The sequence below is a fragment of the Python bivittatus genome, unplaced genomic scaffold (genome assembly GCF_059951505.1).
Source record: "Python bivittatus isolate LINGU-HERP-01145 unplaced genomic scaffold, Pbiv_v1 ctg000100_np1212, whole genome shotgun sequence".
In the NCBI taxonomy this organism is placed as follows: Eukaryota; Metazoa; Chordata; class Lepidosauria; order Squamata; family Pythonidae; genus Python; species Python bivittatus.
This window is the reverse complement of record NW_028277038.1, coordinates 6,143,894-6,287,713: the sequence shown is the minus strand read 5'-3', so window position 1 is coordinate 6,287,713 and position 143,820 is coordinate 6,143,894. Positions and strand designations below refer to the sequence as shown.

Sequence of the window (143,820 nt, the reverse complement as noted above, 5' to 3'; positions counted from 1 at the left end):
AGGAGGAGGAGGAGGAGGAGGAGGAGGAGGAGGAGGAGGAGGAGGAGAGGGGGAGAGGCTCCCCTGTGCCCCTCAATGCCATTCTAAACTGGATCATCATAAAGACATCATTACAAATCATAAATTGTAAGTTTTTGCTACCAGACTAATACCTCTTGGATTTCTGTTCATCTGGGTCAACCACCATTTCTTCTCTGTCGTTTGAGGGACAAAACAAAAGGCTGGGATTCAGTACCTACTAAGAGTCAGGAACTGACATTTCCATCCAGTGAGGACATTTCCAGAGGGAAGGGTAAGTGGTGTTTTTCTAAATCCACTTAACAAACTAATGCAAATGAAGGAAGAGGAACGTTTTGACTCACATCCACCAAGACCTCCCACCTTGCTCCCTTGTCCTTGACAAAGGATATGGCTGCCTTAAGGGACTTGTAATGGGATATGATGCCTTTCACCTCTGGGTCTCGAGTTCGAATTCCAAATCCATCTCAGTTCACCGGTGAGCAAAGGTCATTCACATCCTGCAACTGCTCAGGACCTTATTTGAAACAAGTAGGTGGTCTCTTTTTGGTTTTTAGAAGAAAAGAGAGGGGGAAAACTCTCCCAGAGAAGTAAGAATTGTTTTATGTATATATTTCCCACTTTGGCTTATACTGTGTGGTCTGGTTAGGTGGATCATCAAAGAGGATCGGGCATAGCTCCAGGTCAGAAATACAATTGATTAAGATTTGGAAACGTGGAGGTAGTTCACCACCGTATCTTCTGTTGTTGTTCGCTTCGGATGCCATGCAATACTTAACAAGGTACCCAAAGGATGTTCTTTGTGTGGCAGATTGCAGGAACTGTCAAGTTGTGCACTGTATGTCACCTTCATGTTCCTGTACAAATGTTGACCTACACGCAGTCTAGATTTAAGTTGCAAATCTAGACCAAACTGCAGATGGAGTTTCAGACTAACCTTGATTTGAATCTAGAGGATAGTTTTACAAGAGATGGGCAACTTTCCAGCTCCCATTGTTTTAACAATATGGCCTGGGTCATACGTTGTGCTGAACCAAAAGTTGGCTTGTTTATGTTGGTCTTAGCATGACAAGAGAACACCCCTGATATAAATTGTAACTGTGATTTCTAGTTTGTTCAACAAGCCATCGCTGTGCATAACATGTGGGAATCCTCTAATTGCTTTCACTTGAATTTAGCCACTGAAATGAAGACAGTACAGGATAATCAAGGATTGAGATTGTTGTATCAATCATATATATATTCTGGGCTGGTCTAATGAAAAACAGGGTACATCTGACAAGCCAGACACCTGCTCATGTCTAACCTTGAGAGCTTGAAGGAGGAGATAATCACTGAAGGCTTTCAAAAACACAATTTATGCTGTGACTTAAAACAAAAAACCATAATGGGGATAGTTATGGTGATTGTGGAGGAGAAGGAGAAGGAGAAGGAGAAGGAGAAGGAGAAGGAGAAGGAGAAGGAGAAGGAGAAGGAGAAGGAGAAGGAGAAGGAGAAGGAGAAGGAGAAGGAGAAGGAGAAGAAGGAGTGGTGGTGGTACAATGATTTACCAGGGACAAAAGCTAGGAATGGTATTCACTGTGGCTGGCCATCAAGGAACAGGAGAAATAATATATTCAATGAAGTCTCACCATTTCAGGAACATAGCAGCTGGCATCTGAGACCGATAGGTCATCCTGGGTCATAACTTACTAGTGTCCCAGTAACTAGGACATCTCTCTTCTCTTGTTCTTCCTGTGTCTCAGACCAGTACTTTAATAAAGGCTTTATGTCCTTAAATAGACACGATTCTGGGAAATCTGTCTCAATCACGTGGAGAAGCATATGAATGGCATTTGGCTATTTACTCTCAGAGCATTTCCATTCTTTCCTACGGAGGCTATGAATAGTACGTCTGCCCAAAAGAGAGAGAGTGAGAGAGAGAGAAGGTGATCTTTGAGATGATCTATTGCCACCCAGAGCTCTCAAGCACCTCCATGCAATTTTGCAAAGCTTGGCCAGGGCCATCCCTGTGACCAGTCCCTCAGGGTATTCAATTAGGGGAAGAGTAAAAAATATTGCAAACCAGGTGAAGAAGGGTTCAGGAGACTTGCGGAACTGCCCCATGGAGTAGGGAGGGAGGGAGAGAGAGAAACGTGGCACAGGGATGCTGAAAAAGTGTTGGGTGAATTTTGTGCGATGGAAATTTAAGATGGTGAGGGCACGTGTTGCATGGGAGGTACCTGAATAAGAGGAAGAACTAGATCATACACTTGCACTCAAATTACAGGTATGACGTTACAATATAATAGAAGAACGCACTGTTTCTGCATGGGCTGGGACCCTCAGCTAGAGGGGTTTTAGAATACTGTCCCACGAAAGTGTAGCAGGAAAGAGGGGCCTGATGCTTAAAAATGCTTTTCTCTAAGACAGATAACAGGCTTCAGATATTTACAGGTTCCCAAGTAACCTTTTGCAACTCTAGTTGCATTGCTCTGTGACAACCTCTTGGGTTCAATCTGATGCTCCATCTCATTTAGTCTTGGAGAGCGCTTGGCCTGTGCCTCTCTGGAAGAGATTAAAAATGCTGCTGGTAATTCGTAAATCTGCAGCTTCTATTCTTGGAGTATCTGCTATTATTTTATTTCTCCTTGGTCACTCAGCATTCTTTCTTCTCTCTCTTTCTTCCGCCACTAGCTGCAAAACTCCCAAAGGAAATGAACACCAACATTAAGGATAAATATTGTTTACATTATTCTTCAGTTCCAACAACTTAGTTCCAGCTTAGGCTGGAGTTCTAGTTCTCAATTTTGTGCCGTTTTGGGGTGGGGTGGGGTAGAGTTCACCGACTTCCTTTGTGGACCAGCAACAACTCTTCTTGTGAGATGGGTGGCCATATAAATGTGATATAACAACAGCAACATCAACAACTCTATTCTCTTGCTTCCAAACTTCTGAATCTGACATCTCCTGCAAGACTTTTCAGTTGTTGAAGATAGAGAAGCTGTCTACAGCATTACTCTTGCTTGGAAGAATGTTGCATGCAATGGGGTTTGTTGGAGGGGGGAGATCTGTACTCCTTCAGTCAGATGCTCTTGGTTCATGCCAGGTCAAAGGAAACAGGGTCAGTGGAAAATGGTTTAATCAGAACAACTTCTCAGTGGCCTGCTGTGGGTTGGTAAGAACATCTGCGTTGGGTTTCAGTTGTCAGGTTGAAGAAGAACTCCTGTATTATGTTTCAATGCAACCTTATGATTACGGCTGATGATTTGAGGGCACATAATCTTGTAAAAGTCTCTGAGATCCCAAAGAATGGATTGGGCTCATTTGATTGTCCATTTTTAAACCTAAGAATCATAGATCCAAGAGTTAGAAGGAGACCACAAAGCCACTAAGCCCAACCCTTCTTCAGTATAAGAATCCAGATTCAAGCACCTCTGAGATATGGTTGTCCAGCCTCTGGTTGAGCACCTCCAGTCAAAAGGGGACCCTCCTTCCCAGGTCATTGGTTCTACAATCAAAGTCCTCCTATCAGTAATAATTTTTCTCCATCATTTAATTGGAATCATTTAAATCAATCATTTTTGATCATTCAAGGCCATTATTCTGTGTTTTGTACTCTGGAGTAAAAGGGAATCGGTTCTGACCTTATTCAGAGTGATGTCCCTACAAGTTTCTTGAGGAATGTTCTCATATCCCTCCTCTTTTCTCAAGGCTAATTGGAATCGTCCAATCAATCTGAGCTGGTGATTTAAATCAAACCAGAAAAATGAATTGCTATAATTTTCTAAAGCAGTTGATGAAAATCTGTGAATCAGCTGGGAGGCCTCCAATTCAGTTCAAATGGGAATCATCAATGTTGAGTTGGGCCATTAGTTTGATTCACAACTTTGATTGTGTTGCCTTCAAACCAAACCTCCAAATCAGAGCTTTATATAATACTATTAAAATTATAAAATGTTCAAAAAGGGCATCGACCAGGATGGTATATATTTTTGTATATATTTGCCCAATTGCAAATATTGGCCTGGGACAGGGTGGAGGGAAAATGACATATACTTACATTTAATTTCAGCATATGGAGGTAGAACTCTATTGTATATATGATTCTTATTGGAATGAATGAGGTAGATCCCTAGTATTAATTGATCCCACATTTATTATTTATTTATGATCATCCTATAATGCCCAGTCTACCGAACATTTGCAGTAGTTCACAACTAGCCCCTAAGCATTTATAATAATCAAAAACATCAACCCCAAAGAAAGTCATGAAAACCATTAATAACATATAAACATACTTCCATTAAGCGATAAACCATTAAAAGTGATAACCTTAACAATAAAAATAACCATGATGACAATCATTAGCCACCAAATGCTCTTCAGAGGATGTCTGTCTTGGTCATCTTCCACACAGACATGGGAGAAGCAACCATTTTAATTTGTAGTTATTTTTATACTTGTTTGGTTCATTTTCTGTATTTTGCTGTTTTTATATTATTTGGATGTCGTGAGCTGGCCAGAGTTGGATGGAGTTTGGGCAGCAACCAAATGGAGTGGAGTGAAGTCAAGTGAGGTGAGGTGAGATGAAAAGTGAAGTGGAAGTGAAGTGAAGTGAATTAAGGTGAGGTGAGGTGAAAAGTGAAGTGGAAGTGAAGCGAAATATAAAATAAAATAAAATAAAATAAAATAAAATAAAATAAAATAAAATAAAATAAAATAAAATAAAATAAAATAAAATAAAGCTATTCCATAAAACCAGTGCCATGACAGAAAAACTTCATGGAAGTGAGGAAATTGCTATTCTTTCCCAGAAAAATTGTCTTACATTTCTTAACCCACCTCCTTAACCGATGTGTTTTTTCCAAATTCAGAAGTGCAGTTCTTCACATACAGAAATGTGTTTATTTGGAAAAGCTGAATACAACCATGTTTATTGGGGGGGGGGGGGGGAACTGCATAAAAAAAATGGGTATAGTTGACCGGGGTAACTACTTAGGAAAAGAAGCGTGATTTCTTTTCATACATTTTTATAGATTACAGACTGATGGGAGTATTAGATGGGAAAGGGGAGAAATTATGTAGATATAAAATTCCAATATATAAATAAGCATAAATAAGGTAAATGGGTTCTAATCTACATATGACTCCAGAATGTGTTGATTACTTTAAATTGCAGTTCAGAAAACACCTCCCCCTTTTCTTCAATTTTTAAGCTACTCATTATTAAAATATGGAACCCAACTTCTATTCATTGACCAACCCAACCTTTCATAGCTCCTTTGCTTGGGGGAAAAAAAGAGGATTTTTTTAAAATGAAAGAATCAATTGTGGGTTCTTCCCCCAAGAATAATGGTATTTTCAGATGGTCTTGTTTTGGGCTGCAAAATTAAAGAGCCCGGGCTTTGAAAGGAAAGGCCTTAATTAATTGGGGAGATTTCGAAACCCCATCACTGTGTCAACAGTCCTTTCAGCTTGGAATTCGAGTTATTTGCACAGGAGCCAAACCAAGGAGACCAGTGGCCAAGGTGATGAAATTTCTGAACGGCTGAGAAGAGAGACTTCTTTGAGGAAGCTAAGGAGAGAAAAGAAGGAATGGGAAGCTAGTAAGGGAAGGAGCTTTGCGATTAGTAGATTGTAAAAGCCCTTTGAAATCTCCTGGGTTCATTGAGACAGCTCTTGGGGTAGTAAGGGGGAGTGACAGGGGGTTAATGGACCTAATAGCATGCAGCAGATCCTGAATCTATAAACGAGATGACAACACAGACAGGACAGAAGTGGGACTTCCCATTGTTCTGGGAAGAAGGGTTGGAATGATGGCGCTATCTGAGTTTCTCTAGGTTTCCTATTTCCACCATAGCCAACCATAATAAACAGGGAGGAACAAACGAAAACTTAAGAATGAGCACCAGGCTTCTCTTCTCTTCTCTTCTCTTCTCTTCTCTTCTCTTCTCTTCTCTTCTCTTCTCTTCTCTTCTCTTCTCTTCTCTTCTCTTCTCTTCTCTTCTCTTCTCTTCTCCTCTCCTCTCCTCTCCTCTCCTCTCCTCTCCTCTCCTCTCCTCTCCTCTCCTCTCCTCTCCTCTCCTCTCCGCCCAAAGGCTATAATTGTCTTTTTTAATCATGAAAGAATCTCTAGGAAACTTTAGAGCTTAAATAATAAATGGAAAAATCAATACTGGAGAAAGTTCTTAGAACTGTAATCACGGCCTATCTGGAGAAGATTGAATAAGGCAGGCATCTTTTCCTCCCTTCTAGACAGATCCTGACTTTGCCTCCATCACTCCTATCTTATAAAATGACTTCTCGTACACTTTATTTTTAATTTACTTGCCCTGTTAAAGAAAATCTATTTCTTAAATCTCTCCCACATCTATTACATTCCTCAAATTACTCCCCCACTCCTCCTTGCAAGAAATTTCCCTCCCAGAAGCTCCTTGTTTCAAAATGGACCATAGGCTCTGGACCCAAACAGTGAGGGAGAACGTAGAAAAAGACTGCCAGTCTCTTCAAATAATTAGGGGCTTCTAGGATTCCCATCTTTCCTAAAAGAAACCTGGGGGGGGGGGGGAAGAGCCAGGGCTTCTGGAAGGGAAATGAGGGTCCAGTTGGCTGATATTCTGCATATGAGACACTTGTGCTGGTCATGCTGCCATGATTGATTTTCCATGACTCTATTCAACAGTAAAGTCATCTTCACATCAACCTCAACTGGAGGTGATTCTTGACTCCAAGATGCTTTTTCAGCTTCCCAATCTACCTTCACCCATTTTCACTTACCCCCTAGATCAATACATCTTGGTGATCTTCCATCCAAGTATTCACCAGATCCAACCCTGCTTACGTTTGTCAGGATCAACCAAGGTTGGCTTGGTGCTGCCACCTGTTATGAGCCCATCCCTCAATAATGCTACCTAATCAGAATTACCTTACTTACCAGCCTGATTGCCACTGAAGTCAGAACACATCTAATGAAGCTCTACCATTTTCTTTTCTCCCTTTCTGTCACTGTCACCTTGGAGTCATCAAAGGTCTTTATGATACCCTCTAGTGCTAATTATTCTGTACTTTGTTCTGTGTGATGATGCCAAGGGACTACAGTTCCCATACACTGTTATAATGTCCAAGAAGTCTTGACCAGTCCACCAAAATTTGGCTTGCTCCTACCTTGTGACTTTTCTCATATCTGCTGGTACTTTCCCACTTCAGTGACTTCATATCATCCAGTTTACATCTGTTCTTCTGGTACCCTCTTCTGTGGTGAGAACCAGGTCTTGCTGTGCCTTCTTGAAAGCGGTCATTCTCCCCATGCTGTGTAGATTGAAATTCCTGTTTCATCCTACTGTTTTGGCCTGGTTTGAATATTCCACCTTTTATGCCTCTTCTTTCCTAGCTTCAAGCAACGACATGTCACAGAAATGCATAGGGTAGAAGATACGATAGGTATATGAAGGCATGCTATATGTTATCATTGGATGCTCATAATAACATGCTGGTATGTGGGTAATTACATGATACCATGGGTGACATAACAAGCATGACCTTGCTTATCTAGAGCATCTGCAAAATGCTCTGAATGAAAACAGAAGATTACATCTCAGCTCAGTAGAAAAACTCAAAAGGAAATTTCTTCTGGTTTCAGGAAGTAAACAAAAGATCTTAAGCTACTTCTTAGCTCCACTGATTTGGCCTTCTCTGTTTATCTCATGCTATGTGAGATACCATGTTTTCCATGAAAGTCCTAATCTCGGTTAAACTCAGGGGAGGGCGGATTTCTACTGGAAGAGGAGATGATTCTCCCATAATGGCGTTGATTCCCCCGCTCTCTCAATCTGCTGGCCGTCTTCTCCTCCACCCACCCCCATCACTTCCTGTTGAACAAATAAACAGCAGAGTGTTGACAGCTGTCAGAAGGTTCCTGATGGAAAATGGATGTTGTGGTGGAGACGTTGTGTGTTTTTCTACATATGTGTGTTGTGCATATGAGAAAGAATGACGCTTTAATTTGCACGGCCAAGCAAAGACGAGGTAAACCTGGAAGCAGGGGCCAGAATGGGTGGTCTTCAGAAGTTCCACAAAGTTCATCCCAAAACGCAAGAGGAGGCGGTTCATCACCGTGGGGAACTGGAAGGGGGGAGACCTTGGTTATCTAAGTTTTGGGAACGAAGATATGAACTGAAAATTAGCTGTCATTTGAAGTTCCTAAAAACTGGAGAAATGAAAGTGAATTGGATTTATCCGTAACCCTAGGTTGTATGGGATGTTAGAGGTTAATGCTTCCACTTAACGTCAAGCTGGTCATCTGTTCAGTAGATGTAAATGCACTGTAGCAATGCTTCTGTAGCCCCCTCAACTTCTTCTGGATGTTTTCAACCAAGGGATCCCGTTACGATATTCTCAGGGGTACATAGATTAGCCTATATTTAACTCACAGCAGTTAAACATATATTTTATCATAAGGCTTTCCCATCAGACTTCTGCAGTTTGATTCCACAAAGAACCCACCCCATTCACCCAGCCCCCAAAGAGAGAATTATTGGGGGAGGTATTGTGTATCTTTCCTTAATAAATGCACTGGTACACACCATTTTTGAGTATATGGTTTTTCCTATGCAACTTTCCACCATACCTTCCCTTTTTACGGAACTGTTGAGCCAAGAGCCACATCACAAAATTCAGAGAACAGCATAAAACGAAGGGCAAGAGGACATGAAAAGTTAGATTCATGTGCTTTTTAAAAAATGCCGATTAAACCAAATTGTCCAGCGCCATAATTTTCAACAAAGCCTATGCAAGATTGAATCCTTGAGGGTCACATTAAAGTTCTACAAGATTCACTTTGACCCTTTCTGAATACATGTTTTGCCCTTAAAAAAAATATATCAGTGAATATTTTGGCTCTCCTATTACAAATTCTGTACCTTTCCAATTCGCAACTGCTTTGGATTCATTGACTTGACTTCTTTGAAACTCAGAGCAAAGAAAAGAAGTTTTAAAAAAAATCCTTTGTAAAGTGGCAATAATTTTCCTACAAGGCTTCTGGCCAAATCTTTCTTTTTCATTGATCGATCAGTCTGTATCACTTGAATGTAAAAAATGATTGGGGTGAGTCATGCCCATTTACATGTGAAAACACATATGGAAACATTATGGATGGTCCAAAATATGAACTTTTCTGTGATTAAAAGATCAAGATTGTTTTCTTAGATCAATGGGAAATTTGCTTTAGATCTGCAGATACCTTGCAGAATATTCCTTCTTTTCTCAAGCATCCAGAATTGCCTCTCTGCATTTATCTGCAAAGAAGGCTGCTGGAGCAAACCTTTGTGATATTAGCAATTAATTATTGCCAATATTATGACTAATATCCTCCAAAATCAGTTTCATTTTTTAAAAAACCCTCGATAAATCAATAAAATGCACTGACATTTTTAAAATAGGACGTTTTGCATCTAAAGTTCATTTAAAAATAGCAAAAATATTGAAAAGGTTTCTCTTTTAAAAAAAAAAGATAATTCCAGGACATTCTCTTTAAGTTAAATTCTAAATGGAATCAATCTTACTAAATGAATTGAAAGGAGCATTTTTTTAAACATACTTTGTTTTTTAGAAAACAAAACCCCGTTGAATCATTTGCCAAACATAAGCATGTCATTGTATTCATATGAAAATAAGCAGCCCCAGTGACTTACTTCATGATATTAACTGTGGATAATTCCTTTTTTATTTTTATTTCACCAATTTTTCTGTTTGGGAAAGTGTGGTTGGAGAAAGTAAAGAACAACAAAAGGAGAGAAGGGGGAAAAAAACATAAAATAACCAGTTCTTGTAACCTTACACTACAAACTTTACAGCACTCGATCATATAAAATAGGCATGTTTCATGGGAATATTTTTGAGGTTATAAAAAAAAAAGAAAAAGAAAGACCGCAAAATACAGAATACTGTAGGTGAAAGAGAGACATCTTGATAGAAAAAATAAAATATTTGCCACTAAGTACTCTATTCAAGGTGTATTCCTGTTTCATAGTACATTTAGTTAAAAACAACGAGAGGATTCCTCAATGGGCACGACTAGCAATGCTGTGTTATAAATGAACAAAGTTTGGGGAATGTTTATATAACAGTGGGAAACTTGATTTATGATTTAGGTCTTCCTCCTTTCTTTCTGTTTTTAAATGTAGATTTAAGCTGTCAACCCACTGTGATTGAAGATTCTTATGTTTAATTCTCTTCTCATTTAGTAGTCGAATTCTCATTTATTTAAACACACACACACACACACAACTTCCTCCCTGAGTCCCCATGAATCAGAAGATAATTTTATGCGTACCTCTTTACCCATCATCCTCTACCCGTTCAGGGTAAACGATATCATGCAATGGAATCACCTCTTGCTTTCAGACTACCCTGTTTAGCAAGATGGGGATGGTTGAGACTCAGCTAACAGTCCCTGTTGCATCTTTGTCACATGCAATGTTCCCTGCTCACAGCAGGAACGGTTCTGGTCAGTTTCAACACATTTGGGGCCACTAAATCACAAGCAGAACCAAAGTCCAAGCAAAGCCCAGCTGAGATCTCTAATCTAGAGAGCCCATTGCAAACCATCTTAGGGTTACCTGCATCTAACCAGCCGAGAAGTACGTGCAGTGTACTGACGTACACCGAGAGCACAATGTATTTTTATTCTTAAACTAATAGTAGCCTACATTCAAGCCTTAAGGGAACAATCTGTCATCCTGATGGGTTCTCATCTCATGCAAGGACAAAATCTGTGTTGTGAAAATAAATCATGATGCTGCATGATTCCTACGAAATAAATAACAAAGATAAGCTCATTCATAGAGCAAGTTCATTAAAGTTGAGTCTATCAATCTAAAGATGTTCGATATTAAATGTAAGAGCTACCCCTTATGAAATATATATTGTTTTTGGTTATTCAGTGCTCTCTTTAAGTAGCCTCTGTTGCTCTATATACTTCTCTCTTTTTAAAAACCATTTGTACCACAGTTTCTATGTGTAATCTATAAATAGATTATGATCAAAGAAAGTTGTCACATAGAAGGGGAGTTTTAAGATTCTGCTTTCTATATGCACGTGCTGGGGGCAAAAATGGTTTCAATGCACATTTTAAAATAAAGTTATGTCCCCATCACAACGGGAGACATATAAAATGGGCCATGTAATAACATTGTTGTACAGAAAAGGCAGACTTTTTTATGCTAAACCAAGTCAATTCCTCTCCTTGTCCAATATACACCCAATATACACATACAATATACACATATATACAATATACACCTATACACAATACACAATACACACGCCAATATTTTTCAGCTCAACCAGAATTCTGTAGACTTGGGAGAAAACCATTTTGCTGCGTGGACGGCCCGGTCAGTTTCCCTGCCGAAGGAAGAAATCAACCGGCGTTGATACAAACTGCAAGATTGTCTGTTTCGGCAGCGAATTGCAAAAGGAATAGATTTGCAGGTTGGGCTAATTGATCTCTCTGATCCTTTTCCATCCTTACAATCTACGATTGTAAGAGAGCAAAGCAAGAGCTCTTTGTGGGATGTATAAAGCGGGTAGAAGTGTCTGGATTTGCTGAGAAGGAAAAAATGCATAGGACAAAAGAACCGTTCTGAAATCTCAGGAGAAAACCACCGAGAAAAACACCATTCACATAGATTTGTCGTCCCCCCCAAGACAAACGAACAGAAAGGATCAAAATGTGATTGTGTAAATCTGTCTCCCTGCCTTGCCACAAATGGATTCAAGAACCCCAAACAAGCGGATTTAAAAGCGTTTCCCTCTCTGCTTGCTATTTTGCAAATGCAATTCAGGAACAAGGATGAAAGTGTTTCCAGAGGCACGTATAAAATCTGTCCAAGTTATCAATGGTGGTAAAATGCAATCAGCGAAACAGAAAAAGAATCTCGTCTGTTCTCACCACGGTATTTATTTCTCATCCTTCAGATATAAGATCTCTCTTTTTCCATTGCCCTCTGTTTTCCTTTCCATTAACTAAACTTCCTTGTAGGGGCTGTTACCCTAGATTTATTCCTGGTAGTAATGCCTTAATATTTCCCAGGTTGTATTGGATTTATAAGGAGACAGAAACTATTCCTGAGAGTAAACGACACTGTAGCCGACTACAGCTCTCAAGTCAAAATAAAGCCTGGATCTGTTTTATCCAACACTTCCAGTTGGGTCAAATCATGTCTCCAATTATGTCTCTTGCTTTGGTGGAAATGAAGAGGTTTTCTTGAAGCTGGTTGGAGAAGCCCAGCCAGGTTAGGGTTTCAGGCACTGGAAAAACAAAACCCTTTTCTGCTTTGGAAAAAGGCCTGCGTGTTTGCATTTCACATCAAAGGATGTGGGAGTTATTATATGAAAGGCCCGCAGAATTTGGGAACTCTTAACATACCAAGTCCCGCCACAAGGAAAATTAAAGTCGGGCCAGCTACGATTGTCTGGGTCTAACCGGGGGAATGAGGGGGTCCCTGTTTTAATTTGCAGCTCCAGGGAAGGAAGAAGCGAGCGATCAGACAGATTTTCAAACCAGGCCTTAGAAGAATTCCTTTCCGAAAAACATGCCTTCTTGATTTGAATTCCGACTGCGATGTTGGGATTTACGTGCCCAGCAAAAGGACTTTTAGGAGACCTATGACCATAGCTTGTCTGGCACATTTGCCCAAGAGTAAGCTATCTTTTAATTCCCAAAGGTCACCTTGGTCTGCCAATCCTTCAACTGTGATCTGGAGAAGGTTGCCCGGATTGAGCAGAAGATCCTGTTTAATATTTTTTTGCCGAATTTCATCATCCCCCCCCCCCCCGTCCTTTTTGATGCTGCAGACAGAGACTTGGAATGCAGGCTGTTTCCACCTCTGTCTGGCAGTTTCTCAAGGGCTGCTGATTTTCTGTTTTATTCTCAGGATCATGGAGAATTCTTCATTCAAATTTCTCCTCGTGTTTTTCAGCTGACTTTCTCAGCTGGAGGTGGCGAAGGGGTCAGATCAGCCTAAAATTCCTTCACTGCAAGTTAGTTCCCCCTCTGGAAAAAAAAAAACCCACCAATCCTTGGGTTTGGCTTCCAGTTTTGGGGGGATTTATTAGAAAGATAAATGCAGGAAAGCAGGAAAGAGATAATAGAAGAAAAAAATGGGGCATTCACACACAACCTTCAGCCCTCATGTAATTCAATCCATGTAAAAAACACCATCTTTGACCCACGAGTGGTTCACCAAGATCCTTTTTCCCTTGTCGAGAAATTCAGAAAGCAAATTCTCTTTCAGCAAACAGAATAAAAACTAGTAGGGGGAGCTAGGTTTCTGTACACCGCACCCTGGATCAGCGGGAAGAGCCAAAGCATGGCCCAGTGGTGGAGAATATGGAGAATTTCCTCAATGAGAAATTCCAGAAATTCGCTCTTCTTCACATCTCCTCTGCAGGCCAAAACCGGGAAGACCGGGGGAGGCGGTGTTTCCATATCCCTTTAAATGTCAGTAAAAAGCCCGAAACGCATCAGAAAGTTCCCTTCCCAGGATATGAACAAGCTCTCCGAAGGATCCCTCTTTCATCCAACAATGTTTAGGCTGAGATTGTGCGGAAGAGGAATTCTTCAAACGTTTCCCCTCGTTGCCTAATAATATCCATCAAAGCGTTTCCAGTTTTAAAAGCAAGGACACACTTCAGAAAAACCTGATCAGGAGGGAATTCTCCCTGGAAATGCAGAGAGAGATTTTTTTTTTTCCCAGCCTGCACAAAACCATCAGATCCCGGATGGATTTGGGTTGAACGTTCCAAGTTCATTTTTCTTCTCTCCAAAGGGAAGTGTATTTTTCACGACGGGCTGGTTTGCGGAGAAATGAAACCTGGCTAGGCTCAAAGGAGCATTTGAATTGTATTTGAAACGTTGCAATTTAGTTCTCATTGCATTTTTTTTTCATTTGGTATATTAGAAATGGTTAGAAATCCATTTATAGTTTTTTTTCCAAATAACGGTAGTTTTAAAATAATGATTTTGTCATTAGTAATTGCCTGCAAAGATCGTGCACGTTCCTACAAAAAGCCATCATGAGATTGTTGAATCAGTTTTTAAACTGAACATCCCTTTAGGCTTGCAAATTCTAACCCTACACCTCATAAAATGCAAGGTAAAAAATGCAGTATTATTGTTGTTCATGATGATTTTTAATTTATACACCGCACTGCCCTTTCTATAGAAGGAACTGAGAGTGGCCCATGACACAATAAAAAACTGGACAATTAAAAAAAAGGTAACTGGATTAAAAACAGCACAGATTGAAATATCAACTCAAAAATAGAATTCAAATGTTAGATTTAAAAGCACAGGAGGTAACTGAGATAAAGTTTGGATCACAGACTCTGAATCTTAAGACAACCACTTCAGCAGAAGCATATCTCAAAGCTGACATGTTAATAATATACCATTTTAATATACATGTTATCCTGGAGCTCTTAAATGAATTTTCCTTCTGCTCATTTGTTGCTTATACTTGAAGTATTTTAGCTGCTATTTTTAGCTTAATGGTTGAGGCTGACGTTCACACTTTCTACCGTGGTTTTACAACATTGTAAGCTGCCTTGCAAAAGTTTTGCTTGGGTAGATGGTTGGTATATCCTTTAAAATCTATATATGTGTGTAATAAAAAATTTCACCTTAAAAGTCAAAGAGATAGAGGACAAAATGGAGCATTGATCTGCATCCACCTTGCACAAGATCTTTTTTAAGTGAAAATGCACATTTAAAAAAAAAATTACACTTTTGCATTGTTATTTTATTAGTCAGTCAACATTTACTGTTCAGCTAGGATCCAGAAAGACATCTCACCTAAGGGGAAAAGCTGATGTCGTACTCTTTCTCTGCTATGCTGGGGCTACTTCAGGTGGCAACTGACACTGAGCTATGGCACCAGCAGTGTCCATTGGGTGTGGTCAAGATGGTGACCACAATGGTGGGATTGAAGGTCCACCTGTTTTTTATGTGCATCATATCTGAGGAACCGTCTCGCCCTGGTTATTTCAGCCCACCCCACTCGGTCCAGCAGAAGGGCCAGGTTGCAGACCCCACCGGTCAAGGAATTCCGATTGGTGGGGTCTAGGCAGAGGGCCTTTTCTGCTGTGGCTCCCACCCCATGGAACGTCTTGCCTCCCGAGGTCCGGCGTGCCCCCTCCCTCGTGGCCTTCAGAAAAGGGGTTAAATCCTGGCTCTGCCAGAAGGCCTGGGGGCCGGATGGGGACTTGCATCTGTGGAGATGGCTGGTGGGGTAATGGGTTTGGTTCCCCCCTCCCCCCAGCATCTTGAAGGTTTTAAGGCTAAAAATTACAGGGTTTTTTTAGGCTTTTTAATGTATGTTTCTATTTTTAATTATTTATGGATTTTAGCCATTGTTGGAGGGATTGGCATTTTTTTCCTTTTTTGTTATTGTGAGCCACCCAGAGTCACCCGTTGGGGGAGATGGGTGGCATACAAGTTTATCAATCAATCAATCAATCAGTCAATCATGGAGCTTCCTTCAACTTTTCTGACCTATCCTATGGATATCCCATGGGATGGTATCAGAGGGGAACTTCCATAGAACATTTTTTTTTCCAGATTGTGAAGTACAGGCAGCCAGGGAAGCTGCAGAGTGATGGGAAATGGGTAACAGGAAGTCATCTCTCCTGTGATCAGCAGCCTCCCTGGCTTCCCATACTTTGGTTTAGCCCCAAGGGAAGACGTGAAAAGAGAACTTCCAGGAGGCCCTTTCAGATGGGCAACTAGGAAGACTTCTGTCTGATGGAAAGCTGCGTCATCAAATAGAACACACCACTGCCACCTCCACCCCCAAGAAATTAAAAAGAAATTCTTAAGTAACCATAGAATAAGGTAGAAAGACAGAACCCAGCTTCTCCAGGGAAGAAACCTTTGAGAATATGCCTGGGGCAATTTGGCATAGTCAGGGAGGGGTCCTCCTAGATGCTCAGCAACTCTGGGTTCCCACTGCTTGTGTCCAAAAGCCTGGATTGAAAGTAATGTAGGGAGTCCAGTGTCAACGCCTGGCATCTCGGCACTAACCAAGAGAATTTTAAAAACCTTTCCTTACCCCCAAAGAAGGCAGGGGTGTAAGAAGAGAGTGGTAGGCATGGGGTGAAATACCAGGTCTTCCAGCCACTGGCCACACCATCTTCCCATTTTCCCTGATGTCCTGACAGACATTAGTTCATGAGCTATGATGTTGTGCAGAATTGCTACTTATGGTTCTGGCCTATTAAGAACATGGTGACCTGTCTCACGTGTCAGTCTCAGTACTGTCTGCTCTCAGCCATAGAAGCCATCCAGAACCCTGGTCCAAGATCTTTCCTATCAACTGCTCCCTGATCCTTCCAAGTGGCAACGTTTAGATATTAATCTTGGGGTCTTCTGCACGTGAAGCACATGTCCTTGCACGGACAGGTAATTTTTGGCCTCTTGGCAATGGTGCCTATTAGGAAAGAAGGTTACCTCTCTAACCTTCTCAGTGAGGTAAACCAGCCCTGGTACATTTGAGTCTCCATCTTGAGAGGCCCCAAAGCCCTACTCTGAAGGCACCATTGACCCTGATCTTCTTCATACAAGTCAACAGAACCTCTTCTGAAATCTAGCCTGCGGCTGACCTTGGGTCCCAGCTCTCTACCTCCTTTTCCAGACCATGTGTTTGGCTAAGACTCAGGCAAGCAGGACAACATGAGTCTTTTAGAAAGAGCTAATGACTTATCACCAGTCTCTTTCTGAGGCTACCGCTCTGCTCAGTGTCAGCACCAGGGAGATGATCCAGGCCAGCGGATTTTGTTGCAGCGCAACTCAAATGTAATCATCACCGTGGCACACCCAGCAGGGTGGTGATATTTCAGTGCCCCTGCTTGCATTTGGCTGACCAGGAAGATCTACTACTAGAGTCAACGAGATCTGAGGGAAGAGGAGTCAGACAAATGTTAAACTTTCCTGTCATTCATTCTGCACCATCTGTTCCCTAATTTCTTTCCCGTGTCACAAAGTGCTAAACCCCAATGATGCCACTTACAGTCCCTCTCCCAGCACAAGAGGAGGGATGAGAATCTTGTAACAGCTGATTTATACATTTAGCAAAAGCAGAATGCAATCTCAGGGGTGCACCGTAGAGTTTTTCCCTCTTGCAAGATATATTTCAACCTGCAGGAAGGACAGACGGTGGTCTGAGTTCCCCATTTTCAATGATTGCTTAGAGGTGAATGCATTGCAGATTTACACACCAGTCAGACAGACAGACAAACCAGAAGACCGTTTGTCTCTGCCTTACTTTTTTTTTTTTAATTTGCCATACCTGCAGGAAATTTAGGAAGAACTGCACAGTATTTGCCTATGTATTTATTAACACTGGGGAGAAAGCCTACAATAAGGTCATTGTATGTGGTTCAGATTGGAGCATAGGTTAGATACTCTGGCACTTGGGAAAAAGTGTACAGATTTCCCATTTTAAAACTAATCTTTCTGGGTAAATACTGTATTAGAGAAGAAAAAAGGTCCAACTGCCTGGTTTTGGGTGGGATTGAAGTTCTCACTGTTGCAGCAGCCTTCCAAAATCAAATCAGAAAGTCTTTTTGATGCTCTCTTTAAGACACAGTCTTAAAGAAAAATCTGAGCTCGTCTTCATAGCATGGCATAGCATTATAGTATACCATAATGAATGTGACAAAATAAATGAGTTGAAAAAGAATCAGCTACGGTTTGCCCCATCTAGTCATTTAACTTGGTACAGTATTATAAGTCACAGTCTTCTAGAAGTCACGGTCTTATAGACTATGGTTTTCTCCAGATCCTTGGACTATGCCTCCCATCAGCTCCACCAGCACAGCTAAGATCAAGGCCTATTAAAGTTACAGCTGAAAACATCTGGAAGGGCCTGAGTGGCAGAAGCTGGTCATAATGCCAGTTTCGATTGACAGTAAGTCAATAAGATCTCACATCTAGGGTCCATTTCTGTCTGGCTTCAGAAACCTGACCCCACCAGGACTATTACATTGATGCAAACAATCAATCCAGGCAGATGACAATCAAGAATTCCAGGTCACGGTTCTAGAACTCGCAACCTTTGAAACTCATCATCCACTCTCCAAGCATTCCCAACCATGACATTCTGTGGATGTTCTACCTTGTTGTGAGGAGGGGTTGTAGCAGAGACCATGCTTGCTTTCCCCAGCACGGGAAACCATCTTGTTGTTCTGAATACTATCTGGTAATTAATTCACAAAGACTTTGGAAGTCCACCATTTCTCTAGAGTCAGACCAGGCCAAGAAAAACATGGCTTATAGCAATGTCAACAAATTGGAGAGCTAATCCATTCTGCTCATTCTTAGCCCAGCGCTGGAGCCTCTGACATTTTCTTCACAGCTGCGTCCCCCACACCTCTGCTTAGGTTCATTCTGTCTCCCCTTTACTTCCTCTCTGTCCCCTTGGGTCATTGCTCAATGTGTGTTCTGCCACAGAGGAAGTAGCCAACAAATGTTACAAGCCTTCCTTTCTCTTGCCAATTGGCTGTAGATAATAAACAAAGTGAGTTTGTCGACTTTTCTTTCTCTCTCCTTACTAGGAGTTGAAAGGTTTCCTCATTTTTACCTCAGCCCCATTAAATTTCCTCTTGATGTTTTGCAAAAGGAAGAGATGAGATTTACCCAGCCCAGTTCATGGGCAGCTTCCCACCCATGTCTTTTGAATAAATTTTGCCCATTGTTCTTACAAATCAACTTACCAGTGAAGATCTGCAGACAATCATTCTTCCAAACCAGCTTACTTGTTAAGATCTTCTGGAGCAGCTGATGGGTCTTCTCCATATCTCACCAACATTGGAATTGTGCTTGGTTGGAATATGGGACAGAACCTTTCCTCTATTCCACCTAGAGTCTAGAACTCATCTCCAGTTCATAGAGCCTCCCAAAATCCAAAGTTGGAAAGTCCAAACCCTCTTTAACAAGATATTTACCCGCTTTATACCAGGTCAAACCACTGGCCCATTTTCCTTGCTATTATTGATACCAAGGTCCTTCTCTCAGCAATACTGAAGTGGCTGAGAATTGAATATAGGTCCTTCCACATGCAGTGGGCAATCGCTTGACATCAGGTTACAAACTCTTTCTAGTCTGGACTTTGCGAGCTGGATCCAGGCAAAAGTCAAATAGATCAATAAAGTGTGTAGCTATCTATTCACCTCTTTCATGGATTTTTGGAATCTATGTCACTGCAGAACCAACAGAGCAACGCTTAAGAATCACATGCAAAAAATATCTTGATGTTCCCCGTTTCTCCATCCCTCTGATCTAAAAATGCCTCCTGGGTGGAGTTCCCTGTGATGAATGTCTCCCCTTGGTAGGAAGCAAAGAAGCTGCAGGCCACCAGAGACAGGACTATCCAATGACTGATGTGCCCCTCACAGATATCCTTTGGCCTCCTTGCATTGAAAGCAACTGAAAGAAAGATCTTCTGCAGAGGCTAAAACGCTTCCAAATAATCCATAGCATAGATTACTGGGGTTACTTAATTGTCACTGAATCCCAAGGAAAGGGGGGGGGGGAAACCTTGGGGTTTTGCATGGTAATTCTTGGATGGCAATCTCAGTTAAGACTTTTGATTCTTGGATGTCCTTCTAATAGCTTGTTTGTGGGAGAGATGTAGGGAAGCCTTCTGCTACCTCAGAATAATAAAGTAAGCTCAAAAATATCCATTTCCGCCAAGAAAAAATAAATTGCCCTGAGAATGGGATCAAAACCACATTTTTTTTCTTTTTTTCAGGGGAAGAATTGAGGAGTTGAAGGATCAGTCTTTGAGGCATTATTATTAGCATTACATAGCAGACCATGAAGGCTTCTATTTGCCAAACTCCAAAAACTGAACGTTGAAAGTTCTAGCATTCTGCTGGAATGCATAACGTTGCTCAGCGTTGTCTGTTCGGCTGCAAAACCTCAGCATTAAGATCAAGCTAAGATCTTTCAGTATAACTATTTAAGCCTCTCTCATCTAAGGCTGCCAATTTTTCCGAGACTCCCAAGCTGTAGGGCTTAGGGAAAGGGAGAGGGGGGGAAACCACTCTCCTAAGACCTCTGGGAGATGGATAAGTCAGGCCAAGAGCTTCAGAACTGGTTAATAATAATGAACACTTTTGAAACACCCCTCCACATATTTCTGTGTCAGTCTTCAAGGTGGGGAATGCCGATGTTCCCAGATTAGTCCGATGACAGAGCCGTGCAGTAATGAAACCAGGATTCACCTGCCGTGGCGTCTCGTACTTCCCCTGTCGTTAGGAGAACCACATCAAGGAAGCCTTGTCAATCAAGCCAGTCAAGATTCCAGCTCTGACTTTCATGTGCTAATTAGCACTAATTAGGAAACCGGCGGAAAGCCCCTTAGTGAAAGTCAGAGCCAGCTTTCCAGACTCCAGGCAGCAACTGTTGTAAAGCTGGCCTCTCTTTCAGCCAACCCAAGGGGCATTTCCTTCCATTTATTTTACTGTGTTGTGGGCAAGAGGGGGAGATGTTGTGATGCTAGAGTTGGGGTTGAGCTCAGCAGGGGCTACAAGTGACCAGCTTTAACTTTGGGGCACCTGGTGTCTTTGCTTACCCAACATCTTCCGGTGGCTCTTATTTTAACAAGCATTTTACCCTCAAGGTCTGTGCATGTAAAAGTCCTCTTGGCTCAGGTGGCTACATAGACAAGTCTGTGTAATTTTCTTTGCTACTGTCTTCTTCCAGGACTTTTTATCCTTTTTTACTTCCTAGCCTCCCAGTCTAATTTACAAATATCCTGCTTGTTCCCCACAGAGATGTTAGCCAGGTCCTATTCTGCTTAGCTTGTCTGGAATCACCCAAAGTCAGGTAGGTGCTGGGAAGGAAGGAAGGAAGGAAGGAAGGAAGGAAGGAAGGAAGGAAGGAAGGAAGGAAGGAAGGAAGGAAGGAAGGAAGGAAGGAAAAGAGAGAGGGAGGGAGGGAGGGAGGGCAGACAGACATGGGTAGTTAAGGTAGATAAGGAAGGAGGATGGATGGATGGACAGACAGATGGATGGGTAGATAAAGTAGATAAGGATGGATGGACAGGTAGAAATGAATAGGTAGATAAACTGGAGAAGGATGCATGAATGAATAGATAGAGGAGATTAGGATGGGTGGATGAGCAAATGGAAATATTAGATGAGAATAAGTAGGCAAGGTAATGATAAAATGGCCATTTATCACTACCTTCATTCAAGGGAGATTCACACACACACACAGTTACGTTTGTCTGCCAACAATGTACACGATGCTTTAATACTACCCACAAACACCTCTTCAGGACCTCAGCTGACTTGCGGTTGTTACCGAAATTAGACACTGAAAATTAGACACCACCACCCTTCACATAAATGCTCTGATTTTTCACCAGCCTCTAATCTAACTGGTGTTCCTGACTCCTCCAGTTTGGCTCCCACATCCAAATATTTAGTCTCAAATTTAACCCTGCTCATGTCCACACCTTGCTGCCCTCTGTCCACGAGGAGAGTCACACCGAAGCAACTTGGCTATTCTGTGTGAAGTGCCTGCCTGGCATCAGCTGTGATTTACGATGTGCAAAATGATCTTCCAAGGTCAGTTCATAAGACGATCTCCTGGTGGCTCTGACTTCAGCTGAAAAGATCCTATTGTTTACATATTCAGGTGGTGAACTAGTTCTCACCTTTCTTGCCTCCAACGCTGACTCTCATTTTCTGCCACAAAAGTCCCAGGTTGGGATTATTTATGGATAGGCATTGAAAGGCTCAAATTATCATATTTTGGATATGTTATGCAAATATCTTGTCTATAAGGCTGGGAAAGGTGGGAGGAAAGAGAAGAAGGACAACCATACACAAGGTGGACGGAATCAATCTAGCAGCAATGGGTACACCACTGGAAAACTTGAAGGGCCAGGTTTGGGATAGACCATCCTGGAGAAGGTCTATCTATGTGGCTGCTAAGAGTCAGCCCTAAGTTGATGATACATAATCAGTCAATTGAAAGGGAGAAAGTTATAAATGTTGGTTAGAACTTGAGACATGAAAAGAAGTCAATCTACCACTGAGCAATGTTTTCTTCTCCTCCACCTTTGCCCCTAAGAACCACTTTTCACTTCTCAATGCATTGGTTCAATCATTGATTTCTCCCTATCTGAGATGCATGAAACAACAGGTCCTGTTGCAAAAGGGTAGACTTCTCAGCTAGATTGCTGCCATAGGCATGCCATTTTACTGCTTTCTTCTAGGAAGTTCTTCCAGGAATTGTATGGGCTGTGATGTCCCTGCTCACTGCCCACAAGGTTCTTCCCCAGACTTCTTTAGTTTAAAACATGACAATGAGCTCCATAAACTCAGGTGGCTTTTAATCTCTGTCTGAAGGGTTCAAATCTGGTTTAAAGAGAGAGAATCCTAAGGCTGACAAACAGGAGGCCTCCAAGATGACCATTCATGGCTGACAGGGCTTTGGTGTCAGGCTGGATCCTCACCACAATGAGATTGTGGCCTTTTTATTTATATGGCAGTGAACATGTTTAAATCAGCTTGAATTTAGCTAACTTAAATGAGGTGGCAAATTTCAATTAGGACTGGCGAATTCAGGCTCAACCTTGTCCTTTTTGAGGTGACCCATTGCTCATGTTTGGCTGACAAGGAAGTTCCCACTGCTATCTTCATGGCAACGGGATTCTGGACTCTTGTACCTATGGATGTTATGGACCTGTTCATCCTCTCTGAGCAACACATCTCCACTTTGGAAGCCATGCCTAGAGAGAACACCTTCCCAGGCCCAGCAATCTAACCAGACATTTAATTGAAAACAGACAAGAGGTGACAATATTAAAACCTCCAACTGGAATGACTTAAAACACCAGGCTGCTGATTCCAAGTGGGCAGATGTGAAAACAAGGAGGACAGGCCCTCTGTCCTCTGCTGACTTGTTCACTCACATTACTACCAAATATAATCCTATCTATCTATCTATCTATCTATCTATCCATCCATCCATCCATCCATCCATCCATATCTAACTAGCTCCTGATAGATAGCAGCTGTTTATTATTAATAATCAACTGTTTATTATTAATAATCAACTCCTGTTTACTGTTAATAATAAACAGCTGGACAGCAGCGCTAAAGTTCTATCTAGTTTTGTTCTTGCAAATACAGTAAAGTCATATGCGGAACCAGATCGTAACCCCCCATACTACATCCGTTCATTTTTTCCCTCAAAAAATCCTCACACTAGGCCAGTGGTTCTAAAATTTTGTGTGCCATGGACCCCTTTGAGAATCTGCTGAAAACCTGTGGACCCTTTCTCAGAAAAATTGTATTTCAATGCATAAAATCAAATACTGAGATATAGACTGTATTACAAAGGAAACAATTACGCTTAAATACAGTTCTCAAAATATTTAAAAATACACACACACACACACACACACACACACAGAGTATATATATACTTCTTTATTAATCCAGTGAATCAATAACAAGATAAATGCCCTTTTTTAGGAGATAGTCATTTTAGTTCCTGAGATTTATCCAAGTTAACCAACATTTTTGGACTCCAGAGGCCATTACGTTGCCTGCGTACGTGACTGAATGAAAAGCTAAACTTCAATTACAAGTTAGCGAAAGCAAAGTTGTCTTTTTTTTTTCCTATCCAACTTCACGGCCCCCCTGAAATCGATCCATGGGGCCCCAAAGTTCAGAATTGCTGTTCTAGACATCTCTGCAGTGTTTCTGGCGAAGACGCAGCTCATCTTTTGCATGCACACCCAACTCCATAGCTCTCAAATGCCAAGCCAGAAGTTTCATTGACCGACTTAAAGAATATTCTTGGCGTAAATGGAGGGGGGGGGCGAGTCGTAACGTAACGCTCGGATTCTCAAAGAGGAAAACAGCCCTAGATCTTTCTAAAGCCATGTCAGCATTCTTCTGCTTTCATTCTCTTCCTTTTGAAGCCAGGAGCTCTATATTTAAACTTACCATGCCAGAAATAGAGTAACCGGAGGTGGTCATAAATGTACTTTTTAATGTTGTACGCACCCTGGAACATCCATCTTCTGGAGAGGTCTAATCCAGGCGTAAATCAACTCTCTCCGGGGTGTATTTATCCGTGGACTCCCTTCAAAATGTACTCAGACCTACAGTAAGTCCCACTGGGTTCCGGAGGGCTTGCTCTGTTAGTAGCTCGCGTCTATAGAAAAGATTTTTGCCTCCGGTTCTCTCCTTCCATTGGTCTAATGGAAGAGTTTCCCCACTGGAAAATGATTAGGAGAAATTTGATCTTCCTATGCACAGAAAGAAGATATTGTGCGGCGAGCGGCCCTGCATGATCTTGTCGAGGAGAGGAAAGGCACCTTTGTAGTAGCATGTGTACTCACAAACACACACCCCAGAAAAAGACAAGAAAGAGGTTGTCTGTGAGTACGTGAGACAATTCACTGGCATCTCTTTCTTTGCTCACCTGCACCAATGCCTGTAACTCAGCCGGAGTCTATCAAACCCACTTCCAAACCTCAAGAATGTAATAATGTAGAACCTAACTTCAAAATATGAATCTGGGAGGCACTGAATAAAACCTAAATAAATACACGAACAGCAGCATAATGGGTTTAAATCCACCGAGCTTAGAGCAAACCAACATACAGCCACTCACAATATTTTTATCGGGTAAGAAAGCGCCATAAAGTTGTAGCTTTTCATTTAAAAATAAATAACACGTGTTTATTTATTTAAGGCCATGGATCGAACCCGTTGGGTCTTTTGTTTTAATTTTCCCGAACATTAAAAAAAGATGTTATAGGCCCCTCGTTGCTTGTCAATGGAATAAAAATTAAACTCCCCTACTTGGATTGCCTATGAGAGGGAATGAATAAAAGAACAAGCTCGAACAATCCTGAAAGGCAAAAGGTTCAGGCCGTGAGATTTTTTTACTCCCAAGCCTTGCACCCAGAAAACAAGTCTGTCCTTGAGGAGCTGGATTTCTCCCTGCAAGTTTTCATTTCTTAACTGATTTCCTTAGATGGACAATCTAACATCCGGCCACCGAATGGAACTTAGAAGTTATAATAACAAGATCCTAGCGATAGATGCTTTGAACGTGTGGAGGAAAGGCGGATCTTAAATCCAACAATTCGTAACGACACAACAATAATACAAAATCTTGACATCCAGCATTATCTTAGTGGATGTTACAAGGAGGAATTAGCAGTAATCATACACTGCCATGAAAATCAGGAACCATCCACAGGATCATGCTGTTTCCAGAGCAGGGCGGGGGGGGGGGTGAAAGGGCTATTTGATTGATTAAGTAATTGATGGATGGATTGATTAACCAACCGATGGCATGAAAAGGTCCTGCTGGAGCTTGACGCAGAAGACAGAAAACAAGTGTAGTTCAACACCGACTCAGAAGTGAAAGTATTTGCACACAAACAGCGCTGGGTTGTTGGGGGTTTATGAGATGGCGATCTAGCGTGTCGCCTCCTGGTCACGCCCCACCTCCAAGCTAAGATTTATAACTGGGGTGGGTGGGAAACGCATGTGTCGAAGGGGTGGCTCCGTCCTTCAACAAAAATAACATTTTTCTCCATTCTGCAGGCACGCACAGTTATCTGCAGGGTGAAAACCTGCAGAGATGATAGACAGAGTGAAAATGCGTTCACCCTATCTTAGCAGCAAGACCATTTCTTTGCAAGTAGCATTGCTTTTCCTTTTCTTTTCGGGAAGTTCTGGAATTCTTCAGAATGCTGCTGCTGCTTGTCCTCCCGCGGTTGCTGTTTCTCCCAAAGCCATTTTCGCGGTCCAAAAATTACGCCAGATCCCTGGGAAAAGTAATGGGTGGGTATTCCACAGATATGTCTCCCCTTGCTTTGGAGAAAACGTTTTAGCCATGTATCGGTGGAGGGGGAAGAAAGCAGGCAGAATATTGATAATAGTCTGTGAACCTAAGGCCCCAAGACCATGAGAGCCAGCCTTGCTGAGAAAACGATACAAACCATTGAACTGCCGATGAATAAGCGTTGGTGGATTTCAGCTTGAACCCCTCTGAGACTTAATGAGACCTACAGTTTTCTTGGCAGCCAGGTGAAAGTGGCTTGCCGAGCCTTCTTCCCAGACAGGTTTTCCAACATTCGAATCTAGTCTGCAACCCTGGCATTTCCTAGTGGTCTCCTGTCCAAAGAGAAATGCTTTTAACTTTTTCTAGCTTTGCAAGTGAAAACTTCCTCAGACTCAGCATGGGCGCCCTTTGGAAGAAAGAGAACCCAGCAGTTCAGGGTCTAGGGAAACTAGCAGCTGGCAAGGAGGAGGTGTAGAAGATTGTCCTTCTGTATATGGTTCTCCATTCTCTTTATGATGCATCTGAATGAACATGACTGAAGGAGAGGATCTGGGATTCTCATTAGTAGCCCCTTTCACTGATCTTGTGGCAAGGTTTTATTTTTCCTTGTGGGTGCTGCAATTTTTCATTGCCTCCTTCATAATCGGCCACAAATAATTGGGTGGGTTGGTGCACGTGTTCATGTTTCATTGACAAGAAACCCAACATTGCTATTCATTCCTTTGGACTTGATACTTTTCGATGGTGGCTCTTTTCTCCCTGATCCGCTCCTTCCCTTGCACTGTCGTTTGGGGATCTGCTGGATCTCTTAATCTCTGCCGAGCTAACTCACCCAGAGCTTTGCAAAAATTTAGGCAAGACCAATTGGACGGTCTAAATCGACATTTCTTAGTGGTCCAAGGACCTCCTGGGGTTCCCCAAGACCCTCTGAGGGGTCCCTTAAATCAAAATGACTTGCCAGATTAGTTAAAGATATCTGCAAACCTTTTAAACAAGGTCCCTCTTCTCGTTCATTTGTTTTTATTTGTTAAAATTATAGGGTATTTTTCATGAAAAACATGTTCGTTAGGTTCCTATCTAATGGGTGGGTTATTTTTTACATGATTCAATACGTAAATATTCTACCATTTTAGTTTTTAACACAGTAAATATGGATACATATAACCTGTACCAAGGAAAGCTCTCTTGGGGTGCTCCATCGTTTTTAAAAGCAGGAAGGGGTCCTGAGAGCGAAAGCCCTAAATCGAAGCCACTGGTTGGAGCGGCTTTGTACGAAAGGCAGAGAAAGGGATCTCCCTGAAGGGAGGAACCCGGTTTTTCTCCAACAGGATCTTCTGGTCCTTAGCTCCTGGCCCTCGATTCATCCCAGGACACACAAGGCGAAATGTGGTTGGCTGCTCTGGCGGTTTGTGGAGGGCAGTTCAGTGAAAGCGCCCTTCCATTGCCGAAAACTTAATTTCAGAAAGCGTGGTTAAATCAGCCATGGGTAAACATACAGTGGAAACAGCCATGTTGTGTTTTCTGTCTCTCCTTCATACACAAGCACGCACACGCACTCATACACACTCCAAAGCCATACTGTACTATGCTATAGTCCGCCGTTAAAAAGCAGCCAGCTGTTTGATTCATATATTCCTAGATCACATTTCAATCCCGCCCCGATCGTCGGCAGACTCTACCTGGAAAAAGTAATAAGCGACAATAACCCTTGAAAACGCAAACGCCGGGAGGCAAAAATTGGAGGCTTCCAGGGGCTGTGGGGATACAGCCGAACGAGGCTCCCTTTTGGGGATGAGGAGAAGATGAGGAGAAGGGGGGGCGCCCTTTATGTCTCTCTCTTTCCCCCACAAAAAGAATCTGTCTCTTTGCCCCTTTTTCAGGACAGTCCCTGGTAAATCAAAGAAATTTAATTTTACAAGGAAATTAAAGGAAGATTGGGATTGCACAGGAGATTCCTTTCTTTCTTCATCCCTTCCCTTCCTCTTCCCTTCCTTTTCCCTTCCTCTTTCTTTCTTTCTTTCTTTCTTTCTTTCTTTCTTTCTTTCTTTCTTTCTTTCTTTCTTTCTTTCTCCTTCCTTCCCCTTCCCCTTCCCCCTCCTCCCTCCCTCCCTCCCTTCCTTCCTCTCTTTTTCTCCCTCCTTCCCTTCTCTACCTCTTCCTTTCTCCTTCCTTCCTCCTTATCTCCATCTCTCTCCCTTCCCTTCCCTTCCCTGCCCTGCCCTGCCCTGCCCTGCCCTGCCCTGCCTGCCCTGCCCTGCCCTGCCCTGCCCTTCCTCTTCCTTCCTTCCTTCCTTCCTTCCTTCCTTCCTTCCTTCCTTCCTTCCTTCCTTCCTTCCTTCCTTTCTTTCTTTCTTTCTTTCTTTCTCCTTCCTTCCCCTTCCCTCCCTCCCTCCCTCCCTCCCTCCCTCCCTTCCTTCCTTCCTTCCTCCCTCCCTCCCTCCCTCCCTCCCTCCCTCCCTCCCTTCCTCCCTCCCCCCCCCCAATGAGACTTGCTTTTCTTTCCAAAACAAGCCAGATTCCCAGAAGTGGGAAGTCAGCTGTGCCTTCACCAAAACAGCCTCGTTAATTTGGGCCCTGCTTGTGATGGGAGCGCAGCAACCGCGTTTTGTCAATCCGAGTTGAGGGTCTAGCCCATCGTCTGAACCCGGCCTAGGAGAGTTTTTGCTTTAATACGGGGAAGGTGGGGAATCGGAGCCATTTGGAGCAACCTGAGGATTTGCGGGGAAGGTATTTCAGTCGCCCCACCACTTTGGCGAACGGGCGAAATCCCGGCGGTTGAGCGGAGTCGCTTCCATCTCGTGTGGAATTGCAAACGCGGGCAGGCTTTCCTGCGTGTGCGTGGCGCCTGCCTCTGTGTGCGCCTGTCGTCCTTCGTTTGCTTTTAAGGCTGTGATGGATCGATCGGAAGAAACCAAGAACTTCCCGGCTCCGTCTCGTCTGAACACGCCGAGGACCATCCCGGTCAAGGGGATTTTTTGACCTCAACCGCCTCGCGAAGGGGTGACTCGCATGAATGGGCCTCTAGGCTTGCAGGTGGAAAAGCGGCTAATAATGATGTTCCTTTGCGCCTCTTCTTAATTGCGGGTATTCGGTTACGTGCTGGGATTATTCCCCGTGTTTTTCCATCCCGTTTCTTAGCCGACGTTTGTCATTCGAAGCCCTGCTTTGGCCTCTCGTGTGAACGGGGCCATCACAGGGAGCCATAGTATGGGTGACTTCTGTGGGTACGTGGCATAGGAGGCGAACACAGCAGTTGGGTTAGGTCAGCCCGGGTTTAGCGTGTTGTATGCACTCAAACAACACTTAGGCCCGTTTGAAATGTTTCCTTGACTTTGTGTAAAATCTTTCAGGAAAGTAGCAAATTTCTTTTCCTTCTCCTTCTCCTTCTCCTTCTCCTTCTCCTTCTCCTTCTCCTTCTCCTTCTCCTTCTCCTTCTCCTTCTCCTTCTCCTTCTCCTTTTCCTTTTCCTTTTCCTTTTCCTTTTCCTTTTTCTCTCCCTCCCTCCCTCCCTCCTTCCTTCCTTCCTTCCTTCCTTTCTTCCTCTCTTCCTCTTTCTTTCTTTCCCTCCCTTCCGGAGGATTAGTTTTTTAAAAGTAGTTGTTTTCTCTTTTCCTCCCCACTTCTAAATAGGAAGGAGGGAAGGAAGGAAGGAAGGAAGGAAGGAAGGAAGGAAGGAAGGAAGGAAGGAAGGAAGGAAGGAAGGAAGGAAGGAAGGAAGGAAGGATTAGCTGGGCCGGTCGGCCGGCTTCTCCAGAGAGCCGAAGGCCGTGCAGTGACAGGCCAGACTCCTGCAAGCTGGACGTTGCCAAAGGCATCAATCAAGGCGCAGCAGAAAAATTCTCTTTTGGATCAAGGGCCGGGCACGGAGCTAAGCTGGGCTGAGCCCAACGCTGAGAGATGGCGCCGGCCCGGACGAGGCACCTCCTGCCGTTGGCAAGGCGGGGAAGCGGGGGGGGGGGGGGAGCGGTCGGCAAGTTGGCTTGAAATTCAAGCTTCTGCCTTCTGGATGGAATTTCTCTCCGTTCAGCAAAAGCGATCCTTTGTTTTCCTCTCTAGACGTTGCTCCCCAGTTTCGGGTTTTTTATTATTATTATTATTATTATTATTATTATTATTATTATTATTATTTACATAGGTTTCAACTCTAGAACCAAGTCGAGGTACAGGGAGGGAGGAAGGAAGGAAGGAAGGAAGGAAGGAAGGAAGGAAGGAAGGAAGGAAGGAAGGAAGGAAGGAAGGAAGGAAGGAAGGAAGGAAAGGTGTTAATGCATGTGCAACATATGTGCTTTCTGGGCTTCAGACTAACTGTTCTTACCCCTGTTTGCACCTTGTGTAGGATGAGGAGACCCAAATTCAGGTCCACCCAGAGGGTCTTTGGTCCCCGCCTCTCTTTCTCAGGTCGGCCCACCCGATGGGGCTGTTGTTTAGAAAAAATAGAAGGAAAGGTTACTCCCAAGTATTTGGTGCAGTCGAGGGCAAGGCCAAGGCTTGGGTTGGAGGGCCAGACCCCCAGTTCCCAGTAGCGCGCTCTCCCAAGGGAGAATGTGGGGAGGATCCCGCATCTGCCTTTACCTGAAATGGGGGCCTCCGCAAGGGCAGGGTAACCACTCCCATCATCTAGGTTGAATGGGCAGGGTAGCCCAACACATCACAGGAGTGGGTGCCTCGTGGGATGAAATAACCCCCCCCCCCGCCTGTTTCGCCTTCTCTGGAGAGCTTCCCATCCCGTCCCATCCTTTCCCCCCCCCCCAACGTTAACACGTCTGATCATTTTTGCCCCTCTTTCCTTCCAAACAACCCCATTTCCTTCCTTTCCTTGCTCCTACTCCCTCCTGTCTCCTTTTGTTATTTTTTTTAACACAACAACCCTGAGAGGGAGGGAGGTTTCCTTGAAAGGGACTGGCCCAATATTTTATATCCTTCCTTCCTTCCTTCCTTCCTTCCTTCCTTCCTTCCTTCCTTCCTTCCTTCCTTCCTTCCTTCCTCTCTTTTTCTCCCTCCCTCCCTCCCTCCCTCCCTCCCTTCCTTCTCTACCTCTTCCTTTCTCCTTCCTTTCTCCTTATCTCCATCTCTCTCCCTCCCCTCCCCTCCCCTCCCCTCCCCTCCCCTTCCCTTCCCTTCCCTTCCCTTCCCTTCCCTTCCCTTCCCTTCCCTTCCCTTCCCTTCCCTTCCCATGCTTGTGTGATTACAATTCCCCTTGGTTTATAAATCACAGGTTTCTAGTTCTGGTTTACTCCATAAGCCATGGTTTCTTTATTTAAGCAAGTAGGATCTTGGTGCCAGCACCATGCCTGCTTCCTTTTCATAGCTCAGCGAGCTCCATGTTCTGTGCCCAGGTGGCAAACAGGTTGAATCTGTCACTCCTCCCAGCGCCACCCACAAGGCCTTTGGGGAGAGAGTTGCTGTTAGTAAGATGGGGAGGGGGTGTCACAAGGCACTCCCCAACTCCAGATTGTGCTCAGACCTAGACTTTGCCAATTTGGGGCCCTCTAGTTGGAAACCCAAGTAGACTTATGGGCCTTGTTGACTGGGGAGGATGGGGTTTGTAGCCCAGCACGTCTGATTGGGGAAGGCTCTCTAACCACTAGGATCCACTGCCAGGTCAGAATGACTGATGGAGAAAAGGAACCGAATTCCAAAAGGTGGACAGGCAAAGCCAACCTTTGCAAAGCATTCAGACATAAACTAAAGTTAACTCAGTTGATCGAGAATGGGGTGGGGGGAGGACTGGGGTGAAAATCTCCTATCATTCCCCACCTCCAGCCAATGCCTCATCTCCTAAGGCGGGATCCCTCCCACCTGTTTGCCCCCTGTCTCAGAGGTGAGCCCCCCTCAACCCCCCCCCCACTTATTTCTCCCCCAAACCTGCACAGGAAGACCACCGCACGGGGTGGGGAATGACCCACGAATCCTCACTGAAAGTCAATGAGAGAGGGGGGGTCTTCTAGCAGAGGGGGGCGGCAGGAGGACTCCCATAGTGAAAAAAAAATGGGGGAAGAGCAGAGATAAGCCGAGGGATGCGAATTGCGGGAGACCCCCGTCTCCACCTTGAACGGAGGTTTCGATTCAGTCCCAGGAGAAAAACAAAGGTTTTTTTGATTTACCAGGAGTTGGGGCAGAGATGTGCATGGACTTACTCAGCAAGCCAAGTGAGAAGTTGCGCGGGGGGGGGGGGCAAGGCAGCCCCTTTAGAGTATTCGAAGGACACATTCGAAGTGGTTAGAAAAAGTGGTTTGACAACTAAAGCGAATACGCGGAACTGGATTCTTCACTTTCAAAAAGGCAGCTGGACACCTCTCCTTACCCCCCCCCCTTTCTTGGCGTACTCTTCCACCCATCCCCAATAGGTCTTTTCCCAGCCCTCCCCCCGCCCCCTTTCCCGCGGATGGATTTTTCTTTGCTTCCCAAAACACAATAACTAGTTCAGTAAGAAGACATTATTTCTAAAGTCGACAACAAAATAACCAGAGCAGATATGAACCGCAGGAATAAGAATATACATCCCTGAAGCGCTTTTTGTCTAGTTACAAAACACTTTTCGATCTTTTAAAACTGAAGCAGCGTTAATGACGCTACAGAGTCGGGAGGGCTGTTAATCTAGACAGACCGACACGGAGCGCGCGGGATTCACCGATTTCAAAGCCGCCTTTCAGGTCTCAAAGTCCTTGGAAAGGAGAAGGACAAAGTCAGGCTTAAATCAATTCTCCCCGAGCTTCTGACTGAGACATGGACTTTACTGCCTCATCCAACCAAGGCAGAAAACATTTTCATAGGAAGGAAGGAAGGAAGGAAGGAAGGAAGGAAGGAAGGAAGGAAGGAAGGAAGGAAGGAAGGAAGGAAGGAAGGAAGGAAGGAAGGAAGGAATAATGGGAGGAAGGAATAATGGGAGGAAGGAAGGAAGGACGGACAGTGGGGGGGGAAGGAAGGAAGGACAGTGAGGGGGGAAGAAAGTGGAGGGGGAGGGGAAGGGATAAACAAGGAAGGAAGGGGGGTGAAAAAGGAAGGAAAGAAGAAAAGAAGGAAATAATCTTGCTGGTATAAAATTTGCTTTAAGCCCCCGACCGGCTTCTGATCCTAATCCGCTTCAGTCTGGATCAGGCCCCGAACCAGAGACGCAATAATTGCCCATCTTTATTCCCTCCTTAGTTTCACAGAGGGATTTTTCCAGGGATGCTGTTAAACAAGCGAAAGGAAAGGAAAGGAAAGGAAAGGAAAGGAAAGGAAAGGAAAGGAAAGGAAAGGAAAGGAAAGGAAAGGAAAGGAAAGGAAAGGAAAGGAAAGGAAAGGAAAGGGGGACAAGGGCTGGCAGGAAAACCAGCCACGAATCTCGCCGCGCCTTAAGACCAGTGGATCTCCAAGGCTTTCGCACGCCGCAGGCCACGGGAGCAGAAGCAAGGGATCCCGGCCTACGAAGGGCGTAAAGCCGCAGGGGATCCGGAGGGCAGGCGGAGCGGTGCGTGTCAAAGGCCGCCCCGGTTCTTGAAACGCGGCTCCGTCTTCTGGGCGGAGGCGGGGGCGATCCAGGGGGATCGGGCGAATTATTCCCGGCCAGAGCGCGCCTAGGGTTGCCCTGGAAGCGCGGCGACTCGCTAGCCGAGCCCGGCGCCCTAAAACGCTTGCAACGGGACCCCGGCTCCGGGCATAGCACAGTCTTCCCACCTCATCTATGCACCTGCCCGCGTCTGGAACAGATGCGGTGCTGTCCCGGGCGTGAGAAACCAAAAGGCGGGAGTCCCTGAATGCGGAGAACAGCGGTTCTTCCCCTCCGGAACAGCAAAGGAATATTTTTTTTTCCCGACCGGGGACAGCAGCGAAGGAGCATTCCCCAAGCCTGCGTTTAAAAGCTGGTGGGGGGTTCTCAGCCCCCCGGGGGGTGGATAGATACAGATTGCCCGGGATGCGGGCGATTAAATCCCCCGTTCCCCGGACTGGGCACTTTGGATTTCTTGAACGGATTTAATACGATTTCCCTTTTCGCATGAATGGAAGAGAATCTCTGTAGCTCAGGGCTGAACTGTGGAGTCCTCGGGGTTCTCTGAGCTTGGCGGTTTTCTTGCAAACGTTTGCAAGAAAACACGGAAGACGTTACCTAGCTGGGTAACGAAACGTTTGCAAGAAAACCGCCAACCTCAGAGAACCCAAGGACTGACTCCCTTTTCGCATTTTTAAAAATGCAAAGGTCACACCTCCCCACTTCTCTGATCCGAAAGACCCTCGTTCCAACAGGCCCCAACAGAGTGGCCATTCCTGCTGCCCGCGGGCCCCCGCGGGTCTTTCTAATGCTGTAACTCCCGCGCACAGCTAACCCGGGAATCAACTCCGTGCGGGGCAGTGGATTTCGCTCCGGAGTAAGAGATGCAGAGGATCGGACAGTGAAGCGCTCCCATCGCCCACCCCACCCCCTTCCCCGGTGTCACCATCCAGCCCTGACGCTTATGGACAGACAAACCCGGTGGGACCTAGTTATGCGAGGAAATTGCGCGGGAGGGGGCGATTCCTTCTTTATTCCAGCTTAATTACAACCCCCTTTCCCCCCTCCGGGTTTGCATCAGGACGAAAGGCTGGATGGGGTCTGGTGGAGGAGCCCCGCTGAACGGGGATCTGAGCAAAGGGTGTAGGATGGCGCTGCGAAACTGCGCAGGTCCCTCCAGTCGGGCACTGGACGAAAATCAGCGTCTGTTTCTCCCACCTGAACATTTCATGTTGTTCATTCTCAGAGTCTTTATTTGCAGAGGAATGCAGCTGGTTCCAGACCAGGTTAAGTGACTTCCTCTTACATTGATTTATGACTGGAGCATACAGTCATGGAACATGTTATATGAACAAGGTGTGGCTTTTTCACAAACGAAACTTTTGGGTGGACCGGAGAGAGCTCTGGGACGGCTAACCAACGAGTCCCTATTTTAGGACTATAGAGGTGGCCCTGAATTCAGGGTGATTTCTTGATTTTTGAGGGTTTGCGCCCCAAATAATCTGCACAGAATTAAGCTCTAACACTTAAGTAAAGGTTGCGGGGACATAAATCACCTTTAGAAATCACTGGAAGATCTGCAGATTTTTTTTTTTAAGCGAAGTAAATCCTAGCTGTGGATTTCAAGCTGATCCTTCCATGAAACTCTCCTGATCACCCCAAGGGTTCCTTCGAAGCCCGAGTCCGCCTCTGCAGCTCCGTCTGCCTCTCGGGGTTAACCAATCGGTTCCAGGCAGCGGGGATTATTTGGGGCACGAAATATCTCTTTCCCGCATGCGTGGGAGATGTTCCCCGGACAAAACTATCTATATTTTACAGCGTCGAACACGTTCAAATAATGATCCGTGGTGTGGCCTGCCTGCCTGTTTGCTGCCTTTCATCCATCCATCCATCCATCCATCCATCCATCCATCCATCCTTCTTTTCTTTCCCTTTCTCCTTCCTTCCTTCCTTCCTTCCTTCCTTCCTTCCTTCCTTCCTTTTTCTTTTCTTTTCTTTTCTTTCCTTTCCTTTTTCCTTTCTTTCCTTTCTTCCGTCCTTTTTCTTTTCTTTTTCCTTCCTCAACTTTATTTCTTTCTTTCTTTCTTTCTTTCTTTCTTTCTTTCTTTCTTTCTTTCTTTCTTTCTTTCCTTCCTTCCTTCCTTCTTTCCTTCCTTCTTTCCTTCCTTCCTTCCTTCCTTCCTTCCTTCCTTCCTTCCTTCCTTCCTTCCTTCCTTCCTTCCTTCCTTTCTCCTCCCTCCCTCCTCCCAGCTTCACAGCTTTTACAACCCAAAGTTCACCTTCCCGCTACCGCCAAGCTGGGCAAAACAAACCAGCTACGAGCGGTCAAAGTGCAAAACGGTCGGACGCTCCGGCCTCTTTCGCCCGGGGAAGATGGGCTCCCGGAAGAGAAGCCTCTGCATGCTGTTCAGGAGGCCAGGACGATCCCCGGGGCTCTGTCCCGAGAGCTCGTAAAGTATTCCGGAGAGATTTGGCCGCGCAGGGAGCCAGGAGCTGCGGAGAGGCAGAAGCGGCCGGAGTGACCCCGGAGAGCCGCCGGGAGCGAAGCAGCGTCCGCTGGCTTAGCCGGGAGACAGAGAAATCACACTGTTATCGGGGGCGCGTTGGCAGCCTGGCCCACGAAAAACCAAAAGCCAGTAGATGGGGTGACGAAGCCGGCCTGGGGGGCCGGGAGCGGAAGAAGGGAGCCAGGCACAGGTTGCAAGACACTCAGCCAGTGAACAAAACCAAACGGGGAGAGGTGAACTCTAACCCGGCTTCGCATAGGGTGCGGAGCAGCTGCTGAGTTTTTCCTTGCCCTCCCGGGTCCAGGAGTCGTGCGAATGCAGCCCCCAAGTGTAAAGTGGATCCCCGTGAAAGGATTCGAGACCTTCCTTTGTTCGCAAATAAAATGCGTGGAAGGTTTATTTACAATTGTGGACACCGCTTAGGACCCTCCGGGAGGGGTGGGTGAAGTCATACTGAAACGCAGGATATAAACTGTTGCAATGCATACATATAAATGGGGAGAGGGCTTTTTTAGATGGGGGTGTGTATTTGCTTTCTTCAAATAGAAATGCCAGTCTTGTGGGGACTGGGGTCCTGGATGTTTGCCCCAAAGTCCTAAACTGGTAGCAGCACTAGAAGAAAATTGTAGTTTAAATTGATATGACACCCGATTCCCAGCGACTCTGGAAGTAAGGAAATCCCTTTAATTAATGAACTGCGGCTAAAACCAGATTTTCAGTCTTTAAAATGTATGTTTTACAACAAACTCCAGTCTTAATAAGGAAGTGACAAATTCATGCCAACAGAGTCCCAAATCCTGTTTGGGAACGGCAGTGGGAAAGCCAGCAGAACGTGGCTTCGTAAGTAACCACGCGCTCCAAACTCCGGGGTCAAAGCCGCTGTCCTTGATCGCTGCCGGCCCGAACGGGCTTCTCCTGCCACGGTTCCAGCGCTCTTTTTCCCGCGACCCGGCCAAGCGTCCAAGGTCTTCTCCGCAGGAGGATCAAGGGGGAGAAGAGAAGAGAAAAATGGGCCCGGGGACTAAGAGCCCGCGGAGGAGTTCTCCCAGCCCTTGGGACAGGGAGCCTAACGGGTGAGGCTCGCCTCTAATCCAACCAGGTTTTACTCCTGACTCACGTCAGGATGGATATGCGCGTGTGGGGTCGATAGCCCAGACAAGTGTCTTTATATATCCCACCAGCCTATTCCCAACCACCGTGACCCATAAAATGTCCCAGCCTAAATGGATCTGGAATCCAGATTTCTTCCCCCCGCCCCAACTTGCTGCCTCTCCCGTCCCCTCTCCCCACCAAGGCTTCTCCTCAATGATCAGCTGTTCCTGTAAGCCAGCGTCTTCCAGAAGTGCTGGACGACAATTCCCATCCTCCTCAGCCATTCAGGTGTATGGAAAAGAAGGATGCCATTATCCAATATTTTGGGGAGAGGAGGGGAGATGCCCGCTGGAGGAGACCCGGTCCAATATTTTAGGGACTCCCTATCTTCCCCTTATTAGGGGAAGAGGGAGAGGGCTGTTTAATAAGCTCCCTGACACACCGGCTCTCCCTCCCCCGAGACAAAAATAATAATAATTAAAAAAAACAGGATCGAAATCCAGCCAGCGTTGACGTTGCAACGCCGAAAAATCGCCCAGATCTCTGCAGGAAAATTGAGTTTGTAACGCGGGAGGAGGGCAAGCAAAGCAGGCGAGGCGGTGGCCCTTGCCGCTCCCCCCCCCCTCCGCCCCATCTTCCATCCCGCATTGCGCAACGACTCCCGCTTTCTTGGCTGGGGAGTGTAGCCACCCGCGAAGCGACGCAAGCAAGACGAGGAGGTGTTGTTCATACGAGGGTGTGCGTGTGTTTTTAGCGGCGCCTCCCCCCCCCCCCCCCGGTGAGGAAGAACGAGAGAAAGACCAACCGAGGGAAGAAGGTGGATTCGTCTTCGCAAGCTGGGCGAAACTTTCAACGCGAAAGTTGGGGGGGGGGGTCAGAGGTGAGAGCGCGCGGAGCCGCCGACAGTTTCTACCGTAAGTCCCCTCGTGCTTAATTTTATTCTTTGTTTGCACATCTCAGTCCTTAAAGAAAGGGAGGGATTGGCCTCACTCTCTCTCTCTCTCTCTCTCGCTCTCTTTTTTAAAACTAGCCATCTGGAATAGCAATTTGCATTTCCAAGGTTCCTCCGCTTTAAGAACTGCACCTGGCTTGGAAATAATTATTTCAGCTCTCCTGCAAACTCGCACTTCAGTGGGGTGAATTTCCTGGTGGAATAAAATTGAAAGCTCACTCCGAACGTAGGTGGAAGAAAATCGATCGGGTTTGGCTTTAAATAAAGGCATCATAGGGGTTTTGTTTGGGTTTTTTTTAAGGGCTTGTTTTTTTTTCAATGTGGACATATATATTATTTCGGTGCGTCTCTCGGTAGAACTTCCCCGCCGGCTAAAATGAGTTAAACCGCCGTTCTTGTCTTCAAATTTATTTTTAGAATTTTTTCTTTTTAAGCAGCGGTTTTTTGAACTCAAATGCAGCAGGTTGGAAATCTCGCTAGACTGGGGGTGTGACGGCGTGCGTTGCACTCCGCAGGTGCCGGCGAGAGAGCTCCGGTTGAAGGATAATCCAGATTTTGCAGCCGGGATGCGTCCAGAATTTGCGGCGGCTTCGGTAACGTCACCAAGTTTTAAGTTGTTTGAAGGAATCAAGCTGGAAATTGGGGGACGAAGATGGGAACGTTTTCCTCTCTCCCCCTGCCCTCAACTGGGGGTCCCAGACCTGTGCCTTGAAGCCTGATCCCCAAAGCAACTTTCCATCACCAAGGGAGCAATTATATTTAGTACACACGTGTATTTGGTACCCGTGTGATCTTCCTTAGCAAGCTGGCAGGCTGTTGGAAAGAGAGGCGGATGGAACGGAGTGTTTAAAGCTTGGCAGGGAAGTGAAATGATATTAAGGGGACTCTCTCGTTGAGTGTAGGACTAAGTCAGTGTCCCCCTAAGTAAACATGGATCTAGGAGGATCCAGCCTTTAGCTCTAACTCCGCTGTTCAGCCAGCATCCTTTCGTTTTCGATGGATGAATTCCAGCGCTGATCCCGTTTGGATCCAAACTCCTTGAATTCAACGGGACTGACCAGGGTGAGTAGGTCTGGGACGCTGCTAGATAGGGTTGAAAATGGTATAGTTTCTCTCTCTCTCTCTATGTGCAGGTGTCTTCTAAGAGAAAGAGGGGGGCAAATGAGGATTTATCACAATAAGGATAGCAACACAGCATTCATTGCAATAGCAAAATAATAAGAGGGGCGCCTGCGTGCCTAGAAACCAGACAAGAATGCTACAAAAATGCTAATATTCGGAATAGTAATTGCCACGGATTTCATTTAGTGCTCCCGGGCCCACTTTTCTCTTTAAAAAGCGCTTAGGAGGTTCGTGATAATAGAAGCCTTGAAAATGAGAAAGGGAAACAGCGCAGGTTTGGTACAAAAAAATGGATCTAGAGCCATATTTTTCAAACTTGGCATCTTTAAGAGGGTGGATTCAATTCCCAGAATTCCCCAGCCAGCCATGCTGAGGGTTGAAGTCCACGAATGCTGGCTGGGGAATTTGGGGAGTTGAAGTCCACCCCTCTTAAATTTTCCAAGTTTGAAAAATAGCGTTCTGGCCATTTGGGACTGCTCAGGTAAAGGGACGGGCGAGCGGTTGTAAAGGGTCAGAAACGGTGATAGAGACTCCGAGCTAAAATCAGTCTGCAAAACGGGGGTGTCTCTCCCCCCCCCCGCCTTTTTCCAAAATGGGGGAGGGGGCTGCAACACTCTGCCTGGGGAGTTGAGCTGGGGCTTGGCTCCAACCCAGCCCAGTTTCTTTTGCAGCCTTTCTGGTGGTGGAAGCCCCCATTGAGTGCAACCGGTGGCCTTAGCGCTCTGGCGGGCTTTACAGGTGGAAGGGTTCGCTCTGGTTCATCTGAGCCGAGGCGGAGATGAAACTCTAACAGTGCATAATTACCAAAAAGAGCGTCTTCTTGTTGGAAAAACGCGAAATCAAACCCGCACCTCTGTCCACCTTTGATGTTTCTTTCCTTCCTATTATTATTATTATTTGATGATGATGATGCAGCTGTTGTGTTGACCAGCTGAAAATGTCCCTGATGCCACATATTTTCACTCTCTCTTGGTAAATCTTACACACACACACACACACCACTATTTTTAAATCTGCAGAATGTGATTCCCTCTTGGATGAGGTGCTCCCTTTCCTAAAAAGTATGTTCTGTTCTTTAAAAGTATTCCAGTTATTCCGTCTCCAATATTCAAACTGAAATTATCATTCATTGAAACCCTTAAGAGATGAAGATGCATATCGTTAAAGAAAATTCTGTATATACGTTTATTTTGTCACCAGACTGCCTCGTTTGTGATCTCTTCCTCAGAAGAAACAGCAGTATTAAAGTTTCACTTGTAAAGAAAAAAAAATTAGCCACAACATCTTCCTGTCTTAGCGGACAAAGATTTGGTTCTGTTTTAAGGAAGAGCAAAACATTTGCTGATTTAACAAGGAGAGGGGTTTTTTTCACGTTGGATCCTGGCTAGTGTGAAAAAAGGCAGGAGAAATGGAGAAATATCAGGCATTCCTTAATAAGTCACATGGAATTAATGCCCATTGAGTTAAACAGCAGCAACAGCCCAGTCCTATATATTGCAGACTAATATAAATCCTGCTGGAGTAGTTTAAATTATACCTCGCTCCCACGTTTGCCAGAAATTGTGACAATGCAGGTCCGCCAACCACATATTCTCAAATCAATGTCTTCATATTGTTTCTGTAACACGTTGGCTGCACACACACACAACACACTTATCCTTGTTTGCATTTCCACACTCGAGTCAATCTTAAACTAATTCAATGGGATGAAATCAGATCCCCTGTTGAGCCACCCAAAGCCCCAACTAACCAAGATTAGGAGTAACCAGGTTTGCCACATTTCTGTGAATGTAACCCCTTTGGTGTATCACCCATCTGTTTAACCATGTTTGGTGAATGCAGTCATTACATTAGTTACCTATTTTGAGCTTGGGGAGTTATCTAGCTAGCATTAAACTCTGAGGGCAACTTCCACCCAAAATCTCACATAGATATGGGACACGTCTGAAGTTATTTGATGACGATCTTCTGCAGGAATTGACTCCGTTTTTAAAAAGGTAATGAATCTTCTCGATCTCCTTCATCTGTTCTGTCAGACTAAATGGATGTTCTTTGGAAGTAAGTTGGGGGAAATCCTTTTTTCAAGTAGAATGGACATTAGAGCTCTCTTTAAAAGAGCGTTCAGACACAAGGCATTCAACAGAGAAAGGAAATTTTGGAAGTCTGTTGGTAGCACAAGCCTGCTGGGAAGATCATATTTGGAGGTTGGTAGACCAGAAAGACAAATGATTGGTTACTCAGATCTAGGACACCTTTCTCCAACCTGGCGCCCTCCAGATGTGCTGGATGCACTGTTTCTAGGAATGTTGGGGTAGACTATACCTGTAAGGCAGAGGTATAACTTTGGAATGAAGACACTTGTTTTCCAGGGAAACTACCCTAGGCTGAACTGTACAAGTAAAATAACAGCCCTGCACTCTGAGAGTTACTGTTTCGTGCATCGTCCTAAGCTATTTGTTTCATTTTAAGTTAGTGCAATGTGTGAACCGAGCCATTACAGCTTGGCACGATGCACAAGCATGCCCCTATGATGTTCCAAGAAACCATGATTTAAATGTCTTGGTTTGTCATGATGTATGCACTCGGCTTCTTCTGTCTTTCAAATGGATTTTGCATATGTTTACAGAGGCATTGCCTTCCATCTCAACATCCCCATGATCTTCAAACGCTTTATCCTTGACTTGGAAAATGGGGGGTTTTTTGAAGCTGAGCCCAACCTTGGTTTCCTAACAAAACGTTCCTATTTATCTTCTTTCCTGGGAAAACAGGTCCTGTAAATAGGATGCTATGAATTTCCTTGTGATGTTTTTAACTGAAGGCCGTAAGCGATTATTGACAGCCAAGGTGGTACACACAAAATAGAGAGTTCATGTATAACTAAAAGTGGGTTCTCAGAGCGTGCAAAGCACAATAAGTCTATTCAGCACCTTATTGGGTGTTCACATTACTTAAATAAGCTAAGGTTTACAAACCACCAGGGCTGGGCTCACAAGCCAGAAACAAACCACATTGTGGCTTGATACAAGGTCAGATCTTGTCAATGGCTGCATGCTTATGTGAGTCTCAGATGAGATCTCATGCACCAGGGCAAGGTGTCCCATAATGGAAATGCATCAAGCACAATCAAGGAATATAAATAGAGAGAGAGAGAGAGAGATAGATAGATAGATAGATAGATAGATAGATAGATAGATAGATGGATGGATGGATGGATGGATGGATGGATGGATGGACGGACGGACGGACGGACGGACGGACGATAGAGATAGATGATGGATAGATGATAGAGATAGATAGATGACAAACAGACAGGCAGACAGATCTGTCCTTACTTAGGAATATAACCCATTCACCATAGTTGGGTTTACTTTTTGATAAACAAGCATGGCATTGCATTGCAAGTCCGTGAGAGTTCCCAGCAGAGACAGAAATTAGTCTGGCTCTTTAAAATACTGTTTGGGAATAGAACAGCTCTGAAAAGTAAAAAATAGTTCAGGCTTTCCCCTTTTGGTGGAGGGTGTGTGTATCTGAGGGTGTTCTGTCTCCTAAAATAGACTGCAAAACACACAAACAGGAATCTCTCCATCAACCCAATGCAGAAACTAAGTCTCACCCGGTACTCTTCAAGAATAGCTGTCCTTCCTTCTGCCTGTGGATATACACCTGGACTATTTATAATTTACTGGGCTCTGATCAACAGCTCTGGCTAATTTTTTTTTTTTTAAAAGTTGAGGTGGGGAGCCCAACAGTTCTACCCGCTCCATATAAATGCTGGATTTGAAATGTTGCTTTTCTCCTTGATGGTAGCCATCATCTGGTAGGCAAATATGAAGGCATTATGGTTATGTACATTGAACAAGGTGACCAAAAATGCAACACTGTAGTTGATGGGAAAGAGGAACAAGCCAAGCCTGGTTTGCCATCTCTGCTGTAGAGATCTGGAGTAGCCATGGATACAATGCAGTTTAATGAGACCCTCGCCCTACAGAGAGAACATGAATGTAAATGATTGAAAACACTACCTAGATTGTAATTTGCTTAGCTTCTGCATTGCATTCCGGTTAGACTCTTGTTTCCTTCCCAAGGTGGTCATGGGCCACCTGCTCCTCTTTTGCTCATTGTGCCCCCAAATCCTTTCTTTTGGGGGGGGAAGCTGAACCCCATGAATTGGGTTCTTCTGGATGTCCTTGTGGAGATGTTTGGTCCATTGTCCTGGAAAGCAGGATCTTTCAAGCCATTTTTACACCTTCTCCTCCCTTTTTTAAGAGTCCAGGCTGGAGTCATGCTATTTGCAAGACTAGGCTCCAGGGAGGGTGAGGAGTTCTGGCTGGGTATATTGGGGGACCCTGCTGTTGCCCTAACGTGATGTGTGAACCTGGTCATCACCTCCAGCTACGAATCGCTTATGGGCTGGGTAAACTGGGGTAGACAGTGTAGGTGAAATCTGAGCAGAAATGATCCATGTGCTTACTCAGAATTTCTCCCCCCAACCCCATCGCTGATTTTCATCCATTGTAGTCAGTGGCCTGGGGAGCGAAAGACAGAACTTAGATGCTGGTGGAGCACTTCAAATCCTGAAATAGCTCCTGGGCGTAGGTGAAAACGATAATCTCTTCCCCCACCCATCCCCTCCATCCCCCAGTATTTCAAGGGAGATGCATTTCGTAGATCAGATTGCCGGAGTGTGCAGTCGGCTGGTCTCAGGAGACCTGCTTAAGGTGACAACCCCCACCCCCCAATTCAGTGGATCAATTGAATTGACTTCTCCAATCCACCAGGCCAGGCCTCCCTGTTCTGGCAGATGCTGGGGGGGAAAGATCCCCAAAAGTTGGATTGAAAAATAGAAAAAGATGGCTCCAGTGAAAACACCTGTCCGGAATGGGGTGGGTGGGGTGGAGGGGCAACCGGGGCCAGGCTAGAACTCCAAAGCCCTATTTCTCATTCATATTGAGAATTTCTATATTTTCCCTACCGTTAGCAATACAAACCCATCCTGTCTCGTTTCCTCACATTCCCGCTGAATGTTTATACAACATCTGTAAACTCTACTGGTTGAAGAAAGGTCGTTATTCTCATTTCAGACTTCTCATAAAGTATTAGTTTTTCAACTGACATGTTTGACTCTAAAGCATCCCTTATCTTCATTTCAAACAACCCTTCTTTATCTTTGGCTAATATTAACATTAATCTTATTGATATTACTCGTGGATTAGAAGAGCTTTTATTGTGATTTCCAATTCTGCTGGTTTATGACCATAATAATCCATTTTCTCTCTCTCTCTCTCTCTTTCTTCTTTTTCCAACATACTGTATTAATGCTAGAAGATGCTCTAGGCACAAAACTGTTAAGTCCCTCCCTGCCTATTTGTATTGGATCCTATGCCTGTGCTTGAACAGGCAGGGGGAAAAAATGGCATTAATCCAAATTACACCAATCAAAATCCATAGCTCTCATCCCTGATCTTCAATTCATACTAGCAGTTGTAAAAGAGTTTCAGCAGATTTAGAGCCTGATCTGGACTTAATTAAGCAGATAAGCAGTTTTTCTTGTCTTAGCGATGACAATATCAAAGTTTTCCTTTCTGTTACTTTGGTAGAAGGATGACTGTATAATGCAGTAAGTACACTTCTGTGCTGTCACCCTTCCCCCCCCCCCAAAAAATCTAATTTTGTCTTAAGGATTTAAGGTTACCCACCGAGGTGATGTTTGGGGGTTGGGACTATGGAAAAGCTAAATTAATAATCTTAAGGGATCACCGTATGCGTCTCCCTCCTTGTTTCGTGCTGGGAGTAATGGTTGGGTGATGACTTATCTGGGAAGGGGAGATGAAAGCTGGTGAGCAAATGAGTCAAAATGATTATTCATTAAACGTGTGAAATGAAAATGGTAAAATGTTGTAAAATGATAGGAAAAGTAAAATGACTGTTTTATAGATTCAGTGACCCTACAATTCCACAGGGAGCTACTTGACAGAGGGAGTGTCTTCCTGAAGTTGGGCTCTAGGCAAAAGAGGAGAGGAGAAATGGAGTCCTAAATCTGGCAAAGGCTTACTAGCTGGTACTAGCTTAGCCAACAAAGGCCATTCTCTCTTCTTGTATCTAAGTTATGGGCATCCAATGCCTTCAGGTGTTTGGCATTCTGGCTCTCATAAGCCCCAGCCAGCAGGACCAATGCTCAGGGATTCTGAGTGGGAATCCATGATATCTGGAGGGTACCAGCAGTCTTACCCCTGGATAAAGAGGCCGAATAATCCCCACACACACACTTGGGGCGGGGATATGCAGAGGAAGACATATATTCTTGGAATCTGGAGCTCTCACCTCTACTTTTGGTCTGGTTCTCCCACGGAGGAGAGGCATTTCAAGGCCACCTGGTCTAGGCCAGGCCCTCAGAGGCGGAGTGAGGAGGAGAGTTTTGCTTTCCCTCTCCGCAGCTTTTTCTGTCTTGTCTTTCTCCCCGTCCCCAAATCCTGCCACTTTCTGCTAAAATCTTTTCCCCGCTGCTGGTGCTGCTGCGTAAAGAGAGTAAAAGAGCAGAATCAGCAGGCAGAAGAGGATTCTTTGCACACAGCAGGCACATACATTATCCTGGGTTTCTGTGACCTCAACCTCCACAGGAAGGTGCGGGGGGGGGGGGCGCGGAAAGGTGGCCCTTTCTGTATCTTGCAAGGAAGAGGACGAAATCAGTCAAGGAGGGTGGCCGGGGAAAAAGTGTGTGAGTGTGTGTGTGTGTGGGGGGGGGGGGGTTAAGAGAAAAGCGGGGTGCCCATGGCTGGAAATAGGGACCTGGAGAAATAAAAATCTGCAAGTTTTGGAAAGAGAGTGGCGAGGTGGATCTTCACCTTTACTTCTGCACACCCTCGTCTCCCGGGATGGGAAGAGAGAGGACCGAGCCTCCCTGCGCACTAATGGGGCTTAATTCAGAGCAAACGTGCCCGGATCGCTGCCTTCGCCTGCCGCCAGCGCGGGAGGTGCCGGGCGAGGAGGCGGCGGGGCTGGGCGAAGGCGCGCTCGGCGGCGCTTTCCACCAGCTGGTTGGAGGGAGCAGCGAGGGGCTGGGGAGGGGCGGGGAGGGACGGGCCCCGGGGGGGGGGGAGACCCGCGTTGGAAGCTTCCGCTGCTGTTTCCCTTTCCTCGCCACTCGTTTCGGCCGCGTCCAAGCCAGCCGCCCATGGAGCGCTGAGCTGGGCTTGGAGAGCGCCGACGGGCGGGTTTCCCCGCTCCCCACCCCCCATGGACGAGGCGAGCCCCCTGTCCCCCAAGGCCAACGCGTTCAGCATCGCCTCTCTGATTGCAGCCGCCGAGCCCGCCAGCGAGGAGGAGGAAGAGGACGAGGGGGAGGAGGAGGAGGAGGAGGAAGAACCTGAGCTGGACTGTCAGTCCGGCGCCGCCTTCGCCGGCGGGGGCCTCCGCAAAGCTTACGACTCCACCGCCGCCGCCGCCGCCCGGAGAAGGATGCATTTCAGCGCGGTCACCCGAGACATGGAAGGTAAGGCGCCGGGTGGAAAGAATCGCGGCCGGTGTGCGTGTGCGTGTGCAAACGCCGGGACTCCTCGGCTCTCCGCTGTTGCGTTTAGAGCCCCCACCGCATGCGGGCAAAGGGGATTGATTTGGGAGCAGGTTCCCCCTCCATAACCCCCACCTATCCCCCTTAAATCGACTGCTTGCTCTTTCGCCTAAAATAAGGAGCCTAAAGTGCCTCCGACGAAAGAGACCCCCCCCCACGCCCCAGGCTGTCCTTGCTTCTGGAAGCGCGACCCCCTTGCACTTGAACCCGGGGAGCCTCCTCCGAGTAGCCCGGCTTTTCAAGGGCTCCTGACCTCCAAGCGAATGCGTTTCAGGATGGAGCTGTAGGAACCTGGAGAAACTGGGCCAGCAAGCCAGCTGTCGGTCTTCTCCAGCCTGGTGCCCTCCGCATGTCTTGGATTGCCGTTCCCTCGGCTGGGAGCTGAAACCCAATACCCTTCCCGGGCACCGCGTTGGGAAGCCTACCACCGAGGCTGTCTTGGGAGAGGGAAGGGCTGGCCCAGCCTTCCTCGTGGGTCCTGCAGGCCTGAATCTGGCCTCTTCCCATCTACATGTCCCACTGCTCAACTGTGTTGCCCCAAGGACACCCTTCCCAAAGGCGACCTGAAATATCCCTTCGTTGTAGCATCTGAAATCACAGGCAGTGGTGACCTAGGCGAGGTGGCTAGCTACATGGCAAAGGTCGGCTTCCGTTTTGGATGAAGGGAGCCTGGGTCCCTTGGACCTCACCCTTCACTCAACCAGAAAGGTTGGGCTTGGAATGGTTTGGGAGGTGACCTTCCCACCATCAGCTGCCCCACTCATCCACCACCTTTTTGTTAGCAGGTCTGTGACCTTGGCTCTTGTGACTATTTTAGGGCTTTTCCAATGAGTTCACCCAGGTGCCAGATCCAGTAGTGGCTACATTCACACAACCAGCTAAGCTTGAACCTGGGTTGAGTTCTGTAATGACTGTGATGGCTTAGTTTGTAGGTCAGGGGGTAGGGTCAAGCCAGCAGAAGGGCCCAGAGGGGTCAGTGCCCAGGTGAAGCACTTCTGAGCAAGTCCAGCCAACCTGTTGTGCTGCTTCAGAAAATAGGGTTCACTGAGTAAACCTTGACTTAGTCAACCCTGAGAACTTACCTGGGTACTACATGACCTCTGGGTAATCATGTCATCAGAATACAAACACAGAGACCTTTATATCAACAGCTTTCCTCCGTTTCCTGCAGCCTCCACTTCCCTAGGAGTAAATCCACAACTGGACAGCTTCTGAACGCAAGCAGGTGTACAGCGGGGGTGCCAACCTAAATATTCCTCCCTGGGAAGCCCCTTCTGATGGGAGAAAAACACACAGGCTATGACCCCTCAGACTGGTGATAAACCTAGAAGAGGCTCGCCCTGTTTTAATGTCAGCTTCCTGTCAATTAATGAGCTTGCTACCAGCAATGCAGTTCCAGGGCAAACCCACGTGTCCAAAGGTCTGCGTGGAGAGGGGAGGGGTGGCTGGGAGCGTGTCAGAGGCAGGAATAGATGACTCTGCGCCCAGGATTCACACCACACGCTTGTGTGCCTTAGCTCCTGGGGAGAATCCACAAACTGTAGCGGGCTTAACGTGGGATCAAACCCAGTCCAGACTACGTGATAAGCTAGGAGTTACTCAACCCCGGCTAATCCAACGACAGCTGAATGAAATCTGTGATTAAGACTCCCAATGGCTGTTTAGCTGCCAACAACCAGGGTGTGATCCGTGTGTTTTTTTTTTAAAGGCCCCATTTATTTAAAAGGAAGAGAGGAAAAAAAATTTCCTGCACATTTTTCCATGTGCAGGAAAATAAAATAAAATAAAACAGACTTCCATGTGTTTATTTAGGCTGGATTTGACTCAGATAAACTGCTCCATGCATTCTAACTCCCTGCCTTAATTGGCCCCAAAGTCCCGTTTCAGACCTTACTACCGAGCAAAACTGGTTAGCCGGGCTGGTGTTTTACCAGCCCTCTCCTCATGGCACCCTGAACCGCAAACTAGACAACCACATTTTAGCTCAGCATGCAAAGCTTGTGATTATTTTATCATCCCTGGGTCTGCAGTCTAAAACGCTGGTTTGAATAAGCCATGATTTAATTACTCTAGCCAGCCTGTTGGGCTGACACTGCCACAGCTGAAGCTGTCTCAAAAAACCTCACTTGAAGTTTGTCTCCTCTCCTCACCAAAATAAAATGTAATAGAGATAGTCTTCCTCGAAAGTGTGTTGTGCCTTATGAAGCCTATGTTTAATGCTTTCACCTGAATAAGAGAGGAAGGAGAAATGAATTCGTGGTTTACCCAGTGCAGAAGAGATGAAAAGAAATAAAATAGGAAGGAACAACACGATCGTTCAGACAAAAAATACAAGAAGCAGCAGGTGTAAAATAATATTGTGAATATATCTGAGAGCTGCAAGGAGCCTGCAGGTCCTTGCGAACACCCAAAGAAAGCGATCTCCCCATTACGGCTGACACCGGCGCTTGAAAAATCAAAATATTTCTCTGAACTGGAGAATGGCAGAAAAACCCGTGGGGTTTTGACCTAAATATTTGTCCCAAATATTTGGGAAGGAGATTGAGAGACTGTAGCTATCAAATGAAGAAAAATATCCCGCAAATTGTGCGCCGGAAAATACTCCTAACCGAATGTAGAGTAGTGGAGCGTTTGAAAGAATTAAAGGTGGAAAGAAAGGAAAAATAAACCTCAGAGCTCCGTCCGGATTTTATTCACTTCTCTCTAGATCTCTCTAGACCAGGCAGAAGTCGAGACGGCTTAAAATGTCCCAAACTGGTTCAGAATAACATCCTTTACCTCCCACTATTTTCATATATACGATTAAAAACTAATCATGGAGAAAATCTTAGCCTGGCGGCTAAGAGTTGACCCCGACTGGATGGCACGTCATCAATCAATCAATTTTTTTTTAAAATAAAAAAATAAAACATTGCCAATATTCTCTCGCATAATACATAGTGGCGGTATCAGAGCGTTTCATCTCGGGAAGGAAAAAAAATTATGGCGTCTGGGCAGATGTCAAATTCCGGAGCCTTTGCGCGAATTGTCTGAAAAGAAAGCTCCCTTGCGAACGAGTTTCAAAGGGCTTTCGAGGCGAAATCGCAGTAGGAAATTATCGGGGGTGGGGGGGAGAGAGGAGTTGGAGGGATGAATGGAAAAACGCTTGACTTATTTTCCCTCCCCGCCTTGTGTTTCAACGACATTTGACGTTAAAAAAAAGGAGAGAAAATCGATTTCGCGTTCTGCTCTGCGCCCGCCTCAAATCTTCAAAGGCAGGCTATTTTTTTTTTCTTTCCAAAACGAGAATAAACCCCATTCAAACGCCTCTGGAGTTTATGGGGAATTCGGCCTTCCACGGAATGCATTTCGCTCCGGATTCCTAGGCTCGGGTCGCCCCCAGATTCTCCGGAACAAGGGAAGTCTTCCGAAAGAGGGTCCCCTGAATCGGTTCAGTCCCCTTTCCGAGAGGGTCCCCCTTTCTCGCCCAGTCCCTAGCCTCGGCACAAATGCAGTAGGTGGGCTTAGGGCCCTTGAAGACGGTGGGGACAAGGCCAGGCTGAAGCGGTTTGGGGATCGGCGCGGCCCCCTCTTGCTGCTGGCGGCAAAGTTACTCCGGCAGGAAGGGAGACCGGGGAACCAGGGGCCTAAATCTGTGGCCAATAACTCCTTTATTATATGTACGGCACGGAGGGGTAAGAAGCCACCCCCTTCCTTTTTGCCAGAGGCCGAACTGCGCTCCTCGCCACACCTTCGCGGGGATGTTTTACCTGCAAAGGTGGCGGCCCCCCTCCCGCTCCGCCTTATCTCAGGGGAAGGCGAGGAGCAGAACGAAAAGCCAATGGGAACCGGTTTGGTGGCGGCCTCGGGGAGCCCCGGCGAGGCCGCCTCGCAGCCCAGCCGGGAGACAGAGAGGCGAACAAGGTTGGCGGGGGGGGCAGCCTCGCCCGGACGCGGCTGCGAGCACATTGTTGGCTGCCTTCGCCCAGTCCCCTCTAGGCTCGGGCGGCCGAGAGCGAGCGGAGGGGGGCGATGGGATCCTGCTGGCGCCCGGAGGGAAGGAGAGCAGCCAAGAGCCGGGGGCGCGCGCTCCCTGCAAGAGGCAAGCGGCGCGGCGCCGCCGCGCCCTCCCCTTCCCAGTCGGGAGCGCGCACGGCGCAGGAGGAGCGCGCCCCGGTGGCCAAACCCGGGCCGGGCGGAGCAGGGGCGAAGCAGCGCGGAAGCCCAGCCTGCCTTGGCTCTGGCTGGGCGCACGGGCTAGCTTGGCTTCGCTCCGGGGGGGAGGGGAGGGGAAGGGAAGGGAAGGGAAGGGAGCCCCCACCCCACCCCACCCCACCCCCGCCGCCGCTGCAAGAAGCCCGGAGCCTGCGTCTCTAAGGGGGCGGGGGAGGGGGCGGAGCGTGCGCGCTCCGGCTCGAACTTGGCCGAGTGCAAAGGGAGGGAAGCGCGGAGGCAGCCGCGAGGGACGCGCCCCAGCCGCTCGCGCGTTCCAGGCGCCCTCCGAGGCGCGCACGCCGGCTGCCCGGCCAGCGGGCTGGCAGGCTGTTCGGGGCGCTATAAGTGGAGGCGGGCCGCGACGGGGCGGCCCAGAGAGCAGCCGGAGGGAGGGAGGGAGGGAAGGCAGGCGAGGGAGCCAGGCCGGCCGGCGGTGCGCGGGTCCCCTCCGCCCTCCTCCTCCTCACTCTCTCTCTCTCTCTCTCTCTCTCTCTCTCTCCCGCTCGCTCGCCCGCCCGCCCGCCCGCCCGCCCGCTCTTCCTCGCCGGCTGCTGGAATGATCTCAGCCATCTCCAGCCCGTGGCTGACGCAGCTCTCCCATTTTTGCGATGTTGCAGCTTTCACCGCCAACAGCCTGAGCAGCCTCAATTCGGCCGCGGCCGCCGCGGCGGGCTACCCCCACCTCCCGCCCTCCCCGGCGGGCGAGCCCTACGGCCAGCATGAGCCGCCGCACTACGAGCCCTGCTCGGCCCAGCAGCCGCCGCACCACCCGCCGCCGCCGCCCGCCCAGCAGCAGCAGCACCACCAGCCGCCGCACCACCACCCCGGCCCGGCGCAGCACGGCGGCTACTCGTTCGCGCCCGGCGCGGCGGGCACCAACCCTCCGCCCCCGGTGGGCTCCGAGGCTCCCGAAGGCGGCGGCGGCGGCGGCGGAGGAGGAGGTGGAGGTGGAGGTGGAGGAGGAAGCGGATCGGGCCCCGGCGCCGGAGGATCGGGCCCGGCCTCGGCCAAGGCGCCGGTCAAGAAGAACCCCAAGGTGGCCAATGTCAGCGTCCAGCTGGAGATGAAAGCGCTCTGGGACGAGTTCAACCAGCTGGGCACCGAGATGATCGTCACCAAGGCCGGCAGGTTAGAAGCGCCCGGAGGGTCTCTAAAGCCAGACGGGTGCGGGCGGGGGCCTCCTCTTCCCCGGCGCTTGGGGGGAGGGCGACTCCGGCTCCAGGTCCCCCTTCCCTGGCCGGGCGTCTTCCAGGCCCCTCTGTGCCGCCTTGTGCGCCCAAGGGGTCTTTCGGCGCAGGCTGGGTGCCCGCTTTGCGCGCTCTTCGAAAACCCGCTTTTGCCGAGCTGCGCCTCTTTCCGAGGGATGGGGGGGTGCAAGGGGAGGCGGGTGGAGTTTATCCTGACGGAGTTGGCATTGCGTTTGAATCCTCCGCGGCTTTTACTCTCGGGCAAATCGGGGGCGAACGGCAGCCGATCTTCCTTTGTAGAATGATTGACCCCCCCCCTCAAAAAAAAAAAAAAAAGAAATCCCGGCTATGACTTTATTAATGCAAGGAATGCTGAAAAATTAATTCCTAGCCGACCCCGGTTGCATTTTCCCATCTCCTTAGGCCTGGCCTATTTTAACGCCGTTGATTTCTCCTCTTGCTCAGTATATCCCCCCCCCTTTCTGTTCCCAACTCCACGAAAGGGGTCCCAGGCCGCCTCTCCTTAAAGCGCAAAGCGGGGTCCGCCTCTCAGGGTACAAACTGGGGCAAAATCGGTACGGTTCGCCTTTTAGATAAACCCCCGCCCCGCCCCCCCAATTATTTGCTGGGTTTTGCAGCAAGAGGTGAACCCAGCAAAGTTGCCCCACTGGAAAGCAGCGGGCCCGAACTCTACGGAGTTTGCAGGAAATGAAAAATGTAATCGAAGCCGGGGTGGGTAATCAGAAGAGGAATAATTAGATGCATTCGCTCATGGTGATAACTGATTAATTCATTAAGTGTAGGGGAAATGTCTCCGGAACCTCATGTTTCAAAAACCTGTTTTTAGTCCTGCCGCTCGCCTGCGTCCAAGGCCTACCGCCTCCTGCGTGCGTGTAGGTCACCCTTCTCCGTCCCTCTGGCTGGGGATGATGGGCGTTGCCGTCTGACACATCCAGAGGCACCGGCTTGGGGAAAGCTGAAGGGCGGTGTGTTTTCAGACCCACGCGCGCCCGTTTTCGTCTGTGGAAACGTATATTGGGGGGGGGGGGAATCCTGCTGCGTTTGAATGAGTTGCTCTGAAGTTCAAGCGTGCTCAGGATTTTAGACTTCCTTTCCTTTCCTTTCCTTTCCTTTCCTTTCCTTTCCTTTCCTTTCCTTTCCTTTCCTTTCCTTTCCTTTCCTTTCCTTTCCCTTCCCTTCCCTTCCCTTCCCTTCCCTTCCCTTCCCTTCCCTTCCTTCCTTCCTTCCTTCCTTCCTTCCTTCCTTCCTTCCTTCCTTCCTTCCTTCCTTCCTTCCTTCCTTCCTTCCTTCCTTCCTTCCTTCCTTCCCCTCTCATTCTCCTTTCCTTTCCTTTCCTTTCCTTTCCTTTCCTTTCCTTTCCTTTCCTTTCCTTTCCTTTCCTTTCCTTTCCTTTCCTTTCCTTTCCTTTCCTTTCCTTTCCTTTCCTTCTCTCCGGATTGAGCTTCACGGAAAGGGCCCGGAGCGCAGATGATTTTACCGAACGGAATTGCTCCCAACTGGTTGGGCCGCTCCGGTTCTTAGCCGTGGAAAGCTCCCGGACCGAATCTCTCCCTATTTAGGAAGGAGGTAAAAGCCAACATTAACCATTCAAACCAGGGCGGGGAGGGGGCGAAAGAAAACAACAACCGAAAGACTCCGTGACTCACCCACCATTTCTGCTCCTGCCACTCTCAAGCGCCGCAAAAAGCCGCGCGTGCATTCCGGACAGAGGCTTCGCGATGCGTTTTAGCACGGGCTGCAACGCCGGCCTCGAAGCATTAAAGCTCTGATCCGGGCGGAATCACAAGCCAGCCCCCCCAGGCCAATCACAATATGTTTAATTAACGAACATTCCCCCTCCCCCGAAAAAGTTACTGTAGTTAGGAATGGTCGCGCGTCCAACGTGTAAGGAAGGGTTTAGGAGAAAATGGAACCAACTGGAGCATTTAATGTAATTGATATAACACATTGTCTTTGGGACCTGACTTTTGGTACATCGTGTGTGTGTATTTTAAAGCATATGTGTGTGAATATGTGTGTGTGTGTGTATGAAAGCATATATGTGTGTGTGCAGGTGTGTGTGTGTGTGGATATAAATTTTAAAGTATGTGTGTGCATATGTGTGTGTGTATAAATTTTAAAGTACATGTGTGTGCATATGTGTGTGTGTGTATAAATTTTAAAGCATATGTGTTGTGCATATATGTGTATGTATATATATGGAAACATACATATATATGTATATACAATGCTATGTATATACATAACATACAAACACACACACACACGCACATATAGATAGATAGATATAGATATAGATATAGATATAGATATAGATATATATAAAAGCATATTCTTTCCTCTCCCAAAAAATTATTGGCTATTGGGACTTTATAAGGTCTCAGTTTGTGCTTTCCTTTAAACGTTCTGCTTCTTTTAATTTCTTCGTGCAACACAGTGCAATCAATGACGTTTCCTGTAGGAAAAGCCACTCTGGATTCTGCCAAATTTGTGCCGGTGACATGGGTTCAAATGTTCGTTTTGGAGAGGAGCTAGGAAACGTTTTGCTGGCCCTCGGCAAGTTAAAACCCAGGCGCCCTGTCCTAGTTCCGGAGTTCAGGACAACCTGCTTGCAGCCATCCTGTTTGGGGCGCTTGTCCCGGACAGGAAAAGATCTACAGGGCCCTTAAAGCTGGGGAGGAATGCAAACTTTTTTTGTTAGAAAATGCACATTCACATTTAGTTAAAAAAGAAATGAACAGGAGTGGGTTGAACCCAAACCAAATCTTGTTGCTATCGAAATTTTGCTCTGGGAGGCAATAGAAATACCGTAGACCCATCCCCTCTGTGGGTTCATCCCTTTGTTTAGCCGAGGGAAAAATAATATAAATTCGGAATGAAAATGGAGATCCGGTCGATCCTTGGGCATGACAGTTTGTGGCGTGTGGATTGTCTGTGCTGTTGGAAATCAACGATAACTGTTCAGGGCACGTCGTGACCGTTTCTTTGTGAGGCGTTCATTCGTTGGACGTTGGGCTTGGTGGATAAAAATGAGCGGAAAATAAAATGTTTTCGTGGGCTAATGAGTGGACCTTAACTTCTTCCAGCGTTAACCTTTTTACGCAGAGTTTTCTAACTGATTTAACAACAGGATCCACAATTCAACAAAGCCCCAAATCAGGAGAGTTTTCCACATGCTTTGGAATCTGTTGTTTTATTGCATGTAGGAAGGGATGCGTCCAAATTGTTTCTGCATTTTTGCTTCCACGTGGGGCTTCCTTGGATTAAAAAACGGGGGTGGTTCCAGCATTGTTCTTCACAGAAGTCCTAAAGTAAGCTTTCTTCAATGTTCTGGATGTGTTTCACCCGCATCCTAAGATATGGTTTGTGGAATAAACCAGAACTGCATTGGGGAGATGTACCCAGCCATAAAGTAAGCTTTACCAACAACAGGGGTGCAGGTTACCCAATAAGCAAACCCACAATCCCTTTGCTTTACGGCTCAGTGAGCCCGCACCCCCACCCTAGGGTTGTAAATTCCATTTCTAACTTTAGCAAAACCACGGACAACCACTAGAGGGCAGCCAAACTGGAGCAGTTGGTTTCATCCTGCTGCCCTCTATAGGACATTCTGAGTTTTGCAGCCAAGAGGTGACAGCTCTCCATTTTTTTTTCGCTGGCTGGAAGAGCCTAGCCCTTGGAGCCCACAAGCCGTGGATAATAGCTTGGCGCCCTAAGTGAACTCCGCCAAACTCAGCTTAGTGAAGAGACCATAGTTAAAGGAAACTGTGGCTTCATGCGATGCCTATCCTCAGCTTTCTCCCAACTTGGCCCTCTCCATAGGGTGTGACTATAAATCCCAGCATCCCCCAGTGCCCGAAATTGTAGTCCCGCCATATATTGGTGAGACACAAAAGAAGAATTATTCAGCTTTGCTGTAGATTCAGAAGAGAAACATGCGTGTGTGTCTGTGTGTGTCTGTGTGAATTTTCTGTGTGTCTTAAGGCAGAATCACAGCCTGGGGTGGCCAGGGGTCCCCCTTTACTCCAGCTTTAGAGGCCACAGAAAGCTGGAGAACAGTTACTCCAGCTTGTGAGAACAGTTAAGAGTTGGGGGTTGTTTGCTCTGCACTGTCCCCCCTCCCCATTTTTTCAAAGCTCTCCCAGGCTGGGTTAACCCAGGGAGAGACACTGGTTTGGAGACAAATGGGCCTGATCCAACAGCCCCAAATAATCATTTTCCTTGGTGGAGTTTTCTCCTTCTCTCTCGCCTTTCTACCCACGGAATAGCTAATGCTCTTCCCAAGAAATCTGCCTTTGGTGATTCCTACTCCGTGACTTTAGAAAGGGGAAACAGGGTGCTCTTTTTCCCGAGGGGAGGAGAGGCTTTTGAAAATTCTGGCCTAAAATTTTCTGTATGCATAAAAAAGAAAAGTTCGCCTCTCTTTCCTGAAAGGACAAGGAGTTGTTTGGATGTAAATCATAGCCAGCATCCGTAACTCACGATATTGACATTGGCGTTGCTATTCATCTCATGATCAGTAATGTATTATTAAGGCACGGTGGTGTTATCATTAATTGTTTGATAATTATTTGAGTTAAAATAATAGTAATAATAATAAAGTTGAAAGAAAATTGAACGATTATGGCACAAACTGGCAGCGGTTATCGGCACACTGGGTGCCCTACCAAAAAACCTTGGACGACACTTAAAAAAATCTGCGCATGGACAAAATTTCCATCGGTCAATTACAAAAGGCCACAGGGCTTGGATCTACGCATAGACCACACCGATGCATCAGGACATCTTAGGTTCTTGGGAAGAGCTCGATCCAAACGAAGCCCAACACCAGCCTAAGAACTGTCAGCTGCGAGTTCACCTTGTTGTGTAAATAACAATAATAATAATAATAATAATAATAATAATAATAATACCACCTTTAACGCCATCAAACAACATTTGCCTACCCTAAGTCCTTGGGAAGGACTCGAGAGGTGGATAAAAATGCCAAATCCAGTCTAAACATCTGGCGGACTATGTGACCAACCCTAATAATAATAGTAATAATGTAATAATAATAATAAGTCCCCACCGAAGTTATCTTCCATTGTTTGCACCGTGCACCCGTGGTCTGAGAAATCGGGCTTGCTGGCTTCCAGCCCTCCCCCGGCTAAACATATGCAGCGTTTTGCAGTTTGCAAAGCCCCCCCCCCGCCCCCCAAGCAGAGGGAAAGACTCGCCGAAAGAGCGCCGTTTTCTCGGAAGAGCGCCGGCCAGCTCCCGGGTTCGCGGAAAACGAGCTTCAAATATCCAAAAACGTGGCGCCCCTTTGCTCTTTGGAGGTGGAGGGAGGCTTTCCGAGGCCCCTGAGCGGTTCTTTTAGTGGGGGGGGGGTGGAGTGGGGTGGAACTGGGCCTAAATTCTACGGTTGATTTCAACTGGGTGGCATCGCTCGGCGGGTCCCGTAGGGCGTTTGGTAACTCACGACGCGTGAAAGTGATTTTTTTGCGAAACTCCCGGTTCAACAGGGATAGGCTTCTTTTTATAAAAAAAGAAAACCAACCAGCCGAAACGGTCGATTTCTTTAACGGTAGGTTCTCCAAAAGGGGGCAATATTGCCCCCCACGGGTCGATGGGACTACCCAAGGGATCGATGTGGTTGTTGATGTTGTCGCTGCTGCTACTATTATAATACACAATAGCGTGAAATCCCAGCTGCCAGCTCTTTAGCTGGTGTTCGCCTTCATTCCCATCGAGTTCTTCCCAAAAACCTAGAAATTCTATTATTATATAGTATATTATTATTATTATTATTATTATTATTATTATTATTGTTGTTGTTGTTGTTGTTATTGTTATTATTATTCGTAGTACTATTCGTTAAAGAAGTATTTATTAAATTATTTTCATACCATAAATGTTTGCGGGACGAGGAACCCTCCGAAACTTCATGAAGGGGTCGATGAGCTGAAGAGTTTGGGGACTCCTGCTTGAAAGGGAACTTGTGTTAGGAAAGGTGTGTGTGGGGGGGGGGGGGGAGCTGTTTATAGGAAAAACGAAGCAAGCCGAATTCAGCCACCCGCAGCACGACAGGGGTAAGAAAACTGCGAACCAGCGACGGGAGCGGGGCGTAGGAATGGAAACTGAGTCCCGATTGTTTTCCTGTCGGGGAGGAAGAACGGGTTATGAATTTTTAAACGGCATCAGGCAGCGATCTGGGATTCTGTGGTTCGTTTGTCGATAAGCCCCAGCCGGGAGGTTTTGCTTCGGGCCTCCGATTCGGGAAGCGCCTCTCCGAAGCCAGCCAGAACCGAGCCCTGGTCTCTCCCCATCGCTAAAATCTAAGAGCAAAATGTAAAAGAAGTATAACATGGATTATAGGGTTTTTTTAAAAACACCTTTTTTCTCTCTCCCTATAGCAGCCTTGGGGCGGCCACCTCTATTACTTGGTCGCCCAGTCAGCCAGATGTTTAGGCTGGATTTGGCCTTTTTTGCCCACCTCTCGACTCCTTCCCAAGGACGTGGGATAGGCAGATGTGGTTGTTTGGTGGTGTTTAAGGTATCTCGTGAGCTGTTCCAAGTAAAGCTGCCTTTTGCAATTTTATATTATTATGATTATGGTTGGTGGCACAGTCAGCCAGAAGTTTAGGCTGGGTTTGGCATTTTTGTCCACCTCTGGAGTCCTTCCCAAGGACGTGAGATAGGCAGATGTGGGTTTCGCATGGATGATGATGATGATGATGATGATGATGATGATGATGATGATGATTAAATTCTGACTAACTGTCAGCTAGGGGAAGGCACAGCTTTCAGAAAGGAGGCAGGGGTAATCAGTTTCTAGACCCCTGTGATGGTAGCAAAATTCCCCACATTTACTCGTTGGAAAACCTCTCCATTCCTTTTGCCTTAAGACCATTTCTCTCTCTGAAGTTGATTCTGCCCCAAGGAGAGGAGCAGCAAGGAGGAAAAGACCATGCCGGTGGCCTGCACCGCACTTGAATACAACGCCCATCCTCCCCACCTGGCTGGGGATGCTGAGTGTTGGAGTCCGGGCAATCGGGGAGAGCGCCAAGTGGGAGAAATTGCTCCAGACAGTTCAAGTGACCCCGGATGATCCTGATTTTCGTGTTGGCATTTACGCCGATGTGGTTGCGACTCTTAGAACCAGTTCAAGTTCTGTGCATCAGTGTAACGTGCTTCCACGTCTCTTCCAGCTGAGTTTCAGGAAAAATATTGCCTAACTGGATGGAAGCTTGCCCACAAATTGTCTTGTTTTGTGTTTAAAGGAAGGTTCTTTTTAAAAACCTCACTTCCCCCAAGGCTGAGCTTTCCATATCAACTTGTCAGGAGCCTCAGTATATTGCAAAGTATCTTGTATTTTGAAGGAAATCTTAGCGGGGTGCATGTTGATATTTAACACGTATGTTTAATGTAAGTAGTGGACAGGAGAGAGTTGGAGGCATCTGTAAATGAAGAGGGAGGTTCCTGTGGAAGCGAATCCCATGAGTTTCACAGAGGAATTTATTCCCTCCTGGACATACATGCTATTCAGGAAGTTGCCCCGGGCTGGTAAAGCTGAGCTCAAATGGCCTTTTGAAAAAAGAAACCCAGAACGTGCAATCTTGGGACCCACCAAAGAAATCCCAAAAGCGAAGTAGACCAAGTTTAGGCCTTGCTTTAAGCCATGATAAGAAGCTTTACTCATACAGTTGTGTGGATCAACCATTGTTCTTCAGTGGTGCTAATTTTCAAATGTTGCTTTCCTCTTCGTCAGGGCGGGGGGGGGGGGGGCTAGCCACGGGAACCAGTGATTCCCAAGCTAGAGAGAATCCTTTTGTGAATTTATTTCAGCTCCTTCCAAGGATGTCAAAAGAGGATCCATTAACTCAGAAGGGCAGGGAGATGGAGCCAAGGGTTTAAACTCGGGAGCTTAGATAGAAACGTTTTGCAACTTCTTTGCCCTGTGGTGGGCAACCAACTCCTGTGTTGGAGGCTTTATTCTTGTCTGCAATAAAGATTCAAATCTAGCTAGTGGTGCTGGCTGGAATTCTTCCACCAAATACGCAAAGTGCAGAATTGAGTTTAGCTGTTAGAGAATTGAGATTTATTGTCAAGCCATGGTGTGAAATCTGAACTCTGTCAAGCATATTGCGCCCATCTCCGAGTCATGTTTTTTTAGACTATATTGCCGAAGAGACCAATGGAGGAAGTGATGAAGAGACTTGTGATGCCCTAAAGACGGCTCAATTTACAATAAACTCCTAACGGGGCCCGCTCATGCTCCCATAAATTGGTTTAGAAGAAGAGGTTCATTTTTTAGGGTCCTTGAACCATGGCTATGATGTCACCCTATCCAGACAGGGTTTGGGTCACCGCAGCAATGGCTGGGTGGTGTTAGAAATGGTCTGAGTGGAAGCAGACAGTCAAACATCTCATTAAGCAGGAGCAAGGAACTCATGGTGGGGAGGGGGAATTCCCCCTTGCCTCAAACTATGGTCATTGACACACCGAGGATTTCTACCCACATCTAGCCACCATCCTACAGCATTCGGATTTTCTGGTGAGAAGTTGCTCAACGCCCCCTTGATTTCCTTTCCTTTGGAAAACTTCGCACCAGAGACCAGATCTTATCGACCTGCTTTGGAAAGTGAGGTCTGCCAGTCACTCCTCCATCCTTCTCAGCTCTCCTTTTCCTCCGCAGGAGAATGTTCCCCACTTTCCAGGTGAAAATTTTTGGAATGGACCCTCTGGCGGACTACATGCTCCTAATGGACTTCGTCCCGGTGGACGACAAACGCTATCGGCAAGTATTGACCCTCCCTTGGACATCTTCCAGGGCAGGGGAGAGCTTCCCCAGGGCGACCACATGCACTGAATGGAGCCTACTTCCGAGTAGGTGGCTGAGTGCCTTGCAATGAGATCGAGGGGGGATGAAAATCACGCTCCAGCTGTATCCCAGGACTGTCCCCTTCTTGCTAATGCTGGAGGTGCAAGTTCCCCACCATGGCAGAATATTCCTTGCAGCATTCAGCCTTGTTCTCACAGCCTTGTCTCCCCCCCCCCCATTGTTTTCATCTATTCTAGCAATTGGGGAGGGGAGTGAAAATCAACCTGTCTGAAATAAGGGGGAGATTCGGTTCTAGCGGACAGCCTTGGAGGGGCGTGGGAAGGGTTGATGAAGCCTATGCTTTGAAGGGTGGGGGCTTCACTGGGTGGTTTTCCTCCCCCAGTGGCCTCTCTCCCCCTTCTCCCCCCCCCCCCCACTGGCCCTAGGTTTGTTCTTCCCCGTTCTACTCCATCCACATAGCTGCTTCTCTCTCAAAAGCAAGTCCAAACTCACTCTCCCGGTTGCCCTCTCTCTCACGCCAAGAAGCTGCAATTTAGGAGCAGGGAATTAAATCTCTGACTTTGTTGCTTTTTTTTTTTTTAAATCATTATTTTGCTCTGAGGCTTCACTCATTTGTCAGCGATTATCTCCAATTTTGTTCTCGGTTTAAAACCAAGAATGCCTTCAAGCCATCTTTTAAACAGGTTTAGTAGAAAGACCTGTCTTTCTTTCTTTCTTTCTTTCTTTCTTTCTTTCTTTCTTTCTTTCTTTCTTTCTTTCTTTCTTTCTTTCTTTCTTTCTTTCCTTCCTTCCTTCCTTCCTTCCTTCCTTCCTTCCTTCCTTCCTTCCTTCCTTCCTTCCTTCCTTCCTTCCTTCCTTCCTTCCTCTCTCTCTCTCTCTCTCTCTCTTTCTTTCTTTCTTTCTTTCTTTCTTTCTTTCTTTCTTTCTTTCTTTTTCTCTCTCTCTCATCCCTCCCTCCCTCCGTTTACCTACACTACAGCCTTTCCCACTGTGCGCTCTCCAGATGTGTTGGACTCCAGTTCCCATAATTCCCAGCACGACGTGACACATAATTCATATTCACATTCACACATCATGCTTGATCTAGCTATGAAATCCACCTACTTTTTTGACCATACCTGATTCCTTAACCTTAACCTTAAACTCACCAAACACTCAGGGTTCTCATGACACGCATACACACACACAGTTGAACATCAGTTGAGTTTCATGTGTCCTGTGAACACAGCCACCACAACTTTTACTGACCAGGTTAAGGGTAGCTGGTAACTTTTGGCAAAATTGAGTGTGTGTGAGAGAGGAGAATATTCATAGGATTGTGCTACATGTATTTTTTGGAAAATCAGTCAGTATCACTTCTCGCACCAACCTTCCTTACACATATACACACATGCACACAGCACAATTCTCTCTGGAACAAAGCTAGTATGGCCTGCTTTCCTCCTCCTTGATTTCCAAATATTTTGGGGTTAAAGAGAAGCCACGATGACCTCATGGGTGCTGTGACCTCATTGCACAGATGACACTAACTGTGTGATTGCACATGACGATGTCGCTTCCCCCCTCCTATGCCCCCTTCCCACTGCAATCCCCTTCAAGCTCCTTGCTCCACACTAATAATGAGGTAAATATTTAGGCAGTGCACCAGCTTCCCGGAGGGGTTCAAAAATGTTTGCTTGTCAAAGGAAATGGGATCTATTGCATGCAATGAGGATTTCGCCTGAGGCGCCCCACCTTCCTTCTCAGCTTGCTCGGTTCCTCGTTTGTTTCTGTTCAGCCTCGGCTCAGGAGCCTCCACCCTCCATCTAAACCTACTTTTTAAATAAACCCTTGTCTGGGACGTCTGGGCTCTAGAATCTCCTTGGGATCTGGGGAGGAGGATGCTGGCGTGGGGGTTGGATGGAAAGGAAGAGTCCTCCAGATTTCAAGGTAGCCCTCCTGTGGTTGCGTCTTCGGGCAGCCACGTTGTGGCCTCAACCCAGTGTTCAGGTTTACACAACACCTGGGCCGCAAGTGAAGCACTCCGGCTGGATTCATGGAATCCACAAAAGCATGAGGGAGAAATCGAGCAAACTTAGCAGGCCACCTGGATTTCACCAACCCAGTCAAAGGGTTGTGTGAATGCAGTTGCAGACTCAGAAATGAAGCACAGGGACTAAGTTTGCATAAGATGGTAAGCTCTATCGGTGTGCAGGAACAGCCAAAGAGATCATAGTTGCTTCCTTCACACGTGGCCATGCTACTGTTAGAATCGCCTTCGGATCTCTGCTGGAGTTCCTTCCTTTAAAAGGGTGGTTCTTGGTGACATCTCAGGGTAGTTTTTTGGGTGATGGTGGTTTTGGCCTTGTGTTCCTCTGCAAAATGTTTTTTCAATGTCCCAGTCTAATGGTATGTAGGAAAGACCTTGGGAGACAGGCAAAGAGATGCTTCCAAGGGAACAGTCAGATAAGAGACAGCATAGCCTGTAGCTAGATAGTGGGTGAGGCAAGAGGCTCAGAAGGGACCCTCCCTAGTTTCTCAGGCTGTAAAGGAGACGGAGGGAGATTTGTACTTTCAGACTTGCAAGATTCTGTCCATGTAGCTTTACAATAAAGTAGAAATGGCTCATCTGGTTGTGATTCCTATCTGGTTTACCCCGTGAGGTCAACACCCCATCAAGCTTACGCCCCTGGGATTTTCTGGTGGTCTCCTATCCAAGCATCCCCAGTGAACCCAGTTCCTGGCGTTTCTGCTCCCCACAGATACGCGTTTCACAGCTCCTCTTGGCTGGTGGCTGGCAAAGCCGATCCTGCTACACCCGGGAGGGTGCACTACCACCCGGATTCTCCAGCAAGGGGGGCTCAGTGGATGAAGCAGATTGTCTCCTTCGATAAATTGAAGCTGACGAACAATTTATTGGATGACAATGGGCATGTAAGTGTACGCTGGGAAAGGGAGAAGGTGGGACGGCGGGGGGGAGAAAGTACATATCACCACTACCAACCCCATTTATTTAATTGATTTAGATGGCTGCCGCTTTCGCCAGTGTGACTCTGGGCACCTCACAACCCATTAAAACAACGACATCACATTAAAAGAAGCGTTTTAAAAAGCAATGTTAGCCAAAACTTTTGTTAAAAAAACCAACAGTTGGTCACAGAAAATAAATCATCATCATTATCATCTTAGACCAAGTTTCCCTAACATTCATTCATTCATTTATTTATATATCAAATTTGTCACTGCCCATCTCATTGAAAAACAACTCTTTATGCTCTGTTTTGTACTGGCTGGGGAATTCTGGGAGTTGAAGTCCACGCATCTTAAAGTTCCCAAGGTTGAGAGACACTGACTTAAACCATCTACCTTGCTTTTTAAAACTCAAACCATAGCTTTCCCAGCGAGCTCTTCTTCAGCCCTGGGGATCAAAATGATGCTCTTCACACACTTGCTCTACAACCTTGCAGCTGCGTGACACAACAAGCCCCATTATTCCCAGCCAATATGGTGGACAACTCTCCCATCATCTTCTTGCCAAGTTGAGTTGACCAAGGACTAAACTCCTTTTTATAGGGCAAACCTCAGGTGGCCTGTTCTGCCCGAACATTTTGGGGGGTGAGGGATAGTTTTTTTCTTGTCGCTCCCACGTTGGTGTGGCCGAATGGACCAGTTATATGATTTTCCTTGCTCGTTTTGTCATTCAGATCATTTTGAACTCCATGCACAGATACCAACCACGTTTCCACGTGGTCTACGTGGACCCGCGAAAAGACAGTGAGAAGTATGCCGAGGAGAACTTTAAGACCTTTGTCTTCGAGGAGACTCGATTTACCGCCGTCACGGCCTATCAAAACCATCGGGTGAGTATCTGGAGTTCATTAATGAGACGCAAACCTTCCAGGACTTCATTTATCAACAACCCACCCGCCTACCCCCGCCTTAAAAAGGCACCTTCCCCATCCAGCACAACTACATCTAGTGACATGATGGATGAAGAGCCGGAAAAGAGAAGGTAGGAGATTGTTCAGTGCAGTCAATCAACTGATCTTTGCTTGTTTTGAAAAAAAAAATGGTGCAAAGCTCTTAAAGGTGACGTGTTCCTGTTTAAATCAGTTCAGATGTGAGGAGGCTGAACGGAGGAACTAAGGCAGTTTACAATGCAAATCTTGCAAATTAAAAATGTTCACCACCCTCGTTTTACCAACCCTGTGGGGCTGGCAACCCAACAGTGCCTAGATGGGGGTCCTTTACCCATCTCGGCAGGAGAAAGGAAGAACAAATTCCAAAGATGTCAACTTGAACAGGTGTCGGGGGAAAAATAGATGACTTATTTGCAAATGCCCTCTTACACAGTCTGTGGGGTTGGGTCTGATGTGCTCTTCACTAAAGAGAATCAAGACAATTTGGGAGGAGCAAGGTCTCTGTTTTACAAAAAACGCAACCCATTAAAATGGTATGGTGGCTGGGGTGGGAAATCTGAGGTTCTCCACATCTTGCTGACAGTACAACTCTTATAGCCCCAGACGGTGTGGTCAATCATGAGAGATGCCACGAGTTTCAGTTTGGTAAGATCTGGAATGTTAGAGGTTCTTCATAACCAGGATTGCTATGCAACTGGTAACCCAGGAACTGTAGTGCACAGAGATGTTGTTTTCAGCTTTTCTTATTAGCCTCCCATGTATGCAATTACTATGCCCTTTTGGAGCAAAATTGTGTGTTTGCAGCTGGGGATAAAAACAAGACTTCACTGGATCTGTTTATATATCTGTGAGATCTTAGTGCCCAGAATTTCCCCACTCAGCCTGAAAGTACTTTTATCACCAGGCTCCAGGAATTATGGATTGCTTGGGTCTAATGTGACCTCCATATTACCAATACCAGAAGACTTTGTCTTCCACAAATGCTAGATGAGAAACGTGCCTACGAGAAGAACCCATGAAATTGGCAAAGCCTAGTTCCAAGTAAATGTTTAATGCTTAAAATGGCCAGGTGGTTCATTCAGAAATAGGAAAAGGCTTCTTTTGTGTAAAAGCTCACGAGGCTCTGGAGATGTTCCCGTTCTCTGCCACCAAGAGTTGAGCCCAAGCAGGGTTGTTTAGAAGGAGGAACAGAGTTAGAGGTGGCCCGAACTGGATCTGGGTTGGCTGACATCGCTGGGATTCAACTCACCATTAGCTCCATCCGAGGTCTGTGAAGAGGATGATCGGCGGTTCAAGACTGGCTGTTTTTTGTAGCAAAGCTAAGACTTGACTGCTTTAAGAGAGCAACTTAATTCATTTCTTGGAAATACAATGAAGGCTTCATGATATGATGTGTCATCTTGGGACTTCCTGACTTGGTGGACTGAATCATTTCAGTAGACGATAGTTCACTTCCATCGAACGGTGATCAATCATCCCTGACGTATTAACGGCCCTCCTGTTTCTTCTTCTGAGAAGGACTTGAATTCCACCCTGAAACACGGCATTCAAATTCTTATCTTTAAACGGCTTATGCTGGTCCAGAGAGGGATGGGGCAAAGGACCAGAGTTGCCCAGAGTGGATCCTGGCAGAAAAATTCTCAGCAGAACAGCCAAATTTTGATGTCCATGTTGCGTCCAGCAAGACTTGAACTGGATTGACCCTGGAGTGAGCCTGCCGTGAAGAAGGCCAGGTCCTGAACACTGAAAGTCCCTTCTGGGAGGCCTAGGGAAGAGCCTTGGTCTTTTCTGCACAGCAGTTTCTGAAGCCGAATAATCTGCATTTTGCGTCTCCACCCGAGTCCCGCAGACTGTCTGGGGATTTTTCTGTCTTCTCTGCTTTTTCTTAAGCATTTCATCTGCTAAATCCGTTGCTGGGTTTCGAGAGGAATTTGATCACCCTGGGAGGCCTGATTCGAAGAGAAGCAGCAAGCTTTCTTTCTCTCTGCCGCCGGCCCCCACAGCCCCTCAAAATTAGTGAAAGAGCACGATTTGGGTAAAACTGACCTTCGAGTATTATTGGTGGAACCCGAGGCAGCTTTTATCCCCATCTCCTCGCCCAATAATGCAATTCACCCACCAAAAAGGAACAAAAATGCTCTTTATTAGCGCTGGATAATGTTGGGCCCGTGTTTTTGCATTATTTTGGAGAAGATGGGTTTACTGGGACAGACTGCATGAGAACTATATTGAAAAATCCACTTCATTTCTGATCCATGCGCCAAGATACCCGTTGCTTTGGTGGCGCATGCACGGAATAGAGAGGTTTTGCAAAAGTTTTCTTACGCAATCAGTTTTGACCTGTTATATCTATTCAGATATTACGAGGCTGAAAGGATATCGATTCGAATTGGTCATCTGAAATCTTAAACCTCCTAAAGGTCTATGGCATCAAAGATTCCTTCAAAATCTTCACGGTCATTTCTCCTCCAGAGAAGATGATCACCAGCTGTAATTTTTAACTTGCCCGAAGGGAAACAGTGTTCAATAAGGGGGGAGTAGTCAGATGAGTGATATTTAATGACACTTAATTGCAATTAAATGTATATTTCAATTTTACATCGAGTTTAGTTTTTGCCCCGCCTCCTTTTTTTTAAAATCCAGGTTTGTTGGAGGGCACTATCTGTAGTTCACTTCAAAATCAAAGATGTTACTTGGCTGAAAAAGGCTGGATACTGAGTTTGAAATCCCAGTCTCAAAATGACTGAACTTGGTATCCGAGGACTTATCGGCTATAATAATCTGTCCTCTCTTGCTCTAAAACTCATAAGGAACATACTATGGCCCCCAAATTAATCCTGCACGTGAAAGTCCTCCCAGGAGGGGGCAGCACTGAGCTGTCTTTCAGCGAGTTTTTCAAAGGCAGGGTTGAACTTGGATGGGAGACCACTAGAAAATCCCAGAGCTGTCAGCTAAGCTGGAAATGGAAAAATCCACCAAGAGCATTACACAAAAGAAGTATGAAAGAAATCTTTGGGAGTTATGCTTGATTTGAAGGACACGCTGCTGAGCACGGGGGGAGGCTAGTGAGTAAACTTGCTCAGAATTGCTCCATTGGGGTGGGGTGGGGATTGCCACTGATCTCATGCATATTGCTGATGGAGCACAATGCTTTTGCTTTGGTGGGATCACACCCTTCTTGAACCTGATCTGCGGAAGTCCCTGCTTTCCTACGTGTCGAATGTGCCATTTCCAAGTGAAAGAAAGCTGTGCTTTCCCCTGCTGAATATAAGAAAGAATTATAACTATGAAGCAGTGAACCAATCCTACTTCCACTAAGGAGGAGAAGGAGAAGGAGAAGGAGAAGGAGAAGGAGAAGGAGAAGGAGAAGGAGAAGGAGAAGGAGAAGGAGAAGGAGAAGGAGAAGAAGGAGTAGTGATGGAGCACAATGGGAATGGGGAGTTTGGGCAGCGGTAACTGAACTAAAACTTGAGGGAGGCTGTGCCTTTAAGAAGTTCTTCCAAGCTGGCATCTCTCTGATCGCTTAGAACAGCTGCTTATTTTCTCTTCTGCTTTCTATCACTTTGACCTCGAAGGGTGGAACTGTCACCGAGGGGCTTAAAGTTTGTTTTTCAACCCATTCCGGAAACTCACAATCATATACTTTATCCGTGGATTTGTTTAAATATAAAAGGGTTATAAAGGAGAGGAAAATGTCCGTCCCCCTTCGCTCTCCCCCCCCCCCCCCCGTGAATGAAATAAATACTCTGCAGTGATGGTCTGGGGGTAGGACAGGATATCTTGCAGATGATACGTGCCTTTCAAAATGGATCTGAAGCTTAAAAGACGGCTCTGTCCTGGTGCTGAGAATTAGAGTTACACAGAATACAATTTAAAATTGGGAGATTTGAGATGAAAACCACATGGTAGACTTTCAAAGCAGCCAAGTTGGCAGTAGCAGTTTTGAAAAGAGCTGAATGCAAATAAGGATGGAGGGAGAAAACTCATTTGGACCAAATCAAAACAATTCTGTGTGTGTGTGTGGGGGGGGGAGCTGATTCTGCTCCAAAGCAGAAGGTTCACTTCTGCTATGCAGAGGAAAGACAATGGGTGTCTGTGTGTGTGTGTGTGGGGGGGGGGAATCCTGCATTTTTGACCGTTGGTTTACATTGAGAATTTACATTTGTTTTCCCCCCAAGAAAGAATTTTAGGGAAATTCTCATGGGTGGTGATGATGATTTATGGATTCAATTTCAAAGGCCCCCAATCACAAAATGATTCATGATGGCGTACAAAGAGGGTTAAGAGCACATCACCCGAACACACAACTCAAAAGAGAAGCCAGGTGCACGTGGGAAGATAGAAACTTCAGTTGCATTGCACTCCAGCGGGTCCGCAAATGCCCCAGCCTGGTGTCTGTTCGAAGGACCAAGTTTTTAAGGTGTTCTGGAACAATAGCAGGGTTGGGGCTATATGAACCTCGAGGGGAATGCTATTCTTAAGGACCAAAGTAGTGAGGAAGAAGGCATGTCTCCTGCACCCATAAGACATTGTTGATGGGACCGAAAGTCTGCAGGCATTGTCTGATCCTGCAGATGGGTGGAAATAATGGGAGAAAAGTGGTCCTGCAAATATCCAAGCTCTGAGATGTCAAGAGCTTTAGAGATGACCACCAGCCCTTTGAATTGTGCCTAGACACCAACTGGCAAACTGTGAAGCCCATGAAGTGGAGGTCTCCTATGGGTGTATTGAGGTACATCCATGAGCATTAAAGGCCTGGAGTTGTTTAATTACACAACAGCCCAGGACTTACGGAAATGTCCTGCTTCTCATTGCGCCCTTGTTCTTCTTGCAACTGGTAGCCTCCCTGGCCTCTCACGCTTTGGTTCAATCATGAGAGAAGACATCCAAGGAGTATTCTTCTCAGATTGGAAATGTATGAGGAGCCAGGGAGTTTTCAGAGTGATGGAGAGATGGATCTCAAAAAATAACATTAATGGCCTCCTCCAACAACCAAGGAAGCTCTCAACTACTGCTGAAAGAAATTTGAACGACAGTCTCACGTTTGTTTCATAGAAGGTGCCACCCCTTGATTCAAGGCAGATTTCATTTTAGGATTGGTTTTAATTCACGCCAATGATTCCCCAACGGGTGTCTATGGTCCTATGGCTTTGAAGGTTTGAACATCCAAGTTTTCAGGTGGTCAGGATAGGAAAGAAATGCACATCTATGTTTCTTTAACAGTATCAGGCTAGGAAGTAAGGTATATAAGGGAAAAGGTGTCAGGGGGGTCACTGAAAGTTTAAGTTTCCACCCGCAATCTCAGTGGGATGCCCTTTCTCCTAATTAACTCTAAAGCCTATTCCCTCCCAAATCTCTCCCTTCAGATAACCCAGCTTAAGATTGCCAGCAACCCGTTTGCAAAAGGATTCCGAGACTGTGATCCTGAAGATTGGTAAGCCTCTGCTTTGTTTAATTTATTTTTCTCTTCTAAGACATTGGTCCATCCCAGGCCTGACTCAAATATGAAAGTCAATTGGCTCCGATGCTTCCTTTATACAAAAATAGAGAATCCCTCCACAAAATGCTTCAAATGAGATATGATTAGGTGTCTTCCCCCTGTTTTATCACAGAGTAGAACAGTGTTCTGATTTTTTCTCCCCCACCCCCTCCCCCTGATAATAGGCCTAGGAATCACCGACCAGGAGCCCTGCCTCTCATGAGTGCCTTTGCTAGGTCAAGAAATCCAGTGTCTTCTCCAGTGCATCAAAACGGGACTGAGAAAGGTGAGTTTCTAACCCAGAGATGGGAAGGAGCTTGCAAATTTCATCCTAAATCTCACGGTGATGAGACCGTCAGGAGATGAGCAAATACCTGAGTTTGATTCCTTTGCTGGTCCTTCCTAGAGGCTTAGAGGTTCTGCCACACAACTGCATCCTGGAAGAATTAGGACAGACCAAAGGAATTTTTTTTAAATACAATGCATAATTCAACTATGGAATTTGTTATGAGGTGTACCACCTTGGGCGGCTTCAAAAAAGGGTTGGGCCAATTCACAGAAGTCCTAAGGACCAATGGCCTTTAGCCTTGATGGCAGGGTGACTGCCTCCGAAGGCCATCTGCTGGGAGACTCATGGGCTTCCTTCTGCCCTTGGTTGGCCCCTGGGAGAACAGATTGCTGGGTTAGATGGTCAGGAATCCCATCCAGCAGAGCCCTAGAAAAGTCATGCTTTGATGTTTTCTGGATCAATGCAATCATAAAGTGGAACCATGGAGCTTGGAGGGAGCCCACAATATTTTCCCACCTGTTCTTTAGCCTACAGTTGCCACAACGGTAAAGGAACAAGGTGGCCAAAAAGGTAACCCTTGCCATTTCCTTATGGAAAACCCCTTGCTCATCACCCCCAGCCACGTAATGCTACCTGAAATGCAAAGCAGAGTTACAATGCCATCAACTCCATGAAACCAGCCATATTCGTTGTATCTACGGGTCCATAAGGTTCTCCCCTGCTTGGTGTGATGCAGGTCAGTCTTTAGAAGAGTATTTCTCAACCGTGGCTACTTTCAGATGGGTGGACTTTAACTCCCAGAATTCCCCAGCCAGCTGGGGAATTCTGGGAGTTGAAGTCCACCCATCTGAAAGTGGCTAAGGTTGAGAAACCCTGCTTTAGAATTAAAGCCCTGCAGTTCAGGATTCCACTCTCGATTTGGCATTCCAAAGCGTGCATTTGGCTTTTAACGGAGTGACGCATAGGAACCAGAAATTAAATACAATTAACAGCCAGATCCACTAACTAGTTAAGACACAGTGCTTGGCCATGTGCCAGTCTGGTTTAGAGGATTACAAGAAAAACATCTTGCTCACAAAGAGCAGAATGTCTAACCAGACTTTAGAGATGGAAGCTGGGCCTTCTTTATGGCTGATCTGGTTATTCTTTGGGGACAATTTGCCCTTAATGCCTCGAGTTGCAAACTCATCAAAAGGACTTACTTGCCAAGACAGCGAGCTTTGTAAATAGGGGGGTTGTCTTGGGGGAGTAAGAAGGAACTAGCTAGCTGTACTCCATCCAGCCCTCTCAGTCTGCCTGGAAAAACAGGTCACTACAAGCCAACATTGTCCCGGGTGCAAAGAATCCTGCTTTGGAGAAATCAGAGACTGCAATTTAGCCATGGCGATTCATTCATCCCAGGGAACATTCAGGATCCTGTTTATTCTGGGAAAAGGCAGAATTCTCAGGGGTGTCATTCACGGAACATTTGAATGTTACTCAATTAGCCCATTTTTCTGGGCTTGTACAAGTGACAAACGGTCTCCAGGTTAGCATATCGGGTTAAGCCACAGAACGACGAAGCCAGGTGAAAACTAAGCAGACCTAGCAGGAGTGGCAGTGCAACCCCTAAGGCTATGATTGTTCTGCTTAAATGGGTTGTGTGAATACAGCCATTCATAACTCTGGATTGGCAGGCAAGGGTTGCTGAAGGAGCATTGACCAGGGAGAAATACAGTCTGTGCCGTAAGAGGGAGAAATTGCAAAAATCCTGGAGGGGAGGCAGGGGTGGGAGGGAAAGGTGTATAACCTAAACTAGAAGTTGGTCGTTCTCCACCTGGTTGTATTAGCATTTTTGTGAATGGAATGCTTGGGCTTTTCATATTGTGCAAAGATTTTTCTGGCTCGTAACTTCCTTAGGCGCTCAGAGTCAGTGGAAGAGCTTTGGGGCCATGAGAAATCGAGTAAATGGTTCAGGCTGGGCCTAAACATTTGTGAACTAGAGTCCATTGTACTCTGCAGCTTCTCTCTCTTTCTCCTTCCCTGTCTAGTCAACAGTTATATAGGTCTCTATTGACCAATGTCACCTATAGATTGATTTGTTGGAACGTTCAGTGCAATCCCACAGGAGTTGATTCCAAAATTAGTTCTCCCTTTGCTCAGATTTCCATTATGCTTAATAAGGCTTGACCCAAATAAGCCTACTTATTTCAGAGAGCTATCATTGTTTCCACTTTTCTGATTCCCCTCAACTGTTTGAAAAGCATGAGTAATGTGTAGTTTTCCCAAGGCCACTCATTTCTCAGGCTCCTTCCCACCGATGCTTTAATGGTGGTGGGATCTTGTGTTTATAACATTTACTAGCCCTCAATCTAGAAGTAACATTAACTGTATATTCCAATGCACATACAGATAAGGTTGGACCTTCAAACAGAACTTTAATTGAATCAAGCCTTCCAAACGAGGGGGTTGATCTGTCTGCATTGGTCTGATACAACCTGCTCAAGAGTTTGCTTTTAATATTTTATTTGCCTCCCAGGTAAACTTACAATGAATTTATACTTGAATATGACTCATTTTTCCCTTGGTATCTCTTTGTTTTTAATTCACCATGTAAGGTTTTCCCTGATCACAACTCCCCAACGTTTACATAGGAGCTATTTTACATAAGCTGTTTTCTTGAACAAACAAATAAAGGAACAGCTATTATGTTAGGTTGTAAAAAAGAAAAAAAAAAAGGAGGAGGAAGGAAGGAAGGAATGAAAAAAAAAGCATAGTATACAGTAATTGCCTTTAGCCTCCTCAAAAACCTGCCCAAGATATCTATTTAGGCTTTCTCATTGATTCCATTTCCATTACACAGAGTAAACAGTTGCTCAGAAGAAGAAAAAGAAAGGGGCCCTTTCTCCGAGGGCACTCCGAGCCTATTAAAATAAAGAAAAGCCTGTATTTGTTTAGCGTTATACAATTGCAAAAATTTCAGGCGTGTGCAAACTTGTCACTCAACTCGACTCGATTTATCACAGTCAAAATGCCTTGTCTCAGGAGCGGGGATCTTTGCCGAACACTATGTTAAACACTTCATCTTTCAAAAGAAAGAGGGAGCGAAGGAAGCCCAAACTTTTGATATTCCTGCATTCTTCCTCTTGTCTCTGTTAACATCAGGCTCTTGGCCTGAAAAGCAACCCCTGTGCGCACACCTACAGGCACACACACGTCTCCTTTTGTTTCCTTCTCATGGAAAAAACACAGGGGTGGCTTTAAATCGAACAGTCTTGAGATGAGGGTGGAAAAGGTATTTCTGAATCTCCAGGTGACCTTAGAGCAGGAGAGAACAATCAAGTCCAATGCTTCTCTTGATTTGTTTGGGCACCATAACTCCAGGGTGTCTTGGGGCAGCTTCAAATCTAAGCAGTTTAATATCTTAAGCTTACACTTTGGTGGATCACAACCCACTTCATCAGAAGGTCTTGTGTTTGAGTCAAAGTATGAGATGATTACATCTTTGCATCTCACTCCTGTGGATGAAGGTAGCTCTGTGTCTACAGAAAAGCTGCGTTACTTGGTTCAGCAGCCCCCACCTTGGTGGAATTAGGGTCAGATGATCCTTTGAACCTTCTTCTCACTGTTGTAGGAAGCTTATTCTTCCTCCTTCTGAATTTCTAGTGCTATGGACAACCTAGATGGCTTTTTAAGACTGGGGTTTCTCTCCCAGCACCCAACCTCAAAACAAATAAAATGACAGAAAGGGGCAAAGGTTTGATTAGGGTATTGTTTTCTGCTAAGGAACTACCAAGGAGAAAACCACACCCCCACCAACACTGACAGGGCAAGCTACTGTATATAAACAGGGAGCAAACTCCGCACTCATTCGGATTGATGATGTTACCTAGTTGGGTGATGAAACGTCTGCAAGCAAACAACCAAACTCAGAGCACCAAGGACTCCATAACACTAGACGTAGCTGAAGAACAAGTTCCAACCACCCTTGTCAACATGGAGGGAGTCCTCTGTAGCAACAGCTGGAAGACCAACTAGTTCTTTATCCTGTCCTAAAGGAGCAGAGGAGCCAAAACATTGGGGCAATCTGCCATTTTTAAAAGGGGGTTTCAGATTAGTGGGTGGAACCAGATGTCTCTGTAGCTCTACTTGAGAGTTCGAGCCATCCGGCTGTGCAGTGGTTCACGTTTACACCCTAGAGGCCACTGCCTAGAGTCCTGGAGATGTCACGCTGTCTGTGAGCTGACCAATTCTTGTCTTTTCTCCCCCGCTCCCATTTCCTGTTCTGTCGTTTGTTGCAGATACAGTGGAGAGTCGGCGGGAGTATGAGCGGGAATCAGCTAGTGGGACACCACTCCACGCAGATCCAACTCATCAGCAGCTCATGTCTCGGGTGTTAAGTCCGGCGCTCCCGGTTCCTGGTGGAGGGGGCTTGGTTCCACTCACTAGTCCAGCTGGAAGCCGGCCTAGTCCCCCGCACCACGAGCTGCGGCTGGAGCCATCTGCTTCCGAGCCTCTCCATCACCATCCTTACAAACATCCGGTCTCGGCCTACGACCATTATCTGGGAGCCAAGAGCCGACCAGCCCCCTATCCCTTGCCCAGTATCCGGGGACACAGTTACCACCACCATCATCACCACCACATGAATCCAGCAGCGGCGGCCGCAGCGGCGGCGGCCGCAGCTGCGGCCAACATGTATTCTTCAGCCGGAGCTCCCACCAGCTATGACTATGGACCGAGATAACCTCTTGGATGCAAGGTCCTTGAGCTCTGACTGACTCTTTGCATGGTGTGAATTGCTCGGTAGCATACCTTTGGGAAGAGTTCCCCGTTTCTGTGATGGGGGTGGGGGGATCGCCGTCATCCCTGGTGCACACATTTTCTCCTCTGCACCGTCTTCTCCCTTCCATCACCTTCTGCTGTTGGATGCATCGTTCAAGACTCCTGTTGTCTTTCCCATCCAGGGGACGAAATGCTTGGCCCGTGTTAGGGGCATATATGGCGAAGTGGCAGGAGTCTGGGGCTCTCCCGGACCTGCTTGGCATCTCCTGCCGCTGCGCTAGAAGGGCACCTTTCTCCTCTCCTCAGCCTTTCCCTGGACCCAGGGACGAGCAGCTGCACTTCCCCTTCTCCCTTGCTCGATCAACGAAGCATCATGGTGTTATTCCCTGCCTGGTTTAGCACCGACGCACTGCTATACCTGCTCGGTCTGCTGGACTGACGCCACTGGCAGTGCTGCTGCAAATTAGGCCAAACGTTGCAATGGGGAAGGCTGCAGACTCAGAAAGAAGGCAGAAACTCTGATTTCTTTGTGTTTCAAACCAGACCAAGAAAGTCTGCAGTGGTGGAAGTCCACCATTTGCAAGAACTAGGCAGCAGGATCTTGAAAGCCCTACCTGTAAAGCTCTCGAGTTTAATCCTTACCCTCCCAAAGCAGGATTGCTCTCTTTCTTTCTCCTCAAAAGGAGCAATCTCTGCTGTTGACGCTAGTTCTCACGATTCCTAGGCTGCAAAACCAGGAAGAGGCTTCACTGGGACATCTAGCATAGAAATCGGGGAGCCTTCACTCGGCTGTCCTCTGTTTCTCTGCTTTGTTTGTCCAGCGAGAAGCCCAATGGGCTGGTGATGCCTATAGGAATCGCTTTCTCCCTGCATCAGATTCCCCTTGTTGCTAGACAAGGAAAAAGCAGTGCTTCTAGCAGGAGTAGAGTTTGGTTTCCAGAGTCTTCCACAGAGCAAAAGATTAGTATGTTCCCCATCGCCTAGTTACCGTTCTTCCTAGTGGGGACCAATTCACCTACCAGGACGTGTTTTACAGGGAGGAGGTTGATGATCCGATCTCAGCTATCTCTGTTGGAAAGAACGTGGGAGCAGGTGATTGGGAAAGCAGCCTACTTCTGACCCTGGAGAGCTTTGCCAGTCAGAGTAGACCAATCTGGCCTACAAATATTCTGGCCTGGAAGAAGGCAGCTTCCTGCAAATCTCCCCAACATTACCAAGACCATTGGCAGCCGGGGCAATTTCTTAGTGCTTCAACACTGGCACTGGCTGCTGAGTGATGGGCACAGCTGACGATTGTCAGAGTCTGCATTCTCTCCTGACCTGCACACAGTTGTCATCCACAAGCATGTGCTTAGCATATGCAAGCACATGACTGGTATGGGCAGGGTGGGCCTGGACATGCCGACAGTGGCATCTCTTTGTCACCTGCCACACAGTCCCAAGGCTCTGTTTTGGGCTGGTCCCACGCCAACAGTGTCCCTTAGCTCTGGAACTCCCATTCTAACTAACCAGGCACAGAGGCAGCCCAGCCAACCCCACCAGGTTGGCTGACTTCCATGAACACTCACCATCCCAGCTGCGTATGAGGTCCGGTGAATGCAAGTGAAAACATTTCCCAAAAGGGGACCTCTGAAAGAACGTCCCCCAGAAGCAGCAGAGAAGGTGCTACTTCGGGAGATCCTTTCAGAACGGCAAGAGTCGTATTTATTTATTTATTTTTTGCGTAGGCTAGGGCGTGCTTTAGCATCCTTAAGCATCCCCCAAGGTGGAATAAAACTGAATCCGATGTCTCTCTGGATTGGCTGTTCCCTGGAACTGAGATCTTCCGTTCAAAGTATGCATTGAATTGAATTGCCCTCTTGGGGTGGGGGGAGGGAGAGGTATTATACTCCAAACTGCTCATCCCCCCTCTGTTTAGTTTCATGCAGCCTTTTATCTTGGTGCAAAACTGCATTTCAAGAAATCAGCTTGGACTTCCAGTAAGAGCTATGTCTTCTCTGCTGCCTACAGCTTAGGGGGGAGGTGGTAGGAGGAAAAAAGTGAAAGAGAGGAAAACAGAGTATCAGAGACGCCGGGAATCCCCCTCTATTTGTGGCTGTGACCCCTCCTCATTTTGCATCAATCCTGGTTGCCCTGTAACCCCCCGTAGGTGACTACTACAGAAAGAGAGCCCTAGATTTCTGTCTAGTAAGGTCCCGAGACTGCTCCTGGCCACTTGTAGCCTTCAAAAATGGTTCAACTACTGTATATCAATCAGAGGATTAAATTTCCATACTACGTTTTTCAAGAACGCCCATAATGCTGATTGGGACAGAGATGGTGTAAATAAATTACAGACTCGTAACATTAAAAGCAACCTCAAGGGCACATCTGGTTCACCTGCAACAGGGTCCCTGATAGGTTGGCCCTCTAATCTTTTTTTTTTAATTTGTTCATTTGGGTTCATGTTTTATCCTCCAAATTAAGATTGTTCCATTACATACGCAACCACTTTAAAATCAATGTTAGAAAGCAGCTTGTGCGAGACATCCCTTGTCCCAATTCTTGAAATCTTTAATTTGGGAGTTAAAATAGACTTTCCACTTTAAAAGACAGAATCATTTAACGCTGACTCCTGTGTTGTTTAAAAGTGTTTGGAATAGCAGTTTCATCCATCATTCAGATCATGCATGTCCCAAGCATTTTTCTGAATGGTAGAATTTGTCACATTCACACATTACGGGTTTGGGTTATACTTTAAATATACCTGCATGTGATGGCTGTTGGCCTTGATAATTTAAAACCAAATCACAGCATACAGAAGATCGGTTGCTATCTCTTTGCTATAACAGCAAGATGACATTTCTATTCTTGGAGATCATATATCCCATAATTGCAATACTTTTGCTGTTCAAGATCAGCTTAAACATCTGGCTCGCCAATGCTGGAAACTGGAAACTAAGATTAGATAGACCGAGACTTGGGTCTGATTCAGCAAATCTCTTTTTACGTTTTTTCCTTGTTTCTTGGCTAAGCCATAAATGAATTCCAAAGCTGCTTGGTCTGAATATGAGGTTTGTTGCATTCATTCTGACTCATTTTGACCTAGAGATTGAAGTTCTCTCCCTGCTGCACGATTGATTGATTGATTGATTGATTGATTGATGATGTGCCATCAAATTGTTTTTGACTCCTCGCGACCACATAGACTTCCTCCATGACAATCTGTCCCTAACTTGGTCCTTCAGGTCTCCCAACAGTGCCCCAATCACCATTGTAATTGAGTCCATCCACCTTGCTGCTGGTCATCCTCTTCTTCTCTTTCCTTCCACCTTTCCCAGCATTAGAGCCTTCTCCAGAGAGCTGGTCTTCACATAATGTGTCTGAAGTAGGATAATTTGAGCCTGGTCATTTATGCCTTGAGTGAGAACCCTGAGTTGATTTGTTCGATGATCCATCCGTTTGTCGTCTTAAGCTGTCCACAATATTCTCAGGAGTCTTCTCCAACACCAACGTTCAAAAGCATCAATACTCTTCCTATCCTGCTTGTTCAACTTTCACTTCCATGGAGGGTCACAGGGAATACCATGGCTTGCAAGATTCTGATCTCTGTAGGTATAGACCCATCACATTTCAGTATCTTTTCCAAGGCCTTCATGGCTGCTCTACCAAGTGCTAGTCTGCAGCATATTTCTTGACTGCTTGTTCCTTAACTGTTGATGGTTGATCCTACAAGGCAGAAGCTCTCCACTGCTTTGATATCTTCACTGTCCACTCCTCACTGATATCTCATTGTCAATTCACTGCTGCACAGCGGGATTCCCTAAACCAAAATACTTCTTTATATAGGTAGATCTTTCTGCTTTTTTTTTTTAAGGATGCATTCGTTTTGCAGAATAGAAGCCTTTATTTGTGATTCTGACATAGCCTAAACTTGCCCAGCTCTGGAAAAGAACTTCCTCTTGCTGTGCTCTTAATTCCACCCACTGCAGCTTCTTGTTCAAAGGGGTCTGTATTTCTCGCTTCTCCTCCCCACCCCCAAAATGCAGAGGCTTAAAGTCCCCGGATAATATCAGCAGCGAGGCGTGATATTTCTGAGGCTGCCTTCAGGACAGGTGCAGACAAAACCCAGCTGTAGCCTTTATAATTTTTGCATTGTTATCTTTGGTTTAGCAGTTGCAAAGCTGAAGAATACAATGACGGACAAACCTCACGCCGTAGAAACATATGGTGCAAAACGAGTTTTTTTTCCCTTGCAGTGACATTTGCCGTAGAATTCTTTCAAAATCTGCATATATTCTATGGGTCAAGAACTGTTTGGAAGAATTCTGGTGGAATATTGTCCTGTGTGCATCATAAACCCGAGAATGCACTTTCCATCTTGCTTTGCCTTGTTATCTCAAACTTTGTGGAAGGATTTTTCTCTCCCGAAATGGATCAGTGCCAAAGGTTTGAGTCAACCCTATTGTGACATTGCTATATTTATTATTATTATTATTATTATTATTATTATTATTATTATTATTATTATTCTTTTTGTTTTCCCCAAGTGATTATGCCGTTCCTGATGGTTCTTTTTTCTTTTATAGTTGCTGTGTAAAGAGAAAGGATGGAAAAATCAGTGCAACCAAAGAGTCGTATCTGCAAAATATGTAGATAATTTGTAGATATTTGTAGATATGTGTAGATAAAGTTACACGGGGGGGGGGGGGGAGGGAAGATGCCAGGCAATAACGTTTATAAACAGTATTCCTCTGACTTTTTTTTTTTATCTCTCGTTTTTTTCTTTACATGGGGGTTACTCGGTGCTTTTTCTGTGTTACAAAAATCAGCTCGGAGTTCTTCGCGTTAGCTGACAACTCATCTATCTTTCCTCGGTTGCAAGGAGATTGATTTAGATCAGGACAGCTTCAACCAAATGTTGGTCCTTCAAAGTTTCCCTCCCTCCTCCAAAGTATCCATAACGCTCCAAAACCCAGCATTCTCTAAAGATTCTCATTCTGCCGCTTTTGTTCATTGTAACAAGTCGTTTCGGGCTGCCTTGCTGTGGGCAACCTCTATTTTTTACATAGCCAAGGTGGCAGGCCCCATCCCTCTTGTGCATATCAAGGGCCTTAGTGGGAAGAAGAGGGCAGCCTTAAGAGGGAGGGACATTCCCACCCAAGGGAGAGCACCAAGTCTGGAAACGTCAGGGATCTTACCCAGCATTTTCATATCTGTGCTAAGCAATAGCGTTGAACCAAACTTTGTAAAGTCTCTCTCCAAACCCGCTGCTCAGAGCACTGAGGTGGCCATGGAAATGTCCCAGAAGTGACTTTTCTCTGTAGACCTATATGTTCAGAAGACCAGGAAAGGCCTTCACAGAGATTGCACTCAGCTTTTGAGAATCAACAAGCACCACTTCAGAGGACATTGTGTTTGTCTTGCTCTCCTGGCTTTCCACAGCCTAGGAAAGGTCAAGAGACCAAAGACTGTGATGTCAAAAGGACATTCCCATCACACTTTCTGAAAGCAACCTGCCAAGAAGAATGGAAGCCACCAGAAAATGGCAAACAGAGTCCATTCCTCTTGTTTCCTTCTTTGGTCAATATTCATGTTGTATAGATCAGCCCATTTGGTTAGTTTATGACTCAAAGCATTGCGTGGATTCCCAAAATGGGTTAGTTTAGTAATTGCATTGTATAATTTGTGCATAGGTAGTCAATGGTAGCTAGATTCTTTAAAATGCTGAGCCATAAACTGCCCAAATATATATGTGTTAATTCTAAAGTGTCGTGTGAACCTAGCCAGTTCTGATAAGGGTCAGGCTTTGGAGCAACCCTAACATCTCTCCTGTGCTTGCGATTGTGTTTTCTTCTCAAAGAATAACTTGAGCAAACGTGGCGTTGTAGGCAAAGGGAAACTAATGCTTTACCATGATACATCACAGGAGAACCTCAACTAAGTTTTATCATGCTTCACTTGAATTTGTTAATCTGAAGGCAAACCAAGATGGATTCCCAGTATTCTTTTCTAGTTCAAAGCAATGCATACTGGCTAAGGAGCAGCTTTGCTATGTAGGATGCACAGGAACAGAGATGGGAAGCCCGTTAATTGCACCTATTAGCAACTGTGTGAGTTGATAATAGGCGCAATTAACTTTTTGCCACTTCAAAAAAGAACATTTTGTCTGGCATCTCTTTTCTGTGTTGCTCTTGCTGAAAGATGTTCACAGGAGGATAACAATGATGCAGTGACTTGAGGACGTGCCATATGAGAACAAACTGAAGGAACTTGAGATGTTCAGTCTCAGGAAGACTAGAGACATGATATCAGTTTCTGGGTACATAAAGGAATACTACAGAGAATATGGTCAGGAACTCTTTTTCATTGCCATTGAAACTAGAACCAGAAATAAAGGGTAGAAGTTGGGTCTACCTAGATTCCATTTAAATATAAGGAAAAGGTTCTTGATGGTAAACTCCAGCCAAACATGGAACAATCTACTTATGAAGGTTGTGGCTGCTCCATCTTGGGAGGATTTTAAGAAGAATCTGGACAGCCACATCTCAAGAGAGGTTTCCTTAGTTTTCCTGCATATTGCAAAGAGTCAGATTATACGGTCCGGGTGGTTCCTTCTAACTCTACAGTTCCATGAGTTCATGATGATAAAGATGCACCAGACATGAACATTGCTTTAGAACAGAACAGATGGTTGGTCCATAAAACCTGTTCTTGTCTACTCAGATTGGTTTCCCAGGACTTTTTCTCCATCACCCAAGACTTTCCATGGGACAGTGGACTTAGGACTTCCTGCCCTTAGGCCATAGGTCGGAGAGGGCCTTTTTGTGATGACTCTACATTACAACTGGCCAACACATTACACATAGTACATCTGAACCCAGCCAATTTCATCCGTAATCCATAGTTTTCTGGCTTAGCCTGTATCCTATTGGACCTTACTCCACGAACCACGACCTCAGGCACAATATGAACCAAATCTATCTGTTCCTTGAGAGATTACCCTAGTCAAAATGGTGGAGTGTTTTTGTGTGACAGAGAAAGAATGAGCAAGAAAAACACAGGGAGATCCCCAGAGCTATCGGAGGAGTGGAGGAAGTCAATCAATAGTAAATCAATCAATCAATGTTGAAATAAATAAATCCATACACTCTCTCCTGATATATAGACATTGAAAACTGGGGCGGGGGGGATTGGTTCATTTAGCCCTGTTTTCTTACTGATCTGTTTAGGATGAATTCTGTTGGTATTTCATGAACATGGAGAAATGTAGCTTCTTCGCATAACCTGAATGTGCAGCCAGCGAGAACCTGTGCCACTCTCTTGATCGTGCGGTTGGGTGCTAAGTTAACCCAGGTTTTGTCTTGGTGGCACCTCGGTGTTTAAATGGGTTTTCAAACGAGGCACAGATGTTTGGGTAATCAACCGATGCGATTCCATCTCGTAGCCTATGACATCCAAACAGTTTGTATATGTCACGTTTGTTTTGCATAGATGGACGGCGGGTTTGGCTGACCCATCTGTGACTAAATGAAGATAAATGGGGGCCTTTCCTTATCCCATATGGGAAATTAGGTGTGTTTCGAGATTTTGGCAAAGAAAAGCTTACATTTAAAGAATGACAATGCACCATGCACATTTTCCCCATTGAATATATACTTTGAAACGACTAGCTGAGGATGGGACATGGGGGGGAAAAAAGACATTTGACAGGTACAGAAATTCTAGGTGCAGAATTTCCTGATTACTGTATGTACAAAAACCAGGCTGCAAAAAACAAAGGATTGGACTTGCCTACATTCTTCTTTTTTTTTTTTAAATGACAAAAATCCCCCTGGCTAATCTGTATACCAGACAGAAGTCTTTTCCCGGCAAGGATGTTTCATGTTCGAAAGGAACGTGATCTTGAAAGGATCAGATCAAATTCTGAAAGCTGACCAGCTTAAAAAGAAAGAGCAAAATGATAGGGAAAATAAAATGTTGGCAAGCTCTGCAAGTCTGTTGTGAAAATGATCCACGGAAGTCTTTGTTTTATTTAAGTGTTCCAGGGAGATGAAGGTAGACCGGTGTACGAAACAGAAACGCTCTTGACGTGAACCAGAGCTCTAAAACAGGCACACACAATGTTTTCCAAGAAGGGTGGTGGTCACACCCATTCACACATATTGTCCAAGGGAGTGGAGTAGCCCTCTTTCCAACTAACCAATTTTATTCGATGGCATCCACTCTCGTGAGCTGCCCTTCTGCCTTTTAATAATATTCATTCTTCTAAAAAGCCGCGACCACATTCCTTCTGATTTTTGACTGCCGTGGAGCCCTGCAAAGTCATGCAGATTGGCCATTCTTTTAAAGTACCGTATAAAATGGCTCGTCTTTTTTTGTGTCTACCACGGAGAGCGTATTTTAAAACAAGCTTGTCCCAGAGCAACTCCTGGCAATTGGCATTAACGAGGTCTTGAGTTGTAATCTGCCGCTTGGAAAACCTTGCTAAGTGTTTTTTTAAAGGAGGAAGGGTCAACAATTATCCACCTTTTGAGCCCTAACTTTAGATCAGTGTTTCTCAGTCTCAGAGACTTTAAGACCTGTGGACTTCAACTCCCAGAATTCCCCAGCCATAGCATACAACCCCCTCCCCAGTTTGAACCAGTTCAAAACCCACCCAAGTCTTTTGCTCTTCGCTTTCTGTAATCCACAACTGCCCAGATGTGCCTGAAACAACTCTACTTACTCCCAGCCTATGCTGGCTGGGGAGGATGGGAATGGTAGTATTTCAAAACCTCTAACTGCCTTTAAGGAGAAGAGACAAGAACTCCAAAAGGTGTTGAGGGACGGAGTTTCCTGAAGTCCTTGAAGCACCAACTCACATATTTCTCTTATTCCAGCAACTTTATTAGATGTCTTTGATTCCCTTCCTGTTCCTGCGTTGCAGGCTACTTCAAACCAGATGGGCCAGTGAGATAAAGCAAGATATATTTCAATATCTTTATCTGTCGAGCGCCAAGCCATGCAGATGGGCAAAGGCGCAAAGGTGGAGTTGGGAGAAAGGAGTGAACCAATCAAATACAAATGAACTATAAATGGCAGACTTTATTTTGCAGGTTATCAAAGCACGGCTGCAAACTTGAATGATCGAGGATGGGTTCTTAGATGCTGCAAGTCAAGCCAAGATTGGCCTTTGTACCCAGTCTTGAAGATTTCCTTTTACCTTCATTTATTGTGGGGTGTTTTTGACAGGGCATTCAGAAACTTTTGCAAACAGCTTAGTCTTGCCCCTTTTCTTCCACCTTCTTCAGAGGGGGGATGACTTCAGAATCCAGGAGGCTGGGAATGGAAGGAGCAGGAAAGCAAACCATTTTATTTTTATTTATTTTTAGTTATACATTGCATTTATACAGCCACCCATCTCACACAAGGTGGCTCTGGGCGGTGTACAATTAAAATAAAATGGCAAGTGAATCAAAACAGGCATTATAAAAAGATAAACATTATTATTAGAATAAAAACATGATCGTGCATTTAAAAAAATCGATCTTAAAATATACAAATCCCGCAGAGAGAGCAGAATATCAATTCAAATTAAATGGGGATCCGACTGAGAATCATACTGTCTGTAGGCCCAGTGCTTAACCCAGTCAGTTAAAAACCAAGTTCCTGCATTCACACAACAGACCAAGCTTGGTTAGTTTTCATTCTGTTTAGCTCTTTTGTACGGTTGGCTGGACCTCTTGGGAGAACCTAATCTATGTTATCCAGTAGTAATGTGTGGCTGTGAGAGCTGGACCATAAAAAAGGCCGAGCGCCGAAGAATTGATGCCTTTGAACTGTGGTGCTGGAGAAGACTCTTGAGAGTCCCCTGGACTGCTAGGAGGTCAAATCAGTCAATCTTAAAGGAAATCAACCCTGATTGCTCATTGGAAGGATCGATAATGAAGCTCAAGCTCAGATATTTTGGTCACCTAATGCGAAGAGAGATCTCTTTGGAGAAGACCCTGATGCTGGGAAAGATTGAAGGCAAAAGGAGAAGAGGACGGCAGAGGATGAGATGGTTAGATAGCATCACTGAAGCAATGAGCATGAAACTGAGCAAACTCAGGGAGGCAGTGAAGGACAGGAAGGCCTGGCGCAATATGGTTCATGGGGTCACAAAGAGTCGGACACGACTTAACGACTAAACAACAACAACAATCTATGTTATTGTATGATTCATTTATGATTCAGTGTGTTGTGCAGCCCCCCAAAGGGGGCAATTCAGAAGCCATTGGGCAACTGTGGGATCGATCCCGTACATTATGCATCTATGAAAGTTGAAGTCAATGGCTGCAGGGCGGCTGTTTTCATTTGCTGAAACAGGAAGATGTTCAGGAGAAGAAAGAGAAAGGATCACAGGTTACCTGCCAAGCCAGCCTTTGGCATAAGGCAGGATGAGCTCAGCACATTATGGAGCTTGGGAAGTGATTGAGGCTAATGCTATTCTCTGGGCCTCCTAGCTGGATGGATTTCATGGATCTATCCTTCCCCAAGCTGCAGTTTGCTCCTAGGGAAAGTGCTTTAAGGAACAGGGCAACCCCTCTGGGTTGTAATAACTCAAATGTGGCTTCGAGGGCAGCAAAGAGGTACAGAAGACTCTCTTTGCTGCCATCTCGTAGACATTTGGATTTCTGCAGACCAGGTCTGGTGATGCTATCATCCTCAAGCCGAGATTTCTCCCACCAACCCAGTTTGGAGAAGGAGTTCCTGCTCAGCTCCAGTGCCAGCCTTAGAGGCTCAGCCAGCTGTCAAGTGTGTAAGGTAAAGTCTCCCTCAACTGCTGGAGGCATCATGGGCACATCCATCCAGTTTTCTTGGTAGGAGTATGGACATGGATTTCTACTCCTTTCTTCCAGTATGTTTTTCCAACTTTGCATTCAGGTCTGCAACTCAGAGATTTCTTAGTCCTCCATCCAAAATACTAGTCAGGACTAGCCAGACTTAGCTTCTGAGCTTAGCCAAGGTTAGCTAAGGGCTGTCATAATCAAAGTCTAGATGGTGGTCTTCCATCTAAGTATCTGTCAGGGCTAGCCCAGCTTAGCTTGTGAATCCAGACAAGGTGAGGCAGATGCTGCCATCTACTGACCATATAAAGTACCTGCCTAATGAACCAAGAGCAGGACCTCTCAAAAATAAAAGCCTACTAGTGAGTAAGGCTCTCCTCAAGAGTAGGAACACTGCCAGAACATGTCTAATAATCTGCAGCTGAACTTTGGGTGGTGGCTTAAGTGGTTGGGTTTAAAAGCTTTCAGTTGGAAAAGACCAACTCTTTTGATGAGGGGTATTCCAAGACAAGCAGAACGTTGAGCAAGGAAGGGATGAAGACTAGTTACTCTGGTAAGTTGATAGATGGGTTTCTAGGAAAGGAAGGAGGGGATGTAGGCTAGATTCATGTATCTTGATTGGTGGTTTGGGCTTGGCTTGGGTGTTGTGTGAATTGTACCATCCTGGTTGATAAACCTTGGGTGATAGCTTAGTGTGCTGTGGGATCCCAGCCAATTGTGGCATGCCAACTATGGTTTAGATTCATGGTGTTTGAACTCACCTAATTGTAGTTCACCCAATCAACCATGGTTTAGAAACCCTGGTTCAGCATGAGGTGTGAAATGAGTGTTGAGTGCATTATTCTAGGTCACAGATCCCCTTCCTTCCTTCCTTCTGCAAAGGGAAAATGGGGAGGAGGGCACAGAATCTCCAAGAAGCCTTCAATGCCATGGTGGGTCCTTTGAAAACCAGCCCACAGTGAAGCCAGTTCTTTAATTTGGCTGGTGTCCCAGTTCCTTGAGGTTCACATGTCTTCTGGGCAGAAGCAATCCAAACAAGTTCAAATAGGGCACTGCAGCTGGTATGAAATTAGAGACCATTATTCCTCATGATTCATGAGAATCATGGACATTTGAATCTTAGTTGTGCATGCAAGAGTCAGCTGATTTGGCCCAGTTTCTACTGATGCCTAATTTTATTATTTCAAAGCGCCTTATAATAATCTCCTTCATCACAGGGAAGCCTGGTTTGTTAGTGCAAACTGTTAATAATCACTATTGGTTTACCACAATGTACCGCAGTACGTGATTGGCATTGAGGCATATTAACAATCTTGATGTTTTTTTTCCCCTCCCAGCCACAGATCGGAATGGTGTCGTCTTGGCTCTTGAAAAAGGGCTGTTGGTGTTTTGTTTCTCTGACCAGGTTGTTTTTGCACCCTCTGTAATATACCAGCACGACAGCATTCCTAAGATGTCAGCTTTATTTTTAAAATGTTTTTATTACACGCTCAGCTGAAAGATACTGAGCCATTTCAATGCATGACGGAAATATTGATGGAATACTATGGTGGTGTTCGTGCTGTATGTTAGACACAACATTATTTAAGCACATTTGTTATAGCCACTCGGCTCCAATAGATTCTGGGTGGTGCAGAAAAACCAAAAAGACCATAGAAACAATTAAAACATAAAACCACACACACAGCCCGGACATTTGTTGCCAAGCTCTGGTTAAGCCATAACTATGGGGAAAAGAGAAAGTGAGGTTGTATGAACTTTCTACCTTAAACAATGGATCAGCTTAACTAAGAAGCAGCCTAGCTCTAGATAGATCTGGTCTTGCCTAGGGCTAAACTAATGTTATTCAATCAACTAGTTTTGCTCAGGTGGCATAAATTAGAATTAGTTGACTCTTGTTGCTACCAAGACTAAGACGACAACATCCTAGAAAGACCTCATAAGTAACGGTCTCTCTAGCAGACCCTGCATCTATCTTCTCTATAGTTTTTCCTCCACCATCACTGCCATGTTTTTTTTGGGGGGGGGGGAAAGGAGTGGTAAGCCTGTCTGCAGTGTCATTGAATCTGATGACCACACCGCCAATTTTATTTTGCTTTTCTCCCGGTGGGCAAGGCAAGAATTGGGAAGAGAAGCGGGTGACCTTTATGGATGTATAAAATCTGCTTTTCAGAGATGGCTAATCTGGCTGAGCAGGGATGGTTAATGGCTTTTTGGGAAAGTAATCTTCCAAACTGGACTGTCAGGTTGAACATGACCTTAGTCATCTTATTCATACAATTAATGTAATGTAGTTGAGATTGAAAAGATCATTTTTTTCCCCTTCTGCTTCTTTCCAGTTTTTGGAGAGTGAGATTGAAAAGATCTTTTTTTTTTTTTCCTTCTGCTTCTTTTCAGTTTTTGGAGTGTGCTTTCTCGGCAGGGTTATTTAAAGATAGGTAGATGGATGGATAATAGACTCAGTTTCCCAGCCATGTCTGCTCCAGTGGTTAACCTTGCAACCACTGGGGAAAAGTGTGTGCGTTACTGTAGTTGTAAGTACAAAAACAGTAAAACAATAAAGTACACCACCAATACACACTCATTAAGAAGAAAGGCATTTGTTGACTGAATTAAACCTTGAACACATGGAATTGGGTTAGTTGATCGTTCCAATGAGTCTATAAAGGGCCAGTTCAAAGTGAATTTCTTCCTTCCCTCGGTTGTGGAGAAAAAAATCGCTGTAAAATAAGCACAACCCCCAGTCTCCAAAAAGGTGGGATATCAGGAGGTTGTTGCTAAACTGAATGTGCCATGTACAGAATTCTTGCCTGCAGATTGAGATTTGGGAAGCTGTTTCAACACATTGGAGAGGGGGCCAAAGTACTGTTCTTAGATGCAGGCCTTCATCCTGTAGCGTCCATGGAGGGATTCAGACAACACATTGGGCTTAAATGTGACTAATTTTGTGGCTCACTGGCTGCTTTTTATACAACACACATAACCTGGTTATTGATTTAACCTATTTTCTGGGTTTGCACAGTACAGGGAACTCTAACCAAACTGGCTGGATTCCCACAACCTATTAAGCTGCAGAGTAGGTTTGGGCCAACCAAGCTAGCATTCTCTGTGTGCTGTTGCTAAGCCTTTGCTTGACTGGGTTAAGTTGGTTGCCTGAACTCAAGTTAGCTCGGTTAATCTTGGGTTAAGCCAGCTACCCACAGGTTAGTGTGTCCAAACCCAGCAAAGTTCCCGCTTGGGTTGTGTGAACCAGCACTGCAAATCTAGACGTTCTTTCTCTTTTCTTGGTCTTCCCTATGCTAGCCTCTGCGAATAATCTGAAAACTAAGCTGCCTGTTTCAAATACACCCATTTGTGTGGGGTTGCCTCCTAAAATTTTAATAGCCTGGGCTTGATCCCTCCCGGTGCCATTCATCAAGGGGCGTTGGGCATTTTAATGTATGAAAAGCTCACACTTAGGATAGTAGCGAGCTAATTCCAAGACAGTGAAGGCTTTTGCCCCTGTGATTAATGGTGTGAAATAGATCTGGCTGGGTTCGAAGCAGCGTGATTGCCGGTTGCTTTATTCCAGCTTTGCTGTAGAGCTCCGTTCGGTGGGAAACAAGCTTGATCCATTAGGAATCGTATGACCCCGATGAGCCACAGGGCTGGGGATCTTCCTTGAAACTGCAGCAATCCTTCCGTTAGTCCTCTTCTGAGTTGTCCAACCTAGAAAAACTGAGTATGCCAGTCATAGGTAACTTTGGGGGAGCAAGGCCCTTTGGGGGGTTTTGTATGTGAGGGAGCACTCTCAAAATGCTGCCGGGGAGATATGTGAATGGCTACCATAGTGGGTATAGCCAATCATGAAGCGCCCTGTTCCCTGAAGCCACCTCAGATGCTCTCTGCCCTCCCAGTGAGGTGTCTGTGGTTGCCTCCATAACATGGCTTCTGGAAAGCAATGTCTATTAGATAAAGGCTGTTATGGGGGATATAAATAATGGTTACACACCAATGTTAGGTCTCCTCTTCTAGCATCCCCTCCCTTACAGGAATTTTGTCTCTTCATCCTGCTTTTGTTTTTCTGGGTTCCATCTCTGGAACCTTTTGGAAGACCTAGAAATATCCCAGCTTGGAATCTTGGAGGTTGATCTCCACAGACTAGGCTCCATGACCATGTTGGGCCAATGGTCATATCTGAAATGTTTAGGATATGTCACAGGTCCTCTAGAATAGTGTTTCTCAACCTTAGCAACTTGAAGATGTGTGGACTTCAACTCCCAGAATTCCCCAATCACACATCTTCAAGTGGCCATGGTTGAGAAACACTGTCCTAGAGAATAGCTATCATGGACTTGCTGATCAACACACAGCAGCTGTGGTGGTGGCGGCGATACCCAGACACAGACAATTCATTTGCTAATTCCCTGCCCCCCTAGACCTCAAACTTACCTTAACTTTTTTGCGGGGCAGGAAGGTGCTCTCCCAAACAGAGATCTTCAAGGTGGTCACCCGTAAGTTTCATTTTTTCAAGGAAGTTTTGAGGCCCACTGAGGCTCAGAGGAATCGTTGGAAATAAATATGAAGCAGAAGACTGTTTCTTTTCTTTGTAGCCTGTCAACTTGTCTCTTAAAAGAGCTTCCAAGGGAGGCCCAGTGGCTCCCCAGGTGCCATAGCAAAGACCCAGGTAAAGCCAAAGTGCTGGTGGACTCACTTGAGTCACCAACCTGGCTTGCGTACCCTAACTTAGGCAGCTACATATAATCAAGGATAACCCCAAAGGATCTAATGCTTCTCTGGAAAATTCCTACCAGTGGCAGGGCCACTGCTATGCCTCCACCTGGCTGTCATCCTACAGGTCTCATTTGGAGAGGAATCTTGGAGCAACCCATGGTGAGATGGTAGGTCCCCATTATCTGCTGTCCATGCAGGAGCAGAGTCATGTTTGTATGTAAAAGATCACTACTTCCGTTCTGGAGACACCAGCTAGAGCTGGGGTGGGATTTTTCTTCTTCTTTTGCATTGAGGGTCCCATTCCTTCCCCCAGGGCCTCACAGCCCCCCACCCCACCAAAGAAAGCAAAATACGTCAACTGCCTTTCTGCCTCCTCTTTTTACTCCCTGGCTGCAGGCAAGGGAGAGAGACAATTACTGGTTTGAACTGGGCTTTTGCATTGTAATTTTGAAATTAGGCTGAACTTGAAGGCCGCTGGTTGCTCTTCTGAGGATCTCAGCAGGATTTGGATGGACAAGTTTGTCTGAACCTGCAGATCTGCAACAGCGACTAGCCCTAGAGGCTCAATGGCTTGACAGAATATAGCTTTTGTGCCCTGAATTGTCGGTCACAGCCCTTCTGCCTAAAACAAACCAACACAACAGACATTTAATTGCTTGGGCAATGCACTCTGTATGTAATTAGCATTCATTAGAATTTTTAAAAATGTCAAGAGAAAGCTGAAATGCAGGATTTCCTTCGCAGGATTGCAAAGAGATCGTTTATTTTTGAAGAAACCGAAAGGTAAGAGTTTCAGCACTCTAGGAGTTCAGAGAAACCTCAGATGCAGGCAAGTTTGGAAAGGTCTGAACAGGTTTTCCTGCATTTAAAGTATGCTCTGTTGACCATGCACTGAATGGGTGTTGCTATTTGGTAACTGTGAGTTTGGGGAGATAAACTGGAAAGAATGGCAGGCAATGTGAAGTGAGTTTTGCTGAATTTAAGATTTTTGGAAGCGCTATCTTTTTGAAGGAGCAAGCTACAGTGTGTAGGACTACTGTGGTGTGCAAAATGGGAGGTGGGGTTGGGTCAGGTTGGTTCAGCTGGGATCCAAGGTTCTTGCCCCCCTGCACACTTATTTTATAGATGTTTCCTCTTTTTTTAAACAGTGTTGCACCTCTTTTGGGGACCTCCATGACAGTTTTAGTCTATTTCCTGCAAACGGAGGACTCGACGTTGTTGATTTGGACAAAAGAGGCAGGAAGGTGGTAGATCGTCTATCCCTGATGTAAAAGACTGGGCCAGCTTTTCCCATCTGGCGATGTAATGGGCAGAAGGAATAACCTTGAGGAACAGGAGGAGGAAGAGCCACAGCCAAGCCAAGTCAGATAAAAGAAATCAGAGTCTGGGGCAGAAGTGTAATTTGAGAAAGCGTCTCAGATAAGACCTTCCCTAGTTCTCACCAAGATGGAGGGAGGAAGCACATTCAGACTTGCAAGATTGTTACCATAACCCAGTGTTTCTCAACCTTGGCAACTTTAAGGTGTGTGGACTTCAACTCTCAGAATTCTGGGAGTTGAAGTCTACACATCTTAAAGTTGATAAGGCTGAGAAACACTGCTAGAACCTTATAATAAAAGCAGTATTTGCTTCTGTGTCTTTGATTTTCGTGTTTGGTCTGCCTTGGAGGGCTGGCAGGGGTCTGCCAAGCATGAGGGCTTCTCTTCTGTCAGGAACTATGAAAGTTGAAGAAAGGATGAGAAAGGGAAATGCTGAATGCCAGTTCATACTTCCCCAATGAAAGGGAAATTCATGAGAATAGCTTCAGGACTGGCAGAATTCCTGCTTCTCTGGCTGTGTTCTGGGAAACATGCTCCAGGAATCAGATTTCATAATTGCTTTTGTCTCTCCCTAAAATACTCTCCCCCCTTCATGGATCACTGCCTTGTCGTGGCGAAGGGGCTTGCGTAACTCAGTGAAGCCATGAGCTATACCGTGCAGGGCCACCCAAGACGGACAGGTCATGACAGAGAGTTCTGACAAAATGTGGTCCACTGGAGAAGGAAATGGCAACCCACTCCAGTATCCTTGCCAAGAAAACCCCATGGACAATGTTAAAAGGCTAAAAGATATGATGCCGGAAGATGAGCCCCTCAGGTCGGAAGGTGTCCAATATGCTACTGGGGAAGAGCGGAGGGCATTTCCAAGTAGCTCCAGAAAGAGTGAAGCGGCTGGGCCAAAGCCGAAAGGACGTTCAGCTGTGGATGTATCTGGAAGCGAAAAGAAGGTCCGATGCTGTAAAGAACAATATTGTATAGGTACCTGGAATGTAAGATCTATGAACCAAGGCAAGCTGGATGTGGTCAAACATGAGATGACAAGATTGAACGTCGACATCTTGGGAATCAGCGAACTGAAATGGACGGGAATGGGTGAATTTAATTCGGGTGACCATTATATCTACTACTGTGGGCAAGAAACCCTTAGAAGAAATGGAGTTGCACTCATAGTCAGTAAGAGAGTGGGAAAGGCAGTAATGGGGTACAACCTCAAAAACGACAGAATGATCTCAGTGCGTATCCAAGGCAAACCATTCAATATCACAGTAATCCAAGTCTATGCCCCAACCACTGATGCCGAAGAAGCTGACGTTGACCGCTTCTATGAAGACCTACAACACCTTCTAGAACTAGCACCAAAAAAAGATGTCCTTTTCATCATAGGGGATTGGAATGCTAAAGTAGGAAGTCAAGGAGTAATCGGAATAACAGGCAAATTTGGCCTTGGAGTACAAAATGAAGCAGGGCAAAGGCTAATAGAGTTCTGTCAAGAGAACAAGCTAGTCATAGCAAACACTCTTTTCCAACAACACAAGAGACGACTCTACACATGGACATCACCAGATGGTCAATACCGAAACCAGATTGATTATATACTTTGCAGCCAAAGATGGAGAAGCTCTATACAGACAGCAAAAACAAGACCAGGAGCTGACTGTGGCTCAGATCATGAGCTTCTTACTGCAAAATTTAGGCTTAAATTGAAGAATGTAGGGAAAACCACTAGACCACTCAGGTATGACTTAGATCATATTCCTTGTGAGTACACAGTGAAGGTGATGAATAGATTTAGAGGATTAGATTTGGTAGACAGAGTGCCTGAAGAACTATGGACGGAGGTCCGTAACATTGTACAGGAGGCAGCAACTAAAACCATCCCAAAGAAAAAGAAATGCAAAAAAGCAAAATGGCTGTCTGATGAGGCTTTACAAATAGCTGTGGAAAGAAGGAATGCGAAAAGCAAGGGTGAAAGGGAAAGATATAAGCAACTGAATGCAGATTTCCAGAGAATAGCCAGGAGAGATAAGAAGGCCTTCTTAAATGAACAATGCAAAGAAATTGAGGAAAACAATAGAATGGGGAAGACTAGAGATCTCTACAAGAAAATTGGAGATATGAAAGGAACCTTTAGTGCAAAGATGGGCATGATAAAGGACAAAAAAGGCAGGGACCTAACAGAAGCAGAAGAGATTAAGAAGAGGTGGCAAGAATACACAGAAGAACTATACAAGAAAGATCTTAATGTCCCTGATGTCCACGCTGGTGTGATCACTGACCTTGAGCCAGACATCCTAGAGAGTGAAGTCAAGTGGGCCTTAGGAAGCATTGCTAACAACAAAGCTAGTGGAGATGACAGTATTCCAGCTGAGTTATTTAAAATACTAAAAGATGATGGTGTTAAAGTGCTGCACTCAATATGCCAGCAAGTTTGGAAAACGCAACAGTGGCCACGGGATTGGAAAAGGTCAGTTTACGTTCCAATTCCAAAGAAGGGCAACGCCAAAGAATGCTCAAACTATCGCACAATTGCACTCATTTCACATGCTAGCAAGGTTATGCTCAAAATCCTACAAGCTAGGCTTCAGCAATACATGAACCGAGAACTACCGGATGTACAAGCTGGGTTTCGAAGAGGCAGAGGAACTAGAGATCAAATCGCCAACATTTGCTGGATCATGGAGAAAGCACGAGAGTTCCAGAAAAATATCTACTTCTGCTTCATTGACTATGCAAAAGCCTTTGATTGTGTGGATCACAACAAACTGTGGCAAATTCTTAAAGAGATGGGAATACCAGACCACCTTACCTGTCTCCTGAGAAATCTGTATGCGGGCCAAGAAGCAACAGTTAGAACCGGTCATGGAACAACCGATTGGTTCAAAATAGGGAAAGGTGTACGACAAGGCTGTATACTGTCACCCTGCTTATTTAACCTATATGCAGAGTACATCATGAGAAATGCCAGGCTGGAAGAATCACAAGCCGGAATTAAGATTGCAGGGAGAATCATCAACAACCTCAGATATGCAGACGATACCACCCTAATGGCAGAAAGTGAAGAAGAACTAAAGAGCCTCTTGATGAGGGTGAAAGAGGAGAGTACAAAAGCTGGCTTGAAACTCAACATTAAAAAAACTAAGATCATGGCATCTGGACCCATCAATTCCTGGCAAATAGAAGGGGTAGAAATGGAAGCAGTAACAGACTTCATTTATTTGGGCTCCAAGATCACCGCAGACGGAGACTGCAGCCATGAAATTAAAAGACGCTTGCTCCTTGGGAGGAAAGCTATGGCAAGCCTAGATAGCATATTAAAAAGCAGAGACGTCACCTTGCCGACAAAGATCCGCATAGTCAAAGCTATGGTTTTTCTAGTAGTAATGTATGGCTGTGAGAGCTGGACCATAAAAAAGGCCGAGCGCCGAAGAATTGATGCCTTTGAACTGTGGTGCTGGAGAAGACTCTTGAGAGTCCCCTGGACTGCTAGGAGGTCAAACCAGTCAATCTTAAAGGAAATCAACCCTGATTGCTCATTGGAAGGATCGATAATGAAGCTCAAGCTCAGATACTTTGGTCACCTAATGCGAAGAGAGATCTCTTTGGAGAAGACCCTGATGCTGGGAAAGATTGAAGGCAAAAGGAGAAGAGGACGGCAGAGGATGAGATGGTTAGATAGCATCACTGAAGCAATGAGCATGAAACTGAGCAAACTCAGGGAGGCAGTGAAGGACAGGAAGGCCTGGCGCAATATGGTTCATGGGGTCACGAAGAGTCGGACACGACTTAACGACTAAACAACAACAAAAAATACTCTCCCCCCCTTGTTTTGCAGGAAGCTCACCTGTCTCTCCCCTCCTGTGAATCTCTAGGATCTAGATTAGCTTGAAGATCCTAGACACCGCTCTGACTTACGCCTACAATTTCAGAAACGGGGTGGAGAACCCAGATCCCAAGGTCTCCCCAGCAGCCTGGGATTTTGCAACTAAATGAGCCATCTGGAGGAAACATCAGGGAGTTTGAGATGGGTGTCCCTTTCACTCTGATAAATATCTCATCTAATTGGCACACAATCTGGAAATGCTGGGTGTTTTTATTCCTTCCCTAATTGCAGGATCAGAGCTGTGTCCACTTGCCAGGAGGGAAGTTCTATTATCCAGCAATGAAACTGTCAACATCTTTGTTTCTGGATCCTTAGCTCCAGGTACTAAGCATCCTTAAGGGAAAACAGACCTAAAATTACAGTCTGGCTTTAGTGCCCAATTCAATCCTGAAAATTGTACCTGTAGTAAATATGTCAAATTGGTGCTCTGCTAAGATCTTCTCCCTCCCCTGCAATGGAAGGAGAGCAACTGAGACAACTGCAGTTGCCTCAAGCGAGACTATTTTTTAGCTCGAGAGTTGGGACCCAAATAACATCTCTCTTCAGGACATTGGATTTACCACCTATCCTCTGATAGAAGAACAAACTCTTCCAGATACTCTTCACTTAGAGTGCCTGTCAACGTCAGCTTGAAGCCTTGTAGGTCAGATGGGCCAGATGAGGTCCATTCAATGGAAATTTTCCCACCCTGTCAACTTCATGGATTTAAGCTGAGTGTTCTTACTCCTCCCAACTGAAGGAGAAGTACTGACCTGGAGGACTTTTCTGCAGCTTACCAACTCTGGCATTTCTTGCCCTGGAACTCAAAATCAGGTTGGAGCCCCCCTGCCCACCCAAATGCAATTACAAGTTTTTTTGAGAGCTTGGCTTTCAGCAGTTGGGGCAATTTCTCTCCCGTGTTTCCTCCTCCAATGCTTTAAAATATTCAGATAGTTAAAATGGCTCTCCCACCTCAGGAGGAGGAGGAGCAGGGCAGGTTCGAAACTGTGAAATAATTGAAATCAATTACTCCCATAGCCCAGGGCAAACTTGCGCTGTGCGTCGATCCCTTTTCCATCAGAAAACCTCGAGGTGAGCCAAAATCATTCTGCCTTTTAAGCAGCTGAATTGTATAATGGGGAGGGGGGGGCACACAGGACCACTTACAATGCCATCAGGGATGTCAAAGGTGCATCAGCCATTCACTAATGGGGCCATATACATGCCACTCCTTAAGGAAACCCTCATGAACACAATGCTAAGGATCTACTTCTCCCTTAGCACCACTTGATCTGATGCTCTAGCAAATTTTGCATACCACCTTCCCCCTCTGTCCTGAACAACAATGCTCCTGGCAGCAGAGGATCCCCCCAGAATGGCATGAGAAACTGGAGGAGGATCACTTATCCACTGGATCCCTCTCAGGAGCCTTCATTGACATCCTTCCAGAAGCAGAAGGAATTCTTTGACAAGAAAGATAGAGACTATAGGATTACACCAGCACTGGTCTCAAAAATCCATGGGTGCTGATTTTTGCTTGACTCCCTGGCACCTGTGTTTGCATGTTCTGCAAGAGTCCAGTTTATAAACCCTCAGCACCAACGTGAAACTCCTCAGATAGGGTCACTAGGAGACTCCAAGATGCGTTGCTCCATGGCCTCTGAGTCAGATGAGGTGGTGCAGCTACGAAGCTGGTGTCTAGATTTCGGAATGGGCTGAACCAGGGCCAGACTGAGGACAAATCCTGACAACATGGAGATCCCATGGGTAAGCAGTTTTTATGTCCGGGAATTAAATGTAAAGTCTGCCCCCGATGCTGTTGACTTATCTTTGAAATAACAGGTGTGTAGCTTAGGGGAAGGGATGGAAGAAAATTGTGCAAGATTTCTGTAGCGGAAACAGGGCGAGCCAGAATTAAATCTAGTACAAAGAGAAAGGGAGAGAAACCAGGAGACAGATTTGTCCATCGTTTTTTTAAACCTCTAACAACAAATTGCTGAGTTTGTTTGAGACTCTTTTCAAACTAGTTGCCTACAGAAAGAGACCATTATTGTGTTTTGGAACATACACATTTATTGTAACATTTAATCCCTGGGAAAGATGGCTCATTAAATAAGCTGAGTCTGTTTAAACTGATGGTCTGCCCTGGTTCAGACACTCAAGGACATTTTCTTCCCATGTGCAAGTAAAGAATCAAGTCCTATAACAAGCACAATTTGCTACACTGGAGAAACTATTCCAGAGTCTCAAAGGAGAATATCAGCTAGATTGCTGAGCTAAATCCTTCTGTGTGTTGATCTATGGAAAGAAAGATCTCTCAGTCTCTGACATGCTTCTGCCACAACCCAAGTAAGATCTTGGATCCCCATCCACCCTTTTCTTTGCAGATTAATGGAATAATTTGGGGTGAAAAGAGAATGAAATTTGTACATCTGTCCCTTGCCACGTTCTTGGCTGTCAATTTAAATCTGGGAAGCCATCAGGACAGTGAGCAAACTAAGGATGACACAGAGAAAAGGAAGGTAGACAAAGAGGAGAAACAACCTGGCATCTTGGCATAATTAAGACACTGCAAAGGCGTTTCTCAAAGTCCTAGATCTCATATTCCGAGCCGGAGAGGTCCACCATGAGATCACGTAGCACTCAGCTGTGACCAACTTTTCTCACTGATTTCCATGAGACAGAAGGGGTGGTTATTCTAGACCAAGCTCATTATGGGTAATTCCTTATGCCATCAGGAGGAAGGGAGACCCCTTGTCATAACAAATGTGTGGTGGTGAGCATCCTTACTCAGAATTCTGAGATTGCTGAGAAGTAGAAGGGATGGCAGATGACACTTGCTCAGTCATCAGGCAACTAGTAGCAATGGAGAGCTGACTGGGAGGGGATCCTACCCAAGGGTTTCCCAAGGTTTTTGCTGATACTGAACTCAACAAGAGCTTATGCTGAAGTTGATGTTCTCCTTCCAATCTGTAGGACAGTGACTGGTTCTCTCTCATCTTGGCCTCAACTTTGAACTTTGCAAATATTGGTCTTCTCCTGTCCTCATTTCATGTCTGATTATATATTGACCAGACACTGATGCGGTGGTCCTTGGAGCCAGCTGCCATTAGTCTCTCGCTGGGCTGGTTGTGATCTGAGAAGGCTACGCAATGGACTGTTGATGTGTGGTAGTCTAGGACAGCTAACGGCTTAAGCTTCTTCCAGCCAAAGAGGCGGATGCGGTGATCCCAGCCAGCCGTGGCCAAGATCTTCTTGTCTTGACGAAGAGTCACCTCGGCGATCCCAGGATTGGTGAGCTGGTACGTTTGTTGAAGCTATGGAAAGCATCAGATGTGGGAAGAGAAACATGGCCAAGATTTATTCATGTGGTCAGAGAAAAGACACAAGGAACACTCCTGATAAAGTTGACCTCATTTGGCCCTAAAGAATGGAAGCATGCTGAAGCCACATCTCTCCCATCCTTCACTTCTTGCCCCCATTTCTCTCTTCCATACCAATATTTTGACACTATAACATGAATTATAAGCTACAGACATCCTTAGAGATGCTTCTTGCAATTGTCTTGTGCTTTTCCTGATACAGACACTGCCTGCTGCTTTGAAGTTCAGCCAAACCTGTTTCACTTCCCATACGGTGTGAGCATTTCACATCTGTGATGGCACTTCTTTTGAAACCATGTTTTGGCTGCTAACTAGGACCACAGGAGTCAGGCTGGTAAGGTTACCAAAGAGAGCAGGGCTGGAGTTTTCATCTCCCTTACCTTTTGGGAAGCTTAAGGTTCTTCTATAAAAGGATAAAATATCTGTGTTAAGCCTATGGCAGGCTTCCTGTCCCTATTGCTGGAGGAAATTATGGCCAATTACAGCAGCACAATCTTGGGGAGGCAAGCGGGGGATCCTGATCACCCAAGAGAGGTGATGTTCTCTTGCGCCAGCCTTCCCCCACTGGATCTTTCCAAATAAGTGGGCATCAATTCCCAAAATTCCTAGCAATGGCCTGGCTGGAGGAAGGAGAGGCTCATATGTCTAGAGGACATCCCAGTACGGGAGACTATCTTGGACCATGAAAGTAGAGAAGTATCTGCAACATCCTTTCCTTCTACTTGTGTGCACATAGAATTTCAGACAACCAAGGTGGTCCAGTGCTGAAGGTGCTGGACTAGGAGTGGGGAGACCCTGGTTCCAGTTCATCCTCAACCATGGATCCTCCCTGGGAGACTTTAGTTCCACTGGGTGATTCTGTCTTACGCCAGCCTACGTCAAAGAGCTGTTGGTCTGAGGAGAAATGGGAGGAAGATGCTATTGAGCCTTGAGCTTCTGAGGAAAGGGCAGAATATAAATATAGCAAATAAACATGCCAACAGACCTCAGGAGTGACATCCCGTCTGCATTCTAAAACTAAAAGATATAATTAATCTTGGAATATGTAGACAATAAATCTTAACACATGGTTTTAAAAAAATATGGATTTTTTTTTCATTATAGACTATACTTGCCTACCCAAATACCACAAGGCTCTGGAGGAAAAACTAAAACATTTTTTGAAAAGCCTTAATAAACATCGGAGTATGACCTCAGTTGTAAGGTAAAATCCTTGGGAATTTTATCTCAGTCCTTCATTCCATTATTTGTATGAAAGTAGATATTCTATGCAATAAAAGTCCATTTATTCTGGCACCATTGACATACAGAAGGGAGATATCAAAAATTATGGGAGGGGTGGAGAGTCAGGGGAAAAGGAGATCCCATGATTTGTATAATTGATTTTTTTTTTTTGAAGGAGGAAAACGAATCTTAGAAGCGAGAAAAAAAACTCAAAGCCATCCAAAGAACTAAGTGACTGGGTTTGCACAACATGCTTTGCCCAGTTGAAGTTCAAACACCAGCATTCTCTCAATACGTGCAGGTTGGTTAATTTGAAGTTTGGAGTTTGTTCTGGTTGGCTGGCAGATTGTTGAAACTCAACTACTTTGCTTCGTTAATGATATAATATTGTGCAAATCCTGGAAGTGAGTTAATTCAAAAACTAAATTCACCATGCTGGATGAATCCAGCCAGTATAATTTTGTGGGGCTGGGTGGGGAAGGGAAATGGGGTTGGCCGAACCGCTGACCATAAAATCTCATAATGACACTTGTTGATTTATCAATATGGTTAGACTTCAGTTCTCTGGACCTCCATCTGGACCATGGATGAAATTTACATCCACTTGCATGGACTTCAACTCCCAGAATTCTCAGCCATGCCTGTGGGGGCTGGGGAATTCTGGGAGTTGGAGGTTCATGCACCTGATGGACCTCTAAGTGGGGGCAAGTTATGGATACAGGGAAGTTCAAGTCCAACACATCTGGATTCTTGTTCAAGTTCAAAACATCTCCAGGCCCCCACACTGGGGATGGCAGCTGTCATCCTGGTGTAACAGGTTCCTTCACCCCTACTGCAAGCAGCCCTCCCCTCTTGATGAAGGACAGGGGGGTTATTTCTCCAGCTTTTCATTTGCACAGTGGAACTGTGCCACCCCAAACACTGTTCTGTCACTCCACCCTCAGATTGCTCATTACTGAGCGAGAGCTGCCGAAAATCTTTGCAATAAAAATAGAGTGACACTGGAGTGGCTTTCCAAATGCCATGATTATCTCAGGAGCCTGGAATGTCAAGGAAAAGCCCCATCTGGTTTATATTATTAACCCGAACGGATAGAACTGAACAATTTAATGGGGGTCTGTAATAGTCTGGACAGCAAGCAGGAGTAAGAATATTTCAACTTGTTAAAAAACTTAGTCCATCCTAATTGGCTATTAGGGGATAGTTTTAATCCTTGCGGCATTTAAAAATTTATTTTTTCATATTTCAACAAAGCTCAACATTGCTGTAAGTAGAATAATGCCTTCTGCTCTTTCTCAGTAGCCTGTTTTGGCTGCAATTCTATTGGCACTCGTCCCCAAATTTGTTGTTAGTAAGAGTGATGACATACAGTCCCTGTCAGAATGAGGAGAATCTGGGTTTTCTGTTGCATGGAATACAGAATGCAAACACCATTCCTCGTTGAGAGTTTTTTTTAAGAGTTGGGAACCAATGCAGAGCCCAGTATTATCTTATTCATTTCTCATTCTCTATCTTATTCATTCTCTTTTCATTTACAGCCATACTAGCTATGACAATTTAAATATATATATATATATATATATATATATATATATATATATATATATATATTATGCCAGGTCAACACCCTTTGCGTACAAAAATGTTAGCATTACGGCTGTGCAGTTTTGAAAGTCATTCCCTCAAAGTATGTTGCACTTCGTGTAAGCCCGTGCGAACCTGAAAACAGGATTTGCAGCTGCTTAAAATGTTGCATCAATTGCAATGAGTTGCTTCCTTAAAGGAATTACAGTGGGTGATTTTGCTTTTTTTTCTTGGCTCCACCAAGATCTGGAATGCAACAGGCTCCTTGAATGAACGGCAGAAAGAGGCTAGAATTGCACGAGTTTTCAAACTGCTTTTTCCACGTTATTTTCAAAGCTGCACAGCCCCAGTAAATATGTTGCTCTCTGGGGGGGCATCCTGCTTGCTAAAGCAGGGCTCATTTTCTTCCGTTTCAACCTCCGGTGAGCTCCCAGGCCGGGAACGTAGCCGCAACATGCACAGATCAAATATCGTTCCTTTCCTTTAAAAAAAAAAGGCTGCATCGTACAAATCGTATATAAACACCATAATCGCGTGTGAGGTGGAAGGCCCAAAGTTCACAGCATTCAGAAAGGCTGGCTTGGAGCAACTGTGTGACTCAGTCCCTAAATTCTACCATCTTTAAAATCAATTTGCAATGCATAGTCCAAGGGGATAGAAAAATAGATAAGCAGGTTTTGGGTATTGAAACGGAGAGTGGACGGGGGGTTCCTCGTTCCGAAGGCTCCCTTTTAATTGCTGAGTTCGTACGCCGTGCCAAAATTGGGTTGGCCAAATACAATTCCTGATTTATTTGGGGGCTTGTAGCTGCAAGCAATGGACCAGTTCACATAGTCTGCTGAGATAACAGCTGGATTTTTCCCCATAATATACTGAAACCCAGAATACCCAATCGCATTCTGAGATTAACAGATGGTTGAAATCCAGCTGGTGTGTTTTAATTACGTTTTTATGTCAGTTAGTTACCTTAAGTACTACGGGCAGGCACAATGGTGGGACAAACATCCAGGCAAAGGTTATTGATTCAGTGGTATACAAGTCGAATAAATATAAATTAATAACCATCAGAGAGACAGGGAAACAGTGCAAGAGAGAGGAGATTTTGCACCACGGATTTATACTCTGCATCTGTTCCTTTACTATCTCAGGGGATGCAAAGCTGAGCTTGTCCAATTCTTGACCATTTTAAGTGCAATTCCTTTTAAAACCTTACTCAGATTTGAGATTCCTTATAACTGTGGGGCATTCTGACTGAGTTTAATTTTTTGTAATGCTGGATTACAGGATTTTAAACTGCTTCTCTTGGTTTGCAAGCTAACCTGAGGGTTGCTGATGTGGAAAGGTGGATCAAAATCGCCTTCCAATTCATAGAAAGGATATGCAGATTCAGTGCAAAACAGATGTGCCAGCTTATCCCGTGCTATTTCTTTTTGAATTAAAAAAGGTTATTCTGCCTCCACCCTGCCAAACTGAACTGATGTGCCCAGTTCAGCCAGATATTATAATGTTAAAAAGTCACAAACGTAAGCTGTGAAGTATCCTCTAACCAATCTTCCCCACTTGTATTTTTCAGATATTCAGAATTATTTTCCCCCTCACTTCTGACCAATGCAGAGCTCTAATCCCAGACATTTGGGGAGCCCCCGATTCATTTTTTCTCACAAAGATGGAAGGGTTTAAAAAAGAAAACAACGTATGAAAAGTTAAGAACCGTTCCCATCTCCAACCAGCAACTCTCAGATCATAACCAGCCTGTGATTAATTAGCTCAGCATCTGCGAGGAGCCCATTCCATGCCTAAATATTTTTTCAATCTATCAAACTGTTAGTGCAAAACCGAACAAATAGCTTAGGGAGGGCAAAGAGACTGACCTCCAGGTTTTGCAGCTCAGTGTGGTTCCAGACGCAAAGCATCTTCTCGGACGAAGCGGAGACTCCCTTGGTCTTCTCAGAATCAAAGTCAAGGCTCATGATTGGCTCCTGATGACATGTCAGCCGACTCAGCATTCTCCCCATTGACAAATTCCACAGAACCACTGATCCATCCTCATAGCCGATCAGAAGGAGAGGATGTGAGCCAACATTGGGCTGATGGCATAGATGGCAAATACAGAAAATGAAGACAACGTGTGGGTCAGTCCCGGGAAGAAAAGGCCAGCAGATCATGAAACCCTTAACAACATGGTTTCAAAAATGTAGCTGGGGTATCTAAGCTTGATTATTCAACAGGTTAGGACAATTTAAAAAAAACCCTCAATCGTGACAATTATTCCTCTTCTTCAACCAATCTCACTATTTCAGAATCTGTTCTTTCCATGTGTATCTTCACTTGGGTGTTGATATAAGGCTGGTTGGAGCTCAAATGCCTTTTTGGCAAATGGTGTCAACCTCCTTTCCAACAGGTCATCAGAAAAACTCTTTTTCTAACAACCCTCGAGTTCCATTCACAATCCCCCCCACCTGTCACAGTGTCTCTCACTCATCCACTCTGAAATTTGTCCTTTCAAAATAATAAAGTGCTTAGAAGAACTCGCACCTGGCTTTTATCTCCAAATTCTACAGTAAGACAAATACATTCTTCTTCCCTTCCAACTCCCCCCCTCACAACTTCTGAAACAGCTCTCAGTGGGGAGCTGTCCCCACTGTAACCAGCCAAGAGCAATTTTGATTAATGATGTCACAGGTCAAAGGGCGCAGCATCTCAGGCAGCCACCCAATCGATTTAAGCCTCTGAAATAAGTCCAAGAATGGAACATTATGTGTCACGCTTAACAAAAAGATTCATCATCGGAATGGCCGGGGACTAACGACACTGAAATCAGAAGACCCACCATGTGAAGAATACACAAAAGCCCTAATCAAAGCAAGTTAAAAAGAAAAACCAAGCCTTGGCAATGCCGCTTGAGAGAGGAGCCCCATCAAACAGGACCCCTGCTTCTTTTTCAGATCTGATTTCGGATTAAACCTTAAATATTTGGCATGGGTCTATTAAAAGCTAACCGACAAGTTAGCAGTTTTCAAAAATAAGCACTGTAACTAATGAACAAGGCAATTCTCATTTTTCCCTCCCCGGTTACCCTTTCAGGCTAAAATGTCATCATCCTATCATGCAACAGACTCTAGGAATAGCTGTATTAACTAAACTGGTGGTCTTCCTGCTGGAGACAATTAACTTTAGGTGGAAAAGAAAGAAGGGTAAGAAAATAGGCTTCTGGGGTCCATGGTATTAAAGCACTGATCTTCCTCTAGTGGTTCCCAAAGCTGAGCTTTTCCCAGGATGTAGGATGTCCACTGCAAAAGCCATTTGAAAGATGGCTTGACAGGTCAGATGCCACCATATTTGGAAGCCAAACTCTCCTCATGCATCTTCTGGACAGGTAGAACAGCACATTGCAGAAGGTCCATGTTTCAGTGCCCAACCTCTTCAGTTTGAAAGAATCAGACAGTAAGTGATGAAGCAGGTTTGGGAGAATAGGTGTAGGCTACTGTTTCTGAACCTTAGCAACCTTAAGATGGGTGGACTTCAGCTTCCAGAATTCCCCAGCAAATCCACACCTCTTAAAGTTGCTAAGGTTCAGAAACACTGGTGTACACAATCCTGAGCTAGGTGGACAAATAGAGAGAAAGCTTATATCAAATCAAGCTATCAACCTTGACCTTTCTGGGTAGAGATTTTCAAGGAATGGGGAAGAACTTGGGAACTAGCACAACCAGTAGAGTCAATGCCATTAGGTTAGTTGGACAAATACTCTGTTCGTATCTTTGAGAGCTTCCTATTTTTCCAGCATTCCAACCAATAAAATATATTCCAACCATATATAAGCATATACCACAAAACAGATGGGCTGTGTTTTACTTAGCAGGAAGTATAAATCCATTAGGGCTAGAACTAGAGCACATAATCCTGGTTTTGCATTATATCGGAACGCAATCAGTAGCCCGGTTTACACATTTGGCTAATGCATTATTGTGATGGAACGGTGTTATGAAGACCACGCTCAGGGAGATAAGCGTTTCCTTAGCCCTCAACAGGAGCGTGGGAAGTTTAAGAAGATGAGACTGGCACCACCCTAAGGAATTCACGGGGTTGTGGCTGGCTGGCTTGGGAACTTGGGTTCAGTCTGGAGAGATTTCTGTCTTGAGGTGGAAGCTAATAAACGCAACAGAACTGTATTGCACTGTGTCGTGGAGTACTTTGGGCTGAACCTGACAATTATACCTAGTGGAGAGACTTAGCGTGACCTATCAATCTCACCACTGCATAGCTTGCCCTACATTGCAGACCCCGTGTGGTTTATTCCATCAACCGTGGTTAAACAAATCATGCTTAATCTGGTGGGAGTTACTTATCTGAGCAGACAATCTTAGCTTAACAAGGAAGCTTCCTAGACTTATGATATACAAAATAGGCATGCGGTAATGAAACTAAACCCCACCCACTTTGCAGGTATAGAATATATAGGGAAGCTCTGGGGGACAAAAATGAGAGCTGTTAATCAAAAACCTAGATGGATTTTGCAAATAAGACGGATGAGCAGGTCCTGATTGGAATTTAGGCATATCCTGTTTTTGTTCCGGGAAGCACATTATCTGTGGCTGCTTCATCCGCGTTATTTTTCTCCCGTGCAACACTATGCCATTCCACGCCCCTAGATCCGGACCACGTTGATCTTGATATCACCCTTGCTACATAACATGCTGATTAGCGCAATTGTTCCGTTTTTATAATGATTTATGGATTGTACAGCACCTTGGGTTCCTTGCTCTGTCAGTTTGTTTGGGCTTGAGGCAGGCTGAAATATTTAAAGGAGGATGTTTTATTGTCTGATATTGATCAACTCCTCCTAGGCAAGTCACACACTTTTCCTGCCAACTGGGCGAGGTTGAATCTGCACGCGCGTGCACACACACACACACACACATCATCTCCCCTTTGTTTTCCCACCAGGAGAAAGGGTGTGTTGCACAACTGTGATCGTTCTTAAAAAATGCACGTAAGAACGGGAAGTGAACGATGTGCTTTATATAAAGCACCATAACGTGTGTGCTGGCCAAGCGGATGGCAATCATCTTTTCCCCTGATGGATTTTCAAAGTAAGAGCAAAATGAACTGAGTCTCACAACTGATTGACTGATTACATGCTATTTAGTTAGTGTCAACTCTTAGCGGCCAATGTGTCACGGTGGGGGGGCAGACATAAACTATTAAACCATCCTGAAATACATTTAGGATGACGTGGGGGAGTGGACTTCAGCAAGACTTCAAAGAGATGAAGTTTAAATTGTGACTCCTAAATCTACTACGGGTAGGGAGAAAGGTAGGATCCTTAGATTTAGATGGGTGTTTCTCAACCTCAGCAACTTTTAAGCTTTTCGCTGGGTGGAAAAGAATGAAAGATACTAGGATGGCTTTCTGCTCACTTCTGCTCCATTTCGTAGGGAGCATTTGCCAAATACTGCTCCAGCAGCTAGGTCAGGGGTTCCCAACCTGGGGTGCCTGCACCCCCAGGGGCTGCGAGATGGAATTTCAGGGGTGTGCGACCATTTTATGCCCTGAGTTAAAAGTTCAATTTGTTCACCCGCATTAGAAATTGGACTTCTTCATCTTCAAATGTGATATTACTTTTGTAGGGGGTGCGAACGTTAATCAGACATTTCCTAGGGGTGTCGGGCATAGAAAAGGTTGGGAACCCCTGGGTTAGGTGAAGGAGTTTCCTGCTTCCCTCCTGCCTTTCATAGCCTAATTACTTGATCGCTTCTGACAATCAAGAAAGAAAGATTCTAGGAGCGAAGAATGATTCATGGGTTCTGCGCATCGGGATGTGTGCGTATCGGGGAAGTGTTTTATAATTAGCTTCTGTTGCCTTACCCACCACATCTTCAGGCACATGGGCATGCCCATCCTGGCACCGGTCTCTGGCTTCAAGGTACAGATTGATGTCTTAGACGGCAGCTCCAGAACCTGAACCTGACATTAAGAAAACAAGTTGAATTGGCCACCAGCCAGCAACCAACACAACAGAGATCTTTTCAGGCAATTCGCAAGAGGCTGGGGCAAACCCTTTCCTTGGGGAGGCAGGGGTGGGGAGAATGGGCAGGAAGATCCCTCAACCCCAGGAAAGACACAGGGCTGTCAACGGGGGCGAAAGCCGGGCAGAAAACAAAACATTTCTCTTTCGCACGTCAAAGGCGTCAAAGGTTTCATTTTCCAAACTCGCTACCGGGTGCCATTCAGTATGTTTCCATCTCGTCCTTATCGGTTCTAGATGCTGCCATCCCAACTGGGTCTTAAATTGAGAAGACTGTGGTCTGATCCTCTAGAAGCAAATCCCACTGGGGATTACTCCTGAGGAAGAGATTCAAGTTTGTGTTCTTTGTCCCAATGAACAATGGTTTCCACCCAAGCAGGACGTTCAAAATGACCACGTAGGCTGCTTACAGTGCTTAACAGGGAGATGGTCTCAAATCTAGGGATGGAATTTCTCCTGAAATCCCAACAGCCTCAGGGGGTCTATCTAATGGGAGAATGGGAGCACAAATTGAGGCCTGGTTGTACATGTCCCCCCCCAACCCATTATTTAATTTATTTATTTATTTATTTATTTATTTATTAAATTTTTCAACCACCCATCTCCCCCCAATGGGAGAGTTCCCAAAGCTTCCCCAAACATGACAAAACATTGCCAGAAACAACACGGTCAGATTGGGATGGAAGAACTATTCAGTGCAATAAAGCCTTGATTTAACAGACTCCCATTTAGCGGACTTTAGACGCAATAGGCAAAATTTATGTCCCAACTTCTCCTTAAAATAAAAGATAAGTTCACTCCTTGTCTGGGTAAGGCACTTACAGTTGCATTAAATTTGGTTTTCATCATTTACACCAATCTGCCCTGTGCTTCATGATGTAATTCGGCAAATGGATGCAAATAGTCTAATTTCAGATTTAATGGACATGTAGGAATAAGACATCTCTTCTCCCTGAATCAAGGAGTTAAATCAAGGTTTTCTTGTGCCTGCAGAGAATGCTGGCTATATTTTGATGAATTAAGTCAACTTAAATTAAATCAGATTTGGGTCTGGCCCAAGCTTTTGGAGTGTGCCTTCCGGTCTAAATAAAACTGTGGCTCGTCCCACTTGACAACTAAGACATATGACTCCGTACATTTACACAACCTATTTGCTACTCCCAACAGGAGGAGCCCCACAAGTGAGGGGCTTCATAAAGTTGATTTCTTTCAATATTCCCCCCCCCCTTTTTTCCCTTTGGCCTCCTCCCCACCTCTATGCACTTATATGAAAAAAAACCCCTGCATTTGCTCATTGAAATGCATTTTTGAGGCTGCATGCCGAGCAGCTAGAAGGTGGCCTTGCCAACCCAGCATGTTGCATTCAACACACCACTTAAAAATTAACCTTTAAAACTAACCCTGCGCCTTTGCACCGAAGCCTGCTATCCCCCAAGGAGAATAAAAATGAGACCAGGCCGTTTCAAGAACACAAACTCCAGTTGGAACAGTTTGTGGATTGTATTTCAATTCCTGCCGTGTAGGGGGGAGGACACCCCCGTCTATAATTTACTGCGGACACATTTTTCAACAGCAAGCTAAGCTGGAGCAGGAAAAAGGCCAGTGAAATGAACGGGGCTTGCAGAGACCAAAACAGGACCTGCTCCTGAGTGGCTCCTCTTTGGATACCGCCAAGAACAAAACCAACTCAGCTCAGGCATGAGTAGAAATCAGATCCTACCAGAGGCCTTAGATGAGATGCCCCAACTGTGAAATTTGCTGCCTGACCCTACTGAGCATTTCCTTGGAAATAAGAACATGGGAAGCTGGCTTCTTTATTTGATTGCCCTTGAAGACAGTGATGGCGAACGGGTGACACGCCAGCGTTCGCCAACACCCAACGTCAACTATTCTCCCTGCTGGAGTTGCCAAAGAAAACAGAGTTTGTTTTACTCGCGTTTCATTTTTATCATTATCTGACGTTTCTTCATCTAATACGTAGCACCACACAGGATTGGACTATATTTGTTTTATATGAATGAATATGTCAAGAATTGTTTCATTTGTGTTCGGGGAGGAGTGGGGGTGACACGCCAGGAGAGTCAAGTTAGGCATTTTCTGAATTTTTGACATGCCGAGTCGCCCAAAAGTTTCACCATCACTACATTAAGATCTCTTCCTCAAGAGCAAAAAATCAACCTGCATAGCATTCCCGCCTCCCATTTCTTTTTCCTGCAACATGAGGTAGTGAAGAGAGAGTTGATCAGCCCTCCAAGTAAATCTCTTGGACTTCTCTTGGCTGAGATTAGCCTCAAACAGGGTCCTGGTCTTAGTCTGACACCTTAACCACACACCACATCGGCTGAGTATTGCTTGTTCCAAAAGTGGACAAGCCGTGGCACGAGAATCTTTGGCTGAATTGACAGAACCTTCACACATGTAGCCTCTGGGCCTTGGGAAAAAAAAAATCCTACATTGAATGTAATTTAAAACCAGAAGGAGAATTCTGCACTGGTTCCCCCAGGAAAAAAAAATGTTTTCACTTTTGCCTGGGGTTCATAATGTTCTTGTGTGGCTACAGGTGACCCCCTCTTCTTTTTTTGCACATTTCTAAGGCTTTTTAAACATGTTCCTGGCAAATTGGCAGGAGAAATGCATGTAGCTCATAACTGGCGGTTTTATTGCAATCAAGAACAAATAAATGCCTGTTTAGATCTTATTATTCATAGACTGAACCTGCTTCAAGGAAAAAAAAATGCTCTCTTGGGTATTGGCCAAGTGTAAACACATATTAAGTCTTCGTGTTAATCATAAGCCTCAAAGTGTTTTGGCTCCGAAAGAGACGTGTTTAAGGAGGTTTCCAGGTTATACGGATTTTATGGAACTTCTGACAAACATTTCTATCTGGCAAGTCAGCAAGTCCATGATTGCAAACCACAAAGCCCATTCACCGAGGCAAAAGATCACAACTCAAGTGGTAGAACATCTGCTTTGGAAAGAAAAGAAACCAAGTGCAATGGAAACGTGAAGCATTGCAGCTGGTCTAGACAGAACAATGGACTGTATCTTCCATAATTCCTTGACTATTTTCCCACACTCAAATCAGGCCCAACAGAAGTCAGAGGCTACTAACATCTCAACAGCCACCTTTTGTAGATAATACTGATCTAGTTGGAGAAACAGGCTGAGTTAGTCCTAACCGAAGAGGAGGAAAGTCAAAGGTTAAGATGCTACTTTTTGCTGAATCAGATCATTGACTCAACTAGTCTGATAGTGGCACTTGAGGATTAAACAGGGGTTAGAATGGGAGACTCCAACACACGCTCAACCGCGAAGCTGAAATTCTTCTCCTACATCTTCCTACAGAATCCTAGATTCTTAACGTTAGAACAGATCATTTAGGCCACTGAGTCCCACTCCCTGCAGAAATCAAAATTAAATTGTGCCTGATGGACAAACACTTCCAGTGAGTGGGAAACTTTGGGTAACTGTAGTGCTGTTTGCTTAAATACAGTAAAAAATCCCTGTTCATTTTTTGCTGGTTGGTGATGCCATAAAAAAAAAAAAAATAGGGTTGGGCACTGCTTCACAACCCATGGGATGTGCCTGAGACTCTCCAAAGCAGCCACACCCCACCCCAGAATCTACATGGGAATACCATCAGCATTAAAGTAGGACAGAGAAGAGGAACGTATGTCAACTGCTAAGTGCATCGTGATTATAAGCCATGTTTTTCAGTCAGAACCCCATCTCAGATGAGAGCAACAGAACCATCAGCAATGCAGACTGGAAACCCTGGTGAAAACCGGGCTTAAGAAATCCCACCACCATCATCTCAAAAGATCTAATCAGTTCAATGGATTCTGACGTCCCCTCTCCAATAAGTTCTTTGACACAGTAAGTGTTTCCATTGTCTAATTTATGAAACCAGAGCAGCCTTCCAGATGTCTTACAATACCATTCCCATGACCCTTTGCCATTAGCCAAGCTCAGAGGAACATTTGGAAGTACCTGGCCACCACACCAAGCAGAGAACACTCATATTACAGGAATTACTTACCTCTTCTAACCCTTTCCAAGGTGTGGCCAGGAGACACCGTTTCTCTGTCACCTCAGTGTGTGAACATTTGCAGAACCCAACATTCTCCATGAAAAGAGAGTCTGTGACAATGTTCCTTCCTTCAGCTAAGTCCCACAGGCAGATGTTCTGGTCACGGCCCTGACTTTTGCAATCAAAATCATTATTTGTCACATGGAAAGCCCTCTGGGTAAAATATTCATTCAGTTTCATGGCAGATCCCTGATGGACCTCCATGCTCCTAGTAAATCCCCTCTTTAAAACAACACTACCTAAAATGTCCAGCTCAACAGTTACCCTAGACTACTACATTCTTGGCTACTGACACAGAGGGGAACTCAAATCTTATTTGCACATCAAAATGCATCTGGAGTATGGGCTATGAAAGTTCATCAGATTAATAAAGCTGTTGAAAGGACTCTTGAAACAGCACTTTAAGTAAAAATGTTTTCTCTAGGTTATATACATGTCACTGAATATTTTTGTAGGTTTCCAGTTTTTTGCTGGCTGACCCTGAAGCTGTGAATACAGGAAGCTACTTTCTTAAGAATCAAAGCACCGATCCAACATTTTCTGCTCTGATGGACAATCCAACAGATATCTTTGCCATCTCTTACTTCCAGAAATAATTGTAAATGACAGGCTGAGATTCTCTGTATACATTTTATGACTGAGTTAGGACACTCCCTGGAGAAAGATACTGGGACAAAGACCCCAGGTCTCCTGTCTACAGCAGCAACCACTTAACCAACAGCTGTGGGGAGGAGTGAGATCCTCCATGAACCGTGTCTTCTATAAGGCCCACTTTTAGAAAGCTAGTAACCCATTTACAGCGCCCTGAGACCAGCATTTAGGATAATGTTCTCCAGATACCTTGGACGCTCCATTGTCATTGATTTCAGCCAGCGTGGCCCGTGGGGATTGGAACCGTAGTCTAACACCATATGGAGGGACCAACTAGACTAAAGCAGCTTCAGAAACAGGGTTGGGTGTTTTTATGATGGCACTGGCTTTAAAATTCATGGCATAGGGCCAGGATATTCAAGGGACCACTTTTCTCCAGTTGTCTCTATCCAGCCCATCAGGTGGGGAGGTTAGGTTAGGTGAGTCTGTGAGTTATTGAGATTAGTGTTGGTGGTCTTGGCCACCATTTTTCATTTTTGCTCTGCATTTCTACTTTATGATTATAATGATGGTTTTATCCCTACTAGCCACCCAGAGTCACTTATGTGAGATAGGCAGCCCTATACATTGAATAAATAAATAAATAAAAATACATAACTTTTTCAGAAACCAATAACACTAGGGCATTTGCCAATGTCAGCTAACTCAAATTTCTCAAATCGTAAACAAAATCTGCTTCAAAGAAAGAAAGAAAAGACATTTTGAAGAGGTTCAAAATGCACGCAATCCATAGATTCAACTTCCTTTGCAAGGTGACTCTTGGAAGCCCCTGCGTTGGAAATCTCCCAGTGATCTGCAATGCAGGAACCCACAAGATCCTTGTTGCTAAGTTGTGCTTTCAGGAAAAAAAAAGAAAAAGAAATAGTACTGTTGCAATCTGTGGAAACCACAGATTATATCTGTCTGGGAATGGATCCTCTCCAACTCAGATCAAACCTGTCAGGTGCTTTCAGATATTTCTCAGGAAATCAACTTATTTCAGGAGTGAGATCAAAGCTGGAAAAGAAAAAAACTTTTCAGCCAAAATCTGGGTGACATTAAGACTGGGTTCATATGTCACATCAAGCTACAGTATATCTTAATTCACTCTGGCTTAGCATGAATGTGCGAAGCCAGTTAATGTGTGGCTTAATGTGTGATATGAACCCAGCTGATTAAGGCTTAGCCAACCAACTATGGTTAAGAAGGCCACAATTTAGCACAGGGGGGCAACTTAAGAGAGGCACTTAAGGGGAGGGTGAAGGTTACAAGATGAGTGAGGCTTCATCACATATATGGGCGAAGGTCAGCTTCTAGATGGAAACTGGTGGCTTTCTTTGATTTTTAAGAGGGGTGAAAAATGCTTTGCATCAGAAGCAAGAAAGGGGGTTGGGTGCTGGTGGGGCTGCATGCAATGCAGCTGTCTGCACCTTCTTAAAGACTCTTGGGTTTACATTTTAGCGGTGCAATTTCAGGAAAATATGCATTTGAGTTGAGGAGGCACTGACTGCATGCCAACCTCTACCCCAAAACACTTCAGTCCCCCATTTCATTCTCCCAACACAACCAGAAAGGGGGAATGCTGCTTACAGCCACTTGTACAGTGAGATAGATGGCACAGATACATTTGGAAAATAAATAAATAACTAAATGAAAATAAGCTTTTGCTTTCAGTTCCCCATCCTTTCTGGAGTTCTCTGCCTCAAGAATTATTGGCCAGCTTAAGTAAATTTGGTTTTAAAAAGCCACCTCAGGCCTGGCAGCTTGGAAGGGGCTTGCCTGGCCTGTTAATCATGGTCTGTCATGCCAGGCAGCACAACAGACTGTGGTTAATGAAACCAAAAGGAAAACCTTTCCAGAGCAGAAGAGAATGAGCAAGCTTACGCTTGCCAAGTCTACATTTATCATACTGAACTTCAGTTTCGCTAATAAATCAGAGCTTAATACGACGTGTGTTCTAGCCTAGCATGATACACAAATATACAGATTACATTTCAGGATAGCCCCATTATTATCCAAGCTAATCTGCTTCCCCAAAGTTTCTCTCTGATAAAGATACTTGGTGCTTTTGAAAAGATGCTATTAAAAAAAGCAGGAAGATAATATCATGGAATGAAAAGCAAAGGATTAAACCAGTGTTTCTCAACCTTGGCGGCTTGAAGATGTGTGGACTTCAGCTCCCAGAAGTCCCCAGCCAGCATGCTGGCTGGAGAATTCTGGGAATTGAAGTTCACACATCTTCAAGCCGCCAAGGTTGAGAAACATTGGACTAACCCAAAGTCAAGGGCATCCTTGAAAAATTTCTGCCCTGATATCGTTCTGTAGCATCAAACAAGCCCGAGTAAAGGCATGTAATTATGTTAACAACTCACACTTAATTCTAGTCTTCAGAGGTGTGAACTGTGGTTATGCAGACGACAACAAATCTAAATGCTAATCAGGTCTGCTACAGAAGATGTCATTCCACAATAATCTTGTCGAAACATCTCCCAAAGCCTAGTGAAGTTTTGGCAACCTTCTGCAACTGGAGGGAGGAAACACAGAGACTCCGGGCACCTAAAAGACGTGGGGATTTATTATGGCAGAAGCTGCGGTGCCTGTCGATTTGCCTGCGTGCAATCCATATAAATACACGTTAAGACCCAAGCACACTCACACACACATGTTGTTAAAGGGTAGCAGTAAGTCTGATTTCTTTGAAAAACAAACAGCCTTAAACCAGGTTGGTTCTTGGCTGTTTAACCAGCCGTGGGAAACACAACCGCCATGCATTAAACAGATACGGGCATACACGTACCACTGGTTGGCTACTCTTTAAAGCAGCTGTGTCTTTTCAGAGGACCACGTTGCTTTGAAGAATGCCAGACAGATACTACTTTTGTGCCTGCAAACACCTTTTTCCAGTCAAATCCAAAGCAATGCAGAGCCCCATTTAAGAAAACACTGGGCTCCAATCTAGCTGTCATTCATATGGTGGGACCTCCCCTTGTTTTCCTTCCCCTTTCACTCCCCTTATGTGCCCCTCAAAACTGCTCTTGCACAGAAGGAGCAGAGGGTCCCTTCCACTGGGGACCCTGTTCCATCAGCATGGAAACACAACTGTATTTCAGGGAAGTAAAGGCCCTTGAAAGTGGCATAAATTTAAAAAAAAATCAAAGATAGCTTCTTTTTGGCTTATTGATTGATTGGGTTTATAAGCTGCTAGACACTATTACCATTTGGTATGCTGCTGTGTCTATTGAATACCCACAACTTCCATGAAAAATTATTTACTGAAGCAAGTAATGCCACAAAACCACACAGATAGACAATAACTAATCTGTGGTTCTCACTCAAGGCACTAATGACCAGGCTGAAATGATCATACTTTGGACACTTTATGTGAAGATCTGGCTCTTTGGGAAAGTTTATAATGCTGGGAAAGGTGGAAGGAAAGTGGAGAATCACCAGCAAGGTGGATGGATTCAATTACAGCAGTAATGAGCGGACTTTTTGGAAGATCGGAAGAACCAAGTGGGGACAGATCAACCTGGAGAAAATTTATCTGTGTGGTCGCTAAGAGCTGACACTGTCTTGATGGCACATGATCAACCAATCAGTCAATGCTGCCAAACTTGAATTATGCCTTGTGAATTGTAGGACTTACCTAAGAAGTGCATTTCTTCTATTGGATAATGATTTCACCCAGTACACTGATTTTCCACTGTGACCATCCAGGGTACTACATGCTCTGTGTGTCTTCAGATTCCAAATATGGATCAGCCCACTAGAAGATCTTTTTTAAAACAAAAAAATAAAAAAGGGAGCGTTAACCATTATTTTGACCCAGTTTTTAATAAAATAGATCTTGTACACAGTTGTAAAAAAGTGAAAAGCTAAAAAGACAAGATAATTAGAACTCTTCTTTAAATGAAACATCCCCTTTAGTTCCTTTGTTATTTCCTTGTGTTTGTTATAGATGGTAATCCACTTAGACATGATAACTTGTAAAGCAAAATACAATACAGGTAGTCCTCACTTAACAACCATTCGTTTAGTGACTGTTCAAAGTTACATAGGTGCTGAACAAAGGAACTTACAACCGGTCCTCACACTTAAAACTGTCCCAGAATCCCTGCGGTCACATGATCACGATTGGAAGCTTGGCAACAAGCTCACGCTTACGACGGTTGCAGTGTCCCGAGGTCATGTGATCACTATTTACGACCTTCCCAGCCAGCTTCTGGCAAGCAAAATCAATGGGGAACCATGTGATTCACTTAAGAACTGCGTGATTCGCTTAATGGCCACAGTGATTCGCTTAATGACCACTGCAAAAAAGGCTGTAAAATTGGGTGCAACTCACTTAACAACTGCCCCACTTAACAAATTTTCCAGTCCCTATTGTGGTCGTTAAGCAAGGACTACCTTTATGCAACAGTATAATACAACACTGCTGTATTTGTATTTGCTGTTTCTATACTCACCCGGAGTAAAGAATGGGTAACTCTGGTTCTGGGTCTGAACAATGAAAGGAAAGAGTATTGATGTCACTGTTTGTTCCTCGGAGAACATACACTGGATCTGGAGCAGGGGCAGCCATCATGAGAATAGCCAATTAGAGGTTCTTGAAAAAGAGAATAAAGAAAGATGGAAACCCAGCTTAACCTCTTAAGTTCTTATACAAATAACCAACAAAGTACATGGTTTGACAGAAGCAAAAAACTGCATAAGAACTTAGAACTTAGGTAATATCAAATTATCTAAAAAGGCAGAAATCACAGCAAAAGAACAGGACCTATATATTCTCCAAAATAAATCCCACTATCAAAATTTTGCATCTTGGTTCACATTCCACATTTTGATGGAGGGGAAAGAAGGTAGATCTCCATGACTGGTTAAATTAATTTATAAACCTTTTTTGCTTCTTCATACCCAGGACAAGGGGAAAAAAAGGAGAAACAAAACCTGGAACTTTTTTTTTTTTTTTTGATATTTCAGGACCACCATGGCTACTCAATGTAAGATACTTACAATTTCAAGCAAATTTGTAAGTAACAGAGGTTTGGTCACACATGGGCCAAGCCCTCACATGGATTGCTTGTTCTCTTTACTTATTTTTATTTATTTACATCTTTACTTATTTATATTTATTTGAAGTGGATTATCGACTACTTCAATCAGCAGGATGGCTTCGTGTGATGGTTCAACCAGGCCGCAAGACTTGTTGACGAGTTACTGGCCTTGCAATCAAACAAAAATTAAAAAAAAAAATCTTAACCAACAGGCAAAAAAGCACCCCAATTTAGTGTGATTCCCAAAGGCACAGGTTTGCACAAGCTCAAAACACACCAGTTTATGTGTGAACCAGGCCACTGAGTTACATTGGATGGGTGAGATCCATGATTACCCAGAGTTTTAATCTGAACAGATTGCATCTCTAGATTCCAACCTGATGCTCATTAAGAAACAAATTTTACAAGCTGCCTTATTGTTTGCGTGCACGGCATGAAGACGACAAATGCAACGTTCTTTGATGTCATCCTTTGGGTTTAGTCTTTAGAATGTTATCTGTCAGGGGTGATGAATTACACCCATCCACAAGATTGATTTGCTTGGGTTAATTTCAACTCCTTGGTATCTTCCGTAGGGTTCATTCTTACTACAAAATTCACCGGATGACTCCAAGCTCCTGTTCAGCCTCCAAAGCCACACCAACACCTCTCGCTTGGGAATACCTTCCAGACCCTGGCATGCATTCCTGTGGTTCCCTTACTGTTTCAAAAGACTGCTAATGCAGAAACATGCCACAGGGAATTATCTTGGAAGCGAAGGAGCAATTCTGGAAAAATATTCCAGGCTAAGGATGGAGACAAGCACAGCAGAGTCCCCCCAGAGGCAATCTGGAACTACCGGGGAAATTTTAATCACTCTTGTTCTTCGTTACTCAAATAATTGACTGAAGCTTTGCTGATTGAAGGATAAGGCTGTGTGTGTGAATCTGGGGAGGAACCTTTAGGTGGCATGGAACAGGATGTGCTGAGTGCATGTTTTTACAAAGGCCTTATCTAGGGTGCTCAGCGTAGGAAAAGAGGGAGTTGTGACTGTCCATCGAATCCATCTGGCCAAAAACGTTTTGTTTGCTATACGCTTTCACAAATGCCATAAAACTAAGGTGGGTTGCAAGCTGGTTGTTTCCCCAATTGCAGATCTCTCCAACACACCTCCTGGCGGGAGCGATCACTTCCCCCCATCTCCCCAAATGCCTTGAAGGAGGAGCAGATCTAATGCATTCTGATGGCCCACCAGGACTAGAATTCACTTCTGGAATTTGAGAAGTTTGTATGTTCTTGCACCAAATCCAAATTTGGGCCAGAAAAATATAAGTGCTTCACCAGGAGGCTGAATCTCTCAAACCAAGTGAAAGTTCTTTTGTTCTACTGACACTCTCAACATCCCAAAGCTATTTATTTCAACACAGTCCCTAAAATGTTCATTTTCTAATTTATCATATCCTCTCAAAATATGCAAACGTCAGGGAGGTCACCTTGAGAATAACAACAACAGCAACAATAATCTTACCTCCCGGAGCTTTACAAACATTAACTGATTCCCACAGGAAAAATTCCAATAGAATTCAGCAATCCTCCTATTCCCATTGGTGTCACTTGCATTTCAATCTCACGTTGAAACAAAAACAAAATTGCTGGTAAAATATCATGCAATTTCCCTCTCTCCTGTTCCCTTGATAAGCTCGACCTCCAAAGCCAAGACTAAAAATACATGATTTTTCTATCCACGTTGAGCGTCATCAAAATACAGGAATAATTGGAATAAATCTTTCTCGTTGCATCTGGCAACCCAACAGGACAGTAACCAGCAAGTGAGTTTCTGTAATTATGACTCTAAAATTATTCAACACATCCAGGTGTGCTACTATATGAATCCGCATTATGTCCTGGAAATTCGAAGCCCAACTGGTACCCTCTTTGCAAAGCAAACCACGGTTAAAGAATTGACATTGATCTCCAAGTTACACACAGACCAACCCGTGTTTATTCTGAGCGTTTTGAGAATGCCTCCCATCGGGTCTGTTTTGCAAATAAATGATATTGAGCTTCATGGGATTTACCTCCAGGTAAACACCTGAAGAACAGCCTTCATTCCTAAGTCACTGTTTGCACTGAAGATCACAGTAAGGGGGCCTAAGATGGTATTTGCATTGAATCTGTTTGTAAACAGGGATGTTGCTTGAAAATACGTTAGTTCAGAAAAGAGACTAAAGAAAGTGGTCCTTCTAGTTCTGAAAGGTCTTCTGGTCCTTGTAAAATCCTACTGTATCTCAGTTTTACTCTACCATATTGGCCCTTTTTCTTCTTTCCAACCCAACAGAATATTGGAAAGAAGTCCATAAAGGAACTTGGAGTTCTGTCCTTCTGTCTGTCAGAAGGATATATCTCCAAGAGGTGAATATGTGTAGCTCAGAGTTGAACTGTGGAGTCCTTGGGGTTCTCCAAGGACTCCACAAATCTCCAAAAACATGACAGAATAGGACCAGATTTGGTGGGGCAGGAGAAGCCAACAAAAGAAAGATCACATTAAACAATGAATTTGATCTAGCTTGGGGTGGTGAAGGAAAAAAGATCCAGGAAAAAAAATAATCCCCCAGTTCATCTCAACAGGGAAAGGCAGTGATCCATTCTAATGATTGTTTGCCTAAGCATGATGTAACCGCTTACAGTGTTCACAGGAATCAGCCACAGCCAAATTGATATACCCAAGAAGGATCTGGGCCCATAACATGTTCCTCATCCACTCCTTCAATGGAAAGATGCTAAAACTTTAGCAGGACTTGTAAGTTACTTTTATTAACCACTTCCTTCCTGCTAACCCCCAAACTAACATAACCCCAAAGTCAGAGTATTTTCCTTGGAGTAAATAATGCCGTATAAGTAAAATCATGCTGTATCAAATGCGACTTCCAGAAAAATGTGGAATCTGAGCTGGTGTCTTGAGGGTCATTTCCAAATGCTTCCATCTGTGCGTCATGAACTTTTGCTATAACTATTTTCCATACGAAAACACATATTCAGCAAAGGAGCAAAACTAAGAGTGATGGTAATTATTTTTAGGACACTGAGCTAGCATATGGATCTCATTGCCATTTATATATTTTAGTCACTGGAAAAAAAAAAAGCTATTAATCAGTATGAACAACCCATATAGTAACATAAACATCCATCATTCTAATATTCTCAAGGTGTCACATTGATAATTTTTTTTCAGCCATTCACTCGGACACAGTTGCCTTCAGTTCTCAGCTGTGTGACCTTCCCCAGCCCAGAAACACAAAATGTCTTCTAAGGCTGTGAAAAACATAGACCTAGTCCAGGAAAGGGGCAATATAGAGGCAAGAAGAATTGCTACACTGGGGGAAGGGAAAACTCCACATTCAGCCTTTGCTATAAAATATAGAACATTAAAATGAAGCATGAAAAAACAGCTGAAACCAAGCAGACGTTCCTCTGCAATGCACCGGTCCAACTCTGCAGAGGGGAAAGGAGGAACACACAGCTGTCCTATTGTACAAAGCCGTAAATTCCTCCAATAAAATGGAACCATGAAACTGAAGATGCCCTAAACCAACACCAGAAGCTCTGTTTGACCTAGTGTTTTCTCTTCGGTTCCCCAAGAATGCACATCAGCCTGAACTTAATGGAAGTAAGGCATATTTGTATAAGTAACTGCACGGCAGTGGCCCAACTCAGGATCAAACTTGTAAAAACAGAGATGCCACATTATCTCCTGCTGTTGCGACCCAACATTTCATAGTGGAGACGTCTTCCCATTGTTCCCGTTTGTGGATTCTGCTACTCTAAAAAAGTGAAAAGTGCTAGTTCAAAGAGTTTTGACATTGGATTTGCCATAAAACTGGCATATGAATGAAGAAGTAGGCTATCAGAAGTTACCTACCTGTTGGGATGTTTAGGTAGGAGCCAACTTCAGATGATTCCAAATGTCATTTACATGAGAAAGGCTTAATTTGCACTTTACACAATATGCCATGAACCGTTAGAAAAGTTGTATAATATCTACGTATGACTAATAAACTTGTTCTTTAAGTACGTACCCCAACCTGTATTATTGTCATGCTGGAGGTGCTAGAAAACATGGAGAAGCCCAAGCTTTGCATAAAGAAATATATAGGTAGAGGGTAAATATACATACAGGGCAAGCAAAAACAGCCTCCAGAGTTTGCTCAGTGGTCACGGGATACTAGCAAACTGCTGAATTGCTAAATGAGATGGAGCTTCTTGTAAGGGGAGAAGGTTGGGTTCAGACATTGTGCTAAGAGCTATAATCATGTGGCTGGAGAAGAGATAAATGCATAGTTCAGGCTCCAAGAATGGAGAAAAGTTAAGGCTTGCTTGAGCCCAGGAACCAGGAAATAAGGTGAGATGGGACTTCCCATTCCAACAACTTCCATTTAGCCAGAACATTGCAAAAAAAACCAAACAAGCAAACCTTCAGCTTTGCCCTGGTTCTCCATACATTGGTGCAAAACCAGAACGATTGTTGATACATATCTCTGAACAAGCCAACATCTTGCAATTGTGTAGATCCAGAGCTGTCTTTAATCAGATTCAAAGGTAACACATATAAATGCTCATTTTAGGACTGTATTGTTAGGGTCCTGGCACGTTCCTCTGAAACGGATACCTATCATTTCAAGCATTTATTCTTTGCTACTGAACTGGAAGTTCTGCAAGACTTTTCAACTGGTTTTACATTTACTGTTCACCAACATCTCCACAGAAAACGGAGCGGATCACCTGAATTATGGGTGTCCCAGGAACTGGCTTAGTTAAAACTTGTACATCTGACCGTATGGATGGATATGGTCAACAGAAGGCCCAACCTTGTTGAAAAAGTAAAGAACGTGCCAGTAGACTGGCATGAAGCAGGAGAAGTTGCGTGTGGATCCATCCTTGGCTGTTCGTGTTTAGGAGGGATTTTGGATCGGCCCATTTGAGAAATACAGCAATCTACCAGAAGATTGACAAGGCAAAGAGCACTGAAAAGCTTTTTTTTTTTTAAAAAAACACCTTTCCCATTCAGCCATGGAGAGTCGTCTGTCAGCTAGAAATCAGGCAGCCCAACCCCCTTAATTAGGAGTGAAGCTACATTAGGGACAGACCTCATATATCCAACAATGAGATCTAGCTAATATCCTTAGACAGCAAAGATTTAATTAAACACCTTCCAGACATTTTAGCAGACGTTTCCTGAAATAAACTCATTTGAGAGAATAGGTTCGTTCTCTCGCTCGCTCTTGGTACAAACAGAGGGAAATGACAGAAGTTGTTGTATATCAAGTTGTTACAATATCTGAAATTAATTAGGCCTGCACTGTAATTAAGGGCTCCGTAATTTTCCGCAATTTAAAGCTACTTTTCATATGAAACTTAATTAATCCTAGACAAATATTTTTCTCATGACAAACTTTTTTTTGATTACTCGATTTATTCCCTTCTAATTACTCTTTAATTAACATAGCTTTGGTATAAGTTTATAGGATTTTCTGGCATTCAACCAGAAGACGGTAAGCTGATTGCAGTTCAGTTGCACAACAACTCAACTCACCGAACGCCACTTTCAACACTCCATTTATTTATTTGTCTGTTCTGTTACTTTCCTTTCCTATCCCTGGGGCAATTGAACATGATACACGATAGACATTCCACACCACTTTAAACCGAAGCATGCCTTAAAAAAGCATTTCAAAACTTCAAATGAGAACAACATATTTTGCATTAAAATGATCACGCTCCAGGCAAGTATGTCATTAAAAAGTTGCAGATAAGCAAAAGCCAACTAGATAAAGTCAAATCAAATCAAATCTTTATTACGGTCATAGATTGGCATAGAACTAGATAAAGAATTCCTTAAGTTGAGCTCAACTCCTGGTGGTCACCATGCAGTTTTCTGGACAATGACACAATGTTCTGAGATGCTGGACTTCACAGTTGACTTTATAGCCATGAGCACTTGAAACCAAGTGCTAACCTGGTCCAACCCTCTTTCAATATCAGTTAAGGGTGGCCAAGGAGCAAACAGCTCTTGACTGACTACAACATGGGGGTCTGTGTTCAACCCCCATGGGTTCCTGCAAGTTCCCTGCCCCACCAGACTATTTTTTAAACCTACTTTTCATTTAGAAATAAAAATAATGAAGCTGGTGTACTGCAAAGTAAAGCACCAGCATCTACTAGCCTGTTGAGTTCCAAAAATGCTTTTAGGCACCAGAGAAGATCTTACAGTATTTGTCACCCAATACTTTGTTTGGGAAGAAGCCCACCTGTTAGAAAGAGAGGGAGAGAGAAAGGAAGGTTGAAGTAACAGGTAGTATATTGGAAGCTAAGATGGATGCTTCAATCCTATGTTTCTTCCTCTAAACTAATAATCGTGGCCTGCGTTTCTATGTGACACTTCCGGGTTACATTCTTCTAACACGCAAGTTCTCATCTTCCCTGAATCGCCAGCAGCCAGGTCATTCCTGCACGCTAACCAAGACACACAAAACTCCCAAACTCCCCCTTTGCAAAATGGGCCACGAACAAGGCTTGGAAGGGACAAGAATGACTATTGTCACCAGGAAAGAAAGAAGCCACCCATCGCTTCCTTCCAAAAATTCCGAATCCGATTCTCCATCTGTAACTCAAACTTTAAAAAAAAAAAACCAACCCAAAAGTTAGGACAATTTAAGGGAAGGGGATTAATTGAGCCATTTTTGAATCAAAGACTTATTTCATAGCTCCATTCCAAATCCTGAACATTGTGAGGAACCCTTTCTGCCTTTGAAGGCTCAGCAAATGATTGAAGTGTCTACTTTCTGGGAAACAGATAACGCCAGCCTCGTAATCTGACTCTAAGCTATGGGATAAAGGCAGTTTGTTTCTCCTTAGCCCATCTGTCAACACCTCTTCCGTAATTAGTCCTAATTATTACAGAGGGATAGCTTCTCCTTCGCATTATTAAATCAGAAAGAGTATCATGGCTGGATATCTTTCAACGCCTCCCAGACCAACGACCTTCAATTTCATTGAATCTTCTCTCTGTATCCGCCTTCGGAAGAATCCGGGCAGTAATTTTAGCATCGGCTTCAAAAGGTACGGATCCTACTGTGGAATTCACATACACACCCACATCGTGCAACAAGAGAAGAAAGTCACAAAATTGACTTTTGTATTGTACTCGGGCTAAGAAAACACACACACACACCCCCCATTTTGTACAAGAATAATGTTGGCAGGTATCAAGCCTTGCACCAAAATAGTCAAGAGAAGGGACATCGTGGCTGGAGACAAAATGGAAAGTATTTAGCCCTTTTTATGAAGCTATATTTGCAGCGCTGTCAAATATACCTAGTTATTTCTTTCTCCACAACCCTGTACAAAGTACATGTTTGTGTAGGATTGGGCTCCCACAAACCAAAACGAGGTTTGCTCTTTCTGGCTTGGCCTTATTGTGTGAGCCTAGCCTATTATTGTTCGGGTTTCAAGCAACCATGACTAAAACAACAGGAGTAGCAAACTGGGTCCAAGACTATGATCTGTCATCTCGGGTGCCATCTGTTGGCGAAAAGACAGGATATAATTTGCATCCACAATAATAAACAGCATCAATAATTATGCATCGTCAAAAGTCAGCCGTGTAACAGTAATACATTTCGTTATTTAACAGATTATCAGAAGAGGGATGACTTTCTTTACTTGGTTCCTAAAGATTTTTTTTAAGGCTGGAAAGGAAGAAATGTTATTACAGTTACTGAAAAATATCTCCTTCAATCAAAGCACAATTGTGGTTTCAACCGGGGCCCAGAATGGCTTAAATTGGGGAGCAGGGGAATGGTATTGCAAAATGATTCCTTAAAGCATTTGCCTGTTTAAATTCATGGTTTTTAGAAAGCCCATTTGGTACCATAAAATAAAGTGACACAACCATGCCAATTGCAAAAAGCAATGAATCAGAAACTGAGCCTTCAGGGTGCAATTGCAAATCTTGTAGAAAACAACTGTGCTAAGGTTGAACATATGCTGAGAGATGAACGTATGGATATTTTCTATCCTTTAGGGCAGCAGAGAGCAAGAAATAAGAGATAAGAGATAAGAAGGAACCAAGAAGGTTCAGCACAGCATGATGCCAAGGACCTCATTGTCCATCATAATTCAGAACTCCCTGGTAGAACGTCAAAACTCTATGCTACCAAGTCACCAGAAGGATGCCCATAAATGTGACTGGCTCTCCAAGAAATTCACATTGTCTCTCCTAATACCCTACTGGATTTTTGCAACCACCTAGCAAGGCAGATTAAACCAGTACCTCTGGTCCAAAATCCAGACCAGACCAGTACATCTGGTCCAAGAACATCCAGTAAGTTTTATGGCCAAGTGGGAATTTGAAACTCAAGTCACTCCAGTTCTAGCCCAACCTTTACACTGTTAATTCTTAAAAGTCATCACTTTCATCATTCACCAAGGTGGCAGGCGTCAATCTCGGCCCCACTCTGTGGCTCCACTACATGCAAGAATTCCCCCCCAAAACTTATTCTCTAGCAGCTCCTCTCTTCTAGAGAAAAAAAGGAATTTTAGAAAAACTAAAACATACTTGTTTGCATTTTTGATATGGTCAAGCATTGTCTTTCTTTCAGATAATTTGGTTATTTTATACACATAGTTAATTGTCTCTGTAGCAATCATCACTTTGGTGATCAGTGTGTGTGCATATGGAGTGGAGGGGGCTGCTCATGCTTGGGTATGAATTACGTCTTTATGAGACTTGGTTGGAGTTCAAGAGCTCAACTTTTTAAGGTATTTTGGTGGTTCTGCTACACTTGGAATCCCTCAGAGGGATTTGCTTCGGAATGCGCCAGTGTGATCCTATTACAAATATCTACTAAGTAGTGTTGAAGACCTGGTGGAACTCCAGCTCTTAGCCATAGCTGGTAGAGACATCTGGTGCTTCTGGATTTGTTATGGCTTTTCACTCAGGAAAAAAAAAAAAGTTAATAAAATAATCCCTATTAATTCAGCGAGGCACAGTACCCAGAACATTTCAGCAAGATGTACCCAGCCTCAAGCTTATTATTTGCCAACTTCTTTGCACATTTAGCAACTATTTTTCCCGAAACACAATTAAAGTCACACACAGGGCAAAGGAGGACGGAACAGGAGAGCCCGCAGAGCATCGGAACAACCCTTGAAAGCAGCCAGGTGACAGACTGCATACTTTGAAACGGAATGATGAACACTGCTGACTTTTTTGTAAAATACTGATCCATGCCTCAAAGGAAAAAAAAAGGGTCAGCATTAGGCCCGTACAAAGTCTTGGATTATTAGCACTTGTCTACAACTGCTTCAAGAAGCTATATCTTTTCCCCGGGTGATAGGGCAGATAGAGAGCACACCCCTCCTATCCAGGGAAAAACACACAGCTGCTTTAATGAGATGCAGAGAGGCACTACGTTCATACACCAAAGCATTTTTCTTTTCCAAATTATTTCTGAAGTCCTGTGCCCCCCTGCTTAGGACATTCACACGTGCATCCGATTAACACATATAGAATCCAGAATGGTGTCTGATATTTGGAGAAGCTTCCTTTGATTTTGTTTCCTCTGAATGATTCCAGGTGTCCTATCAGCACCAGGTTAGCAGAATTACCCAGTCTTGCCCACTTCATTTATCTCTCACCTTTCAAGATATAATGCAGACCTCATTCTGCTTCAGGTGAACAGCTAATCCAAAAATTCATGGCTTCTCTTTCCCTCCATCTTTACGCTAGGGCAAAGCAATCTGGTACTATCCAAACATCTTGGACCACAAATCTCCAAATCCCAAGCCGGTAGGCTCAATTAAGGGCTTATGGAGCTTGGAGTCTAAAACTTCTGGAAGATCCTGAGATGCCTCCTTCCTCTTTAGAACACCTAGACCTTTCCCAGTTTTCATTTAGCGAAGCTCAGATTTGGGTGCCAAGACAACGTTCCTTCCTATAGGAAGAATCCTAATTAACTTATCAACTAATTGTAATAATTGCTCATTACAGTGAAGGGAAAGTGCTGATGTAACACCAGTTCCATGGAAAAACACAAACAAACCCAACTCCAGTCTGTTTTCAGCCACATCCTCCCTTCTAATAAGTCTTAGATCTCCAATAATCAACTGAAGAAACATGGGTTTGTACAAGTCGGCCCATTCCAGCCTCTACTCTCATTCGCTATCGATTAATTCTTTTAATCGGTTACGGGAAACGAACAACAGCAGAGAACTTGCTAGATGGTACATTTCCAAACTACCAAGGAGGTCTTTCAGGTGGCCATCACGAAGGTAGAAGAGCATGTTTTCTGATCATTGTAAGCATGGAGGACAGAGTGCTCCCAAAACAGTATGAGAGATGGAAAACAGTTTGCTATAAAATATCCTTCTGGCATGAACAGAAAAAGAAACGACCCACTCCTTCAATTGTTAAAACAAGGAGGGTCTTCTTCTATTTCAGTTTAAAAAACAGCAACAACTCAAAGCCAAGTTGATAAAAATCCATGCAAAAGACCACACCACCAGCCTGAGCCAGCTCAATTTTTCCACCCTACCTAGTTCAATGGTTTCCGGAAGAAAATTGCCTGAAGCAGTGGCAGTTCGTCGGGAGATTTTCTGGAAAGTTCTGTTTCCAAATCACAAGACTTTGCAGATCCATGTAATTCAGGATGAGCCACAACTGGCCAGGTCTCAGAACTGGAAATCCAGGGAAACCAAAATCAGGGGAAATATTGATTCTTTAAAACCGTGGCAGCGAGAAGAGAGCAACATCCCGAATTAATATTTTGTGATTTGTCCCACTCACTAAAGTAGCCATTTTGTAAAAGCACAAATCAGATGCTTCCAGAATTCAGATGCGCCCACAGGCCGAAAATGTCCCACACTCCTGTTTTTTGGGCTCCTGATTTATGATTTATCTCCTGATCTATGATCTCCTGATTTATCCTTATTATCTCCTGATTTATGATTTATCCCTTGATTTCAGAGGCGTGCAATGTCACAAAACAAGCTAATATTTTGCCAGCTAACAGCTAAGTAGAGTGAAATATTGTTGGCTTTGGAGAAATGAGGAAAAACCAATCTGGCTGTGCATTTTTGAATGAGAATCACAGCTTATGTATGTTTCAATTCCTGAGAAGACCATCTAACCAGAGCTTCTCCACCTCACTGATGCAAACGATAAAGTAAATTTATGGCCTGTGGTCGTGTTCCATATTTTCTCTTGGTGAGGGGCAAGAAACACAATCAGAAAAATAAAGGAGCAAGTTTTTTCTCCTTTTTTTCCAGCCAGGATTTGCTTTCAAATCAACACAGCACCGACAATGTGCTCAAACGAACAGTTTTTAGAAAGTTTTCCCTAAACGCCAAAGGCATTCTTTTTCTCTTAAAGCACAGAAGACAGAAGAAAACCCACTTAAGAAATTTAGATTCATAACACTACATTAAGCCACGATTGGTCGAGGCACCGTCTACTGCATAAGCCATAACTGCGGAAATTCATACAAAATGTTTACTGTATTTATTTAGAAGGGTTTTCTAAACAGAAAAAGGGGGAATAATTACAAACAATCTAAGGGAATTCACACAACAGGCTAAACCAGTTGATGACTTGAGTTTTCATTACAATTATGTATTGTTTATATTTCATTACTGTATTATTATTATTATTATTATTATTATTATTATTATTATTATTACAGTATTTTGTTGCATAACTGTAAACTGCCCAGCATCCTATTGGATTGAGGCAGTGTATACATTTAATAACTTAAGAAAATGAGTTCAAATTCAACCCAAATCAATTACAGATGACCAAAACGAAGTTTAGCGAAGGGTCATTGTAGGAAATTTCCAATATATAACACCAACCTATAAAAGATTAGCAAACTGGATACAAATGAACCAACTGTTATCATTTTTCATTGCTTTTGGTAGCATAACACATTGTGCAAAGCCAGATTCCACAATTACTTTACGCTTCCACGGGTTACAAAACTGAAGGTAACTGAATTAACACGGTAATCCAAAATTAAAACTCAGCAAAGGTATCATCTTGTGCAAAAGCAGCTGGTGTGAATTATTTGAATGGCAGATTTTTTTTAAAAAATGCATAATTATTTTTATACAAATACTCACCAAAAAATGAAGATTAAAGAAATATACATATATATTATTCTCTCTCTCTCACTGGCGCATAAAAAAGGCATGGGCCACCTAAAACAGAAGAAATGAAGCATTCAGTCTTTTCTTTAAATAGCACCCCACTGCTTTTTCAGCTTCCTTCAAACATCTGAAAGTGAGCCATTCATCTCCCTTCAAACACGTGCATGTCCATAACCTCTTTGCTGCATTTATGCAACTGGTAATATATTTTGGAGCGGGATGCGGCAAAGACAACAGCAGACCCCATTTGATTAGACACCGTAAAGGCCCACAGCTATCAGAGAAACTCCCATTTGAGGTTAACTTTAGTGCCCCTGTAGATATTGCACAGGATGAATCAGGAGATAAAGTAAACTGGTAAAACTGCACCTGTTGAATTTCTCTACCTTCTTGCTGCGTTCGTTCAAAGACCTAATGGGTGCATTTGCTCAAGACGAAGTCCTGCTCAGTTTTTATCTGTTTATTTTTTTCCTGCAGCTTCAGGCATGCAAACCCACAAGGAAAGAGGCAGGCAGGTGGTTTGCAAGGCTCCAGGTTAAGCCAGGGAATTTAACAGAATCTTGGCTGCCTCTGGACCTTTAACCAGGTTAGGGGAAAAGCTAGCAGGGGCATTCACACAACCTGCTTGGCTGGGGTAGTTTGAATCTGGATTTTTTTGGGTGGGGAGGTCCTGTTTGAGGCTTAGAGTGTTGTGCAAATGCAGCCCATTTGGGGTTTTTTTTTTAAATTTTATATGTTGCATGAACGCAGAAAAGGGGCAAAGAAACCAAGATGGGCATTGTGTGTAGGCAGCTGTTGTCCTGTATCTGCTGGAAGCTTTACAAGGAGAAGGAGAAGTCATTAAATAAGCAACCCCAAAGAGAGGCTGCACCTGTTGGATTTCTGCCTGTCCCGTGGCAGAGGCTCAGCTCCCCCAGAAAAGAAAGCAAGGAGTGCCTACCACCAGGTTATTGCACACGTTTAAGTCCTCTCCTCCCCTCCCCCTCCTTGGAAAGGCTATATTGGTTGAATTTCTACCTGCTCTCTTTCTAATAAAGCTGCAGCCATAGGATACAGAGGTAGTAACCCCAATGGCGCTTCTTTAAATAAAGTCAAGTCACCCCCGCCCCAGTATCCAGAGGATAGACCCCACTTCCCCCCCAATCCCCCCCAGCCTGAGACTCTCACTCTTGTCCTCCCTGGCAAGCTGGAAGTAAACAGCATGGGTGAATCGATTATCCGGAACTCCTCCAGCGATGCCTGCCCGGCTGCAGAGGCTTCTACCAACGACCAGGCTGGCTTGCCGAGCGCCGAGCCGCTGGAGCGCCAGAGAGTCAAGTCACATCACGTGACAGCTGTAGCTCCCCGGCGCTGCGGTCTTTTTCTTCTAGCGCATGTGCAGACGCGCGTCTTCGTCACTGGACGAGCTTCTTCCCCCAACCTAGCGCCCTGCAATGCGGCGCTGAGCTACTACCCTCCCCATCGTCCCCACACCTGGGCTAGCTGGGGGTGGGCAGGTCAACACACGGGGAGTTGCAATTAAATGCATGGGATTGATGAATGATGCACCCCCCAAAAAACCCCAAATGGCATATGGGGCTTGTAGTCCAAGGCAGATGAAGACTGATGGTGTCTGTAGTCCAAGGCATTCCCAGGCGGATGCAGAGTGTCCCACCTGCTGCTCTTGAGCTGGCGGACATGCAAGCTGAGAAGCTGGGAATTGCAGTAGTCCCAACACAAGAGGCTTCAGAAGTTTGGAGTTTGGCTTCAATTAGTTCAGGGGCACAGCTGGTGCTTTGCATCCAGATGTTCCTGGGTTCGATTCCTGGTGTCACCCAAAGAGCCATTGATAGCAACATGGTTAACTGCCCCACCCCCCAGATATGCTGGCCCACAACCTCCCATCCTCCCCTGCTGGGAGGATGGGAGATTCATAGATTCATTCATTCATTCATTCATTCATTCATTCATTCATTCTTCAACAATTAAAAGAAAAAGTCAGATGGGACAGGGGCTCTGGCAAGCACCATGGGAACTACCAAGCGGGCAGAAAGATGCCCATTTCCTTATTGGAAATGGACCATCCAGAGAGGCAGCAACAACGAAGGCTTCTGTAAAGAGGCCAAAGCTTGAAAACCGGATTCAGACGTCTCAGCTCCTCCAAGCAACTTCTCCCTGGACGGGCAACAATATTCAGAGTGCCGGTTCATAATGCCAAAAAACCTACAGAGGCTTCCTTCGCTGCAAATAACTCCATATTTCTGCTTTCGTGCATGAGGTCGCTCATCAGCTATATTCTGTGACTCCATATTTCTGCTTGCATACATGAGTCGTTCTGCAAGATCAAAACATTTCGTGAATTATTTCCAGCCAAGTTATATTTTTTTGGCCGTTGCCAGGACTTCCAGTCTATCATTAGTCGCTTCCCTTCCTCCCACCCCCCAAATAACAATATTAAGAATCAGGGCCTTGTGGACAGTTGGAAGAATCTATAAAATCAAGGCACTGTTTTGCAGGCAAGGGAATGTTTGCAATGTCTAGACATGCCATTGGGGGTTGTTGTTTTTTCCTGCCACGCTTATCCCTTTTCAGAGGAAAATGTGTTCATTTTTTGCAACCTCTTCTCTTCCACTGCCCACCTCCAACGCAGGCAATCCGTCACGGATGGAGACATTTGTCGGCAAAGCCATCCGACTGGCTGCGAAATAAATCTTCCTTGTTGGGGACGGAGTAAAGCCTTTAGTCCCAAATCCAAAAGGCACACTGTGTCCTTTTTATAATTGCAGTCATGGACAGTCTTCTCTTTGCCCGTTGCTCTGGTGGCCGCAAAGGGTTTCAAAGATGTGGGGTTAGGTTTCTGGATTAGGTGAAACTGGAGTGCCTTAAACCTCTTTAGAGGGGGGGATTAAACCTACATCAAGCCTAAGACAGCTTCGCTCTGGTAAAGCTAAATTAAACAGTAAGAATATTTGTGCTGCTCTTTAACCGCACAGGTGTTTGACAGCCTACCAGAACCCCTGGCAGAAGGAGCATGAAAGAGGGGGAAATTTCTGAAACATGAGCACTGGCTAAGTAGGAAGATGCTATTTGCAAAAAAGTAGGGGTTTCTAGCAAAGGGAGAACCATGGCATGAACGTTGCAATAAAATCTGGGTGCTGGAGCACACATGGGGGGATGCAATGGTCAGTTTCAAGCGACTGGCAAAGCCCTGGAATTGCCCCAAATCCATGATCAGGGCTCCCTGCTGTACCAAACTGTGATCTGTTTAGCTGAATAAACCACAGTTGACCTGGCACAGGAAGCAAGAAATCGCAGATCTTCAAACCATAGTTCACACAACAGGTTCGTTCAACTGAAGCAAATCTCGCTATGCTTTAGGGCAACGTTTTTCAAACTTGGCAACTTCACAATGGGTGGCCTTCCACTCCCAGAATTCCCTAGCCAGCCTGCTTTAAGGTGGGTGGTCTTCCACTCCCAGAATTCCCTGGGAGCAGAAGTCCACCCTTCTTAAAGTTGCCGAGTTTGAAAAACACTGATTTAGGGTGTAAACCTCTTCAAGCAACAGTGCTGGGTTTGAAATAATACCCTTAATAGCACGGCGAGAATAGGGCTCCCATATCTGAGCTGTAAAACTCCAAATGATCTCTAGTTTATTTATGGATTTATTTTTGTATTTATTTATTTATATATTAAATTTGTCACCACCCATCTCCCTGCAGAGTGACTCTGGGCAGTTTACAGTAAAAAGAATACATATTAGTTAAAATAGAATAAATATACATTGAAATAGTAGGCAGCAAATACTTTTTTTTTTCCTGTATCTTTTCCCTGCCTGATTTTTGCAGCCGCAGCACGATAGCCATCAGCTGGAACGGCCGTTGGAAGGACCCATCATAAGATGCAATGATGAGATTTACAGAGCTTTATATTCTTGATTTACAGCAGAGGAGAAGCAGGTGACTTGACCTTAATCTCAGCACATATTTAAGAAGTTTCTGATACCCTAATGAGAAAAGGAAAAATGCGGACAACCCTATCAGCAGCCTGGTCAAGGCCATCCTCATAAAAGGATGAAAATATTTGAGAAAGGACGTGGGAGTTTTCTTCCATACGCCATCACCAGGTTTATGAAAAGAAAGGGTACACTGAACTTTAAATTAAAAGGCTGGCCCGTTAGTAGCAAATCCATCACTAGTTCCAAAATGAGCCCAAACCGCTGATTCAGATACAGTATTTGCGTCTTCTCAGCCCCCCAAACCACAGTTTAGTTGCAGAGAAGAAGACAACATTTCTTACAGTTGACCCTGGATGCAAGGAAGCTCCAGTTAACGGTTAGGTTTGAAGCACGAAGTCTGCTTTATTTCTTCAGTCTCTGGAAATGGACGAACATCGTATCTCCTAATACGTCACAATCTTAATATTTTTTCCTGCTTTTGGCTTACTGCATTGGGTAAACCCAGCCATTTCGGCTGATAAACTATGGTCTATGGCAGTATTTCTCAACCTCGGCAACTTTAAGAGGGGTGGACTTCAGTTCCCAGAATTCCCCAGCCGGCATTCTGGGCATTGAAGTCCACCCCTCTCAAAGTTGCCGAGTCTGAAAAGCACCGATCTAGTCCAACCCTCTGCAATGTGCTGAAAAATTATTTAAGCTCTCCATGAGAAGTAGCCGTCCACAGATCTCTTAAAAACCTTCCAAGATGGAGCATCCACGACCTCCATAGGTAGACTCTTCCACTGTGGGGTAGACCTTACCATGAGGGATCTTTTCTTTCTATTTAAACAGAATCTAGGTCGCTCCCCTGACATGCATTATTTCTGATGGGAACCCATAAATGTTGACCGGGCTTTGCCTTGAACGATTGCCCTCCATCTCTCTGCTCCATGTTCATGTCAAGAGCCACAAAAGCCAGTTCTGAAATGCAATCAGAAAAAGCAGATGTTCTTCAGGTGACTAATTTGGCACCCGTTGCCAGATTCCGCCCTAGTATGGTAGAGCAGAGGATATGTTTGTTACCTAAAGCTGCAATAATTACAGGCTAGGAAAATGTCTGCCAATGTGTCATATAATGGCATTATTATATCTCTGGCTATTGGCCAATAAACACTATTATTATATCTCGCTGAGATCAGCAAACTCTAGGCCAAAGATTAGCAGGGTTCGACACAAACATGCGCGCGTGCACACACACACACAAACACACAAGATGAACAGCCTAATTAAAAAATCTTTGTCTTGAGTAAAAGTAAATGTTGCTGCTCTTTTCCTTCATTGATCATTTTCCCTGCCTTACGGAAGGCTAGTAATAAAAGAGCAGAGAAAAGAGATTTGTTGCTTTTTTGCCCTAATCTTGCAGAAAGAACAAATGCCCTTAATGACAGATGAAGTGATTTTTTTTTTTTTTAAATCTCTTTGCCATCAGCCAGTACAATCTTACTTCAGCAATTAATGTATTAGTCAAGTCGTTGAGAAGTTGTATAAAACCAAGGGCTAGTTTCTCTCTTGCTCTCGCTTTAATGCTTAATTTCTTTTTTTTTTTAATATCGTTTTTATTAGAGATTTTTAAAAAGGAAGACAAAAACGAATAGAAAGTAAGAAAAAGAAAGAAATCAAAGAGAGACTAAAAGTGCAAGAAAGGGGGAAAAGAAAAAGAAAAATAGAAAAGAAGGAAAAAAGATACAAAGAAGTAACTTCCGATCTTCTTTACAGCAGTTATAAATACAATGATATATTCACCTCTTACTCTGTGGTCACAACATCACTCTGTTCTTTCTATAATCTATCCTGTCTAGGACCTGAGTTTGCCTGAAGGAGCCCTACCTTTAGGAAAGATGATTGTAATGAACAGATTCTCTAGCGACGAACCAAGAAAAATTCAATTTAATTCAAGAGAGACATTATGTGAGGAAAGGAAAGGAAAGGAAAGGAAAGGAAAGGAAAGGAAAGGAAAGGAAAGGAAAGGAAAGGAAAGACAGAGGAAGGAAGGAAGGAAGGAAGGAAGGAAGGAAGGAAGGAAGGAAGGAAGGAAGGAAGGAAGGAAGGAAGGTCCCCAAATCTTGCTTTTGCACAATTTAATATTGCTTATTTATACCTGTACATTTTACGAGACCACTAAATGCATAAAATAAAAAACTGCATTCTAATAGAACAGCAGCATGTGGCAGAAAAAATGCATGCCTCTTCCCAAGAGGTCCTTCTTTTTTTGAAGGAAAGAACTTGGGGATTTGTTTTACCTAAATACTCCTGAAAACCTGGCAAAGGGACCCTGTTCTCTTTGGGAACAATTAACCCATTTTGCTGCTCAGGGGCCTCAGCCTCAGCCCTGAAGTCCTAACCTGACAGTAGCATCAGATTCCGCGTTGTTCGGGCTGTTCTAATTCCTCAATATTCACCCAGCGTATGTTTTCTTTCAACACCCTGTTTGAGTTTCTTTGATCTTGAGTTTTGGCCCAGCCTAGCAGCTCAGCTCAAGACTAGCTTCTCGATGCATAACTTTTAGGAATCCAGAGTGTGTGGTGCCTGAAATGAATCGGAAACCTCCCTTCTGTTTTGCCTTAACCTCTTCTTACATTAAATGTTTTTATTGCTTTTGATGTAGGCATTCGTCAGGGGCATGTGAAGAACTCAGTTCTGTTCTGATAACTCTGGTATGAGTTTTCACAGGAAGGAAGGAAGGAAGGAAGGAAGGAAGGAAGGAAGGAAGGAAGGAAGGAAGGAAGGAAGGAAGGAAGGAAGGAAGGAAGGAAGGAAGGAAGGAAGGAAGGAAGGAAGGAAGGTTTTAACTTTAGAAAGTTAGTAAGTTCTTGTAATTTACTCTTGCACACTGAGATGATAGAGAACTGGTTGTGAACAATTTCTGTAGGGGTGACTTTTCATTCCTGGAAGGGTACTATCATATTTTTCTCTTTTCTCAAGGCTCTCTCAGTCTCATAAAGATTCCTTTCTAATCCCCTGGTCATTCTGGTTGTCCTTCAGATTGTCTGAATTGTTCTTCAAAGGATTCAAGTTGGAAGATGACCCTCAAGGTGGATTCTGACCAGTGCAAAATGGAGGGGAAGTATTATTTCTGGAGATTTGGAAATGATACTTATTGATGCAGGTGAAAACTGAACCCACATCTTGTGGCTGGCTCATGTTCAGCTAGAGATCAAGTTCAATCCTAAGAAGGCTGCAGAAGTCCTAGAGACACCCGATTGCTTTTTCCTAAGTGAAGGACAACACACCTGACTCTGTCAAATGTTGCATCACTGTTTTCAGCCGGATTCCTTTGCCCCATCAAGATCATTTTGAATTTCGTTTCGGTCATCCCACCCAGTTTGCATAAACTGCAAATCTGACACCTACCCTTGTGATTTCATTGCAGCGTAAGAAGCCAGAGATTTTTCACAGCGCTGGAGATATGATTGTCCAGGGATGTTTTAACAACTTCCCAGCTACCTCGTACCATAAGTGCAAAAATCCTGTACCACAATCCTGAGAATTACACCAATATATTTTTCTCCAGGGGGTGGCGAGAAACAGCAGCAATTTCCTCCCCCCTCCCATCAAATAGGAGAATGTGGACTAGTATTTTTGGATCCAGAATGCAAAATGAGGATATAATTGCTCTATGAATCAGCCAATGTTTCCTATAAAAGTCTGAAAAATGTCTTGCAGAGTTCCAATAATCTTCCAGCCAAACAATTTAAACTGATTCCATTTGGGCTGAATAGCCATGATGGAGACAGAACCAAATAAAACATGCCAACAGAATCGGTCTGTTATAAACTGATGTAGGCAGATCACCCGCACGTCTGTTCTTTATTTAGAACACTGATTTGTGCTTCCCAATAAATCCCACTAAATCATTATCCAGCAGTTTCCACATCTGTGAGGCTGATGCTCCCTTTAAGCTATTTCTCAAGATGGATCTGGGCACCAAAATCTAAATGAACACTGAACAGCTTGCCGGTAGTGATCCCAGAGCTGCTGAAGTCTAACCCCTAATCTCATTGCAGAATCTAATATTCAAGAAATATTTTCCCCCTTTCTTTTCTTCCAAATCATCTGCAGAATGGGTAGAACCAGCAGTGGTCAATGGAATGTGTCATTTATCAGGGGCCAAAATTCGCAAAGAACCCAATGCCTCTTCATGCGGTAACCTTGACCTTTTCTTCAGTTGAGCTCTTGGTGCAATGCTAGGGCAAAAATGCAAAACCACTGGCCAGATGTCCCCCTCTCCATGGTCTAATTTGCTGATCCCCAAGCCCCTCATTTGCTGCCAAAATTCAGCGGAAGCATTAAAAATCAGATTTTTAATTTATTTTTTAAATGGTTCTTGTACTGCACAGGCGGGGTGTAAGCTCCCTTGGTGCCAAACACACTAGGCAAGAAAATGTAGGCAGAAAAACTGGCTTCTGTTCTGATACGTATCTGGCACGGCTTCCCAGAGCTGAACCCAAACATAACCAGCCTTAGGGCAGACGATTCTTTGTCTAATTAAGAGAAATGTTAGTAAGGGGGAAAGACTAGCAATGCTGATGGGTTGAAGCAATGCCCACTAACATCATAAGCAAGGATTCGTTTTCATTCCTGGATTTGTCTAAACATACCTGAACCTCAAATTTAGTTCTCCAACTTCTCTTCCCCACCCAAGATTCCACAACTGCAATCATTTCTTCGCAGCAGACTTGATCTCAACACATGAATGACGCACCATGGGCCATGAAACATGTTGTTTCAAATCATCGTCCCCTTGCTTGGAAGAAGTGACTCAGCTGGCTTGATCCAAAACAAAAAAAAAAAAACACCACCCACATTCGGAAGTGCAGTGGAGAAGAAATGGAAACAAAGATGACTTATCTGGAGAACTTTGGGAGTTCCAGCCAAACCAAGCCCAGCTTAGCATTGCTCAGAAAGTCCCTCAAAAGAAGCTGAGGAAAAGAAAGAGGTCTATGAAGCTTTAAGATTTCTTCCTGAGCATTATGAAACGGGGGGTTCTGATTTCTGCTAAGTTGTAGAAATGCAATCATTGTAATGTTGAGGAGCTCAACATCTGGAATCACCCATTGGTGAACAAGCATTAAACCTGTCCTTGGAAGACTTACTGACGGCTATGATGCTTCAACTGACCTTGATAATGGCCAGGGAATTTAGGTGCACGTTTTGCTGACAAAGCAACTTGGCCTCTACAGTACTCCAAATTAAAAAGGGAGGAGTCATTATCAATACAAATAGCAAGTGCCTGTTTTCACAAGTTCAGCCACCGAGGCAATTTTCTTATCGCAACGAGGGGACTAGCCATGCCCTCTGATGAACAGGGAGGCGAAGCAAAGGAGGAGGCAAGACATGAATTCATTGCACACCTCAAGGCTACCCACCTACGTGGGAAGTGGCCGTTAGAATGAGGCACATGGGAGAGAATGACAGATCCATTCAGGCCAAGGCGGGAAGGGGTAAGGTCACCAAAGGATCAGGGCAAGGAGGTGGGAGGCCCAAACAGAGCCATGGATGATCTGAGAAGGAAGTCAGAGGAAGCATGTCATTAGTCAAAGTTGGAGGGAAAATAAAGCACGATGACAAGCAAGCTGATGTGTGATTCGTGTGCCTCCCTCCTCCCCGTCCCACGGAAGCTTTCAGCTGTTCTGAAAAGTCTCCAAAAGTCTCCGTCGCGCCAGCTTCCTCAAGGCTACGCTAATGGGGTATCGAAGACTTCTTCTTCTCTCTTAGATTAGCTCCTATTGTGCTAGACACAGCTCAACATTTCCCTGAAAGTGACACAAAGGCCAGACCAACGATAAGGCAGAGGGAAGCAGCCACCACAGGTGGCAAGTCTGAAGTGTCACCAAAAGGTAGCCCATGATTAGATACTCATTGACTAGGTTTCTGTAGTCACTGGGGGAAAGCCCTTGGAGAATTTTGCAGACTTCTGGGCTAAAATAATGAGATTTTATTTGGGGGGATGTTATTTCTCTTCCCTTGACAGCTAAAGTCCTGAGTCCACCCAAGTCATCTTCTATCAACTCCCTTTCTGTAATGCTGGAGAAGGGAATCTCCCATATTTTGGTTCAGTGAAAAGTTTCAGAAAATCAAAGTAAAATTGCTAGACATCCAAAAATATCATTTGCAGAATGTAATCCTGGGGACTTAATGTGTTAAAGCAAAAGGGGGAGGCACGTCCACTGCGAGGAGGGAAAAGATTCTGAAAAAAACAAAAACAAACCCAAGATCTATTAGCAAAAGATTGCTGAATGAGATGACCCCCACATTTTATTGATTTGTTTATATGCTTGATACAAGGATGTCTTGTATCTTGAACTGAATCAATGAGGTACAAGAGTTTTGTATAGTAAGTATTTTTTAAAAATGAAGAGAAGAGCATCACCTGGAAAGCAATAGGGATGAGCTGTTATGGCATTCGCCAATCTTGGATATAGAAAGGGTTTGGGTTCTCACGATGAAATCCTGTGTTCAGGTTTTCAACACTAAGGAGTTTCTTCCCAGGATTTTCAGATCCAGCAGTCAACACTTGCCCAGGGAAGGCAAATTCTGTTGAATAGATTTGTTTCTGTAAAGATGACTATTCATTGAGTCAAGGTCAACTGCTGATGATTTCACAGAGGCATCCATGCAGATTTCTTGACCAGAGAATGGTCCCCCACTGCGTCCTTTTGAGATATTTTTTCAACTTCCTAGTCTAGCCTACATCCTAACCTTTCCTGGTAGTCTCCAATCCAGCACCTTCAAGAAGTTGTTAGGAAACCTTTTAATGGGACAGAAGGAGGAGATTCATCAACTTTGAATATCCTCTTATTATTACCCTTCCATGAAATTCATACCCACTGAAGAGCATTTCAATTCAAAGGAAGCAGGACTCATTTTCATTCTGACCCATCCCTTTAGTATGTCCCCCACTAAATTCAAATGACATCCCATGATCCCCCCAAAATGGCACAGCGCTGATACAAAGGTTAGGAAAGGATGGACTGGAGAAGTGATGGATCCTCTCCAGATGTTCAAACAGTCCTACAAAACGCCTGCCCTGGCTAAGGTGATGTGGGGGCTTCCTAAGAATTTAAATATTATTGTGAATCCCATCTGGAACTTTTTTGCTAACCTTGGCAGGTTTGCAGATGAGAATGGTGGGGGAGGAGGGGAATTCACAGCTCCACAGAGGAAGGAAATACGGAGGTGTTTTTCTTTTCCCTCCACCAGGACTTGTAGAAAGAGTGCAACTAGCTAAAAGACAATGGAGGGGAAAAAAAGCACACTGGGTGTAAACGAGGGGCTGTAAAAATGAGATATGGAGTTTTGGCTGCACAGATTTCTTTTCTGGATTCCAAAACATCATTTGCTCCTCAAATTGTTTCCTGCTCTCTGCTCTCTAATGCCACTTCCTTGCCTCATTAATTTCATCCCTCCCCAAACCTAACCGTGATAGGAAGGATAAAAAAGGGTGAGATTTCCAAACCCCTGAGTTTAAGACCCCATCTTTTTCGGATTATTTTGAAGCCCTCGCCTGCCAACAGCACAGGAGGATAATTATGAAGTCCTATCAGGAAAAGGCCTTCATAAAGGGTTTCCTGATCTTTTCAGCTGCGGTTCTTCGGCTTGCCTTTTAAGCATGGAGCTTGAAAACCCACACAGGCACACACAACATTTCCTTTCTCCTTTGTAGGAAAAACCTTAGAAAGCCGCACTGGAAATTGCTGGTTGCAAAGTTAACGTGGGATGGTTGTCCTCCAGCTGGCAAAGTCTTGCTTAAGTAAAAATGGGAAATCAGGGAGGGTTTCAAGAAGCGGGTAGCTTTTGGAGAGCCAGCTGAGTCTGGATTGGGGGTGGCGCAGAAGATCTGCTTGGAAGTTGTAGAGCCAATTCCTCTCTTCAGGTTTTCAGCTGGGAACACAGGGACTTTCCCAGCTTAAGGCCAGTGGGGTGCAGAGATAGCCCACTGCAAATCCATCTCTTCTGCAGGCACAGTGAAACCTTAAGAGTTTCTTTCTTCTGGCCACCTGCTTGGTGGAACTCATGTTCTCTTTTTCTTTCAAGCAAAAATAAGCAGGACTCCAATGTTGCTACATGTGCTTTCTCTCCATTTGTCTTCTTTGTCCTTCACTCTCCATCTCTTCCGTCCCAGGACCTCCCTCTCCTCCTTCTTCTCCTTCTCTGGGTTCCCTCCATCTTTCTCTCTCCAGGATCTGTACTTCACCCCCTCAAGCTCCATGTATTCCACTCTTGCTCCGTGCTGCAGTCCAAGGTACCTTAATCCTAAAATAAAAGCAGAACCCAAGCATTTCCTCTTTGCATGTTTGTTTCCCCTGGAATGGAAAAATGGTGCTCTGTGTGTCTGTGTGTAGTAAATACAGTCTGCCCTTACCTACCGATGTGTATATATTGGGTTACCTAGGCCCACTTATCCAAAAACCGATGAGATACCTGCTCCTTGGAACAAATTCTCCTTCAGGAAGCTGGCAAACCCCAATTTCACTGCATTTCTGCCGTGAACAATGCAGAGCGCCCTGTTTGAACAAGAACGGTCTCCTCTCTCCCCCGCCCCCCCAGGGAAGATCTAATTTTTTTTCTCCTCACGCTCCTCACTTTCTGACTGATGCAATCAACTTCTGAAAATGTCCTCCTCGCACCAGGGCCCCAGCAGCTTCATCGGAATGAGGTTGAATTTTCCACGTTGGAAGCTGTAGATACTCAGCTATGCCGGATCTTGCCTATCGGAAGCTGGGCTGGCAACGCCTGCAGGATTGGGTAAAAAAAAAAAAAAAAGTATTATTTTGCTTTTCCAAAACACCCCCAGGGATTTTGACTGAGAAGGAATGAATGGAAGAGGTGGGAGGGAAGAGAGGGCCTTAGTGAGAAAAAAATGGTTTAAAGAAGGCAGAAATGCCAACACATTCAGCATCTCAGCTTTACAGTAAGGAAAGAAGAAAAGTCCTGTTGAGTTGGGTCAAATGTTTCTAGTCCCTATGAAGCTGCAAATGGCCAGGAATTCTTCCACTACCCTCAGAAATAATGTATATAAGTTGGAGCTACCTAGCTTTTGTTTAAATATAAAGAAAAGATTCCTTAGGGGAAGGTCTGCCCCACAGTGGAACAGACTATCTATGGAGGTTGTGGATTCTCCAACTTGGAAGGTTTTTAAGAGACCGTTGGACATGGATAGCTTAAATGGTTTTTCAGCACATTGCAGAGGGTTGGACTAGATCAGTGCTCTTCAAACTCAGCAACTTTAAGATGTGTGGACTTCCCCTCCCAGAATTCTCCAGCCAGCATGCTGGCTGGGGAATTCTGGGAGGGGAAGGCCACACATCTTCATCTTGTTGAGGTTGACTAGATGATCGTAAGTCTATGATGCCCTGAGATGCCATTACTGACCAACAAAGCTATGCAGGTGCCAGATTAAGTGGCCTTCAAGCTTAATCCTGCGACTCCTGAAGGAAGCCAAAATAAGCAGGCTTTCATCCCTTCTCCCCCAAAAGAGGCTGAACATGTCCCCATAGGACTGATAGCCAAGAAACTCTCACTCCATTACCTCAATGCAGCAAGCAAGCTCTTTGAGGTGACATGTCAGACCGATCAGAAGATGAGCTCATTCACCTTTCTTCCTCAACTTGCAAGGTCCTAACCACGTTGCTCCAGCAGCGGCGGCTGGCTGAGACCATGTCTTCTTTAGGTGTGCATGAGAATAAAAGTAGTTCAGCTAGCTATCTAACGCCTTGACCATACCAAGCCCTTCCTAG

General features: G+C 44.7%; 2 protein-coding genes across 5 annotated transcripts; one reads left to right on the top strand and one right to left on the bottom strand.

The window, feature by feature from the left end:
- Window positions 1-46,182: 46,182 nt before the first annotated feature.
- TBX1 (T-box transcription factor 1) lies at window positions 46,183-79,931 on the top strand. 3 transcript variants are annotated; one of them, XM_088135360.1, is made up of 8 exons: window positions 46,183-46,518; window positions 51,408-51,918; window positions 60,679-60,780; window positions 63,567-63,738; window positions 64,509-64,664; window positions 70,091-70,158; window positions 70,389-70,489; window positions 74,773-79,931. In XM_088135360.1, the coding sequence occupies exons 1-8, from the start codon at window positions 46,263-46,265 to the stop codon at window positions 75,216-75,218; spliced, it is 1,812 nt and encodes a 603-aa protein (XP_087991486.1). In that variant the 5' UTR covers window positions 46,183-46,262; the 3' UTR covers window positions 75,219-79,931. The 3 variants fall into 3 exon arrangements, with proteins under 3 accessions (XP_087991486.1, XP_087991485.1, XP_087991484.1); XM_088135359.1 differs by having other exon boundaries at window positions 51,357-51,918; window positions 74,779-79,931; XM_088135358.1 differs by having other exon boundaries at window positions 51,357-51,918.
- An 11,461-nt stretch (window positions 79,932-91,392) lies between these two features.
- On the bottom strand, window positions 91,393-131,352 carry GNB1L (G protein subunit beta 1 like). Of its 2 annotated transcripts, XM_088135361.1 has the most exons (10): window positions 131,278-131,352; window positions 130,084-130,161; window positions 128,502-128,643; window positions 117,343-117,482; window positions 116,523-116,651; window positions 112,196-112,358; window positions 107,997-108,095; window positions 104,000-104,215; window positions 95,881-99,254; window positions 91,393-92,649 (listed from the first exon to the last, which is right to left on the bottom strand). In XM_088135361.1, the coding sequence occupies exons 4-9, from the start codon at window positions 117,459-117,461 to the stop codon at window positions 98,988-98,990; spliced, it is 993 nt and encodes a 330-aa protein (XP_087991487.1). In that variant the 5' UTR covers window positions 117,462-117,482; window positions 128,502-128,643; window positions 130,084-130,161; window positions 131,278-131,352; the 3' UTR covers window positions 91,393-92,649; window positions 95,881-98,987. The 2 variants fall into 2 exon arrangements, with proteins under 2 accessions (XP_087991487.1, XP_025022388.1); XM_025166620.2 differs by lacking the exon at window positions 128,502-128,643.
- Between the last annotated feature and the right edge of the window lie 12,468 nt (window positions 131,353-143,820).

Coding starts and splice junctions, on each gene's coding strand:
- TBX1 (XM_088135358.1), top strand. CDS start 46,263: ATGGACGAGGCGAGCCCCCTGTCCCCCAAGGCCAACGCGTTCAGCATC. Junction 64,665..70,090: donor CGGCCTATCAAAACCATCGG/GTGAGTATCTGG, acceptor CTCTCCCTTCAG/ATAACCCAGCTTAAGATTGC. Junction 70,159..70,388: donor GACTGTGATCCTGAAGATTG/GTAAGCCTCTGC, acceptor CCCTGATAATAG/GCCTAGGAATCACCGACCAG.
- GNB1L (XM_088135361.1), bottom strand. CDS start 117,461: ATGATGGCTGCCCCTGCTCCAGATCCAGTGTATGTTCTCCGAGGAACA. Junction 108,096..112,195: donor CTTGGAAAGGGTTAGAAGAG/GTAAGTAATTCC, acceptor TCTTAATGTCAG/GTTCAGGTTCTGGAGCTGCC. Junction 99,255..103,999: donor CTGAGCTGCAAAACCTGGAG/GTCAGTCTCTTT, acceptor TGCTTTCCATAG/CTTCAACAAACGTACCAGCT.